This window comes from Equus caballus, chromosome 10, assembly GCF_041296265.1.
Source record: "Equus caballus isolate H_3958 breed thoroughbred chromosome 10, TB-T2T, whole genome shotgun sequence".
Taxonomy (NCBI): domain Eukaryota; kingdom Metazoa; phylum Chordata; class Mammalia; order Perissodactyla; family Equidae; genus Equus; species Equus caballus.
This window is the reverse complement of record NC_091693.1, coordinates 36,182,649-36,326,827: the sequence shown is the minus strand read 5'-3', so window position 1 is coordinate 36,326,827 and position 144,179 is coordinate 36,182,649. Positions and strand designations below refer to the sequence as shown.

The window sequence follows — 144,179 nt, the reverse complement described above, 5'->3', positions numbered from 1 at the left end:
CGGACATGGCACTGCTCGTCGGACCGCGCTGGGGCGGCGTCCCACATGCCACAACTAGAGGAGCCCACAGCGAAGAATACACAACTGTGTGCGGGGGGGCTTTGGGGAGAAAAAGGAAAAAAAAGATAAAAAATAATAAAAAAAAAAAAAAGCTTAAAAGACTCAGTTTTTGCCTAATCTAGGAAAAGAAGGAAAAATAAAACATATATGAATGAAATAAGAGAGAATAAATATAAAATATATGCTATATATACATATATATATATGTATACATATATACACGTACATATATGTAAATACTTGAATGTACTCAGAGTAAAGGTGGACAGGTTAATAAGACAATATATTGGTTGAAATGAAAGAATTTTACAAACAGGGAAAAACAGCATAAAAACTGTATAGAAAATGATTGAGGGATGTCCTTGGCCACATTGGGAAGTACCCAAGACATGAAGCTAAAAAGGGTTAGATGGTGCTACATGGAAGTAGGAATTAGAGGATCTTGAAGGTCAGGCTCAGGACTTTATATATGTCATAACTGATAACAGAAAACCACCATAACTTCCTGACCAATGAAAGCAATGTAATATAAGCAGTTCTTGTGGGATATTCTTGCAACTGTGATCAAGGATCTGCAACGCCTGAGTTATAGATGTTGAGACTCAGTGTAGAGATTCAACTGGGGACTCGTAGTGCCTGCAGAAGAGTGATGCTATGGATATGGAAAGAAAGGAGTGACTCTTTTGAGTTATTCTAGAGGAAAACTCAGAAGGATTTGGCACATAACAGGATGCATGTGCCAAAGGAGGAGAAATAGTCAGAAATAGCTCTGAGGTTATGAGACTAGAGAATGTATTTTCATTGCTATAGTATCATAAGCAAACAGTTAGAAATTGTTTTTTCTCTTGGTCTCTACATAGAAAATTGAAACATTCGTGGTCACAGATAATTTTTCATCATAATTTTTTTCCGTTTTTCACGTGGAATGAAATATAGCCAGAACTTTTTGTTTCAGTCACCTCACCTCATCTTACTACACACACACACAGACACACACAATTCCTCAAACATTTTTTGAGAAGTGTCATATATGGTTTTTATATGCAAACATTCAGCAAGTACCTATGATGCACAAGGTTTATCTTTCTCTCGTCGTCTACCATTCCTCAACACCTCCAAGCACAGTAAGCTGTAGCCTTTCCAAATGACTTGCCACTTCCTGAATACTTGTTCAAGCTTCTGTGCTTATCACATGATTCTAGATGATGATCCTTCTATCAAATACTCATCCTTCTCCTTATTCACCTGGAAAGTGCCAGCTCATTCTTCAAACCCAGATCATTGATTCCTCCTCTGTGATGCTTTCCCCAAAGCCGTATCAATTTCTCAACAAGAATTTTTGGTACCACTGAGCTCGATTAAAAAAACCTTCAGTATACAAAGATAAACTGTCATTGTCTCTTAAGGAACTCACAGTCTAATAGAGTGACAAACATCCAAGAAGCAAGTGTAATACAATATGAGATGTTCTATAATAAAGGCAGCACTTGTACCAGGTAAAGTAAAAAACATAAGGAGAGAACTATCTAAGTCTGTTTGTGGAAGGCAAGAAAATTTCCCATAACAGATTGCACATACTCCTAATTATAATAGTTACCACATTTTTTATAGTTATTTTTTGTGTCTGTGTGTTATCAGCTCAGGTACTTTGACAAGTAGATGCCAAGATGGAGTACAAAAAATTTATTGAGGATAAAGTTTACGGAACATAAGGAAAGAAGAAGCAGGGGTTGGCCGGGAAAGTGCTTATGTTATGACGCATGGCTGACGCCTGCAAACGGAAAAGGAGAAGGAGAAGGCTTAGGTAGGAAGAGCTTCAGACTGCAGGGCAGTGCTGAGAAAGCCTTGGCCAGGCCAATGAGGAAATCCAGAACACAGATTACTTGTGGAGGACTCTTGCTTCAGGCAAAAATGGTCAGGCCTAGCACCTCCACCATTCTCAATCATTGACTGGGAGCTACTTTGGGAGAGCTTGACCTCAGCTCAAATACTGCCTTAGGTCCCAAAGGCCCGAGAACAGTCAGATAGCTGCAAGGAGCAGCAGGCTCTCTTCTTGCAGAGAGAGCTGAGAGGTGCACGTTCATGTCTGCTCCAGTCTGACTTGCTAAAATGCTGAATTCTTCCAAGCCACAGATCAACTCATAGGCTATTTGTATTTCCAGCATTTATTACAGTGCCTGAAACTCAGTAAGTGTACAACAAATGCTTGATGAAATGACATTTTTTAATGAAATATGGTGAGTTAGGCATTATGGATGCAAAATGTACAAAAATATATTACTTATTTGGTCATACAAATCTTATGAAAATATAAATGACACTGTTAGGTAACAAAACCTGGGTGACACAGGAAAAGGCACAAGCAGAAATTGCTACAGGAGTATAAATCTTATGTGGAATGGGCCCAATTACAGTTCTGAAGGCCTGCCAAATTCCAGATTCCCAAAGACATCTGGATAATAGACGTTTGTTATAGCTCCACAGAAATTAACTTAGGAATGTGTTTGGCCCAAGCTAGGATAGCTTGGGAGGTTGAGGATGATAAATAGATGTTCAGGGCTAAGTTTACTGAGTGCACACTGCACTGTACCTTTGGAATCATAATTGTATATTGTGCAACTCTGAAATTTATAAGATCTGATGTGGCCCTTGCTCATTCAAACTTAACACGTGCAACTGTGTGTCCCCTGGTAAGTCACATTTGAGGGTTCCATAAGCTTACACCTCCATCTATCATTAAACAGTGTCATGATTTCTCTGATTGAACTGACTTCCTTATGTTTACTTTAGATAATTAAATCTTGTTTGATTTACCCAAGTGGTACCCATGTATGGCTCCTTTCAGCAATCTAGCCTATTATTAACATTTTCAATATGGTGGTTATGCAGATTGGTGGCAACATTGGGATTAATGCAAAAACTCTGAGGCCTATCATGGCTACATCTCTGAGGAGAAAATTCTGGAATAATGGAGGGCAGAGGAATGAAACTGATTCCTAGTTGTTTTGCTGACTTTCCATGGTTTGCGATAACTAAGACCTTAACACAAGTGATACAAGGTAACTTTCAAAGGTCTGACCAGTTGGGTAAAAATTAATTAATAGTAGAAACTTCCAATGGCCCAATAATTCTTGGACGCAGTGACAAGGGACTCATTAAAACTTGGGGAGTGAAATGAAGCTGTGGTAAAAGAACAAAGGTTACAATCAATAGAAAGATTTGTACCACATTAAGAGTCATATGATGGGGCGGTCAGAAAATGCTTGAAGAAGGAGGTGAGTTTGAACCTAACTCTTAAAAAAGAGATAAAGCAGGAGGCGATAAGCCAGCTCTGATGGCCTAGCAGTGAAAGTTCAGTGTACTCTGCTTTAGTGGTACAGGTTCAGTTCCCAGGAGTGGACCTACACCACTCGTCTGTCAGTAGCCATGCTGTGGCAGCAGCTCACATACAAGAACCAGAAGAATTTAGAACTATACACAACTATGTACTAGGGCTTTGGGAGGAGGGAAGAAAAAGGAGGAAGATTGGCAACAGATGTTAGCTTAGGGTGAATCTTCCCCTGCAAAATAAAAGATGGAAGTGGGCACTGCAGGAGAGCATTATGAGAAAAAAAGAGTTGCAGAAATAGAAGAGAGCTTATTATGTTCTCAGTTTGGTAAGGAGGCCTTTGCAAAGAAATGTTGGTGAATTATTTATTTATGTATTTATATCTTGTCTTGTTCCAAAAAAGATTTGTGGCAGCTTATAAGAATATTATATTGGGATCAAATTGTGTAGGACCTTGAATTTTAGGCAATAAGATTTCTTTATTATTCCGTGAAGAATAAAGAGTGTCAATCAAAATTGTGTTTGATCAATATATATATATAAAAGCAGATGCCAAGATTAATTTCTATGGAGTACACTTAAGAGGGATGACCATCTTTTCAATCTATATTACAAGTAATGAAAATGTGTTTGTGTGCATCCATAGTACAACTCTTTCATTTTATGCTGTAATTTGTGAAAGTTATAAACAGCTGTATATAAAAGTAAAGGCTAGAGGGAGAGGGCATAAGTGGCTACAGACCAACAGCATGAGGTCAAACATAAGAGTCCACTTCTCAGGGCACCTAAGTGGATGAAGGGACATCAGGGAAATATACCAAGGGACAACCAAGAGAATATGCCTTCCTAAACCACACTATAATGCAGTATCTTTATCCAATTAGTACTCCCTAATTCTTTTGTGCCTTGGAAGCAAGCAATTGGTACACGTGCAATCCCATCATTGTTTTTCAAAAGCTCAAACTCGGGTACACATGAAAAGACCAATTAAAAAACCACTCACACGTCCAGGCAAGAGTAAATGAGGGGGAAAAAAACATTAGAAATAAAAAAATACAAGAAATATCATGAAGAGTTGGCAGGATCTGGGGAGCCGGCCCGGTGGCGCAGTGGCTAATTTCGCACATTCCGCTTCTCGGCAGCCCAGGGTTTGCTGGTTCGGATCCTGGGTGTGGACATGGCATCACTTGGCACGCCATGCTGTGGTAGGTGTCCCGCATATAAAGTAGAGGAAGATGGGCACAGATGTTAGCTCAGGGACAGGCTTCCTCAGCAAAAAGAGGAGGATTGGCAGCAGTTAGCTCAGGGCTAATCTTCCTAAAAAAAAAACCAAAAAAAAGAGTTGGCAGGATCTGGAAACTGATTGGATGTGAGAGTTGAGAGAGAAATCAAAAATGAAAGGTTTGTGATGATGTTGATAATAGAATGGCAGTGTTATTGTCAGGAAAAAAAGTACAGTAGTTTCCAGAGTGAAATCTACATGGAAAAGCATAGCAGGCAGATGGAAATGAGGGACCAGAGAGAATTTTGGACTTGATTGCCTGGAATCTGCACATTGAGGTGAATCTGACATCACCTACCACATATCATCTGCTATCTGAGATGACCCATGGATTCCCCAAAGCCATTGACAAAAATTTTTCTGGATGCTCATTGCTTGTTTTAAACTTGCTCACATTTAGCCCTTTTTATGAGCTGACACTGACTCTTGGCTATATGCTCCATTTGTATTCCTGCTCCTAATCTAAGCACTTAACATTTATTTGTGGTGTTCCCAGTTTGACTTTTGACTCTTCCTGAGGGACTTAACTTGACATAACCCCTAGAAGTTCTTGCTGCTCCTGAGAGCATTCTCTCATCCAAGATCCCACCCTCATCCATTTTCCAAGCGTTCAAATTGGGTCTACCCAAACAACCGTGATGAAAGAATTTAGAAAGAGCTTGAGATGGCAATGTAGGAGTCATCCAAGAGTCAAAATCAAAAGCATGGATGAGTCCACCAGGGCAAGATTGGAGAGGGATAAAAGAATTGTATAACTTTAGAAAATATCCACTTTTAGGCAGGAGAAGGAGAACATGGAACAAATGGTGCATAAAAGGAACCATCAAAAGACAGTAAAATGACCAGTATATGGCAGGTCATGGAGTCCAAGTGAGGAAAGAATTTCAAGGAGTAGAGAAGGGAAATGATATAGTAATTGAAAAACGAAAGCTTGAAGATAAAATGAGAGAGAAGGAATAGTTGATGCAACAAGCTCATAAGATTGGCAAAGGGGAAGAAATCAAAAATAGTTATAGCTACGTGTTAGGAGGAAATAAGACAATGTAGATCACAGAGGGTGAAGAAAAGGACATTCAAAAATGGGTAAAGGGGTATTAACAGCTTCTAAAGTTAGATAAAGATGAATAAGGAAATCTGAGAAAGGACCACTGATTGCCCTTGAAGGAGCATTTTCAACTGGTTGTTGGGAACAGAAGCAAGAATATAGAAGGATAAGAGGTGAAAGGTAGGAGGTAGAGGCGATAAATGTAGGCCACTCTTGAGAATTTTTGTGAAGAAAAGGAGAAGAATGCATAATTGAAAGATGCAGAATTGAAAGATTTATACAAAGTCAGGGGACTGAGTGTGTTTGCATAGGAGAGGAAGCCATCAATAGAGAAGGAGAGAATCAAGGTGCTGAAAAGAAAGGAATGAGGGCTAGAGCAAGGCGTGGAGGAATTGGGAAGAAATTGCACCCAGAGGACAGACTGAAAGGTTAGTCTTGGAGGGAGCATAAACAGCTTGCCTCTGAGAAGGAACAAAAAGAAGATTCAAGGAATGCATGTTCTGAGATGTTCTGAGAAAGGGAGTAACTTCAAACTTAGTCCAAATTCTCCTGAAGTCTTTATGAATGCTTGTCATTAACGAATCAGCTATGTCAAGTATAAATCATGCATACAATCTCATATTTCATTTGAATTTTTCATTTAAATGGTTTTGTTTGAATTCTGCTTTGTCTCTATGCTTTATTTGAATTAGATTGATAAAGAATAATATACTTAATTTAAATTGAGAGGCTGGGGTTATAATGATGAAGCAAAAAAACACAAGATTTAGGGAATTACTCACTGCAGTAAACAAAGCCATGGGGAACAAAGGCTCTGTCTTCTTCACAACAAAAATAAAAAGAGGAATGGTAAGGCTCCAGAATAGAAAGGAGAATATTTATGTTCACTGGTCTAGCATCGCACACCTGACTCATATTTTCAGAGATACAAGTCAAAGACCTCCAAGCAGTGCCAGCCCAGGTAGCAAGAGACCAAAGAGAAGGCTGGGGAGGAGGAAAGCAGCAGGCGTGGTAAATAGGCTTGTTCCATGTCAAATCTGCTCTTCTTATAGTCAGCTTTCCATAATCTGCAGAAAGCTAAGAGCTCTGGTTCTCACTCCCCTTGCAGCGGCTGTTCTGGGTGTGACTTAGGCTCTGCCAACCAGATGCGTGTGTGTTTGGGACTTACATTCAGAATTGAATTAGATGGGGAGAGAGACAGTAACACTGGTGCTGATCAGCAGACATTGTGTGACTCTGAAACCAACAGTTCTGGCAGTGACTTCCAGGTTCCCCGATCAGAGGTAACATGGTATGTTGCTGAAGCAGAAAAGGAAGTTGCAGAAATCACATACAAGAAAGTCAAGAGAGTATAGACATACTAAACTTTCAAGAATTCTAGAAGTGAAAGCAAGGGGAGAAATAGGATGAAAACTTGTAGGAGAATCAGGTTGATGAGAAGGATTTTCTCCAGGGACTGAGGAGCGTAACGCTGGAGACAGACTGGGCAAACTTTCCTTGGCAGGCTGGCACTACCATGTCGATCTTTGATTCATTCTTGGAGGTCCAGTGTAAAGCCCAGTCTTCCAGCTATTCCGGTGATTTTCATGAGCATGTAAGTCTCTATATTATATCCCTTTCTGCAGATGGTTTCTGCTTCCTGAAACTGAAGCCTGAATGATCCAGTAAGTCAGAAGTCAGCAAACTACAGCCGTTGGGCCAAACCTGGCCAACCACCTGTTTTCTATGGCCTAGGAGCTGAGAATGGTCTTCACATTCTTTTTTTTTTTTTTTTCTGAGGAAGATTAGCCCTGAGCTAACATCTGCCAATACTCCTCTTTTTGCTGAGGAAGACTAGCTCTGAGCTAACATCCATGCCCATCTTATTCTACTTTATATGTGGGATGCCTACCGCAGCATGGCTTGCCAAGCAGTGCCATGTCCGCACCCGGGATCCAAACCGGTGAACCCCGGGGCCCTCAAAGCAGAATGCGCGCACTTAACTGCTGCACCATGGGGCCGTCCCCAGTTTTCACATTCTCAAATGGTCACATTTTAAATTATTATGTAAGTTAGAGTTGCCAGATTGTTAAATAAAAATACTAGATGCCAAGTTAAATTTGAATTTCAGATAAATAACGAGTAATTTTTAAGTATGTCCCAAATATTGTATAAGACATACTGAAAAATATTTTACTTGGCAACCCTAATATAAGTACCTACATAATATCCTTGACTTTGCCTTTTGGCCTGCAAATTCTAAAATTTGTAATCTGTGGCCTTTAAGGAAAGGAAATGGGTTTTTTAATCTCCTGTAATAAATGACCCCTCTGCACACATGTCCCTGCTTGTCCAGGGCTATTGAACCAATTCCACCAGTTCAAGCAACACTCAATGAGCATTGACTATGTGCAGCACCCTGGGGAGAAGATATGGAGAGACTGTGCTCTTAGTGCTCACTTGGGAGTAAACTGGAGAAACTGGAAGTGGCCATAACAGCTAAGGGAGGCTCCTTGGTAAAGGATGTTGATGCTGAAGGGAGTTGGGCCTCAGGAACAGGACTCACTAATGAAAATCAAGATCCAAAGGAAAGCATGGTGGTTTCAGTCCAGAGGGAACTAGAAACAGAGGGCATAATCTCTAGAGCAGAAACATCTCTGATGTGCTATCTGATTGCATTCTGCCTGGATCTAGACAGGTGGCCCAAGTCTGTTCATATCAGGAGGACCCAGGAGTCACTACAGATGCACCAGAAAGGATGAGATAAAACACAGGAGTCCCCTGACTGCAAAACATGGAAAGCAGATCACACGGTGTGCCGGTTATTAAGTTATCAAGTTAGTGTCTCTCAGCCCCAACCCCCCCTTCTTTACTCTGCCTTATAATGCTGCATTTGGGACTCTGCAAACCACCATTCTCTTTGCCAGCTCCTTCCCTGTTAGGCTCCTGAAGCAGGAGCTCTAGAAGGAGACTCAAGGCTGGAGGAGAAAGAAGGGGTTTGCTCTTCCCTGTCTGTCTCCTGAGGAATTCTGTCCACGGGGGTTCCTTCAAAGCAATGCTTCTTTACCCTGGCAACAGCAGGGCCTTCCTGCAACAGCATCCGAATTGAGTTCGCAATTTTTCCAGCACTGAAAACCAGCCTCAGACGTACCAGCACCAACCAGCTGGTACCTCCTGAGAAGTTTTGAGTTTCAGCTCTGTGGGGCCCTTTCTCTAAGTTTCTAAGTTTTAATGATTCTAATAATGTAAAGCTCAAATCTCTTTTAAGAGAACTGGCTATGAGGGGCTTAGTTGACTAGACAGCCCCAGCTGTGGCTTTCACTGTGGCCCATCACAATTAAGCTGAGGTCAAACACCCACCTCCTCCCTCTCTCCTGCCCCTCAAGCCCTGGTCAATTCCTACTAATGCCTAGGCACGGTGCAGTGCTGGTACCAGCCCATTCCTGTGGGATGCAGGACTCTGCTAATAGGCAACTCTGGCTGGGGACTCCCCACCAACCTGGTAGGAACATTTTTAGAACTGCCCATTTTCTGACAGTTTCCTGCCCTCCTTTTTTCATAGGTGTCAGACCTGTCTCAAGGTCTGCAGGCTATTTCTGCCTACTTCTGCTCCCTCCCCATTTATCCTGCACAGGTGCTTCTCCAAATAAATCTCCTGTACATGGAGTCTCATCTTGGTAGCTGCTTCTCCAATGACCTAACACAGAAGTAGTTGTAGATGTCCAGGCAAGGGATGATGCCAGCTTGAAGGAAGATGTTGGCAATGGAGATGGAAAGAAGAGGACAGAAGTGACAGGTATTCCAGTGAAATAATGCATGGCACCTGTCTGCTGTGTGATTAGACGTGGGGGAAGGTGGAATGTGAGGATTTTAAATTCTATCAAATGGCATTGGGCTACTTCTGATATAACTGCCTCTTGTACTACATAACAAAGTTTCCTTTGGGATTCTTTGAGGTAAATGCCTCTTTTCAAGATTTAAATCACGATAGATGATGCTCCAAAGGGAAGTTGCATCAGAGAGTTGCAGAAAGCGAACAGCCAGTTACTAATGTTAATATTTCTCTCCCTCACCCCTTATGATGTGTTCTTTCTTCCTGAATTATTTTGTGTATCTCCCATTTAAAGAAATTTAAATTATTTCTCACAACTCACTTTGCTGTCGTGGCACTTGTCATTGATGGTCCCTTGCTGCTTCTTGAGCTGCTTGGCTGTCAGAATACCACACGTTCTGGGCTCTCTCCCCACCACAGTGGCTGTACCCTCTCAGTTTCCATTGCGATTGCTTCGTCTTTGCTTGACCTTTAAATGTTGGAGTGCCCCTGGGCTCAGCCCTCAACCTTCTCCTCCACTTATACTAATTCCTTTTACCTCTTAGATTATTTTATCCAGTCCCGTGGCTGCAGAATACCAAATATGAAATATCGTTAATATGCGTATGACTCCCAAATTTACACACGAAGCCCTGACTCCCTGACTTCCTCCTGAGCACCAGGTTTGCTATCCAACTCAACGTCCCCATTTGAATATCTAACAGGCCTTTCCAATTTAACATACCCAACATGAACTTTTGACTTTCCACCAACCATTCCCAGCTCCCTCTGCCATCCTCCTCCTTCTCCAACCTTCCCCATGTCATAAAAACACCTCCCATCCACCCAGCAGCTTCCTGTCTTCCACAGCTGCTCCCCTTCCTTCTCTCTGGACCCCCAAACCATCAGCAAATCTGGACATGTCCTGTCAGACCTAACCTCCCGTGGCACTCCCTACCCCTTTACTAACTTTCTTTTTCTTCATAGAACCTTTCACCATATAAGTACGTATACTTTTTCCTTACTTGTGACAAAACAAAACAAAAAGCAAGAATGCAAGCTTGTCTCTTTGCTCATAGCTATTTCTCTGGTGCCTAGAACTGTACCTGGCACATAGCAGGCATCATAAATACTTGTCAGATTAATGAATGCCTAGGAGAATGAATAAATGAATCAAGAAATCAAGGAAGAGCTCCCTGCTGCTTTTGATGTTCCCTGATTTCATCTCTTTAGGACTCACATTCTAAAAAGCATTTCTTGCTTGCAAGTGGAAGTACTCACAAATAGAGTTGCAGGTCGCTGAAGCTATTGATACAGCAACAGTAATTACTTTTTACTAACACTTTAAACTCTTAGTTATTGTTTTATAACTTCACAAGTACTATCTGGAAAGCGAATAAGTGAATAGACGCATATCACTTTTCAGCATACTCAGTTATCAAAGGCACTATCTCCCAGCCAGCAATCAGCTGGTTTCCAGCAAAATTCAGATCTGGATTAAAAAAAAAATGCTAGACCTGTTCATCTCCCTTGCATTGCTCTTAGTTTTCTAAGAACAACCATCTCGCCATGTCCTACAACCTTGAACTTTGTCAACGTCATCATTTGTTACCTGACAGATCACACCAGTCCTCTTCCCTTAGTTCCACTCCAGAAACCTATAAATTGTATCCTTTGAAACACTGCTTGCCAGTACATTCGGTCCACACTAATACACACTTGATTTTTAAAAGCAAAACTACTTTTTCTGGTATCACTAGCCACCTAAGCAGATGAGCATAGTAGCCACACCATGAACCGATTGTTCCAGGGACATTTTAAGGTAAGGAAGTCTGAAAGCAACATATAGAAGCGTCAGTGTGTTTTCCTGGCAATGGGTTTTCCTGAGAGCATTTGGTCAAAACGCCAATCCTTCCATTCCAAGCTTATGGGAGCTTTTGGGGGAAATAGTCAGTCTTTATCCCTGGGCTGTCAGGAGGTCCCACAACTTAAGAAAGAAGGAACCAGACCTATAACCAAGAAATACACTTTCAAAGACAAATTTGTATCTCCATCTTTGAAATAGAAAGCATTCTTTACTCAACAGAAAATAGTTTACATGTTTAGCTTCTGCTGAAAATGACGGGTGCTAGCTGGAATCAGGTAATGAAAAAACTGTTAATTAGCAAGGTCTAGTGTTCTAACTACTTGTTTTAAATACAACTTGCTAAATGGAGAGACAAAAATGTGTCTTTTATGAGAATAGTTTCTGCTGTTTATCCTATGCTTCCTACAAAATATTAACTTCCCAAATGTAAATGTATTCAGATACTACAAAGATCAAATAAATTTCAAAGTAACTTGATTCTTCAACAGAAGAATATTAAAGTTTTCTTTTTTAAAAAACTATATATTTTGCTCATTACTTTAATTTCAGTTACACATTTGCTACAGAATACAAAAACTTATGCTGTGTCATTACAGAGTATGAGATCTCTGGTTTTATTTTGGATAGCTGAGTTTGTTTATTTTACTGTTTGATTTTGTGACAAAATTGTGTTTTATAACGTTGCTCACTGTCACTAGTTACTGGTCTTTGGTTTTCCTCCTGTGTTTTACATTTTCTTTATAATGGCTACCTTACTAATTACTTGGCATCTGTAATTCCTTCATTCACTCATTAAACAATCCCTTATTGAGCTTCTACTATATGCCAGGAGCTATACTGGGTATTGGAAATACGCCATCAATACTAATCAATGCCCTTAGGGTATTCATAGTCCAGGTGTCGTTTTATGCTGGAATGTCAAGATTTGAGCATCTTTGGGGAAAATTTTTCATAAACACGTGTATCGTGTTATATTATTTGTTGCCTTGATTATTTCCCCCACCAGACTGGGAACTCTTGAGGATAGAAACAATATAACAGTCCTCCTGCTTCCTCATAATCTGCCACAGCGACGGGGATACAGTAAGTGCCCAGTAAACACGTATTACCTCTTCTCATTCTAGACTTGGTGAATTCTAAATGTCTCAAGAATATCAGATAAAAGACAAAGGTAAAAATCAATTTTTCTTTCTCTAATGGCATCTAGAAAAGGTCAATGAGTCTTGGGGCAAATTAGAATTTATCTTGATCATCCCAAAATAAATTAAAATGTGAAGTAGGGCTGGAGCTTGACTGGAATCTTACGCTAGTCCTGAGAGTTACTTAATTGTTCATGAAACCAGGTTTATAGAGATATGCTCATAGATATGCTGTGAGTTTTCTAGAAATAGACAACTGTCTATTAAATGTCTGATGAACAAAGATTTGATCCGAAGCCCAAATCCTGAAATATTTGACCAACCATTTACTACAGCACAAGATCCCTAGTGAAAGGGACATCAGTAATCCATGCAGTCATCAGATATTTACAGGAACTTACCATGTTCTAGAAGATGGATTGAATTCTGCTTTAGATACTAGGCACAGTGCTCAGCACTTTGTACAATTCCAGTAGAAACTCCTACAGTGCTGAATAGTTGGGCCTATTGGACCTCGAGAGCACCAACTTCCCCTTCAGCATACAAGCAGGCAAGCAGCCTGCCCACATGCAAATGCTGGTCTTGTAACTCTAGTTCTCCCCTTATGCTAGAGGACAGAGACCCAGACAAGAGAGCCGTCCCTAAACCAAAGAGCTGAGCCAGTGCAAGTGAACAATTCCACTTCCCGTTGGTCTCATCCTGATGCTCATTAAGACTTCCAGGAGTTAGGTTATTCCCTGACTGGGAGATGCCAAAAAGTCTGGTATTTACTCATCAGCATGATTGGAGGGAAAAGAATGAAAGTATGTACCTCATCAGAAAGTTTCTTTAGGAAGGTTTTGTTGATAATCCCTTATTCCTCCCACCAAAAGTACCATGGTATCTCACTGAGAACTCCACTCTATCTCTTTTGAGGCACAGAATGAGGAAAGAAAGAGAGCTTTGAACTTACCCACCCCAAAGGTTTACACACTGTAGACACCGGAGAGTAGGGCCAACACTGTTGTGCTCAGAGGCTTTCCTCCAACCAAGGCCTGGTCCCACTTTGCTGAGTCTGAGCCATACCAGGCAGGATGAAACGCAGCACATGTGTCTTTCTCCTGCCCACCCCTTTCCCACAGACTTTCAGTTCACAGTCATCACAGAGCAGCCCAGGTCATCCGCTGCTATCGCCATCTATCTCTGTAATCGGGTTTCCCATCAAGGAAATGGCAGTTAGACTACGTATATCATGTGTCCTCATTTTAAAAAATGTACTAGTAATATATCTCTCACAAACATACTTTGTTTGGCATGAGAAAAGACCACTGTCTGATTCTTTCACATGCTTACACTATCTTTCTCCATCTTTTGCCCCCAAGCCACAATGTCACCAGCCCTACTAATGTTTTCAAGTCAAGGCTTCTTGCATTTCTTAAAGTGAAAGCCCCTTCATCTAGGGCTGTAGTTAACAGTAAATGGCAGCATGTCCAGCCTCCCCGTTTGATGAAAGAATGCACTAGGATCATGTGGCTTGGCATTCAGCCATCAAACAGAATAATTCCCTTTGGAAAAACAGCATTGTTTATTGTTTTTTGTTTTTCCTTCTTCTGCTTCTTTCTCCTTAACCACTTTGCATCTCCACTATTTGGACAGAAGATGTAAAAATTTTATTTAGCCATTTCTTCTCTGTTTTGTAGTTCATGGTAGTTGCTCCCAAAAGGATAAAAACTGTGTTATTTGTGTCTCTTATCCATCACATGCATATTACCGGGAATTTGTGAATACCTTGTCATGAAGATTTTTTGAAACTTTGCTATTGAAAATCAAGTTTGTATACACTTACCAAAGTAATTTAGAAATCCCAAAATCTTGACAGATTATCCAAGTACCCAAATTTCATATAAAGCTTCAGAATATGTATTCTAGTATCTTCAGTGAAAGTGCCTCCTGGAAATCTATTTTCTTTAAATAACTTCTGCCACAAAAGCCTGAAGTCTTTTTTCCAGCTTCTACAGAAGTTTCCTCTTTCTTCAAGCAAGTAGGTCTGACACACACTCAGTACCCAGAACCTTCCTTAGCCTGTGTTCTTTGGAAACGCACAACTATTTCTGACTGGATTTAGTCCTAACAAAACTGAAATCTTAATATGAAAAATCAGTGTAGTTACATAGGGGAAGACTTCATGTAAAACACTTGTAGTAAACTCTCATACTTTTTTCTCCCCAAAAGATGCACATTCCCTCTTTCATAGTACTTTTTGAAATTGTTTTGAAAACTGCAATGAATACTTCACAAAAATGTAAGATTATCACACTTTTTCATCCCAGAATGCTAATATTCACATTATTAACTGGAGCTCAAAATTTAGTAGTGCAAAGCTACTGATTCAACAAATATGATGTGGTCCAAATTGTTTACATTACCACAGACCACTTTTCACAATCATCATCGCAATAAATTAATTGTTGACAAATAATCAAAGCTAATATTTCTATTAATAGCAAAGAGTATAAAGTAACTTTAAAAGCTGGTTAATTGCTTAGAACTGTCAGTTAGATATAGAATCTCAGGAAGGACTTTTGTCACCTCCACACACTTGCACAAAATAACTGTCCTATCCTTTTTGGGTTTTTTTTCCTTTCTCCTTATTCTCGGGAATTACATCCAATTCAGTAGTTTCCAGACTTAGATATTTGACCAACTGGAAAAATTACTTCTTGTTGAGAGGAAATTGCCTTGGTTCTTTTGTGTTTCAACATGTGACACGTACTGTCTCTTGTTCAAACTCTTTCTGAGAAGGCCTAGACAGCAAATAGCCTCTCAGGATAGGGATGGCATCTCTCTCCCGACCAAGGGCAGGCATGCGTATTGTCCATTACAAAAGATTCAAGTTCCCTGGACTCGGGATTCCTCTCTTCCCACGCAACCACTGCACGTGCTGGTATCATCCGGCTCCCCTTGCATTGCCCGTAGGACTCAGAGAACTGATGCCCATGCTGCTTGTGTGCCATGAAAAATAAAGTCCTTTGTCTCTGACTCAGGGGTCTCTTGTATTCTGCCAGTGTCCATGAAGCTGTGACACACTAACTTAATAGCTTGCAAATATAGTAAAATCTCAGACTCTTCAAGGTTCTTGACAGTTTTAAAAAATACTGACCAAAATAATTGCCAAGTCTTTAATTCCCTAAAAGTTAATTTAAAAATAAAAATTTCTACCATTTACTATCACCATCCTTATATGAAAGAAAATAGAAAAGATATAACCTCATAATGAAAGACACAGCAAGAAAAACTTGGTCAAGGACTGGTAACCTCCCAGGACAAAAAATTCCAGAAGCTGAGCAGCACATCCTACATAGTGTTGCCTCTATTTCAACTCTGCATGGCTCTAAGGGACAGTACTTCTGAAAGTTTACAAAGTCGTTAACTAAAATTTATCACCTTCCCTACAGCCAAACTGTGCAGCTCTCGCTTGACTCCTTCACACTGATGAAGGTAGTTTCTTCTAACAGTAAGGATGGAGGCATGTGGATCGCCCAAAGATCAGAAGAGACACTGGCTTCCCAACCTAAGGCTCGGTAGTCTCTGCGAAAAAAAATGGAGAGACGAGCTGTGGGGATGGGGCCCCCACAGTGGCAGAAGCAAGCAGTCCCTCCAGGGAGCTGCGACGTCAGGTGGCAAAACCCCTCCGACTTCTGCCAAGTCCAACATTTAGTTACAAAGGAACAGCATCTGGAAATACTTTCTTTCTTCTGCTGGATAGTATTCCATATGGACAGTCATTTCAAATATATATTGAAAAGCCAAAGCTTAAATCTACATCAACATTAAGGAAAAAGGAAGAAAAAAGAAAACTTGGCAGAATTTTTTTCCTAAAATAAGCATTCTATATTCTAAATCCCTAGAAGGAAGTTTGGAACTTGTCTCAGTTACTCCATCTCTCCATACAAATCGGACTCGACGGTCCCTTGGAAGCAGTTAAAGAACTCCTCACATCACACTAGCATTCTTCAAATTGTGGCCATCGGGTGAGAAATGAGGCAAAGCTTCCCGGTGGCACCTCACACCCTCTTCATTTCACTCTCTCTCTGCTCGTATTATCCATAAAATTCAATTGTCAGGGATTTCAGTCACTAAAAATGAAAAGTGGTGGGAAAAATATCTAATTATGATCATGACTACCAGCAATTGATGTGAAAAATCTTTTTTAAAGCAGCTAACAAGATGTCAGATTCTTCAGGAGCTAGAACACCCACTACTTCCAATTCCTCTTAAGACATCACATTTCTTGTCTTATTAAAGAGTTCTGAGCTCCGTGTAAGCAGTGTTCCCACAGCTCTACCTTCCTTTCTATGGACAGGCAAACGCTCCTTCAGGGAATGGAGTCTTGCTGCAGATGTTGTCCTTTCCAACAACTTGGCTTGGTAACCCTTTTGACTGTAACTGTAGCTCATGCCCCTGTGCTTAAAAATCCCTAAAAGGCAGGAAAAGGACAGAATCTTTAAAGCTTCTGATGTAAAGAATTAACAAGCTTTGCATTCTGAAAATCTTGGCTGGTTAGCTCAAAGGCAACTCCTCCTTAAAAATCTTTCTTAGCATAAAGAGTGAAAAAGGAAAAACAGGCAAGCTTCCTTGGGGAAGACTTTCTCTTCAGGATTCCAAACATCTCCGACACAGCTCCATCCACAGCCTGCTGGCACCTGCACTTCTTCAACTTGCCTTTCCCTTTGTTGCTGCCCCCACCTCTCCACCCCTAAACTCCAGGAATGTCCTCTTACCACAGGACCTCAGCACCTGCCATCCTGTCTGCGGAGGTCATGTTCTAGAAGTCTTCCCTGATGCCTGGGCTCAGTGTACTCCAGAGCACTCTAGTTCTTCTTTTTCACCCTGTCATACTACGTGTGTTGGTTTTCTTTCCTTAATTTCCTTCTAGACAAAGCTCAATGAAGTCAGGGATTTTCCAGGAATTAATACAGTGCGTGACACTCTGTCATTCTCAATAGCTGTTTGTTGAAGTAATGAGTGAGTGAATTTTTCAAACCTTGTTTTTACATTTTTAGTCAAATAAAATAAACTTGCTTATACTTAGTTGAATATAGCTCTTTTCAGGCTTTGAAGAGATACAAAACAATCAAGTCCTAAAGTAACCTTGCCGCACTTCAATGAAGAAATTCTAGGAAGCTCAGAAAGTCATGATTAATCAAAATGATGGATGAGGCCGACTCTGGCTTGATAGAGCGCATGCTTCTCTAAGTCCAGCACAGCATAGGTGGAGCAGAAAGGAACATCCCAGCACTGAGTATTCTCTCTGTTCTGCAAAAATATTTATACTAAAGGGAAGAGGGATTTAGTTCGTATATAAACACAAGACAGTTTTAAATATTTCCATAAAACATCTTCATTAATCACAGACTCTTGTTTCCAAAATATTAAAAGAATTTATTCATCTGTACTAAGGCAATATATGTAATGTATTCATCATTTTCTTATCTTACTTAAAAAGTGATTTACTCTTCAAACAAAAGCATGTACTTAACGAGGTATATGTATATAATTCACTTAAAAGTAAAATTACATTTTTAGAAAAAGCTTAATCAATTTTAACCTAAAATTATAAAGTGTTTAGAAGCCATAAATTATGTTTAAATAACATTTTTTTATTATTCTAAAGTGCTGACAGAATTATTATTTTTGATGACAGCAATAGTCCTCATCATTTATTGTTTATTTTGTGTTTGAAGAAGAAATTGTCAATCCAATTTCCCTAGTTCGGGCTGCTGTAACAAATCCCCACAGACCGAGTGTCTTATAAACCATGGAGATGTATTCTCACAGCCCCGGAGACTGGCGGTCCAGGAGCAGGACACCAGCACTGCGGCTCTGGCAAGAGCCCTCCTCCGAGCCACAGCTGCAGCCTCCTCTAGCCCGCGGGGCTCTTCCAAGGGCACTAGTCCCACTCGCGTGTGCTCTCCCCTCGGGACCTCTTGCAGTCCCAATGACTTCCTGAAGGCCTATCACCACGGCAAGGTAGAGTGTCAACCTAGGAATGTTAGTAGGAGGTGCTCGTCAGTCCATAACAATTATGGAGCCAAGAAACATACTTGAAACAATGAAGAACAATTGAAGGTGGTGGTGGTTGAGATAATTGGTTCCACAGGGTTCCCTGAAATGAGTAACTGAGAAGGCTTCACGGAGGAGTTGGGACTTCATTAGGATCAGGTGAGATTCAGCAAAATGGCAAGAGAAAGTCCTGGGCAGGGGAGGCAGAGAGAGCCTGTCAGGAGGGTTTGGTGTTCAGGATGCGCTCGAGGCCACTGGGGAGACCCACGAGCCCACCCAGAAGAGGGTCAGATCATCGGGAGGAGGAAGAAGCCGGAAACACATGCCTTGGGAGTTGGAGTTCATCACAGGGGCTGCTAGACGCTCTTTAAAAGAGGAAGAAATATGTATGGTATCTTCGATGTTTTAAGAAGATTAATTTGCCTGTGGTTTACAAATAGATCAGAGATGGGAAAGACCTGGGGAAGAAAGTAGTTTTTCTGAGCACAATAGAAATGAAAAAGGAGAGAGCGAATGAAAGAAACAGTCCAAAGGATGGATGGACAGGACTTAATAACTGAGGCCAGAGGAGAAGGAGTTGGGAATGCCCACTCACCTTGATTTCTACAACAGCCACCAACTGATGCTCTCATTTCCACATTTGCCATGCTGACACCAGCGGGATCTTTTCTTACAAAACAAAATCCCCTCCTTAAAAGCCTTCCTGGCCTCCCCATTACCCTCATGACAAGGCATAAAACCCTGGCATGACTCTGAAGGATCTGGTTCCTGCTTCCCTCTGCAGCCTCCTCTCCAGCCTCGCTCAGCGCAGTCCACCTGCATCTAGGTCTCTTCGCAGGTAGCTTCCCCTGCCTGGAATTTTTGTAACTCATTCTTGCATTCCTGAGTCAGCTCTGGATCTCTCTGTCTCTCTTTCACTCGAACACACCCCACTTCATTTGGCTAACTTGCACTAATTCTTGGTTTCTCGATTTGAATTTCACTTGCTTATATAAACCTTTTCTCTTTTACTAAACTAGATAAGGTTGCCTGGTTGTGTGATTCCATGACATTCTGAGTTTCCAAGAACTACCCATCACATTCATAATCACTTATGCAATATCTACGTCTCCACTAGACTGTAAGTCCCGTAGAGACAGCGATTGACATTTATAGGCTTATATCTACAGTACCCAATCCAGTGCCTTGGAATACATTTTGCATACCAAAGGTGTTTATTATGTAAATGAATGAAATCCTGAAGTATTGAGTGTTAGTGATTGGAATAATGTTCTGGCCACAACACTTCACCCAATATTTAGACCTTGGGAGAGGAAGCCACCATGTAAAAAACAAACAGATAATTACCAGCAGGTCTGCACTGGCTTCTACCATATATAATTATGTCCTTCATTCAACCTCACCTACCCGGGATTTGGTTGCCTTTTATTTATAATACATATGAGTGTTCTCCACCTATCACCACCTAAAGCCAAAGAAAATAACACTTGCCAAATCTAGCCTCTTCTTTATCTCCTCTAACTACCTACATATCAAATTATTTTAAACATTAAGAGATATAAAATTTTAAAAATAAAGCATTCTGCATTTTTAGTATACCAAAGTTTGTGTTCATAAGACACATTTTTTATTCCTATCCTGAGAGGAGCCAGCCCTCATGGTCTAGTGGGTAGGATTTGGTACTCTCACTGCCAAGGCTCAGGTTTGTTTCCTGGTCAGGGAACAAACAACGTCACCTATCAGTTGGTTGTCACACTGTGGCGGCTGCACGTTGCTGGGATGCTGAAAGCTGTGCCACCAGTATTTCAAATGCCAGCAGGTTCACTCATGGTAGACAGGTTTCAGCAGAACTTCCATACTAAGACAGACTAGGAAGAAGGACCTGGCCACCCACTTCTAAAAAAATTGGCCATGAAAACCCTGTGAATAGCAGCAGAGTGCAAAAAGACTGGGGAGGGTTCTGCTCTGCTGTACACAGGGTCACTAGGAGTCAGAATCCACCCCACAGCACTAACAATAGAAATCCTGAGAGGATTTTTCTCATCTGCTATAATTCAACTTTAGGTACTATTCAAACAACCAAGAGAATGATTCAGCTTCTAAGTGGAACCTGAAGTATCCTACCTTCTAATGTGGCAAAATGCCCAATTTTTCATTTCCATTATCGTATAATTTCCTCTTTTTTATGAGGCATTGCCAGCTGAGGGCATTGGCAAAGGAATCAAAAAATGCTCTTTCTCTTTCCATTTATTAAACATGTTTCCAAATATGGTGGGAAAATATTGACTAAAGTAGAGGCTGCTGGAAGACAAGCCCATTTCTCCACAGCACTTTGTGTACAATAGAAATTCTGTGACTTTTTTAACTTCCAAAATCTTATTAAATTGCCCATCTCAGAAAGCAATTCTCTGGCTTAATAGAACACTGACATGTCCCAAACTTAGCTAATTAATAAAGAACTTTAGGACTTTAACTCTTAAAAACAAACAACCACCACAACAACCCAGAGATTATCAAAAGGCAATTAAAGGATTAAAAGCGAAAACATGAAGAGAAATGCTAAAGGAAATGAAATTTTTCCGCCAAACTGAGACTTAACTTGGAGAAGAGAATTTTTATTACCATATTGCCACCATCATCATATAACTAAGTCTTTATTATATATCTGGCCTATTCTGGTTGCTTTACAGGAATGGTTTGAGTTTTCCTCCCTCATGACCACGATATCTACTGTGTGCCTGGTGTGCTGTAAGCTCTTTTCTCAGAGAAAAGAGAATCAACTAAAACCTTGAGGTTACAGGGGAAGGGTCTATGAGTAAAGATGATATAGTACTAACAAAAATTGTTAAAAATTGTTAAAATTGTCAGGTTCCCTTCATCTGAAGTAATCAAGAAATGGAGACCTCTGGCTAATCAAGCGTCCAGGTGAAGCATGCATAGCAGCCAGATGCCACAGATGCCCACAGAAGCAGAGAATGATATAATATGCTATAACAAAAGGCATATCTCCTATGATCTCTTTGTAAAATAAGGAGGCTGTCAAAATAATTGATGAAGTACCTTTCTACAATAAGAATCCGTAATGGTAAGAACAGTCATTCTTAGAAAGTTCTGTTTAAAAAATCATTAATGTAACAATGAAAAAGAAAAGTTTGCCTTTTTATACCTAGAGAGTATGAAAATCAATGCATGAGCACCACTGCCACTCTGTTGTGGGAAGAGCCATGAACTCCAGCAGTGGAGTGTTTGTCTCTCCTGAAACTTCTCTAAGGTGGCAATTCTGTTGTGTTATCTGATATGTGAGAGTTAGGCCATTGGAATGGGCAAATTGGGGCTGGAAGGGGGTTTCAGAAAGAGTTTTGGATGAGTAAGGACCATGTGACAGAACTGAGCGGGATGGCCTGAGCCCGGCACTAGCCCTGCCCGTCTGGACCAGGATTGACCCACGCATTCTGCCTCCATACTGTTCCCTCTTACAGTTCAGCGTTTCTTAGTCACCATCCCCATCCTGGTCTCTAACACTTAGACACATTTTACCAAAGCTGCAATATTCTCACCCAAGCTCCCTTGGTTGTTTGACCTTCTAACTTAGATTTTCACCACCTCAACCATTTTCCACTTTCTTGTCCCAGGCTAGGGTTGACAGTTTTTACTAGCCACCCCCTGCCACTAGGCCCCAGATAGGAAAGAAGCTGACTGTGGAACATACTTCCAGCCAATGTTTTAAACACTCTAAGTTAATTCATTCTTTCAACAAGCAATTATTAAGAGTCTACTGTGTGCCAGGCACTATAAATGAACAAGGAAAGAGTAGGTAGGAACAGGTGCTTAGATGAATATGATACAGGGTGGTATCTTAAAGACTTACTACTTTAGGTTGGGTGGTCAGGACAAGCCTAGCTGAGGTGAGGATGTTTAAGCTAAGTCCTGACTAATAGGAAGGAGGCAGCCATATAAAGAACTAGGGGGAAGGAGAGGGACATTCATGGCAAAAGGAACCACTATGGCAAAGGTCTTAAGACAGAAATGAGCTTGGTGAATTGAGGAATAGAACGAACAAGGTGGTCAGAACCCAGGGAGCATGTTGGAGAGGAGCCAAGGTGAAACTGGAGAGTTAAGTTGAGGCAAGGAAGGGAGGTTGTGGTAGGCTAGAATTAAGGAGCTTGGGTTTTACTCTAAGGGTAGAGGAGGGTTTTAAGCAGTGAAGTGACATGTTGATCTACATTTTAAAAGATGGTAGAGAGACAAGAGTAGAACCCAGGAGATCCATTACAAGCCCATTTCAATGGTCCAGGCAAGATGTAATGGTATCTTAGACTAGAGCAGTAACCATACAGATAGGAAACAGTGGATATGATTTGGAGGTACAGGTGGCAGGACTAGATAACTCATTAGATATAGGCCGCAAGGGAAAGAGGAATCAAAGACAAACCCTAGGTTTTTAGCAACTGGGTGAATGATCTTACCTGAGATGGATAACTTTGTAAAAACAGTGATATGCTGGTAAATATTTAACAATCAACTCTCAGGAGGGAAAATCCCTGACTTGTGTTTGGTTTCAGGATGTAAATATTCCCACCATTGCCTAATTCATTCTAGAAACATGATGTCAGTGAATGAGAGATGGTCCCAAGTCAGCTTTCAGGACCTGGGAGAAGTTGGCTCCAGCACATCATTGATGGTAACAAGTTTAGAAGAGGGAACAAAATCAAGAATTCTATTGTAGTCTAGACTAAAGTTAAAAACCCTATTAGATATCCAAAAGTCAGGAAATTCATTGTGTTTATATATGAAAACTAAGTTGTATTTTTAAGGTCAAGGTACCTAGACTGCATTATTTTAATTTCCTATAAAAATATCTTCACCCTTCCCTTTCTTCTCCCTCCTCTTTTTCTGCTCTTCTCCCTGTTTTATTTGTGTGTGTGTAAGTTTCTGTGTGCGTGTGTATGTGTGGGGGTGTGTGTATTAGTTTTATTTTGCTGCTGAATCAAATTACCGCAAACTTAATGGCTTAACACAAATGTATTGTCTTTCCGTGGTGCAGATCAGGAGTCTGAGACCGGGCTCACAGGGCTAAACCAGCTGCTGGTAGGACTGTGCTTCATTCATGAGGCTCTGGGGGGAATCCATTCCCTTGCCCTTTCCAGTTTCTAGAGAATGCTTGCCTTCTTTGGCTGGGGTCCTTCTCCATCTTCAAAGCTGCAGCAATAATGGAGTGCTTCTCACAGAGCATCACTCTGACCTCCTTTCTACCTCCCTCTTCTACCTTTAAGGACATTTGTGATTACATTGAGCCAACCCAGATAATCCAGGATAATCTTCCTATACTAAAGTCAGATGATTAGCAACATAATTCCCCAAATCCTACATATTCACAAATTCCAGGGAATAGGATGTAGACATCTTTGGGTTGCCCTTGGTCTGCCCACAACAATAGGTGTGTATGTATGTGTGTACACACACAGGGACTAATATGCATATATATTTTTTTGCATATCTGTACATATATGTCTATATATGTATATAAGGGTAAATGTGTATCTATATCCTCATATATTTCTATAAACATAAACTTACACATCTCTTCTACTAGAATTTTCATCCAGGAAGAATTTTTTTCTACAAGGACAACAGTATACTTCCTTTTTTCAGTTCAAAAAGACTGTAAAATCCATCATGTTGCCTTTACCTTGTTTTCCAAGAAGCTAAAAGCTAAATTTAAATCTCAGATGTAATAACTTACTCATCCCACATAATCACTACATTTATTTATACCCTCTACTTAACTTCAGATCTGTATTTGAATGTTTGCTTATAATTGTACTGTATTGTATTGATTTCATATTGGAAACCATCTCACATGCAGTTTTTGGAAATAGAATAAGTTAAAAATTATAAACAATAACAGCTCTGAAAGAAATCCCAGGAAAGCAAAATGATAGTATTTCACATTCCTTAGCTCCATGTAGACCACGACATTAAAAAACAAATCATGGAAAGCTAAAACCACACAATAATAAGACTTCAAGTCCCTGAGAAGGGAAAGAACGTTCACACTAGCTTCCCATTTTCCACTGAGCTCTGAGGCATGCCAAGAAAATCAAAACTTGATAATCCCAGTCAGATAGAGTATCCAAGAGAAAGAAGAAAGAAAACTTTCCAGGAAGAAATGGAGCCTGAGTGGCTGGATGCTCTCACTACAGGGAAAGTTTTGAATTGCCACAAGCCTGGCCACTCCCTGGACATTCATCCTTTCCTGATACTTCACCTCAGAGGCCACGGCATTTTAAAAGGTTTTAGATGAGCCATTGAGTCTGAAATGCTTCACTCACATTACAAGCCCCCACCCTCCTAGAGCAGGCCTCCACTCCTCTCTGCTGCAGTGGGTGAGCCTGCTCCTCTGCAATGACCTAGATGCCCATCAAGTAGGGGTTTGTCCCGAGGCAGTCAGGAAGGAGCCGCAGACGTGCACAGGGAGCAGCTCTCACCCGAGACCAGTTCACCTCCCTGAAAAGATCTTCTTTCAAACATGGGAGTCAGAACTGAGTTCAAACTCTAGCACTAAAATCTACCAGTATGTGGCCTTGGGCAAGTCACTTAGGTCTCAGAACCTCAGTCTCCTTGTCTCTAAAATAAGATTAAAAGGGGCTGTCCCAGTGGCATGGTGGTTAAGTTTGCACGCTCCACTTGGGTGGCTGAAGGTTCGCTGGTTCAGATCTATACCACTCATGAAGCCATGCTGTGGCAGGGGTCCCCCATATAAAACAGAGCACAGATGTTAGCTCAGGGCCTCAGCAAAAAGAGGAGGATTGGCGGTGGATGTTAGCTCAGGGCTAATCTTCCTCAAAAAGAAGTAAAAATAAAAATAAATAAATAAATAAAATAAGCTTAATAACAGTGCCCACCTCACAGACTTGCTATGACGGTGAAATGCCATGGTGTATGTTAGCTCCCTGGAACACTGTCTGACATGGTAAGTGCCCCATAAACATTAGCTACAGGTATTGGTGAGAATAACAAAAATTAACAATGCCCCATCTAGTATGCCAAAAACACATTGCATATTCGGTAGTCCGACAGGATCTTTTTGTATGCATCCTCAAAAGTAAAGCTCTAGAAAGAAATTTGCTTCATAGAAAATACTATAGCAATCATTTAATCTGCAAACAGACTGCAATAATCACACCCATCTTGTATTGCAGGTGTACTCGGCACCCATCACTGGACTAAGCGATTTTTATGAATAACTTGATACAATATTTACAACTACCCTATACCTATTCATTTTAAACCTGAAATTACTCATCTTATGCATAAGTAAACTGAGGCACAGAAAAGCTAAGTAGTTACTCAAAGTCATACAGCTGGTGAGTTGCTTCTTACCCCAGCCTGTTCGAGGCCAGAGTGGATGCTATTAACTATATGCTTTACTCAGTTTATTGCATCCCAGAGAGAAATCAGGAATCCTACCAAATGCCAATCCTTTAAATATTCATTCATACAGTGGCAACAGGGTCTCTCCACAGACCAGGCTTCCTCTCACAGAGGCCCATGCCCTTACCTTGCTTCGCACATCGTGGGTCAAGCTACCTGCTCATTTTATGGCCTCTGCCAGATCTTCAGCAGAGTTCTCTGGGACCTGCCCAAAGCACCTTCCTCTGTCTATTCTGTTCTCTTGATTCACTGAGGTCAGCCGCTGCCAGGCAGCCCAACTTCTGAATGGACTGACCGGCAGAATCTTTTCAGTTCCCTTCCATGATGGCACCATTTTTTTTCTCCGTCTCCTCCCTCCTTCCCAGAAAGCAACAGTAATTTAATATTGGCTAAGAACTTCAAGTCAGAAGTTAGGTAAACTTAACTTTCAATCCTGCCTGCAACACTTATTAAATGTGTGACCTTGGGTAAGTTATTGTGTAACACCACGTTTCTCTACTTATAGAACTGAGGTAATGATGGTATTTATCACATTGGATTCTTGAAAATATTAGGCAATTAAATGTATAGCTTTTAGCACAATACCTAGCACAGGGTTAGCCATCAATATATGTAAGATATTATAACACTCATCATAATTTAATATTTGATGTCTACTTTCCTGACAGAATGTAGGCGTTGCATTCACTGCAGTGTCCCTACTCCCTATGACAGGTGCCAAGCCCCTAGTTGAGGGTTAATGAACATGATGATTGAATGAATGAGAGAATGCTCTGAATGAACCCTTTATCAGGCATTTCACAGACTGCTCTCCCACTCCTTCACACTTCCCCTAGAGGTGATCTAACCAATTCCTCTATTTGGGGATTCCTAACATTTGCCCCAAATGGAATATTTCAGGGACAGAGAGAGATGTAGAAATATATTTTAGGAAGCTTTCTACATAAAGTGCTGTCTGAAACCTCTGCACTATATTCTTTCAAAACACTTAAAGATGAACACTATTTGTCTTGGTCTCTAGATTCAGACTGCTGTTTCTTTGACAGTGATATGACACAGACCCTGGGCCACATGGGACCCAGTTATATTCTGATCATGTAAGTATTCACAGAGCCTTCCCTTCCAAGGGGTTTTCAGTGTATGCTTCCCTAGCCTTCTGGCATGTTGTGGCTAGTGAGTAACCACTCCAGTGGGAGAAACTAAACCCAGAAAGATAGAAGGGGGTGAAAAGAAGAGGAAGAGCCAGGATGGGTTGAGTTTGGAGAGTAAATACTAGGGAGTTTCTAGAAAGTGTTCTGGGAGGCTGAAGTAGCTGACACACAGTAATGTTCGAGATATTGTGAGATGAATGGAGAAAGTATTTTAAGATAGTTTTCTATGAGTGGTAAATGAAATCCACCCTTAAAAAGTCTTCCCTAGGCTTTAATACACATGTAAACAGCCTTTCAAAGATTTTTGAGATATCTAAGTGGTGTTCGTTTTGAACAGGACACCTTGCTAAGACTGCCCTGGCTCCTGCTGTCTTTAGCTTCCATACACACTTGGTCGATGAACACCCATGACTGTAAACTGAGCTTTGTAGATAAAATAGCTTCCCTTTTTTTCAACACCCTTAGCTGTATACATCTGCATATGGAGTTCTGTGTATTGACTTTCTCCTTCAAAGCTACCCCTTATATCCATATTTATTTATTTCAGCTGCATTAAAATGGCTCCTTGAAGAAGCCAGCAGATTATCCAGCATAATTCCCCCAAAATCAATTCCCTTTCAATGACAGATTTCCAACAAAATTGCTTTCCATGCCTCCTCACCTGTGTCCTGTTGAGTGAAGCAGCAGGGGCTGGCCTCTCCTGTGTCTACAGGACAGTCATGAGACTGAGGCTTGTAAGACAGGCTCTCCAGGTCTCAGGGCTCCTCAACTGTCTCAGCCACTATCAATGTGACCTTAGGAAAATAACAGCAACTTTCCAGTCTCCAAGTCTTCACTTCTGATTTTCACTTTCATTTTGGAAAACCTGTATTGAGTTTTAAATAGTAGATGCATATTGTAAAAATCTCAAACAATGTGAAATCACATAAAGTGAAACTCTTGGTTCCTCTCTGCCTCTCCCATCATCAAAGCTATTCTTTACAGGGGCTATCTTTCTACACTTTTTCTATACAAATATATAGATATGTAAAACAGTATATAAGTTTTTCAAATAAAAAATATGTATTATGTTACGTAGTATGCAATCTTTTTAAAAACTAGAACATACTAGACATTATATTCTGCAACTTACTTTTTCGTGTTTTCAAATAAAAACCACAATAGAAATGGAATTTTGTGAGGCTTAAGTGAAATAGTGTGTGTGAAAGCACTTTGACAGTTACAACATACTACTCAAAGGCATCATGTTCTTGTTATAACTAAGTCCTTTGCTCATGGTTGACTCTTGCTCTGTTGTACTGGGGGGGGGCCAGCTTTCCTTCTTTCCTCTGGTTTCTTTATTTTTTTTTAAAGATTGGCACTTGAGCTAACAACTGTTGTCAATCTTCTTTTTTGTTGTTGTTGCTTTTTTCTCCCCAAATGCCCCCAGTACATAGTTGTATATTTCAGTTGTGGGTCCTTTTATTTTTTTTTATTTTTTTATTTTTTTGAGGAACATTAGCCCTGGGCTAACTACTGCCAATCCTCCTATTTTTGCTGAGGAAGGCTGGCCCTGAGCTAACATTCGTGCCCATCTTCCTCTACTTTATATGTGGGACACCTACCACAGCATGGCGTGCCAAGTGGTGCCATGTCCGCACCCGGGATCTGAACCTGCGAATCCTGGGCCACCAAAGCAGATCATGGGATCTTAACCGCTGTGCCACCGGGAAGGCCCCTAATGGGTCCTTTTAGTTGTGGCATGTGGGATGCTACCTCAACATGGCCTGGTGAGAGGTGCCATGTCCACGCACAGGATCCGAACAAGCAAAACCCTGGACTGCTGGATGGGAGCACGCGATCTTAACTGCATGGCCATGGGGCTGGCCCCTCCTCTGGTTTCTTGAAAATAACCTTTTTCCTCAATTAGATGCAATCTTTAAAAAAATATTTTTTTAACATTTCCAAAATGTTAGGAAAAATCTATAGATGTTTTTCTAGAAAAAATATCTATAATACTATCGATGTCTATTACAACCAATAGTACTTCCTAGTTTAGTTTGGCAGCATTTTTTTCTTTCTTAACAGCACATAAAATAATAATGCATCTTAAAATGTTGGTATCTGGGGTCTTGTCAAGATAGTGGTACAGGCAGTCTGAACTCACCTCCTCCCATGAACACAAGCAGGTTACAAATATTCTTGGAAAAATTACCCTGCAGAGAAAACTGAAAATGGGGTAAAAAGAACCCCCACAACAAAAGACATTCCTGACTGAGGCAGAAGAGGCAGAAATTCCTTCCAGAGGAAAAAAAAGCCACTTTTGTGAGTGGCAGAGCTTCATAGCCGGCCAGGCAGGAACCACCCTAAGGTACGCAGCCTTCCCTGGAGGAGTGGGAACCTGAGCAGGGGCACATTACTCCTGTCAGCCTCAGCACAACTGAGGCAAGTCTCATAATATCTGGTTTTGCTGGCTATTAACTGCAACAGGGAAAAGCTTTATATATACTCCCAGAAAAGCTATCAAACATAAGTGGAAAAAATCAACTTTTAAAGGGCCCATGCATAAATTCACCCATCTCAGAAAGCAACTTAAAATCACCAGAAAGAAAGGTGCACAGTCTTTTGGTGAAACGAGACTCACCTGATAAGCTCTGGGTGCATCTTGGTGAGAGGTAAGGCCTCCCTGAAGCCTGAGACATTGGCAAGAGCCATTGTTGTGACCTAGTACAGGCACGCTGACACAGACACTGACAGATGCCATTGAAGTTCTTCACCTGGCCTGTTAGCCCAGGGGTCTGCCACACCCACTAGAGCACAGATTTAACCCAGCTTATCCAGGGCAGGGAGCCTGCCCTAGGGACTAGCCCCACCCAACAACAAGCCCTCAGGCTACTTGTCATCCTGCATAGACTGGGTGCCTCAATCTTCTGCAGGCAGGCAAGTGTGTCTGCCTCTGTGGGGCAGGGCCTGCAAGAGAAGCAGGTGAACTGTGGGGGGCATTGGTGGAGAGGTGGAGGCCTCTGCAGTGGGGCAACTGGATATACTCTAGGGGGTCGAGAAGTGTGAGCCAGCCAGGACTGTGTTCATGGTGTGTGTGGGCCTGTGGGTGTGGGGTGTATCAATGGCAGAAGACCTGTGCTTCACAAACAGATGCAAAGAGGATCTGCCCCATCTTCCAAAAGCTGGAACAATTTCATTCTCCCTCTCCTGGGGCCAGCCCCCCTCAGCTACAATCCTGAGAGAGCTGACAACAGGTTTTTGGGCCCCAGGCCTACAGTAATTGTAATCTCCTGAGACTAGCAACAAACCACTCTGGGGCCTACTCACATAACAGAAAATCTGCAATAGGAGTGTGGTAGTAGACCTTGCAGCCAACTGTGCTGGGGCCCCCCAAGCCCAATTTACAAACAGCCAGCCAGAGGGGGAAAGCCTAGACTCCCTGGATACCTGCAGCAAGAGCAACTCTGCCACAGAAGAAGGCACAGCACACAGAAGGGTCACTCCTGGAAAATTTGGAACAGATGACGAGAGGGAAGCACACTCCTGGGCCTTAAAAGGTGTCTCTTACATAACCCCACTTCTCCAAGATCAAAAGACATAGTTGACTCACCTAATACATAGATATAACAACAGAGAAAAGGGAAAATGAGCAGTGAAAGGAATATATACGAAGCAAGGGAACAGGACGAATCCCCAGAAAAAGAACTAAAAGAAACAGAAATAAGAAATTTACCTGACAAAGAGTTCAAACAAACAGTCATAAGGATGCTCACAGATGTTGGGAGAAGAATGGATGAACACAGTGAGAACATCAACAAAGAATTGGAAAATATAAAAAACAACCAATCAGAAAAGAAGAATACAATACTGAAAATGGAAAATTCACTAGAGGGACTCAAAAGCAGAGTAGATGATACAGAAGAACAGATCAGTGAGCTGGAAGAAGAACTAGAGGAAATCACTCAAGCTGAACAGATAAGAGAATAAAGAATTAAAAAGAACGAGAAAAGTCTAAAGGAACTCTGGGACAAGGCCAAGTGCACTAACATTTCCAGTATAGGTGTCCCAGAAGGAGAAAAGAGAGACAAAAGGGCAGAGAATCTATTTGAAGAAATAATAGTTGAAAACTTTCCTAATCTAAGAAAGGAAACAGACATACAAGTACAGGAAGCACAGAAAGCATCAAACAAGATAAACTGTAAGAGACTCAAATCAAGGCACATTATAATTAAAATGTCCAAAATTAAAGATACAGAGAATCCTAAAAGCTGCAAGAGAAGGGCAACAAGTGACATAGAAAGGAAACCCCATAAGGCTATCAGCTGGCTTCTCAGATGAAATCATACAGGCTAGAAGAGAGCAGCATGATATATTTAAAGTGCTGAAAGAAAAAAACTTACAGGCAAGAAAACTCTATGCAGCAACGTTATCATTCAGAATGAAAGGAGAGATAAAGAATTTCCCAGACAAGCAAAAATTAAAGGATTTTACCAACAGAAAACCAGTTCTACAAGAAATGCTGAAGGGACTTATTTAAGTGGGAAGGAGAAGACCACAAATAGGAATAAGAAGATTATAAAAAGAAGAAAAAAAGGACAATAAAATCACCGGTAAAGGCAAAAATACAGTAAAGGTACAGATCAACAACCTATGAAGATAATATCAAGGCTTAATAGACAAAAGTACTAAAATTGCCTATTTCGATGATAAGAGGGTAGTGGAGAGACACACACAAAATAAGAGATTAGATATTATTTCAAAAACATAAAATGTGGGAGGAGGGGAGTAAAAGAGTAGAGCTTTTAGAAAGACATCAAACTAAAGAAACCATCAACTCAATATAGATTGCTGTATTGTAGGTTATTATATATGAACTTCATGGTAATCACAAACCAGTAAACTATAATAGATAAACAAATAAGTAAAAGAAAGGAAATCAAACATATTACTAAAGAAAAATATCAGACCACACGGGAAGACAGCAAGAAAAGAAGAAAGAAACAGAGAAGAACTACTAAAATACCCAGAAAAAAGGAACAAAATGGCAATAAATACATATTTCTCAATAGCTACTTTAAATGTCAAAGGACTAAATGCTCCAATCAAAAGGCATAGTGTGGCCGATTAGATAAAAAAACAAGACCTAAATATATACTGCATAAAAGAGACACACCTCAGACCTACAGACACATACGGAGTGAAAGTAGAGGGATGGAAAAGGATACTCCATGAAAATGGCAAAGAAAGGAAAGCTAGGGTAGCAATCTTTATATCAGACAAAATAGACTTTAAAACAAAAACTGTAACAAGAGACAAAAAACGGTACTATGTAATGATAAAGAGAACAATCCAATAAGAGGATATAACACTTATTATATCTATGCATCCAACATAGGAGCACCTAAATATACAAAGCAATTATTAACGGACATAAAAGGAGAAATGGACAGTAACACAATAATAGTAGGGGACTTTAGCACTCCACTTACACCAATAGATAGATCATCCAAACTGGAGATAATGAGGAAACATTGGTCTTAAATGACAGATTACACCAGATGGACTTAGTAGATATATATAGAACATTCCATTCAAAAACCACAGAATACACATTCTTTTCAAATGCTCATAGAACATTCTCCAGGATTGGTCACATGTTAGGCCACAAAACAAGTCTCAATAAATTTAAGAAGATTGAAATAATACAAAGCATCTTTTCTGACTACAAAAGTATGAAACTAGAAATCAACTACAGGAGAAAAATCAGAAGACCCACAAATATGTGGAGATTAAACAAAATGCTACTGAACAACTACTGGGTAAATGAAGAAATCAAAGGAGAAATCAAAAAATACCGGGAGACAAATGAAAATGAAAATACAATGTGCCAAAATCTACGGGATATAGCAAAAGCAGTTCTAAGAGGGAAGCTTATAGCAATTCAGGCCTACCTCAACAAGGAAGAAAAATCCCAAATAGACAATCTATTGGTGCACCTAAAGGAACTGGAGAAATAAGAACAAACAAAGCCCAAAATCAGCAGAAGGAAGGGAATAATAAAAATCAGAGCAGAAATAAATGAAATAGAGACTAAAAAAAAATAGAAAAAAATTAATGAAAGCAAGAGCTGGTTCTTTGAAAAGATAAACAAAATCGACAAACCCTTAGCTAGACTCGCCAAGAAAAAAAGAGAGAAGGCTCAAATAAATAAAATCAAAAATGAAAGAGGAGAAATTACAATGGACACCTCAGAAATATAGAAGATTATAAGAGAATACTATGAAAAGCCATACACCAAAAAATTGGATAGTCTAGAAGAAATAGATAAATTCTTAGAATCATACAACCTTCCAAAACTGAATCAAGAAGAAATAGATAATTTGAATAGACCAATCACCAGTAAGGCGATTGAAACTAATCAAAAGTAAAAGTCCAGGACCTGACTGCTTCCCTGGTGAATTCCACCAAACACTCAAAGAAGACTTAATATCTATCCTTCTCAAACTCTTCCAAAAAATTGAAGAGGAGGGAAAGCTTCCTAAATCATTGTACGAAGCCAACATTATCCTGATACCAAAACCAGACAAGGACAACACACAAAAAGAAAATTATAGGCCAATATCACTGATGAACATTGATGCAAAAGTCCTCAACAAAATGCTAGCAAATCAAATACAACAATACATTAAAAAGATCATACATCATGATGCAGTGGGATTTATTCCAGACATGCAAGTATGGTTCAACATCCACAAATCAATCAACATGATACACCACATTAACAAAATGAAGAATAAAAATCACATGATCATCTCCATAGATGCAGAGAAAGCATTTGACAAGATACAGCATCCATTTATGATAAAAAAAAAAAAACTCTAAATAAAATAGGTATAGAAGGAAAATACCTCAATAGAATAAAGGTCATATATGACAAACCCACAGCAAATATCATTCTCAATGAAGAAAAACTGAAAGCTATTTCTCTAAGAACAGGAATCAGACAAGGATACCCACTTTCCCTACTCTTATTTAACATAGTATTGGAAGTCCTAACCAGAGCAATCATGCAAGAAGAAGAAATAAAAGGGATCCACATTGGAAAGGAAGAAATGAAACTGTACTCTTTGCAGATGACATGATCTTACATATAGAAAACCCTAAAGAATACACTAAATAACTTTTAGAAATAGTAAAGGAATATAGTCAATTTGCAGATGGAAACCCAACATACAAAAATCAGCTGCATTTCTATACACGAACAACAAAGTAGCAGAAAGAGAAATTAAGAATACAATCCCATTCTAATTGCAACAAAAAGAAAAAAATATCTAGGAATAAACTTAACCAAAGAGGTGAAGGATCTCTCCACCAAAAACCATAAAACATTGTTGAAAGAAATTGAAGACACAAAGAAATGGAAAGGTATTCTGTGCTCTTGAGTTTAACATAGTTAAAATGTCTACACTTCCTAAGGAAATCTTTAGATTCAATGCAATCCCTATCAAAGTTCCAACATTTTTCACAGAAATAGAACAAAGAATCCTAAAATTTATATGGAACAACAAAAGACCCCGAATAGCCAAAGGATTCCTGAGAAAAAAGAACAAAGCTGGAGGTATCACACTCCCTGATTTCAAAATATACTACAAAGCCATAGTAACCAAAACAGCATGGTAGTGGCACAGAAACAGACACACAGATCAATGGAACAGAATCAAGACCCCAGAAAGAAACTCACACATCTATGGACAACTAATCTTCGACAAGGGAGCCACGAAGATACAATGGAGAAAGGAGAGTCTCTTCAATAAATGGTGTTGGGAAAACTGGACAGCCACATGCAAAAGAATGAAAGTAGACTATTATCTTACACCATGCACAAAAATCAACTCAAAATGGATTAATGACTAGAATGTAAGATTTGAAACCATGAAACTTCTAGAAGAAAACATGGGCAGTATGTTCTTCGAAATCGGTCTTTGCAGAATTTTTTCAAATACCATGTCTGACCAGGCAAGAAATAAAATAGAAAAAATAAACAAATGCAACTACATCAAACTAAAAAGCTTCTGCACAACAAAGAAAATCATCAACAAAACGAAAAGACAACCTAACAATTCGGAGAAGATATTTGCAAACCATTTATCAGAGAAGGGGTTAATATCCAAAATATACAAAGAACACATTCATCTCAACAACAAAAAAACTAACAACCCAATTAAAAAATGGGCAAAAGATCTGAGCAGACATTTCTCCAAAGAGGATATACAGATGGCCAACAGGCATATGAAAAGATGCTCAACATCATTAACTACCAGGGAAATGCAAATCAAAACTACAGTGAGATATCACCTCACTCCTGTCAGAATGGCTATAATTGACAAGACTGGAAACAGCAAGTGTTGGAGAGGATGTGGAGAGAAGGGAACACTTGTTCACTGCTGGTGGGAGTGAAAAGTGGTGCAGCCACTATGGAAAACAGTATGGAGATTCCTCAAAAAATTAAGAATAGATCTATCATATCATCCAGCTATCCCACTGCTGGGTATTTATACAAAGAACTTGAAAACACAAATGCATAAAGATACATGCACCCCTATGTTCATTCAGCATTATTAACAATAGCCAAGGCTTGGAAGCAACCTAGGTGCCCATCGAGGGATGAATAGGTAAAGAAGATGCAGTGTATATACATAATGGAATACTACCCAGCCAAAAGAAATGATGAAATCTGGCCATATGTGACAACATGGATGGACCTTGAGGGTATTATGCTAAGTGAAATAAGTCAGAGGGAGAAAGTCAAATACCGTATAATCTCACTCATAAGTAGAAGATAAAAATGACGACAAACAAACACATAGCAACAGAGATTGGATTAGTGGTTACCAGAGGGGAAGCGGAGAGGGTGGAGGGTGAAAGAGGTGACAGGGCACATTTGTCTGGTGATGGATTGCAATTAGTCTTTGAGTGGTGAACATGATGTAATCTACACAGAATTTGAAATATATTATGATGTACACCTGAAATTTATACAATGTTATAAATCAATGTTACTGCAGTAAAAAAAATGATAAGAACAAAAAAGAATGATGACGTGAGATTTTGTGAAATATGCTATGTGTATATCTCTTCCTCTCTTATTCCATTTTGACTACAAAATTATCACTTTAGGTAAGCAACTTTATTTCCCTATGCCTCAGCATCTTCATCCATTAAATGGCAATAATATTTAGAAGTGTTATTATGAACAAAGTAATTAGCACAGAGCCTGGCTTATGATAGGCGCTTATTAATTATTAATTTCATTCTTTCCTTTGCCTCTCTAGAATTCTCAAGCTAATATTTAAAATTCTGATCACATCGCGGTGGGTCACATTCTCCATCCTTCAATCAATCTGTACCACCTGCCATTCCCCAAATCTACTCCATACTTCCCAGCCCTGTCCTCCCGAATGGTTGTCTATCAAAGTCCCACCTACCTCCACGCCCGCACACATGAAATTTTTTCTGATATTCCTGGTGCAGATGTGATCTCTTCTATCCTTGAGTCTCCGTAGCACCCTATTTGTGTTGTCATAATTTCTTTTATCTTTGCCTTATCCTCACTCCCCACCTGCTAGAAATTCCTTCAGAACAGACAAGTTCTTCCCCTGAGTACCCTACACAACAGCATGCTGTCTTACATACATTTAGTGTTCAGTAAATAACATTTACATTAAAATGAACCTTCAACATTAGTGTCTGTGGTTATGAGGCATTGATTCCAGGAATAACAATGTTTTCAATATTTCAAATCTTACACAGTTTCAACTAGAATTTTTATTAGTCTGGAAAGACATTTAAAGCTTGGAGGCAAATATTCTCTCAATTCCTTCAAATCCTTATTTTAAGAAAAAGATTTTTATACCCAGCTTATTTTATTTATTTTGAAGACAAATACATGAGTTTTTCCACATGTAAAATGAGATAAGGTCAAATCAATTAACCAATTATACTTGGGGCTTTGTCGCTTCTCTGGGGACAAAGCTACTTAAATATTCTTGAATGTTGATGTCCATCTAATCTCATGCACACTACAGTAACGGTTACAATTCTTGCCCTGTTTAAATTAAAGCTATGACTGTAACATCTAGAAGGTAGATACATTTTCTAGCTATTAAAAGTAGAAATCTAGCCCATCAGCCTTCCTTATTCAATATCAATGTTTTTTCAAGGGAAGCGTTCTATTTATAAATGGCAGCACACACGCATCTTGCTAAAATTGTACAGAGAAACAGAGACCTCCAGTGGCTGACTAACTTTACATGGAGAAATGCAACAGCGAGCAGCATAAAGCAGATGGAAAAGACGTAATGAATTGTTCACCCAAGGGTCGTTGAGTCTGGCCTTTCTTTCCTGCTGTATATTCTAGCACTTCATCAATTCCTGTCCAAATGTCTGAGGAGAGTTGTATTCTCACCATCACACTCAGAAAATCATTTCCCCTTCCAAGAGAACTTGTTACTAGAAAGTTTACCTGATATTTATTTTCAATTATTTTTTATTAAATTATGTAAATTAATTTAAATTATTATATCTTCCAATTATTTTCTATGACATTTACTAGTTAGTTCCACTACTGATAAGCACTGATACTTAAATGTATAAAAAACAATTCTCAAATGATCTTTGTTAGGTCAAGTCCTTTTTCCTAAGGCCCCATGTGATAGAGGTCTCCTCTTTAAATACGGCTGTGAGGCTAAATGCACAGAGAATAAAATTTTAAAAAGTTTGGTTAATGTAAGATATTAGCATGAGAACACAGAATTATGTATTTGTGTGTATTTATACTTAAAATCAGGACACCTGAGGTCAAAGCTCCTCAAGACAGGAGTCATATCTTTGAATTCACAGTGCCAGGCAAATGGCAGTTACTCAGTAAATGTTCTGTCAGTGAATGACTGAATAAAGTTATATCACTCATCTCCCTCTTTTCTGAACATACCAAAAGGATAAGTCTGTAATCTTATCCTCAAAGTAAAAGAGAAATATAGTTTTTATCAAGTGAAAATTCACATTGTATAAATCCCAATTGCAGGTAGTGTCCACTCAATGGGCTACTTGGCACAAGTGGACACTATCAAAGCATTAGAACAACCAACTCTTGATTTGGGTCTGAAGATGAGGAGAGTGATCACACATGTTTAAATCCCTGAATTGCAGGGTGACGACCAAAACAAGATTGCTCTCCAGTCTTCCAAGATTTTCCTCTTGGTTTTGTTCTCTGACGGAAATACTAAGAGCACTGAAGAAAGAAAAGGGGAGTCAGCATGGCAGAAAGAAAGGGTGGGTGGAGACACAAGAGACCAGGATAATTCACATCCTGCATAATCTATTTCTGGATGAATATGACTATTTGCCCATATAACTAACTAATGCAACAGACAAAATGGTGAGGTCCACTGTTGCAGTGATAGAGAAGAATGAAAAACCATCATAAGATTCAAATAACTCTCTAGTCATAAGTGAGTTATGAGTAGGGATTCAATCAAAATGTGGTCTTTTCTAAAAGTATTTTATAGCTTTTAAAAATGGAAAATTATTTACACTATTATTTTGCTTCCTACTTCACTCTAAAGTTCTTTATAGCCATGCACATTTGCTGTTTTCTTGTATGTTTTGAATTTAATAGAAATGTTTCTGTCTTTTTATGTGAGCTCAAAGTGCCAGATTTCTGGGCTTTGTAAATTGTGAATGAGACCTTGATGTCACATTTCTGAAAGACCAGGTAATAAACTGCCTTGGTTTTTCATTTAATGTTCCACATATCATATATCCAAATTCTCTTGGCAATTTCTAGATCTTGATATTATAAAGACTTAGACTGTGTAACTAAGACTTTTCCATTATAAAATGCACATTTGGCTCATACGATTTGGATTAGAGAAAGTGAAGGAAACCTGAAAAAGGAGATACATTTATAAGAAAATGTATACAAAATATCATCCATGAAGCAATTTAACCTTCTATTCTAAAGCATCTTAACAAAAATGCTGTACCTACCAATGTCAAAAATACGCATTTTCCAGGTTGTTGGTACTTTCATGTGTGTAAAAGCACATGAAAATAGGGAAATAATATAGACTCGTGGATAAGGACCAGGAGCGGGAGAGGCTTGTCCGTTCACCTGTTGTGATCTTGGACAAATTATTTAATCTCTTGGTGCTAATCTGTCAAATGGCAGAATAATGCTACACACTTCATTAAGAAGATTAAATTAAGATAATTCTTATAAAGAACTTAGTATGATGTCTGCCCCTAAAAAGTTAATGTATAGTTATTATTTATTAGTGAAGAAGCTGAAAATGAGGCTTTATACATTATTAAAACAGTTGTGCCTCTTAGGGCAAATTTTAAAGCAAATTTTAAAGCTGCCTAGGTCAGACCCAGCTTAATATGCATTAAGAATGATCCAGGTCAAAAAAGAAATCTTTCAAATGAAGCATCTAGACGACTTGAAATCTAAATGGACAAATACCACAGTTCAACAATCTTCTCCCCGGTCTCCATTCTCGCCTGTTGATCACCTTCTTCTTTTCCCTTGGTGTCCAATGAGAGACTATTCTCCGGTCTCTCCACTCACAACTCTGATAATTTCTCTCGTCTTTCCTTCTTCAGCTTCTGAAATGTAGCTCTTTATGATCCATGTTTCATTCCATTTTCACTTCTCTTTCTCAACAGTCTCTCCCTCGAACAATTTATTCAATTCCTTGTCTTTAGTTAGCATTTCTATGAAGACAGTCTTCAAATCTGAAATCCAAATCATGTTCTCTCTAAGCTTCAGTTCTGTCTTCCTAACTGCCTCGAAGCTCTCCACCTGTCCCATCTTCACTTCCCGCTCAGTATATTTTCCACCTTTTCACCCAACCAGCTCCTCCTCTTGACTCCTCCATTCCTACTAATAGTGTGGCCATCTTCCTAGGCATCAAGACGTACAACTTTGGCATCACCTCTTGCTCTTTTCTCTCTTATCCTCCATACCCAAGTTTTAGCTAAATTCTGTAAATTCTACCTCTGTGATATCTTTCTAAATAATTCCTTCATCTCTGTTAGCACTCTCCCTCTTAATTTAGTCCTTGTCACTATTGTCTATAATATTGGAAAGGCCTTCTATGAGTCTCTCTGCCCTCGGAATCTCTCCCAATCCTAATCCATTTTACAGTATATTCTTCTTAACCACAATTCGCATTAAGCTACTTACCTGCTCAAACACATTCTCTGACTCTCTATTACCTAGACCAGCCCTTTTTTCCTGACATTCTCAGGTCCCTATGATATGACCCGTACCCTATGTTTCCAAAATTATTTCCTACCTGCTCTCCTTAATGACTCCTTTACTCCAGTTCATTGGAATCACTTGCTCATTCTAATGCACGCTGAAATTTCTGTCATCACTGTTTGTTCATGCTTTCTTCTGCCTTGAATCTTTTCCCCATCTCTAATGAGATTCTCACCTCCACCACTCATGCAAGTAATTTCACCTCCTTTGAATTTCTCAAACCATCCATAATATTTTTGCAATATTTTTCCTTTATATTTTCTAATCTAATCACTTGGATGCATGTCTTATCTTCTATATGAACTGCAGATCAATAGGGCCAGGATCTATAAATGATATAATTTTATATTCACCATTATACCCAGCACAGGATTTTATATCTACCACATAACTAACAACTTATTTTAATTGTCAAAATAGCTATGAAATGCCCTGCATGACTTTTATCCTGTAAGCATAAGTTTAATTGCCAGTTCAGGACCTTATTCACCTGGACGAGAGTATCGCATCCTTGGATTATTATGTGGTCTTTGCACAGTCTACTGAAAATTCCTTAAAAATCAGTAGAGAGACATTGCCACAAAAATGCAGTCAACAAAGCCTTGGACAGAAGCACAAACTCAGCAGCAAGATAACACAAGAATCAAAGAAATCTCACAATCATCTTTGCAATAGCTTTTTTCACAGCTTTCAGCATAAGTACAGCTTCATTAATGTGTGGCATGGGCCAAAAGAATTTGACATATTTCTCCAAAATTTGTTGATTTAAGCTTTCTTTGATGCTGTTAGGTTTTAGCATCTTTAATTAAATTTATGTGCTGTATGTTGTCATTTCATTTCTGTTTAACCTCCTATTGAAGGAGATTTTGTCCCAACATCACATCAAAATCTAGCCAGATCACAAAGCAGAACATAAAGAAGTCTGTTCTTTCTCTGCCTTTCCAGCTGCACTTGTAGACTCAGAGTTTGAGGTCTATTTAAGAACTCCCAAATGAGGAAGTGAGAATGCAGTCCTTCCTAGGCACCTCCCCAGACCTACAGAGCTGAACTCCCAGTTCCCGTGTTCTGATAAATTACCTTACAAATTAGTCCAATCATCTCATCGTCATATTTGCAGGTTTTATTCCTTCTTTGGAACTTACAGGGATTAAAAATAAATTTTAGTTTCTCCCGTCATAGTTTCCAACTTTACGGCTCTTCTTTTCTTCACATCTGACTGTAAACTAAGCCAAAGGCAGAGTACTCTCTCCCTGGTGATGTCCCCCATCATCCATCATGCCTTGCTGATGCAATCCAGTGCCATGAGCTGTCTTCAGGGAGCATGGGTGGCCAAGAGACGCAAACCCATGAGTGAATGGAAGAATTGTGTAAGACTGCATCTTCTGTAAGGATCGTGCAAGGGCATGTTTGCCAGATTGCCTGATGCTTTATGGGGACGGTTTTAGTCTCCTCTTCAAGAAAAAAAGTTCAAGTTCTGTTTTTACCCTTCCTTGTTTTTTGGTTTTTTTTTTTTTTTTTTTTTTGCTAATAAGTTTAATTTACACATGCTTTTTAAGATCATGATTAAAATTCCCCCCAAAGGATCTGGTCTATGCCAGGGAGAGAAATTACCCAGATAACTTGGTTAACCTGTTTTCTCCAAATCCACACACATAGCTTTGTCCTTAGCAAAAAACTAAGCCAGAGTCAAAATAAGCTTCTGTTTGATTTACCTCAATAATTGTTCAATTTCTTTTAACTTTCCTAGTAAAAACTTAGCCCTAATGTGAATCTTCTTGTATTTCTTACACTCTAGCACATTTATACATTATTTGTTTACAAATTTCACTTTCAAATTTCACATTTCAATAATGAAAATTAAACGCTACCTATAAAGAGTGTTTAATAATACAAGGTTTTATTTTCGCATTTGGTATGTGCTTATTTTATTACTGTTGTAGGGTTTGTTATAATAGGTTGTTAGCTATGCAGCTGGAAGCCATATCAGAGCTATTTTTCCCCTTCATAGAGGAAACAAAGTGGCCAGATGCTCTATGCAGGCATTCGAAAGGTCATCCAACCCATAGGACTTCTATTAGTTTTGCAGACTTTTGTCACACTGAACCTCGCTCTTGGACGTAAGGAATGGGCGACTTTTGCTTTATTTATTAAAGCAGTCCCTCCTCTGTTACATAGAGCTCTGGGAAGACATAGACCAATTTGAATAAGGAGCCAATGACTCTCTGGAATAGAAAGGACCACAGTCCCCTTCCCCGTCCCCAGCTTCCTCTCCATAAAGGGTAAGGTAGATTTACGTAGCCTCAAGAAGCAGTGATAAAACAAGAGTTGAGGGTGAAGCGACAGAAGCAAGACGAGGGCTATATCAGGGTGTCATCTGCACTTCTGAGTCTCAAGACGTGGTCATGGAAATGCACCTGATGGACCTCCACCTACAGGAGCATAACGATTGAGGCCCCAGTGGCTGCACTCTGAAACTCTTCCCCGCATTTGTGCCAAGGCCACACCTCCCATGGGCTGCCTCCAGCCAGAGACATATTTCTGGGAGACACAGGATTCCTTTTCTGGCTGACTTGGACTTGAGAAGTCCCCTAAAGTTTTACCAAACCTTCCTGAGAACATCTGGCAATCTAGGAGGCTTGAATCCAAGCTTGTCTCCCTCTCTCCTTCACTTGGGATCAGACTAGTATCAAGTTCTGATGACTCTCCCAGCTCTCTCTCTATTTCCTTTCATATAGGCATTTCCCCCTAATAAAATCCTTGTACATTTAATTACATCCTGGCGTCTGCTTCTCAAGGGACCCAAACTAACATGCAAGGTTCCTACCCTTCTTGGAGCCACTGTGTCTCATGAACTAATAGATTGAATCTTATGAAGTTTCCAATATCCAACCATTTGCGACCTACAAAAATAACAGTCTCATATGGCTCAACCTAACAGTACTGCAAAACGTTGACAGAGCTGAAACGTTGGAGGCTTAGCTTTCCAAAGCATAGCACTTCCTTGAGCTTGAAATAGGGCTCTGCACTCTCATTCTTGGGAGGGCTAGACCCAGGGGGGTAGCCCAGTTCTTGGGCTCAGGACAATTTTGCTGCTTCCCGTTGCCAACGTTTCCCTCAGGAGACAGCGTGGCTGCTCTTAATCAGCCTTATCAATGAGCCTGTTTCCTTAGGAGCCCAGCTCTTCATCACTGCTCACCTAAGATGCTATACATCAAAACTAGTCTTGATTTTGCTCCCTTGGTGGAGCCTTTGCTCGTGAAAATGCTTTGGTTCAGGAATCAATAGAGTGTTGACCCTGAAGGCATCAGTCAGTTTGTGCAGAACTCTTTAAAATCAGAGGTACCTTAGAAAGTGAGGGAGTCCGACTTTCCAGAACTAGGCAGAACACCGTTTCCAGAACTCAGGATAAGTGCTGCACAGGGTACCCTGCCTCATCTGTCTGCAACACAGCCCACCAAGGCAGCTTCTACTCAGCAGGCAGGAACCCCTAGGAGAGCAGTGTGGACTGAATCAGAGAACTTTCTTCTGCTTCTCAGGCCACCAAAAAATAGATAACGACCTCTAGAAGTATAAAGGGGGAATAATGGGACCTTAAAGGGGAATATACTGAGCTTCTTACTCCCATTGGCAGTGGTAGACCACTCTGGCCTGATTAAGACATGCAATTTACCCTTAAAATTCAATATTCCAGCTCTACACAGTAAAAATGTTAATGATAAAAATTTACCTTTCTGTGGAGAAACTAATTTTCACAATGATTAAACCTAGGCAAATTGTACTTTAAAGTACGAAGACTTTATTCCTCTCAAAAATCTTTACTTTTCTCTAAAACTAATTAACAGCATAAGTTTTATTCTCAAATACTATGAAAAAAAGTCTTACTTTTTCCCTAAAAATTTCCTCTTTCATATTAAAGAAGAAAATTAACTTTGCATGCAATTAAATTGACCACCTTAATATGAAAAATTGTCTCTACTCATTGAGCACTTACTGTATTCAAAAATAAAGTCGAGAATTATTGGATACTTGAGTTCTGTCACTGACGCTGACTCAAAGCTGTGAAATGGATAGAATAAAATCACTGTTGCTTTTTATACACCATATTTTTTCTATACAACTTAAAAAATTGATAACATAATATTTTGCATTTCATTTTACATAACTATTTCTCTCATTTATCATAAACATTTCATCAACATCATATTTAACATTGTACAACTTTCCATTGTATGCATATTATAATATGTTTAATCCTTCCCTGGTTTTGGACATTTAAATTGTTTCAACATTTTTGCCTCAATTAAACATAGAAAATTGTGTGTGCGTGTGTGTGTTTAGATTTATTCTTAAGAGTAGAGTTAGTGGGTTACAGATTATTAACATTTTTAGACTCTTGATATGCATCTTCAAATTTACTTTACTTTTCCATCAGCAATGCATGAACATTCCCACTGGAGACCCTGGGTAATATTGAAAAAAGATATGAAAGATCATAGGACATTCTTAGTTTAAACATCTTCTCTTCTGTGAAATGAAAAATGGTATCTCATTTAAATTTGTGTTTCCTTACTAATTATATTTAACATTTTTCACCAAGTTTGTTAAATAAGGTATATCACTACTCTTTAATATAACTTCAGTTCTTATTCTTAAACCCTCAAAAGTCATCTCTGTAATTTTCCTGAAAATTTTCTTCAATTACTTAAATGGACAGATTTTAAATGGGGCTTTTGATCATTCTATCTCACTCGACTCAATTGCCTCAGCGTCAGTGCTGCTGCATGTTCACACTAAGATGGACAGATGTATTGACATAGCTCTGTGTGTGTGTGTGTGTGTTTACACATTTTTCATTGATGGACATCAGCAAGCTCATCTTCAATCTCTCAAATCATGAGAATAAGTGACAGATCACAATCATAAGCTACTCCTGATTAAATTTATTTTCTTTCTTAGATTACTATTACTCTTGCTACTTCTTACATTTTCTGGTTTGCCCCAAGAGTTTCGTACATCATTATTACCAACTATATGGTAAAATAATCTCCAATATTTAAGAATTAATAGACCACTTGATTCAAGTTTATTTCTTAATATTTTCTCCATGATGATATATGTCATGGCGTATAGAATTTGATGCAGTATTTTTTTTTTAGATTAACTAACCCAATTCATTCTCTCCAGGTTTGTAGATTGGAATTTGGTTGGAAAACTATAAATTAGAGTGGAAAAATAATTTTACCAAATTTCATTTCCAGTCTCCACCAAGACCTTATTCTTTTGCTATTTCAATGTCTTTATGAACCTTTTTTTAAGTCGTTAAAATTTTATTTATTTTAAAGTCTCAATGAGATTCCTGGATGCCAAATCACTTTTTTAAATATTTTGATGATATGAACTAAAATGAATAAAAAACACACGGAATCAGTGTTCTCTAAAATATACATGTTTTTAAAGTTTGGAGAAAGAGGGTGAGAAGAAATGCTTAGCAGAATGTTTGGGTTTTAGTTAATCCAAAATTTTTGAAAAATTGTTCCAGATGTTTGATGAACCCCCTGATGCCCCTGTTTCTCCCAAATCTGCCATAAATAAAGATAATTACAAACAGCAATAAACTGAAATTAAGGCATCATGTAATGGATGCCATAGGAATCAGAATTAATTCTGAACTGAATTAACCACAGAAAATAGTGGATTTGGAGGTGGTATAAACACCCTGGAGAAAAGCATAGTTTTACAGTATGTCTGCATAGCGGAAATAGGAAAATAAAAACAGAGTTATTTCACACAGGAAAACCTGACAAGATCCTGGCATTTCATCCTGGCATTCAGAAGCTCGCACTATCTTGCCCAGTGGTTCTTAAGGCAGAATGATAAATCTCCCATTGAGGACGTGACATTTGGAAACTTGTGGGACATTTTTGGTTATCATAATGGCTGGGAAGAGCTACTGACTTTTATTACCCAGCAGCCAAGGATCATTCATATCCTGCAATTCCCATAAAATGAAGACCTGTTCATACAAGTAACCACCACGTCCCACCAGTTCTATCATCCCCTACAAATTACAGCCATCTTACCTTTGTGTTTTTCTCCTACTGTTTCTTTACTTGTGTTTCCTTATTACCTCTTCTCTTCAATAAGAGGAGAGGTCCACCTCAGGTCTTTCTTTCCTCAAGGACTGACCTCCATAGCAAACTCTTATCTACTCCTGAAGCTTTCTGATAGCCTCGTTATTTCACATTTATTTCCCTGATTACATGTACTGCAAGATAATTTGTGTACACAGAAACTGATTAATTAACCCCAGCTGACATTTTTTATTGAGATGTTTGTAGTCATGTAGACTCAGCCATAGTTGAACTTCCTTACTGGGCTTTATTGAGAGAATTTTCTCATGTGTGTGTATGTGAATACGCATGTGTGCCTACATTGATATGGGTATAAATATAGATGCAGATCTGTTGTTAGTTCCATCGAGTCAATTCCAACTCCCAGCAACCTTGTGTGACAGCATTGTTGAGCCCTGCCTGGCCTTTCTGCACCTTCCTCTCACCTTCCAGGTCTGTATCAGACAACGCTCTGCTGCTATTCATAGGGTTTTTGCGGCCAATTTTTTCGGAAGTGGGTGGCCAGGTCCTTCTTCCTAGTTTGTCTTAGTCTGGAAGCTCACTGAAACATGTCCACCATGGGCGACCCTTCTGGTATTTGAAATACCAGTGGCATAGCTCTCAGCATCATAACAACACACAGCTGCCACAGTATGATAACTGACAGATGACTGCTGTAGTTCCCTGCCTAGGAAATGAACCAGGGCCATGGGGATGAGAGCACCACATCTTAACCACTAGACCACCAGGGCTGGCTATAGATGCCGGTATAGACATATACATTAGATCTATTTCTATAAACACAAGAAACATTGTCTTCTCACTTAAGGATGACACTGTTTGGGTCCTTTGGCTGAAATATTGGGTGAGAATATAACCTGTTGGTTCTATTCCTTAGATAATCATTCATCTCTGATTCTGGTAGTTTTACCTCTTACTACTTGCATTATAACTCTAAGAAATCTTTAGAGGCTTAAATTTCAGCCAGGAACAGTCAACTTGAAAAAATAAAGTTTAATACTTCTGGAGGAAATAATTCCCACAGATATGGGCTGGAAGATATAAACTATCCATCTGGATGTGGGAATGCCTCAAGATAATGAAGGAGGGTTTTCTCTTTCAAGCCAGTAAGAACCATGTTCTATGCTTCAGAATAGCCCTTCACTGACTTCATGTAAGCAGAGTTAGGGGCTCAGATGAAAAATGAATAGCTTCTACTTTAATTTAGGGTTGATATCACTTGGTGGTAATGTTTAATATAAGCAGCTTTTGTCTTATGAACGTGCGACTTTTGAATGACCTTGTCCCCATCACTGGAGGCTCCTTGCCCCTCTAGATGCCTGCCAAAGTGTCCCCTGACTCCTACAGTGACTGTCACCAAGAAGAGTCCACCTAATCCCTTGCAGGTTCAGCCCCCCTATAGCCCCATAGTGGGCACAGGATTAAAAGCTCGAAAGATTCAAGGTCGAATCTCAGAATGCAAAGGGGAGGAAAGCACACCCTGTGGACAGAAGGAAGCACTGCCATCAGCACTTTCTCCATTCTCTGTGTGAAATAATCGACTATGGAAACTTTCTGGTAACATAACAACCTTTTATTAACAAAAATACCAAAACTAATGCCATTGCTTTTTTTCTGACTATGAAAGCAACACATTCATTATCTTAAAATAAGAAATGCATAAAGACAACAAAATAATTAGAAAACTATCTCTAATTCAACTGCATAAAAATTGCTACTTAATATTTTGGTCAACATTCATCCAGATTTTATATTTTTATATACATGCACACACATATATTAGTATGTTCCAATATGGAATTTATAAAGCATACATACTGTCTTTAATATTGTTACTTAATATATTATGGACATGTTTCTATGCCAAACACGAATAAAGAAGATATAACTATGTTGCCATTTTTTAAAGCTGCTTAGCATTCCACTGCATGAATGCATCATGATTTATTGAACACCGTGTGTGACGTTTCTATTGTTCTCAGTATTTCACTATCACATGCAACACTGTGATTAATATACTTATACATACATTTCGGACATTTTTCTGGTCATTTATTTCTAAGGAATAAATTCTAAGAATGGAATTACTAAATCTTATTAGAGTAGAAAAATAACTTTAATTTATATTGCCAAATTCTCCTTCTCCCCCCAAAATACTATATCAATTTACTCTCCAACAAGAAACATCTTAAATTCTGGGTTTAAAACAATTAATTTACATTATTTTGGAATATAACCCACTTCCAGTTTTGAAACTGCCCATGTGAATGTTTTAGTTCTTTAAAGTTGTGATTTTTAAACTGTGTTCTGATTTATTCTCTCAAGGAGCAAGGACCTGGAGGAGGAGACAAGGAGGAGAGGGTGTTCATTTTTTCTTTTTAAAGATTTGAGCTAAAACAGAGCTTTAGCTTTTATGGATTTGTGTAAGATTGCTTCTGAGCAAGATTTAATAAAAGACATTAAAAAACTTGGGTTGGAAATATCTTTTCTCACAGTGCCTAGGATAAAAAGCAGTTGTTCTATATCACTGTCTGACAAACAGCTCTCAAAAGACTAACACTTCACATGATCTTAGAGTAAAAGAAAAATTACTACAAAGGTGTCTGACTGTACCTTTGAAATGGCAAGTCTTTAATGGGCTGTCATTTTTAGAGATAGCTGGAGATATTTAGCTAAAGGAAAAATTAGCAATTTAACCCATAATTAAGTTGAATCAGGATATTTTAAAAAACCCTTTGGATTTATACACTAAGCAAATGAGATTCTTTTAGTAGTTCTCATTAATGTAGTTGGATAATATTAACAGAATAATGGGAAATGTGAGATTCAATTATTTCATTGTAAAGACATGAAAGAGTCTATCATGGTGAAGCATTTTAAAGTATAACTTTTCACAGGTGGAGACAAGGGCAGGACAGGAAAGGATGCTTCTGCTTTCTCACTATGCAGGAACAAGGAGGAGCAGGCTGCTCAGTGGAGCCTGAGAGAATGGACAGGTAAGAAAAGCAAACGGCAGGAAACACACAGGAACCCAGGCCATAGGACATGAGGTCCTTCCTTGAGGCCTAATAGAAACCCAGAGGCTCCAGATATTTGATGCAGCACCAGGAACTGGAACAAAATTCTCACCACTGCACAGTCTTCCACTTGCAGCAGAGTCCAGGGACGGTCTCAGGGAGGAGTAAGTGGGCACTCTGGGACACCATGGGAGATCAGAATCCATGGCAAAGTGTGTCTCTTTGACTTGATTATTTTTAAGAAAAAAAGACTCTAAAAGAAACTTTGAACTTTTCCCTGACTGCCTAAAAGTATTTAAGATAAAAAGTCTGTCCCCAGGACAGGCCATTACCATAGGTAACTCTGGGTATCCATAGACTGGGAGGGTCCTTGCCAAGCTTACTCTTATCTACCAAGCATTTGCTTTTCCATTTCCATGTGAATTGCCTTCATCCCATTTGAGGCCCCAAACCACCGCCCTCAACATCCTCCTTTGTCTTTAGCTGAGATGGTATTTAAGCTGGCAGCCTCAGCCATTTTGGCGACTTACTCAGCTTTTTTGGGTTTCTTCTGCGTATACATGTTATAATGCCTTGCTTGATTTTCTCCTGTTATTCTGTCTCAGGCCAACTAAATTCATAGCCCAGCCAGAAGGACCTGGAGTGGGTAGAGGAAATCTCCTTCCTCCCCTAAACATGTGTGGACAGGGCTGGGCAGAACCACATTTTAGAGAGCTTGAAATTTATTTCTGCTTCCTGTTCAAGCTCTACTTAATGTTTAGAGCCATGAGGAATTTGTTTGAAAAAGGAAAAGAAGAAAGTAATCCTATTGTTGGAGAGGGAGGTACTAAACAAACAGCTTTGTGGACTCTTGACTGTGAAAATGGCTCAAGAAATGATGTCTCTTTTGCATTTCACAATGGAACATTCAACATAGCATAAAGCATAATGTGATAATGTAACATAACTTAACACAACATAGAACCAAAATTCCTATGTTTGCCAAATAGAGACTCTCATTTAGTAAAGCTATTCAACAAACAACAGAGACAAGATCATTAGCCCCTCACAGACTTGGCTCTGTAGTCTGGCAATTCCTTACTGTCAGGGAAGTGGGAGAATCCCCCTTTTTCCTTAAAGTTCTTATAGGTGGTCAAATAATTAAAAAGGCAGGTTAGCAGGAGAAAATCAAACAAAGGTTAATAGCATGTATACATGGGAGGAACTTAGGAGAAACTGAGTAACTCAGCCAACTGACCGAGGCTGCCTGTTTAAATATCTTCAGCTACAGACAAGGAGGACATTGGGGATAGTGATTTGGGGCTTCAAAGAGGAGGAAGGCAACCCACATGGAGATGTAAAAGCAAATGTTTGGTAAATAGAACTTTGACAAGAGTGGGCTTAGCAAGGATCCTCCCAGTCTACAAGAACCCAAAGTTATCTATGGTAATGGCCTGTGCTGGGGACAGGCCTTTATTTTAAATTTCTTTTAGGCAGTTAGCGGGGAAAGGTCAAATGTTCTTTCTGAGTCTGAACCTTTATTTTATTCAGCTCAATCCACATACAAGAGTGGTGCATCTTGGGGCAGCCTGCCCTGAACCCCATCAGTTCCCTCCTCTGAAACTTCCGTGGAAGTTTCACACATAAAAAGCTGAGCTGGTGGCTGTGAAGAGAAAAATTGAGCTAGTAGCCAAGTGGTAAGAAATCTGTAAAGAGAGAAAATAACATAGATTAGAATAAGGATAAACAAGCAGAAAAGAACAAACCATAGCACATTTCCCCACACTCCATTAAACCAGTTCCCCAATCCTGAAAATAAGTCAGTCCAATAAAATGTGTGAGCTTCATTTATCTGATAGAAAATGTCAATCTTCTTTTTTAGTAGATATAAGTTAGATGCCCAGTTTGATTCACATAAAAGAAACATTTTTCACCAATGATTGCACAGGCTCCTCCTTGCTGGGCAGTCATTGTATCCAGAGCACGTCGATCTGGAGGACCACAGAGGTTCGGCTGTTAACCTCTGACTGGAGTATTTTCAAAGTTTTCATGGTGCTGTTGAACTCTTGTTCCATTACCATGGAGAGATTTAAGATCGCCTTTTCCAACTCGTAATCGCCAAAGCTGGGGAATAAGACTCTCAATGCTGAAAAGAACTTGGAGTTGCGATACACAAGCGGATTCTCCACGATTTCCCAACTCGCATGTTTATGTGGCACAATCTTATGAACAAAGGAACCCAGTTTTATAATTGGCTTACATTTAGGGTGGAGTATTTAGTGACAGAAGGGGCCAGGTATCCGAGTCCACAGCGTCCTGACCAATTAGGTGGGAATCCTTTATATACTTTGTTGCCACGTAAAATGAAAAGACCAGTGTGGTTTATAGACAAGGGTAGAACTGAATCTATAGTTCCTACAGTCTAGAGAATTCCATGACCTATGCCACTGGTACTGTTAGTGCCTAAACCTCTCCATTTTCCATGCATTCCTGTGAATCTGTGAGAACAGAACAGATTGCAGAATAGCTGATACGGGAGGCCTGCAGTCTAATTTCAGCAGCTATAAAGCCTGGTCCTTTCACCTGACCAAGTGAGTCCAGATTTTTGACCCACCCATATGAAGTCTGTGGTATTGGGCAGCTTAACCATGCGGGCAGCTGCAATACCCTAAGTTCCACAAGGGTGGCTCATAAGCCATCCAGGACATTTGGTGATTTGTCAGATGTTTGTGCCAAAGGCAGTAGTCTTAGAGTCACTTTAATTTCCTTGAGAGATTTGAAGATGCTACCTGTAGAATCAAACCACAGAATCTGATTGCAATATTGTCCTGGTATGTCACCCAGGGAAGGTCCAGTGTCATGTTTACTTTCAATGCAGAGAGAAAAACTTTCACCTATTGTCTTTACCTGGCAAGGGACAGTCCTTGAGCTTCTATGGAGACTTTCTGGGTCACAAGTGGCTCACCAGGAGAAGAGGCAGAGTGAAGTTTTCCTTGTCATGGATACCATACACTGTTGTTCATCCATCTTCCGTACTTAGTCCACCAGATGTTTACTCAGCCAGAACAATGACTGGTTCAGGTTGTTTTGCTCTGTCTAGTTGTGACATAACTAACAGTCAGACTGATTAGTTAAAGTGGCCAAAGATTGGTAAACTGGCACAAGGGGGTGTTTGGTCTGTGCTGAATTTATTGAAAAATAGAGGGTTAATAAAAGCAAGACACAGGTTGGAAAAGAGCCCATAGTGAAGACTTAGAGAGAAGTAGGATAAATAGAGACCAGCACTCTTCAGTCAGCTTTTTAATAAATGATTAAAGGAATATTTTTGCTAACAGTTTGTGGTTGTGTGTGTGTGTGTGTGTGTGTGTAGGGAGTCTTTAAATGCAAAGGGAAAGGAATGGGTGAAAGCAAGTTTTCTTGATCCGTGATCTTGGGAGAAGCTGTCTACTTCGTGATGTCAGCTGCTTCTGGGGCCTGGCATTAGCTCTGGAAATCCTTAATTTAAGGTCACCTGTGGGGACTGTCTCCCAGGTGTCTTGAGAGTGCTGTCCTGGGTCTATTTTGGTGTGGCTGGCATGGATCCAGGAAGATTTTTCCTTTATTTTGATGGCAGTGTAGGTGGTCAGTAGGACTTCAGAAGATCCTCCCCGGTGAGGTCACAGCACGTTTTTCCTTTCAAAGGCCTTTATATACACCTGATCTCCTGGTCAAAAGGGATGGTAAGGCATGTCAGAAGGTGGAGGCCAGGCCTCTTTTACCTGTTGATGAAATGCTTAAAGTATGCTAGTTAATTTCTGTATATAGCTATTCATAGCATCAAATTGTTCACTTAAGTTCCCATAATATTCACTTAATCCAGACATGGAAGGTTTAGAGATACCAGTAAGCATCAGGCGTCCAAAAACCACTTCAAAGGAGTCAGTCCATGTCTCCTATTTGGAGTATTTTGAGTCTATATAAGGGCCAAGGGCAGAACTTTTGCCCATTTAAGTCCAGTTTCTCGACAGACCTTTCCTAAAGTCCTTTTTATGTCTAGATTTTTACGTTCCACTTGCCCTGATGACTGGGGGTGATATGAGGTATGGAATTTTAATGAGTACCCCAGAGTTTTTGCAAGAAAGTGGTTCACCTCTGCTGTAAAATGAGTTCCTTGGTCTGATTGAATCCATAAAGGAAAGCCAAAACGAGGAATAACTTTAGTTATCAATTTCTTCACCACTGTTGGGGCATCTGCACATCTGCTTGAATAGCATAAGGTCCACCCACTAAACATGCAGATGATAACCAAACAGTGACAGTAGCCTAAAGCTGGGGGCAAGTCTATAAAGTCCATTTGTAGCCCCACAAAGGGCAGTGGGGGCCCGGGAGGACTTCCTGGGGTATGCTGATTTCTCCCAGAAACTTGGTAAGATTTGCAGTAGTGCACTGGGAAATAATTTGGTCAGAAATTTTATGGATGCCAGGGCAAAACAAATTGACTTTTAGTTCCTTAACTGTCCACCATTTGCACATATGTCCCAATTGGTGTGAAATAAGAGCAAGTCAAAAAGTCAAAAGAAAAGGACCTACAGGAAGTCCTTTTGTCCCAATATATAATCCTTCTGATAATTGTTTCGCACCCTTTTTTATCCAATTGTCTTTTTCAACTGTGGGGCACTTGTCTGATAGTTCATAATATCAGTCAGGGGGAAAGGCAGGTTTAAAAGTTGGTTGGAGAAAGGATAATGGGGTCCCTTGTGAGCTGAATGTTTAGCAGTTCTGTCAGCCCTGTTATGACATCACTCTCCTTAGTATGGGCTGAACAATGAACCATGGCAATTCTAGAAGTCAGGTGAATAGTTTGTAAGAAGGCTGCTATTAAGCATCCATTAGCAATAGGAGTTCCTGCAGAAGTTACGAAATCCAGGGTATTTCCAAATTTTGCCAACAGCATGGCAGACTCCAAAAGCATATCTAGAGTCTGTGTAAACAGTGGCAGTTTTCCCTTTTGCTAATGTGCAAGCTCTAGTAAGAGCTACGAGTTTAACAGCTTGGGCTGATTTTACAGTGGGTAAAGAATAAGCTTCAAGCGTTTCATGCGGGGAAACTATGGCATAACCAGTTATTATGTTTCCCCAGAAATTTCACTTACAGGAGCCATCGGAAAACAGAAGTAAGTCTGGATTGTCTAAAGGGATGTCCAGGAGATCCTCTCATGGCTTTGAGACCATTTCTATACTTGTGAGACAATCATGTGGAATGGAGTGGGGCTCTTTATCATCACGGAGGGACAGTAAAGTAGCTGGATTTAGTGTTACAACAACGTAAGATGATGGAACGGTTGGTTAACAGAGCCTGCTCGTAGGTGTGCTAGGATACCTGCAGCAATTCCACTATTTTCACGGCAGTGTAGATGAAAAGGTTTGTCAAAACTAGGTAAGCCAAGAGCCAGAGGCCTGGACAGAGCTAATTTTAAACCTTCAAAGGAGGTTAACGCCTCTGAAGGCCAGGAAATAGGCTCTAGTGTGACATCCAGTAGAAGAGCATATAAGGGTTGAGCAAGGGCTACAGAATGAGGAATCCATCCGTGGCAGTAACCAGTTGCCCATAGAAATTCACATAACTATTTTTTCATTTTGGGGAGAGGGATGGACAGAAGTGACTCGAGGCATTTGGGGGTTAGCTTTGGAATGCCTTGAGATATCTCATGCCCTAAGTAGGTAACAGTCATTTGCACCCACTGAAGTTTAGATCTGGAGACTTTATGGCCTCGTTCAGCAAGTGCCTTCAGGAGAGTGAGGGGTGTGTGAGGGCTCCCTGCTCAGTTTGATTACAGAGCAGAAGGTCATCCACATATTGAACAAGAGTGGGGCCTTGAGTGAAGGCTGCAGAATCCAAGTCAGTTTTAAGGACTTTGGAAAATATTGAGGGGGCTCACAATCTCCCTGAGGTGTGCGAGTCCATGTTAATTGTCTCCCTTTAAATGTAAATGCAAAAAGAAAGTGCGAGTCAGGGTGCAATGGGATTGAGAATAAAGCAAAGCAGAGGTCAACTACTGTAAACCAGGCTGCATCAGCAGGTATTGAGGTCAGGATGACAGCTGGATTGGGAACCACAGAATGCCGAGGAATTGCAAAGAGTTTATGGCTCTGAGGTCTTCTACATATCTATAGATCTGGTTCTCGTCTGAGTCAAATTTGCCTTATTTTTTTACTGGCAAGATTGGAGTGTCACAGGGTGAGGAAGTAAAAAGTATTCCATCCTGTTGCAAAAGGGAGTCTATTACGGGATCAGTTCCTCACTCTGCATTTCTGGAGAGCGGGCATTGGGCTACTGATGGAAATGGTTTCTTCTTCTTCCAAGTAATGGGCACAGGTTCTGCACTAAGCAACAATCCACCTCATTTGCATGTGTAGCCCAGAGACTAATTGGGACATCTTATAAAGACTCATCTTCTTCAGAAGAACGTAAATCAGGATGCGTTTCTAGCAAGGAAAGTAGGAGACTTGGGGTTTGGTCAGAGGGCAAGGAGATAAAAACAGCTTTTTCATTACAATTTATAGTGGCATTAAATTTAGATAAATTTCTGCCAAAGAGGTTTGCTGGTGAACATTCATAGACCAGAAAGGCACGATGAGTGTTAAGGGGGCCTAAAGATCCTGGAGTGGGCTGAGATACAGGCAGTGAAATAGGCTGCCCAGAGACTCCCACAGCTTCAATAGATTCAGAGGTGACAGGTAGACATAAATCCTCCAAACGGATAGTAGAGAAAGTCGCATCAGTGTCAACTAAAGCATCCAGTTCGTAATCCTCTAATTAAGGTTCATGGTAGTCTCAGGGGTGCAACTGAGGACCGGCTGACCCCATCAATTTAGGGAGACATGCCCCTCAAGAGGAGAAAAACGAGACGTCTGGGGGTTCTGGGGCCGAGTGGGGTATTTTTCAAACTTTCCCTTCTCTTAAGAGCAGGACATTCTCTTTCCCAATGCCCTGATTTCTTGCAATACTTGCAAGTGTCTGGGGGCCAACAGGGAGGCCTCTGAGCGGGCTTTAGTTTACTCTCAGGGTTGCCTTTTTGCTTCTCAAAACGTTCAACTTGTAAAGCGAGAAGAGTTGCCTTTAATTCTCTTTTTCTTTTGCTCTCCTGCTGACTATTTTCAGAGAATTGTGTAGCAGCCTCCATTATTACACTTAATGGTTGCCCCGACCAACCAACCACACTATTTTGAAATGTCTTTTTATATCAGGAAGGACGTTTCCAACTAAAGCAGAAATTAGGAGATTCCTGTGTTCTGGGGCTTCCAGGTTTAACGCAGTGTGCCATTGAAAAGTTTGTATAAAACGTTCAACACAAGCTTTTGGAGGTTCCCCTTCATTCTGAGTACATAATTCATTTTTTGACCAACTAACTTTGGGAGGAAATGCCTCTAAAATCGCTCCTATTAAGCCTTGAATATCAGCCTCTAGTTGCACCACTTCCTGGTTATTTGCAGGAGGGCCTGGGAGAGGGTCTGGCCATCTATTTCCCCTGTAAGGGGGGTCTTCTCCAGGGGGTCGTCTGGCCTGTCTGATAACTACAGTGTAATCCTGGGCTGGAAGAACGCCCCTTAGCAGCCAGTCAAGATCTCCATGGGTGGGGTTATGAACAGCCACTAATCTTTCTAATTCCTTCCTAAATTTAGTAGGATCTTCTGACAGCGGAAGCAGAAGAGTTTTATAATTCAAGAGATTGGCTGATGTCCAGAGGACATGAATTCTCTGCAGCGGAGGTCCAGGATACGTCCACAATGGGCACTGCATAGGAATCCCTCAAGCTGGCGGAGCCTGATCGCAGAGCCCTGGAAAGCAGGAGGACTTACAAGGGACAGCAAAGCCAGCCTTCCTGCCATTTCTGGATGCTTCCACAGAATTCACTTCCTGGCTTTCAGCATTTACACAAGTGACCCTTGTGCCTCTTACTTGGAAGTCAGGCCTGAGAGCCCCCATAAGTCTTCTAGAAAGAAAGAAGTTAAAACAGGCAGCTGAATGCCCTTTGGGGAAGTTGGCATTCTAGGATCTAGGGGAACTGGCTGAGGAGCTAAGTCCTGAGGGGGACGGTTTGAACCAGGAGCCCAGAGATCCAACAGATCTTAGGAATCAGGGACAGGGAGCTGGGGACATAGGGGAACAGAGGAGGGAGGAGAAGGGGAGTTTTCATTGAATTTGCTTCTTAATCGTTGCTCTAAGTCTGACTTCTGTTCTTTCAACTTATTAAGAGATCTCTTAAGGCTAGCCAGTATACTTTTTTGGGTTTTCTTTTCAACTTGATCTTCCCATAAATACCAATAAGGCAGCTGCTTGGGATGTGAGCCCTCTAAAATATTTTTCAAATATAGAAGTTTTTCCAACTCAAAAGATCCATTGTCTGACCATTGATGAGTAGGATCTCCATTTGTATAGTTATTCCAATAGTGACTCAATCCACAAGCTTTTTTTAAGGAAAGACTCAGAGGTAACTTTCCTGGCTTAGGATAAACCTTTACCATGGACACAAGAGGCGTCCCTGGGGAGGGCACAGATGATGTAGCCCCAAGATCCACAAGTTCACTCGCAGAACTAGTCAGAGAAAGGGAAGACCTTCGTGGCACAGGCGGTAAGGATGGTGTAGTGAAAACGGTGTCTCTTGTCTCCCACGAGAGCGGGGGATGCCTCCAGTAACAGACCCGCTAATCTGTGACACCAGGCAGGTGCTACTAGAATGGGATTTTCTAGCACTGTCAAGCAACGAAGGTTGAGACGACAAAGGCCCATATGGTTCGGACCCTTTATGACAGACTCCCCTGGGAGCTTAACACAGCCGGACAGAGACAGAGCTCAGAACCTCAGCCTATTTAACTGGCCAGCAAGGTACACCCTAATAAATGCACCTTCTGTATGGTGGAGACCATGGAGAATATTCTCACTGGTCAAGAAGCCAAATTCTCAGGACACAGAACAAGATGGAAGGGAAGACCTCATCTGTTTTTTTTTCTTATATGCACAATGACAGCTTTAGCTAAGCCTTGGGTCTTTTGGAGCCAGAATAATACCTAGGAGGGAGGCGCCGTGGGGTTGGGGATCGTGGATGCTTTACAGAGTACCTCATCGCTGCAGGGACATTTTCTTGAAGTTGGCAGGGGACCTGTGTCCTCTACCCCATTCCGTGAACAATTTACCCTTCCACAGGAGACTTCTTGAGGTGGCAAGTGCCCTAATGGCTCTTAAGTGTTCCACCCACGCCCACCAAAGTTGCTGCCTTTTTGGCTTCCAAAATGCCGTTAGCAACAACTTCAACCTCATGTGCATATTAACCCACAGCAAAGTTTGTCTAGTTAGACGCCGGTCTGGTGAGACCACAAACTCATCAGCATGTGGGACCAGCCTGGACAACAGGTTTATAGGGCCTATGCCTGTGTCCTGCCCTATGGTATTTCCTTCTTATGACACATGACACAGAAGACAGGGCAAAAGAAAAGACACAGTAGCTAGCTCTGGGAGGAAAAGGATCAAATGCCAAGAGTACTCTACCAAATTTACCGGAGTCACACAAGAAACTAGTTTCCCAAATATTTTCTCCTGCCAACCTAAATTTAGAAAGAGAAAAAATTCTCACCACTTGCTTGCCCCGGACCCCACAGATAGAGATTCCAGGAGGCTGACGTGGTGAGAAATCTCACCTTTTGTCGGCTTTCATCAGGCGACCTGGGATCTTTTCATCCACAGTGGTCCCAGAAGGAATCAGTTCTTCCAGCCAGAGAAGGCAACTTCCCAGCCAGTGGGGATCCTGCCAACTGTGCCAAAACTGTCGGAGAAGTGGGAGAATTCCTGCCCGCCCCCCCGCCCCCAGCCACTTTCCCTTAAGGTTCTTATGGCTGGTCAAATAATTAAAAAGGCAGGTTAGCAGGAGAAAATCAAACAAAGTTTAATAGCGAGTATACATGGGAGAAGCTCAGAAGAAACTGAGTAACTCAGCCAACTGGCCGAGGCTGCCTATTTAAGTATCTTTAGCTACAGACAAGGAGGACGTTGGGGTAGTGACTCGGGGCTTCAAAGGGAAGGAACATAACACACACGGAAATGGGAAAGCAAATGTTCGGTAAATAGAATTTTAATAAGAGTAGGCTTAGCAAGGATCCTCCCAGCCTACCGGAACCCAAAGCTATCTATGGTGATGGCCTGTCCTGGGGACAGGCTTTTATTTTAAATTTCTTTTAGGCAGTTAGCGGGGAAAGGTCGAATGTTCTTCCTGAGTCCGAGCCTTTATTGTCTTCAGCTCAATCCACATACCAGAGTGGCGCATCTTAGGGCAGCCTGCCCTGAAGCCCATCACTTACCATCTCTGGATCTTAATTTTCTCACCTATAAAATTAGGAACTTGGACATTTAAGGAATCTTCCAATTCCATAGTTGTCTAATTCTATAATTCTCAGAATTGTTAAAATAAGGTAAAATTAGAAAAAAAATTTTCCCTCACAGAATTTCTTTAAGCCCATGAAAGGAAATGTGTTTCCTGTGTAGCTTCTGGAACTAGAATCAGCCCCGACCCCATCCCCTGCCCCTCAGACTCAGCGACCAGCTGCAGAAAGTGACCCTGTTTCAAGGGGCTCTCTTCCTTCTAGCACAGGAGTGAGAGTATTCAAGAGCATCTGGAAAGTCTGGTTAATACTGCAGTCACTTCCCAGGGTCTCACACTGCTTCCTCACAGCAGCTAATGAGGGCAACAGAATGAGCACCCAGGGCATTTCTCCCATAACATCCTGGTTTTACTGCTCTGATACTGTGAAGGGGAAATGTTTGCTTTGGGAATTAAGTGGCAGATGACAGGTGGTGATGCTGTTTATCACATACCCATCTTTTAATGGCTATAAAAAAATTAAATGCCTAAACCTAATCCTTCCCTTATTCATATATTATTCAAATATTCAGCAAATATTTGGTTAGCAGTTGAATTGTAAATATGCCATCCAGCCTGCATCCATGTGCTTAGCAATGTGTGACTTTTAGTCAAGCTAGTCTCTTAGCATCTTTGTGTAGACTATTGAAGAGAGCCATTTCCCTGAAAATTGAAAGCCACTGACTTACAAATGACTCAGTCATTGTGTAGCTGAACAGGATCAGAAAGCAAGACATTTGGAGCATTTGAGAAACACATTTTACTGGTTTGGAAAGAAGTTAGATCAACACTGCCCCAAAAGTGATTTAAAGGAACTTTAAATCTATCTAGGAAAATGAAGGGAAGCCTAGCCTGGATCCAGAAAGTGCTTCCCACTGACTGTCTCCTTATTTCTGCAAACCTGGCTATTAACACATAAAGTCATTTCCCAGCAAGGTTAGGAAGTAGATGATATTTTAATAGGGCCCTTCTCTATCCTCCTTTCACTGGGTTCCTTATGTTTTCTCCACCAGACTCTACCCATAGCATACTTATGTCCTTCTCTCATTTGTATAAAACATAAAAAAGGATTTCAAGAGAGGTAGAAACAACAAAGGAGGCACAAGTGTTTCTTTGTTCCTTGTCTCTCAATAGGTAACAAAATGATAACCAAAGGGATGAAGGGCATACGGTAAAATGGTAGGTGTCAGCCAGTCAAAAACAGAAAAAATCTGGAGAGAAGTGAACACTCTCAAGAGTCTACAGATAATAATCCTATAGGTTATCGCCTATCTCTCTTAAGTATAAATGTTCTTGTTCATGGTGTCGGTCATGCTTCCTTTTCAACACCCTACTAGAAAAATGAGTGACAGTAACAGAACTAACTTTAAAACATAAAAGTAATCATTTCACTGCTAATGTTCAAAGGGTTTCGACCACAGATCTTAAAGCAAAAATGTTAAAAGGAAAAAGAGAAATTTGAGTTCCCCCCCTATGGCTACCAACCAGGGCCATTGAGAAATCCACTGAGTTTGGTAAATTTCCTTAAACATCCAAAGTAATGATAAAATATGAAGAATGTAGTGATAATTTAATTACATTAGTCATCCATGTGACTCGTATAAGAATTTATGTTTTTCTCAAAAATTGTAATTGAATATAATGACCAAAAAGTTATTTTAGTACAAGAATTTTGAGAATGACCTTTTCGGGGGAACAATTACCAAGTGTATCACTGCTGAGCTGTGTACGGTCTGATCCCCACAGAGCACAAATAAAGAAAACAAATGAACACGACTGCCAGGTCACAAATCAGTGTTTATTCTCTAAATAAAATATTTAATTATATTAAACAGACTTAACAAGTTGCTTCTGTTTTTGTTATTTATAGTTTTCTTTGAGTCATTGCTCTTCATACTTATTCTTAAACCTCTTAAGGAGCACATAACAATTTTAGTGCATTGAAGTTGGAGGAAAATAAAATAATAACTACTTAATAAAGAAACATGGAAAACACCAAATGCTATCATTTTCCTTCATGTGTTTTATCCAAGTGTTTTATCTTATTTGCATAATCATTTATACAAATGTTTTCCCCTCCCACATCTGAATTTATTCTTTTCAAGCAATGCTTTTATCACCAACAATCTGTACAATAAGGTGGCTTATCTTGAAAGCATTTCACTTTGATTTTCTTTTGAAAAAAGTTGTAAAAAGTTGATAACAATTTTTATAAATTGATAATGTCTCATTGACTCCCATCATTATATTCGAGATGCTTTCCCACAAATGGAGGGAAAGAACCTTAGACCCAAGACACCTGAAATATTTTAGATCAAGAAACATATTTCTTTAAGAGTGTGGCAAACTATTATTATATTATAAGAAAATGAAATAATTTTTCTCAGCTAATAACATTTTGATTCCATAGTGTACAGCAATTCACTTCAATACTGGAACTTTTAATGGTTGCCAAGGATGTTTGGAAAAGAAAGGCTTTGCTTAAACAAAATAGAGGAAACTTTAGGGTTAAAAAAATCTTCTTCTACAGTTTCCAACATTTGTCTTTTTTTACTTTCTGGCATTCTTCCATTCAGCTTTACTACAGATGGTGAGGCCATAGGGAAAATGCAAGTTTTTGGTTTTGCATTTGCAAGAGAAATGTACCAAATTAAACTTTCTGCCTCTTCTGCTGCATTACCCAAAGTGGTCTTATCTTCACCTTAGAGTTAATTTCTAAGCCCATACAAAGGAGAAAAAAACTAGATTTTTAAAATATAATAAGGTGGAATAGAAATAAAATTAATAGAGAGGAAGATGGAACCAGCGTAGATGGTAGAAATGAGCATCACCTCCTAACTAACACATCTAACGTTTAACTAAACAACTACCAGATTGCTAAAACAATATGGTGACACTGGCAGAAGCTATATTAAGTGTACGTATTGAATCATTTAATGTATAAATCACATTCCAGATTGTAATTTTAACTACTAAAAAATGCGTATCTAACACATGAAGAAATTCACTTACATATTAACTAAATTTGATCTATACTGGTCCTGATTGTTCTAATTATTTTTCATTTCCAAAAGCAATTCTAAATCAGCACAAATTCTAGATAAATTAGTTCATTCATTAAAAACAAAGGTTAGGTGCTGTGGCAGACGTAGTACTCTTCACTGAGCTCTGCTTCCCTTCTGCTTCTGTGGTTGTAGTCCTGCCCCTTGCAGTTTAGCATGCCATGTGACTAGCTCTGGAAAACGCACTGTTAGTAAAAGTAACTCTCCAGCTTTCCCAACAGAAAGATGAACCTCCATCAGTAGGAGTTCCTGGGCAGCTAAAACAAGGCTTCCTCCCACAACCTACATTGGACACGGTGCGCGAGCAAGAAACAATCCTTTGTAATTTTAAGCTCCTGAGATTTGAGGGCTATTTCTTACTACATTTGTCATTTGACCTCTACTGACTAATACAGAAAAATAAAATTAGATAAGAAAACTTGCTCTGTAGCATATCAACGCATCCCTCCTAAAATGTGGTAGCAGTATAGTGGTAGCAGTAATGTTGTTGTTTTGCTATTGTCATCTGCTAAGACTAATTCTCTGTTAAAACTAACTGATACTTTCTATGCAAAGTTTTTGTGACAGAATATCCAAGAATCAATAATTATTTTTTAATAATAGTTTATTTGCATATAGTAGACACTCAATAAATATGTAGCAAGTGAATTTAAGAAGCTGTCTAACTAAAGGACAGCAATGTTTATTTAGGCAAACATGCTCAGGTTCACGGGTGTACTGAGTCTTTAATTATAACTTGTATAGAGTATAACTTGCATGCAAACTGATTTAATCTCTAGGAAAATCAATAATACATTTCTATTTTAGTTACAATAATTAATGCAGATGTGAATTATTTTCTGCAAGAAAGAATCAACTTTGGAAGTAGACTCCCCTGGTCCAAATCCTGATTCCCCCACTTACTTCTTGCGTGGCCTTGGGCAACCCCAACCAGACTGCATCTTGGCTGTCTCTTTTATGACATGCCCATTTCAGAATGATGTAAAAATAAAATGGTTTAAAATTATACATAAAGTGTTGAACTCGTTACCTGACATATAGTACAGTATGCTCTGAATAATATTAGTTAGATCCTGTTTCATGTGTCAAAAGTAGAATTTGGCTTGGGACTTTCAGTTTATAATTTATAAAATAATTATGTGAATCTTTATAATTGTACTCACAATTGCTTTGTCCTATTTATCATTACCACTAGTGAAATGATCTCTGAATGCAGACAGTAAGCAAAATTGACTATTTTTGTTATAAGAAATAAATTTTTTATTTTAATAAAATAATCTGGCATCTGTAGTTACAGAATCATCAATAAAACAAATCTCTTTGTGTTTGAATTCATCTACCAGAGAAAAAATATGGTCCTATTTAACAAGGGAAAAAAAGATGTAATAAAAAAACCATATTTTCAAATACACTAAAAGACTGCTTGGATGGAATTTAATTCCTACAAAAAACAATTTTGATGACATAGCCAAATGAGTCCAAAACATATGAACTAAATTTCCCTTAAAAAATTACATATGGCTTAAAAATAAATAAATAAGGGGGTAAGTGCTCCATACAATGAACTTTGACTTTATTAAATGTCAAATATTTTTAAATAGCGTGTGACATTTGTACACGCAGAAGATCATGTGCCCCTTAGATGATATTTCCTTGCTGCTCACATACATATTTCAATTATCTCATTTTTATCTCAATCTCAATAATTCCTATCCCATTTAAGCCTTAAGCCGTATACAAAATCATTTTATAAATTTTTAGTTCACTGATGTGTTCAAATTTGTTTTTATAGCTAGGAAAAAACTTTAAAACTCCATTTTTCCCCATATTTCAGTAGGTAAAGGTGAGAAAACCCATCACAGTAGAAAGTGTTGTTAAAATAAAACTAAATAACAACAAACAGAAGGAATGCTTTGGCTTGCAAAAAGTTTTGACTGCAGAAAAGAATCCAATTGCATAGGCTAGAATCAAGGCTGAGTTTACTGTATCGAGACACTTCTCAGAGTTAACCCAGGCTTTACATATGCCCACCCCACCCTCTGCCCCCAACCATCTTTCAGTAGACGGCCAGTTTCCCAAACATGAAGAGTTGTAGGGGGCCAGCCCAGTGGCACAACGGTGAAGTTCGCAGTTCTGCTTCAGCAGCCCGGGGTTCACCGCCTGGATCCCGAGTGTGGACCTAAGTGACACTTGTCAAGCCATGCTGTGGCAGGCATGCCACATATAAAATAGAGGAAGATGGGCACGGACATTAGCCCAGGGCCAGTCTTCCTCAGCAAAAAAGAGGAGGATTTGCAGCAGATGTTAGCTCAGGACTAATCTTCCTCAAAAAAAAAGTTTTAGCCACATAATACTCATATTCCAGAACCTGAACAGCTAGTGCCGTATTGAAACTGATCTACTAGAAAAATATTGGGCAGGGCATCCATACATGCCTTAGTTTAAGACAGATTTTTGAAGCTATCTTAATCCGTACAGGGTTAAGTTTTGGGTATGATTTGCAGTCTCCAGTTGGTTCTGAGAGGATAAGCTCATTTATTATATTTATTATACGTATGTATTTTTATATATATTTATATTTATTGTATATTATATTATATATATAAGTAAGCTTATTTGTTATTATTCATGCCATTAATATATAGAAGAGGTTAGTATATTGCATGAACAGCTATGATGACAATTGCTATTTCTTGGCTCAGAAATGGATATCAACCTTCTACCTGGGAACATACAGGATGCTGAGTGAAATATTTCTTATTTTCCTGGATGCAAGATCAAGGCCCATAGCTAAGGACAATAAGTGATGGCTACCCCATCTTCCAGGTTCTGCAAGTCTATGATATCCCTATGGGGCTTAATAAGAGATATTAATTCAGAAATACGGCTTTACAATGAACCTCTACTTCCCATACACACTCACCACAAAATATAGGAAGACAACTGAGAAGTAACTAAGGTCAGCTTAGCAAAGCTCATGAGGAGGGGAGAGGTATGTATGTTTGGAGACCATTCCTTCTGTCCTGTGCCTGAGGGAAGCCAAGTATATCCCTTGTCCAAAGCCAAAGCATTCAGATGTGAAGATAGGAGCCCCAGAATGCTTGACCAGAAGTCTTGCCAAACAAGGGAAAGACAACATGAGAAGACAAAATGCTAGAGAACGGGAATGCCTCAAGTTTCTATTTCCAAAGAGATATGCTCAAGGCATCCCCGTATGCCCACAAGTCTGAACACTGGCCTATGAGGGTAGGTGAGACTGCAGGATCCTGTCCTGTCAGGGCCAATGTGGTATTTGGGGCAAGGAAGGATACACATGTTGCCATCAGCTGGGCGTAATCCAGAAGATGGGAACAAATCTCCTCAGTAATCACCAGCGCCTGAGGGTGCTGCTCAGAGGTGCACATTGGAACCACCACCCATCCCAGCCAAGCCCTTGGGCAATAAATTCAACAGCAGCTAACCTAGGGGAAGGTCCATCCTCAAGTCAGAAGGCATTTGCCTTTCCTCTGTCCTGCCTTCAGCTTTCTTCTTTCCTAGCACCACCCAAGCCTACCCTGGGTTGAGGAAGAGAAGATCATTTAAGCAAGTAATCCAGAATGAGACCATTCTAATAATGTCTAAAAGTGAGAAGTTACAGAACCTGGCGTAAGCTATCTCGAGAGTTGGTAGTTGGTAGGAAATGTATATAGTATGGGGTGGAAAGGGGCTGTTATTGGGGGAAAAAAAGTGGAGGTGCTTCTGTTTGTACCCAAATGAATTAGGCTCCTCAAAAAAGTTTAATGCTAATGGATTTGTCTTAATTTTTATAATTAACAAATTGGAAAAAAATTAATCCAGGAACACTCAAATTTTAGGATGCATTAAAATCTCTTGGGTCTATTATTTAAATTGCAGTTTCCCAAGCTCCACCCACAATCAGAGATCCAATTAATTAAATGTGTGGCAAGACTCCAGAATGTACACTTTTAACAACTGAGTTACTCAATGCTGTAAATTTCCCTTTAAGCACTGCTTTCACTGCATCCCACAAACTCTGACAAGCAGTATTTTCATTTTCATTAGTTCAAAATATTTTTAAAATTTCTTTTGATGTTTCTTTTGACACATGTTATTTAGAAGTGCATTGTTTAATCTCCAACTATTTTGGGATTTTCCAGCTATCTTTCTGTTATTGATTTCTAGTTTAATTCCATCATGGTCTGAGAACATACGTTGCATGCTTTCTATTCTTTTAAATTTGTTAAGGCATGTTTTATGGTCCAGGCATGTTTTATGGGATCTGTCTTGATGAATGTTCCATATGAGCTTGAGAAGAATGTGTATTCTGCTGTTGGATGAAGTAGTCTATAGATATCAATTATCTCCTGTTGATTGATGGTGCTGCTGAGTTTAACTATGTCCTTACTGATTTTCTGCCCGCTGGATCCATCTATTTCTGATAGAAAGGGTTTGAAATCTCCAACTTTGATTGTGAGTAGTGGATTCATCTATTTCTCCTTGCAGTCCTACAAGTTTTTGCCTCACATAGTTTGATGCTCTGTTAGGTGCATACACACTAAAGATTGTTGCGTCTTCTTGGAGAACTGACCCCTTTATCATTATGTAGTACCCCCTTCTCCCTGGTTCTTTCCCTGCTCTGAGACACAGCTTGATTGTAAGACACTAGTTGAGAGAACTACTTGGAAAAGCACTGGCTGTATTAGTTTTCTATGGCTGCTATAACAAATTACCACAAACTAAGACAGCACAGATTTGTCTTACAGTCCAACATGGGGCTCCAAGGCTAAAATCAAGATGTCTCCAAAGGCTGCATTCCTTTCTGGAGGCCCTGGGGGAGAAGCCAGGTCCTTACCTTTTACAGCTTCTCCCTACAGTTAATAAAGGACCCAAGTGATCAGATTGGGCCCAACCACATAATTGTGAGTAGTCTCCCTCTCTCAACTTCCTTCATTTAACCACATCTGCAAAATCCCTTTGCCAAGTTGGGCAATATTCTCACAGGCTTCAGGGATTGGGATGTGAACAACTTTGAGGGAATCCATTATTTTGCCTACCACACTGGCCTAATCATATTTGCTCTCTGACTTAAAAAAAATATTTTCAAAAGTATGTTGGTAACCCTTGGCCAATTTTCAATGTGTAACATCAGAGAAACAGCTCTAATTCCTCACCCAGGATTGGCATTTTAACATGGCAGTAGGATACATACTCAAAAAAATGTTAGCTGTCATGACTGTTTTGATTTCCTGCCAAACACAGGGAACACAAGCTGAGACAGAAAAATTCCTGTGCTCAAGGAGCTCATAGTCTGGTAGGAGAGACAGATGATTGCAACAAGGCAGCTTGCTAAGTACCTTGTAGAGGCAGATACCTTAGGAGCACAGTGAATGAACACCAGCCTCAGTGCAGGCAGTGCTTAGAGATGGCTTCTCAGATGCCTGAGCCATGTCTCAGGAAATGAGCCAAAGAATCAAGGAAAGGGGTTTTCATACACAGGAACATCACATGCAAAAGCACAAAGGTGTGAAAGCAGGTTGCATTTAGGACACTTCAAAAGGGCACAGTGAATATAGGACATGGAGCAAATTCAAAATGGAGATTGAGGCTTGAAACAATTTTATAAAAAGTAAAACACAATTTGACAGTGCCAGGCCAACTGCTACTAACACCAATAAGAGATCGGCTGAGGAGTTCCCAGATAAACTCCATTTCCTTATTTTCTGACTAAGACTTCAGTTTCAAGGCTAGATATTAAATGTGTGCACGTGTGAGTGTTTGTGTGTGAATGTGCAGAGGAAGAAACAGCTGTGGGGGAAGGACTGTTTTCTGAAGCTTTGGGAACCATCTGTTGAAAAATAGACTGAACTGAATTCATAATATCTATAGTTTTTCTTCCCAGGACATATTAATATATTTGAGGAAATATGGAAAGAGAGTCAATAGGTATTTTAAAAAATAGAAACTTTACTTTATGACTCAGTTAACAAAATGCATCATACATGGAATAAGTTGTTAAAATTGAACTTTGCCTTTTCTCAACTCCTGTGGAAGACCCAAAACCGCAAATAAAGGATGTTAAAGGCCCATATAGTCTAGAAAAATGAGCCAGACCATCTATGCAGAATTTGCAGTTAATTACACCCCCCAATCCATCCCACCCCAAAAGTAGATCCTTAGTTGAACATCTACATCAAGGATATATAAGGAGAGTCTTAACTATTGAGGGAGAGTTTGGCAGTACTAACTTCCTTTTTTTTGTTGTTTTTTTTTTTCTCTTTATTGCACAGAAGGATTCTCCCTGAGCTAACATCTGTTGCCAATCTTGCTCTTTTTTTTTTCCTTCCCAAAGCCCCAGTGCATGGTTGCATATTCTAGTTGTAAGTCCTTCCAGTTCTTCCATGTGAGCCACCACCACAGCATGGCAACTGTCAGAGGTGTGGTCTGGTTCTGTGACTGGGAAATGAACTTGGGCCGCCAAAGCAGAGAGAGCATGACACTTTAACCACTAGGCCATCAGGGCTGGCTCAGTACTAAGTTTCTTAAAAGAAGAGCTGTCAGCGTATTGTAGTCCTTTCCTTCTTCTTCTTATTTTCCCCTTTCCATAAGATGAGTGAGGAAGTGGATTAGAGAATCACCCAAAAAATTTTATATGTGACCTCAGGAGATTAGGAGTCACAGAGACCAGCATGTGACATAGTCCTGAAAAGCCTAATGAGAAACTAGCTGGAGCAAGTTGGTTCTCCTTGAAAGGGACACTGTTCAAGAGAACCAGCTGGGAGGGTAAGGTGACCCCAAAGAGGAATTCTTGAGAGGTGAAACACCGGAAACCAGAAGCTAAGGCATGAATTGTAAGCAGCAAGAAAAAGGAGGCATGCAAGCCCTGTGAGGAAGCTGCTGGCAAGAAACCCCAGCAGCTACAGCACCCACAAGACAGGGAGTCAGCATTTAGACACCTGATAAAGCAGAGAAACCAACATCAGATCACAGCTGCACCAGACCAGGAAGACCTTTCAGCCCTTTACTTCACCTCTTCCTTCAGCTCAACTCTGGATGAGCCACAGACTACATGGGAATCAGGAAGAGAAGAACTAAGTGGGAAAATAATGAAGAAGTTACTAGGGAGACTTCAGCTTCTGACCAAGATGTAATAACAGGGGTTGAATTTAGCCTCCCATCTGAAACAACTAAAAACCCGGACAAAATACACAAAAAAGAAAAAGTAGTGTTCAGACGTTGGATCCTGCACAAGACAGTAATCCCTGAGAGAGGGTTTAGGTGGTGCCTCACGATTGCCCCATCTTGCTGACTGGAGAGAGTCTCCAGGCCACAGCTCAGGGAGGGAGAACCAAGGCAGAGCCCAGTGGCCTCACAAGTTGAGAAGACAGAGAGGGGCATCCGCGAGGTCCAGTTCACCAGAGTCCAGCAGAAGAGTGCCGGAGAGGAGAGAGCCACACAGAGGTCTTCAGGTCCTCGGACGAGTGTTGATTAGTGTATGTGGGAGGAAACTCCCCAAAGATGGGTAAATCACCATCCAAAAGGAGCAGAGGAACAATCCCAGGGCTCACACAATGTCTGAAGTAGTTTGTGCTACCACCAGCCAGAGTGGAGAACATGGCAACTCATACAGCCTTGAGGACCACCTCAGAAGTGGGGCAAAATTGGCCCGAGACCAAAGGCTGCCCTGGTTCTGCTTAACCAAGCTTTACAAACTAGCCTCAGGAGGACCAAGCTATTTTCATGTAACAACTCTCCCAATTCAAAATCTGTTCAGAGATCTCATTGCCCCAGATCCCAGGCAAATGGTTTTCTTGCCCTCCTAAGTAGCTGACCCTGCATACCAGGCCACAGAGTCACTTGGAGTGCGTAAGTTATTTTCCTTCATTTGGATTATTTCAAGACAGATGAGGAATTACATTGCATCTACATTATCCGTCATAGAACTGTTTTCTTCTCCAGGTTGTAAAAATGTGAGAGCAATTTGACCTCTGTCATCAAATAAAGCTTCTCTTCCTTAATTTATAATAAGAAAAAGGAGTAGGATTCAAAGCTGGCTGGAGCTCATGAGGTCACACGGTTCATCTTTCCCTTCCTCTTTCCCGTAGCCCTGTGCCTCCCTAGGCCACAGTAATACAGAAACTATAAAAAGTGTGTAGAACTGGAGCTGAATGCTTGAGGTAGGACAGAGACACTTATTTCCTGTAACTTTCATTTGTATATAATTTCAAACTTACAGAAAAGTTGCAAGAATAATTCAAAGACTGCTTTACATCTGTAATGGACTGAACCGCATCCCCTAATATTTACGTATTGAAGCCCTAACCTACGCTGTGACCATATTTGGATACAGGGCCTTGAAGGAGGTGATTAAGGTTAAATGAGGTCATAAGAGTGGAACCATAATCCTACAGGACTGATGTCCTTAGAAGAAGAGGAAGAGACACAAGATTTCTCTCTCTCTCTCCATGCACTCACAGAAGAAAGGCCATGCGAAGACACAGAGAGAAGGCTGCTGTTTGTAAGCCCGGAAGAGAGGCCTCACCAGACACAGCCCTGATGGCACCTTGATCTCGGACTTCCAGTCTCCAGAGCTGAAGGAGCATAAATGTCTGATGTTTAAGGCACCCTGTGTGTGGTATTTTGTTACTGCAGCTCAAGAAAACTAACACAACATCCTTCAACTAGATTCACCAATTATTTACAGTTGCCTTATTATTTTTCATTTACAAGTAAGTTATAGACATCACAGTGTCCCTGTACCTCTAAATACCTCCATAAGAACTTTCTAAAAAGGACATTCTCTCACATAACATTATCATTCTATGACATTACATTATTAAAATCAGGAAGTTTAATATGAATACAATAATCCATAATCCATGTTCAAATTTCATTAATTGTTCCAATGAGAAGCTTGATAGCTGCTTTTTTTTCCATCTAGGACCTAATCCAGGATAACATTTACATCTAGTTGTCATGTCTATTTACTTACGTTTAATCTGAAATCATTTCTTCAACTTTCTCTTTCTTGACTTTGACTATTTTAAGAATACAGACAGGTTAATTTTTAGAAGGATGCTCTGCAATTTGGGTTCAGCCAGTGTTTCTTGATAATTAGATTTAGTGATGTGTTTTGGCAGGAAAGCCAGAAAAGCGATGTTGATCCTCATCAGTGAATCATTCAGGAGCACAGGACGTCACTCTGGCCCATTATTGGAGACGTTAATTTTCCTCACTCAGTTAAAGTGACATGCACTATAAGGTAACAATTTTTCCCTTTGTAATTAGTAACTAATCTGACTGTGTCTTGCTCTAGTACTCGGATGTCTCATTGTTTACATTTAGACCCCTGACCCATTTGTAAGTTATTCTTGCATATGATGTGAGGTATGGCTCTAATTAGCTTTCTCCATATGACTATCAATTTACCCCAGGACCATTTATTTAAAAGTCTATTTTTTTCCTCAGTAATCTGAGTCATCACCTTTGTCGTATACTCAGTTTTCATACATACTTGGGTCTTTTCCTGGACTTCCTATTCTATTCACAGGTCTGACTGTCTATCCATGCACCAGTGCCACACTGTTGTACCTATAGGGGTTTATAGTATTTCTTAATACCTTGCAGGGGGGAGTAATTTCATAACTTTTCTTTTCAAACTTTCTTGAATGTAAATTTTTCAATATGAACTTTAGTATAAACTTACATACCTCCATTAAAAAGCTTGTTAGTATTTTTATTGAGCTTCTGTTAAATTTATTAGTTAACTAGGAAAAATTGGCATCATTATGGTGTTGAACAATCCTATACAAGAAGAAGGAATGCCTTTTTTATTTGTTCTAGTTTGTGCTTTTAAGAACTATTTAAAAAGCATCTTCATAAAGTTTTTATACATCTCTTGTCAAGCTTATTAGCATTTTGTTGTTGGTACGATAAATGGAGTTTTTCTCTACCATTATTTCCACTAAATGGTTACTATTAGGTTTATAAAGCCTATTTCCTTTGGATTTTATTTTTTTAAATTTAAAAATTTTTTTTATTATGACGTTATATAGCTTTCAGATGTACATCATAATATATTTCAAATTCTATGTAGATTACATCATGTTCACCACCCAAGAACTAATTATAGTGCATCCCCTCACATGTGAGCCTAATCACTCCTTTTGCCCTCCCACCCTTCCCCCACGGTAACCACCAATCCAATCTCAATTGCTATGTGTTTGCTTGTCGTTGTTTTTATCTTCTACTTATGAGTGAGATCATATGGTATTTGACTTTCTCCCTCTGATGTATTTCACTCAACATAATACCCTCAAGGTCCATCCATGTTGTTACATATGGCCAGATTTCATCATTTCTTATGGCTGAGTAGTATTCCATTGTGTATAAATACCACATCTTCTTTATCCATTCGTCCCTTGATGGGCACCTAGGTTGCTTCCATGTCTTGGTTATTGTATATAATGCTGCAATGAACATAGGGGTGCATGTATCTTTATGCCTTTGTGTTTTTGAGTTCTTTGGATAAATACCCAGCAGTGGGATAGCTGGATCATATGGTAGATCTATTCTTAATTTTCTGAGGATGCTCCATACTGCTTTCCATAGTGGCTGCACCAGTTTGCACTGCCACCAGCAGTGAACAAGGGTTCCCTTCTCTCCACATCCTCTCCAACACTTGTTGTTTCCTGTTTTGTTAATTATAGCCATTCTGATCGGAGTGAGGTGATATCTCATTGTAGTTTTGATTTGCATTTCCCTAACAGCTAATGATGTTGAGCATCTTTTCATATGCCTAGTGGCCATCCATATATCTTCTTTGGAGAAATCTCTATTCAGATCTTTTGCCCATTTTCTAATTGGGTTGTTGGTTTTGTTGTTGTTGAGCTTGTAAGTTCTTTGTATATTTTGGATATTAACCCCTTATCTGATAAGTGGTTTGCAAACATCTTCTCCCAATTGTTTGGTTGTCTTTTCGTTTTGTTGATGGTTTCCTTTGCTGTGCAGAAGCTTTTTAGTTTGATGTAGACCCATTTGTTCATTTTTTCTTTTGTTTCCCTTGCCCAGTCAGACACGGTATTTGAAAATATGCTGCTAGGACCTATGTCAAAGACCATACTGCCTATGTTTTCTTCTAGAGTTTTCATGGTTTCCGGTCTTACATTCAAGTCTTTTTAATCCATTTTGAGTTGATTTTTCTGCATGGTGTAAGGGAATGGTCTACTTTCATTCTTTTGCATGTGGCTGTCCAGTTTTCCCAACACCATTTATAGAAGAGACTCTCCTTTCTCCATTGTATGCTCTTGGCTCCCTTGTCGAATATTAGCTGTCCGTAAATGTGTGGGTTTATTTCTGGGCTCTCAGTTCTATTCCATTGATCTATGCATTTGTTTTTGTGCCAGTACCGTGCTGTTTTGGTTGCTATGGCTTTGTAGTATATTTTGAAATCAGGGAGTGTGATACCTCCAGCTTTGTTCTTTTTTCTCAGGAATCCTTTGGCTATTCAGGGTCTTTTGTTGTTCCATATAAATTTTAGGATTCTTTGTTCTATTTCTGTTGAAAAATCATGTTGGAACTTTGATAGGGATTGCATTGACTCTATAGATTGCTTTAGGAAGTATTGACATTTTAACTATGTTAATTCTTCCAATCCAGGAGCACAGAATACCTTTCCATTTCTTTGTGTCTTCTTCCATTTCTTACAACAATGTTTTATAGTTTTCGGTGTACAGATCTTTCACCTCTTTGGTTAAGTTGATTGCTAGGTATTTTATTCTTTTTGTTGCAATTGTAAATGGGATTGTATTCTTAATTTCTCTTTCTGCTACTTTGTTGTTAGTGTATAGAAATGCAACTGATTCCTGTACATTTATTTTGTATCCCGTGACTTGAACGTATTCCTTTATTGTTTCTAAAAGTTTTTTAGTGGAATCTTTAGGGTTTTCTAGATATAAAGTCATGTCATCTGCAAAGAGTGACAGTTTCACTTCTTCTTTTCCAATGCGGATCACTTTTATTTCTTTTTCTTGCCTGATTGCTCTGGCTAGGACTTCCAATACTATGTTAAATAAGAGTGGTGACAATGGGCATCCTTGTCTGGTTCCTGTTCTTAGAAGGGTAGCTTTCACTTTTTCTCCATTGAGGATGATATTAGCGGTGGGTTTGTCATATATGGCCTTTATTATGTTGAGGTATTTTCCTTCTATACCCATTTTATTTAGAGTTTTTATCATAAATGAGTGCTGCATCTTGTCAATGCTTTCTCTGCATCTATTGAGACGATCATGTGATTTTTATTCTTCATTTTGTTAATGTGGTGTATCACGTTGATAGATTTGTGGATGTTGAACCATCCCTGGATCCCTGGAATGAAACCCACTGGATCATGATGTGTGATCTTTTTAATGTATTGTTGTATTCCATTTGCTAGTATTTTGTTGAGGATTTTTGCATCGATGTTCATCAGTGATATTGGCCTGTCATTTTCTTTTTTTGTGTTGTCCTTGTCTGGTTTTGGTATCAGGATAATGTTGGCTTTGTAGAATGAATTAGGAAGCCTCCCCTCCTCTTCAATTTTTTGGAAGAGTTTGAGAAGGATAGGTATTAAGCCTTCTGTGAATGTTTGGTAGAATTCACCAGGGAAGCCATCTGGTCCTGGACTTTTATTTTTTGGGAGGTTTTTGATTGCTGTTTCAATCTCCTTGCTGGTGATTGGTCTATTCAAATGCTCTACGTCTTCTTGGTCCAGTTTTGGAAGATTGTATGTTTCTAAGAATTTATCTATTTCTTCTAGATTATCCAATTTGTTGGCGTATAGCTTTTCACAGTATTCTCTTATTATCTTTTGTATTTCTGAGGTGTCCATTGTAATCTCTCCTCTTTCATTTCTGATTTTATTTATCTGAGCCTTCTCTCTTTTTTTCTTGGTGAGTCTAGCTAAGGGTTTGTCAATTTTGTTTATCTTTTCAAAGAACCAGCTCTTGGGTTCATTAATTTTCTCTATTGTTTTTTTAGTCTATATTTCATTTATTTCTGCTCTGATTTTTATTATTTCCTTCCTTCTGCTAATTTTGGACTTTATTTGTTGTTCTTTTTCCAGTACCTTTAGATGTGCTTTTATATTGTCTATTTGGGATTTTTCTTCTTTGTTGAGGTAGGCCTGAATTGCTATAAACTTCCGTCCTAGAACCACTTTTGCTGTATCCCACTGATTTTGACATGTCATATTTTGATTTTCATTTGTCTCCAGGAATCTTTTTATTTCTCCTTTGATGTCTTCATTGACCCAATCGTTGTTCAGTAGCATTTTGTTTAATCTCCACATTTTTGTGGCTTTTCTGGTTTTCTTCCTGTAGTTGATTTCTAGTTTCATACCTTTGTGGTCAGAAAAGATGCATGGTATTATTTCGATCTTCTTAAATTTATTGAGATTTTTTTTGTGGCCTAATATGTGACCAACCTGGAGAATGTTCCATGTGCATTTGAAAAGAATGTGTATTCTGTGGTTTTTGGATGCAATGTTCTTATATATCTACTAAATCCATCCAGTCTAATGTGTCCTTTAAGGCCAGTGTTTCCTTATTGATCATCCATTTGGATAATGTACAGATTTGTGTAACTAGAGTGTTAAAGTCCCCTATTATTATTGTGTTGCTGTCTATTTCTCCTTTTATGTCTGTTAATAATTGTTTTATATATTTAGGTGCTCCTATGTTGGGTGCATAGATATTTACAAGTGTTATATTTTCTTGTTCCCTGTATCATTATATAGCACCCGTCTTTTCTCTTCTTACAGTTTTTGTTCTAAAGTCTATTTTGGCTGATATAAGCATTGCCACCCCTGCTTTCTTTCCTTTTCCATTTGCATGGAATGTCTTTTTTCATCCTTTCACTTTCAGTTTGCGAGTGTCTTTAGGTCCGATGTATGTCTCTTTTATACAGCATACACATGGGTCTTGTTTTTTTTATCCAGTTGGCCACCCTATGGCATTTGATTGGAGCTTTTAGTCCATTGATGTTTAAAGTAGCTGTTGATAAGTATGTATTTATTCCCATTTTGTTACTTTTTTTCCCTGGGTGTTTTAGCAGTTCTTCTCTGTTCCTGTTTTTTTTCTCTTGCTCTCTTCCCTGGTGGTTTGATGGCTATCTTTAGTAAAATGTTTGATTTCTTTTGTCTTATTTTTTCTTGCTTATTATAGGTTTCTGATTTATAACTACCATGGGGATCCTATTTAATATTCTATGTATATAACAGTCTATCTCGAGTTGATAGACTCTTTAGCTTGACCTCTTTCTAAAAGCTCTACTTTTTCACTCCCCTCCTCCCACATTTTATGTTTTTCAAATCATATATAGTCTCTTGTTTAGTGTGTGTCTATCCATTACCCTCTTATCATTGAAGTAGGTGATTTTAGTACATTTGTCTTTTAACCTTCATATTATCTTCACAGGTAGTTAATCTGCTGTCTTTACTATATTTTTACCTCTACAAGTGATTTTATTGCCTGGTTTTTTGTTGTTGTTTTGGGGGTTTTTTTTTTCATAATAACTTTTTTATCTCTATTTGTGGTCATTGCTTTCCCACTTAAATAAGTCCCTTCAGCATTTCTTGTAGAACTGGTTTCTTGGTGACAAACTCCTTTAATTTTTGCTTGTCTGGGACACTGTTTATCTCTCTTCCATTCTGAATGACAGCCTGGATGGATAGAGTATTCTTGGCTGTAGGTTTTTTCCTTTTAGCACTTCAAATACATCATGCCATTCTCTTCTCACCTGTAGGGTCTCAGCTGAGAAGTCTGCTGATAGCCTGGTTGGTTTCCGTTTATATGTTACTTGTGGCCTTTCTCTTGCTGCTTTTAGGATTCTCTCTTTATCTTTAATTTTGGGCATTTTAATTATAATACGTCTTGGTGTGGGCCTCTTTGGGCTTATCTTGTTTAGAGCTCCTGTGCTCCTGAACTTGAATGTCTGTTTCCTTCCTCAGATTAGGAAAATTTTCAGCTATTATTTCTTCAAATAAATTTTCTTCCCCTTTGTCTCTCTCTTCTCCTTCTGGGACATCTATCATCTGAATGCTAGCATGCTTGATATTGTCCCAGAGTTTCCTTAGACTGCTCTCATTCTGTCTAATTCTTTTTTCTTTTTTCTGTTCTGCTTGGGTGATTTCCTCTAGTCTTTCACCTAGCTCGCTGATCCATTCTTCTGCATCCTCCACTCTGCTATTGAGTCCCTCTAGTGAATTTCTCATTTTGAGTATTGTATTCTTCATTTCTGGTTGGGTTTTTTTTTATGTCTTCTAATTCTTTGCTGATGTGCTCACTGTGTTCATCCAGTCTTCTCGCAATATCTGTGAGCATCCTCATGATATTTTGTTTGAACTCTTTATCAAGTAGGTCACTTGTTTCTGTTTCATTTAGTCCTTTTTCTGGGGTTTTGTCCTGTTCTCTTGCTTGGAAAGTATTCCTTTGCCTCCTCATTATGCCTCTTTCTCTGTGCTATTTTCTATGTATTAGGTGAGTCAGCTATGTCTCCTGATCTTGGAGAGGTGGCCTTATGTATAAGATGCCTTATGAGGCCCAGCAGTGTGCTTCCCTCTCATCACCAGTCCAAATGATCCAGGAGTTATCCCTTTGTGGGCTACTTGTGTCCTTTTGCTGTGGCAGGGCTGCTCTTACTGCAGGTACCCAGGGAGTTTAATCTTTCCTTCCCTGACCAGCTGTCTGTAAATCCGGTTTGGGGAGCCTCAGCCCCATTGGCTACATAGTCTATCAGCACACTCCTATTGCAGTTTTCCTCTTAATTGGGTTGGTACCCAGGGTAGCTGGTTGCTAGGCTCAGGGGCTTACATTTGTGATAGGCCTCAGGCCTACAAGGCTCTTGTCAGTTCTCTTAGGAGTGCAGCTGAGTGGGGCTGGCCCTAGGCACAGGGGCACTCAATTGTTTCAGGCTTTGGAAGGTGGGCATGATCCTTTTTATGGCTATTTGTGAAGCACAGGTCTTCTGCCACTGATAAGCTTCCCTCCCCACAGGATCACACACACCATCAACACAGTCCTGGTCCATGCACACTTCCCAAACCCCTGGATCATACCCCGATGCCACACTGCAGAGACCCCCACCTCTCCCCCAATGCCTCCCACAGTTCACCTGGTCCTCACACAAGCCCTGCCCCACAGAGGTAGACACCCTTGCCTGCCTGTAGAGGATCAAGGCACCCAGTCAATGCAGGCTGAAAAGTAGCCTGAGGGGTTGCTGTTAGGTGGGGCTGGTCCCTAGGGTGGGTTGCCTGCCCTGGCTGAACTGGATTAAATCTGCACTCTGGTGAGTGTAGCAGATCCCTGGTCTAACAGGCCAAAGGAAGAACCTCCGTGGCACCCACAGAGGTCCGTGTCAGCATGCCTGGACCAGCTCAGAACAATGGCCCCCACCAATGTCTCAGTCTCCAGAGAGGTCCCTCCTCTCACCAAGATGCCCCCAGAGCCCACCACGTGAGTCTCATTTCACCAAAGGACTGTCAGCTGTCTCTCTGGTGATTTTAGGTTGCTGCAATGAGTGAGTTTGTGCATGGGCCGTTCAAGACCTGGGTCTTTTCAGCTTTTAGCCGATAGCTTTTCTGGGGGTATCCTCGCTGTAGTTAATAGCCGGCGAAGCCAGACAGTAAGACCCTCATCTCAGTTGTGCTGAGTCTGAAGGATGCCTATAGCAGTATTGCCTCCTGCTCTGGACCTCACTCCTCCAGGGAGGACTGCGTACCTTAGGGTGGCTCCTGTCTGGTCAGCTGAGAAGCTCCGCTGCTCCTAAAGGTGGCTTTTTCCTCTCCTGCAGGAATTTCTGCTGCTTCTGCCTTAGTCAGGACTGTCCCTTGTTGTAGGGGTTCTTTTTATCAGTTTTAAGTTTTCTCTCCAGGGTAATTTTCCCAAAAATTGTTGTAACCTGGTTGTGTTCATAGGAGGAGATGAGTTCAGAGTCAGCTTATGCTGCCATCTTGATGAGATCCTCTCCTTTTGGATTTTAATTTTATATCCTTCTAGCTTATGGAATTATTTCATTATTTGTTTTCAAAACCATTGATCTCTGGGTTTTCTAAGTATGCTGTCACATCATCCACAAACAGAAACACCCTTCCCTCTTCTTTACCTAATCTTATGCCTGTAATTGATTTCTCTTATTTAATTGCATGGAAAGCTAAAACATCATGTATAATAAATAGTAGTCAAATAGTGGACATCCTTGCTTTGTTCCTGATCACTTAGATATGCCTCTGGCATTAAGTAAAATGCTGGCTTTAGAGCTAAGGTATATATACTTTTTACCATGTTAAAGAAGTATTCCTAGAATTCCTCTAAAACATTTTTATTCAAAACAAGACTTGAATTTTGTCAAAGTCTCTTTCAGCATCTGTAGAGATAGGTCTAATGATTTTTCCTTAAATTTGTTAACAAAGACTCTTTTATCATGTTAAGATATAAGAGCTACGTTAGCAGGAGATTAGTCTTCTCCATAAACAATGTATGACCTGTGCACTCTGCTCTGGGGCCACACCAGCAAAGTGGCCTCTTACTTCCACAACCCCAGGATCCAAAGCTCCCATCCCACCTCCCCATCAGTCAGCGACAGGAGCAGGAGAATTAGAAAATGGATGACTAAATGTCAGAAACTGACACAAAAGGAAAAAAGATTGTATGGGTGGTGAAGGAGAAAGCAAAAATAGTTAAAAGGGCCAAGTGACAGTGGGGAAAGCAACAAAGGAAGCAAAGAAGACAACCCAGGGATGAACTCTCTGCCAGCTGAGGACATGGATCCACACAGGAGCTCCCAAGAGTTCAAGAAGGAGACTCTGTGCTTATAACTGGCACAGGGATGAATCATCTAGAGCTAGGGTGGGCAAATTTTTCTATAAAGGGACAGATAGTAAATATTTTAGGCTTTGCAAGTCATATACTGTTCCTTTCTCCAATTATTATTATATTTATTCTCCTCTTCCTCCTTCTCATACTCCCCCTCCTTTGTCTTCTTTTTCCCCACTCTTTAAAATGCAGCAACCATTCTTAGCTCAAGGACCATATAAAAACAGGTCACAGGCCTCCCTGTGGAAGCACCATTCCCAGTCTCAAAGCCCTGCAGACTTGGACCTGAAGTAAAGAAGTGCTTCCCCTGACCCCTTTGGACACCACATCAGTGCAGCGTGTCTGCTGAGAGAGGGGTTGCCACCACTCCTTTCTTGACCACCATTAGACACCTGGTTTTCTACAAGGAGGAACATGAGGAGGAGAGGATGCCCTCCCAGAGCATCTGCTACCTGACTTATGAGACTGTTTATTGTTACTGGCTATCCTCTGCTTCAAGAAAAAGGACAGAGCCCCTGAGGTACACTAGTGGAAAAAATATCCAATTGAGAGGGCAATTTTAACAAGAAGTTTTGTGTCTGAGCTCCTATTTCCAGGAATAACATGTAAATTAGAGTGGAAGTAGAATTATAAAAAAAGGTATGTGTTACTTTGAGCTATAATGATGGCTGTATAAAGATATACCTGTCATTGCCGTGTATTGAGGGCAAAAGTGCTAGCAGCATCTCGGACCATAAGGATGAGAGCCACACTAATAATAGCAGCCCCATGGAGCTGAAAAGAGCCTGGATTCCAGAATTTCAAACATGGTGGAGTTGTGACAGCAGCAATGGCCAGTCTGCTGTCTCTGAATTTGATTGTCTTGAGTTCGAGACAAGGTTATTTCATAATCTATGACACACAGCTGACACTACCCCTGACTAATGCAATTCTCAGCAGCTCGAGTATCTAGCCAAAGAATAAGACATACGCCTTCATTCCTACAAAAATACTTTTGGAGGTATAAACACATTTGTTAACAAGTATTCCTGAGTAATAACTAATTTGCTTTAATTTTTTATCAACTTTTTCCAAAGAGTTTTGGAATGTTATTATTGCATTTAAGGAATGTTACAGGACACAGTAAACTAGGAAGTCAAGAAACCTGGGCTTCCACCCAGCTCAGCCCTGTAGTAGCTGCGTGACTTGAGCAGTCTGTTTCTTCTGTAATTGAAGCAGGTACACTAAACGGGCTGGCTTTGCAACGAATGATTGTGATTATCTCATTTCACGGCCAAAAGAGCCTTGGACGCAGGAGGCTGTGTATCAAGGGTAAAGTGCAGAAAACCCAAACAGAAATGAGTGTTTTCAAACAATAGCCTTGAAGAGAGATCATTTAACCTCAATCTGAATATGTACTTTTTGCTACAATGGTCAACTTTATGATAGTGGAGGAAAAAAAAGGGGTTAAAATGCAGCTGGACTCACTCTACAAAATGTGGACTTGATACACTGTATTGTTGAGTAGTTTATTCCTGATTATGGGCAACAGATACAAAAAGTGTATGGTAGATTCTAGTGTCCACTTCCGAACTCCTCTCTCTGGGGAAGCAGAAGGAGCTCCTCACCAGTGTGAGAAAGCTGTGATTTCTGTAATGGTCCAACTAGATTCCTCTTTTAGGCCCTACTGAGCTGCTCCTTCAGGTTTGCTTTGTTCTCATCCCATGTGGCCTGCACAAATCAGGTCTTCTCTTTGCTGCCTTTATGATCATTTGCACAAAGTCTTTAGTGTGCTTCTACAAGTTCTTAACTTTCACTTTAAATACCAAGTCTTTATCAAGCAATTGTTTCCTTGAGTGTAGTACATCATGCTAGACATTGCTTCTCTTTATGAACTACAAATAGAGTCTATGTATCTCTGCCTCTCTCTCCCACCATGCTCTTTCCCTTTGCAGCTGTAACCACTAGCACAACCAGGGGGCTTTGCAACAATCCGTGCCCTCTATTGAGGTTCACTAATAAAAAGGATTATACAGTCCACTTGTTTGGGGTGTGAGCAATTAGTTACTGATAGTGATGTAAAATAAAACCGAATTCTCTTCATTACCGATCACTACAACAGTTTCTGTATAACCACAAGGAATAGTTCCCCAGGAGCAGTGGTACAAAGTTAGTATTGAATAACTGCTTAATGATCAATATCATAGGGACCTACCAGTACTGGACAAGCAGGAATTATTTAACTTTATTTGTATCCTAGGTCAAATCCTCACCATCGCTTCTCCCCCAAGCTGGATATCCAAATGTGTCTTTTTCCCCTCCTAGTCTCAGTAGCAAAAGTCTCATTGTGGCAAAAGAAAGGAGAAAAGTAAAGCCCCCTGTGCCTCATGCCTGCTGCCTTTTTCCTCTGATTTCCCTAAGTACATAAAGTACATAAGTTCCACCCTGTGGAACTCAAAATTGAATCACTATGGCCAAAGTTTTTTCTCCTGAATCAAACTTGTAATTCATTCTAAGGCTCATTACAGGATAAGAAAAAGATTAATCATCTCATTTAAAAAAAAAAAAAGCGACTGATGTAATCATTTAAAGTGTATCCTGGACGTATATTAAAAAAAAAACAGATGTTGAATATAATCTTTCAGGATAAATAAATGTCAAGAAAATTCCTCATAGTATTTGATAGATGTGGGAATTTCTAAAGCACAGAATGTTCTGTACTACTCTTAATCCAACGTGTATGTTGAACTATGACCATTTGCCAACTGAAGTGTAGTTATTTACATTTGATGAGTTCCAACAGCACATTGTTCCATTCTGCAACTTTCTAGATACGGTACAGATTGTAAAATTAGACATTGTCTCTACTTCACAGGATATAATCCAGATTTCTTTTAATTTCTGCAAAGGTAGTAGTATAAATCCCAATAAGAGTAAAATAAAATTAAATTGAGTGATTGTGTAATATTATATATATCTCAGTTTCTTGTCTAGCCTGCTAAACTTGACATCCTTTAGAAGAGAGTTTTACTTAAAAGATAGAAAAAAATTAAAGAAGTAAAAATTTTTGTTCACTTTTACTCTAGAATTCTCCTATCAATTAGGTAGCCTACAGCATAACTAACTTGTAATATGCAGTGCAAGTGTATTGACGGCATATGTGGCAGATATTGAACAAAATCTTACATGCAGCCTCTCCAGTTGCCTGAATATTTAAAATATTTATTGCCCCAAACTACCTGAAAACAAAGTAAAATCTTATATATTCAAACTCAGTTAGTTACAAAATTAATAGAGTATACTCATAGATGTCATACCAGTATTCCTATTGGAATGTTCCTCAAATTAAAATAACCCTAAAATTATACTTATTTAATATTTTCTAATGATTCTAATGACAATTTGGAGTCCTAAAATTGCTTCAATGTAAGTATTATGAACATTGATTATCATCATATAGTACTCTAGAAAACATTGTGGTGCTATTAACGTTTATGTTCAAGGTGTTAACTTAGATCTCTGACAAATAAGAATTTAGCACATCACCTCAGAAAGAGTAACAGTTTATTCTGATTAAGCTTTGAAACATAATATCTTGTTCCACTTCTACCTACAGTGTAGAAACCTGAAAAGAGAGTCACTCATCACCTGAATTAGAGAAAGCATATAAAGTACAAAATCAATTTTCTCAAATCCATCAGAGAGGTGACATTGTAGGACAACCAAGCAACCTAAACTCCCAGGAGGGGAACCCCTGCCAAGGACATGTTGGAACAAGGATGGTCTCACCTGTGGCAAAACACGGGAGGAAGTTGAGGCTTCCATTAAAGTGGGCAAAAAGAGATCAGCCAACTTGCAATTAGAGGAAGAGTAAGTTCTGAGATCTAATGCACAGCACTGGATTGCAGTTAACAATACCGTGCTATATACTTGAAAGTTGCTAAGAGAGTAGATCTTAAATGTTCTTGCCAAACACACACAAAAAATGGTAATGATGTGACATGTGGGAGGTGTTAGCTAACATTACAGTGGTAATATTACAATACCTAAGTGCATAAATCAACACATTGTATACCCTAAACTTTCATAATGTTATGTGTCAATTATATCTCAATAAAACTGGAAAAAAATGTAAACCTAAAATGAGCAAAAAAAAATAGCCAGCATTGCGTGAAGTATCATGATAGTAGAAGGAGCCACAAACACAAGGGAGTTCCCACACACTTACAGGATGTTTCTGACAGATGTTCAGTTGCTACTCACGGGAAATATTGGCGGGAAGGCAGGAGACTAGAGAAAGACTTCCTCTGCAGGAGAGGAGGGAGGGGAGAGTCCGCCACCCTTGTTGGAAGGCGTGAAGCCCTGCTCCTCTGCTTGGACCTTTCTCCCAAAAGGCTCAGGCTTCTGGGGAGAGGCAGTTAACACTGTGACCTCCAGCAACACAGACCCATTGTTTCCTGAAAGGAGAGAAGAAAATACCTCTATCCCTGGATGAGAGGCAGGAAGTAGTCCTCAGCCCAGGACCCTGTGCCAGCACTGCTAGAGGCCTCCTCCACTGGACTGGGGCAAGAGAGTCTCCTACAGCACAGGCCACAGGTGCAGGCAGGAAGTTGACTGCTTGTCATGGGAAGGAGGAACGCTGGGAAAACTCCACCCCAGAGGACAGGCACGAGTGGCTTACCTAAGCCTTAGGCTGGGCCAGAACCATAGAGGCCCCTCCTCTCCTGCTCCCCACCAGTTCAGGAAACACTGAGTAACAAGCCTCAGCAGTCTAAGCCCATCCACAGTTCCGGAGGCTGGAATTCCAAGGTCAGGGTGCCAGTATGCCCAGATGAGGGCGCTCTTCTGGGTTCAAGTCTTCTCAGCGTATCTTTACAGTGTTGAAAGAGTTAGAGACCTCTCTGGAGCCTCTTTTATAAGAGTAGTAACCCCTTTCATGAGGATTCCACCCTCAGGACTTAAGCCTCTCCCAAAAGCTCCTCCTCCTAATACCATCACCTTTGGGGGTTGGGATTTCAACATATGAATTTTGGGGGGATACAGCCATTCAAACCATAGCAATTATCTATAGAGAAAATCCAAAAGAATCTGTAAAAACCACTACAAGTAATAAGTGAGTTTAGGAAGTTTACAGGATAAGAAGCCAGTATAAAAAAGTTCAACTGTATTTCTACACACTAGGAAAGCACAATTGGAAATTAAACTTTTTTAAAAAGTATCATTTATAATAGCACCAAAAAGCATGAAATATTTAGGTGTAAACCTAACAAAATAAGGGCAGGATCTATATGCTGATAAATTAAAGAAGACATAAATGAATGGAGTCATACACTGGGTCCGTGGTTTGGATGACTCATATTGTGAAGACGTCAATTCTTCCTACACTGATCTATAGATTCAATGCAATTCCAATCAAATGCCAGCAGGAATTTTTATACAAATTGACAAACTGATTTTAAAATGTATACGGAAAGGCAAATAGATATAAAAAAGACCTATATATATACATAGTCAATAGATTTTTCACATAGGTGAAAAAGCAATTCAATGGAGGAGGAATAGTCTTTTCAACAAATGGTACTCGAAAACTTGAATACCCACATGCAAAAAGAAAAAAACCTTTGCATCACATTTCACATCTTATACAAAAATTAACTCAAAACAGATCATAGACTTAAACATAAAACTTAAAATTATAAAACCATAGGAGAAAAATTTTGTGATATCAGACAAAAGCTCCTTAGATCCAACAACAAAAGTATGATCCATAAGGAAAAGTTGATAAATTAGACTATTTCCAAATTAAAAATATCTGCTCTGCAAAAAACACTGTTTAGAGAATGAAAACCATATGGACAGAAAACAGATGAGTGCCTGCCAAGGGCTGAGAGAAGGGGAAAGGACCTGAGGGAACTTTTGGGATGTTGGGAATGTTTTGTGTCTTGATTATGGTGGTGGATATATGGCTGTATGCATTTGTCAAAAGTCATAGAACTATACACCTAAGAAGAGTGAATGTTACTGTATATAAATTAGACCTCAATAAATGACATATGTATAAAATGTTACAATATTTTACTACCCTCATGTTTTCTTGAGATGAATCCAGAAAAGTACTTTTCTTCTCTGCAAAAAAAATCAACAAGAACAGCCTGGTTTTAGCAAAGTTTTGACAAGTGGACCAATGGAACTGAATAGAGAGTCACGAAAAGACCCACATATGTATGGAAACATGATTGATGACTAGGCTAGCAGTGTAGAGCAGTACACTAAAGCCTTTTTTATGGTAGAGTGGCAATGTTATACCCGTACGGAAAAAAGTGAAACTTAACTCCTACCTCACACCACACACAATAATCAATTCCAAAAGAATTATACATCTAAATGTGAAAAATAACAATAAAGTTTCTAGGAGATTATTTTTATGAACTTTAAGTCAGTAATTATTTCCTAAACAGGGCAAAAAGTGTAGCAATCATGAAGGAAAAGATTAATTGAGCAATATTAAAATTAGTAAATTTTGTTTATCAAAGATACCATAAAGAGATTGCAAAAGCGAACCACAGACTCATAGAAAACCCTCATCACATATAGAATCAACAAAGAGCTTGTATCTGTAATATAAAAAAAAGTTCTTATCAATTAGTAGGAATAAGACAGACAATCCAATAGAAAAATGGGGAAGAGATTTCAAAAGCATTTCACAAAGAAGATATCCAAGTGTCCAGTAAACACAAAAAGGATGTTTAAGCTCACGAATCATTAAAGAAACACAAGGTAAAACCACAGTGAGATACCATTTCACACCTACCAGAATGGCTAAACAAAGTGAATGAAAATATCACGTTTTAACTAAGATGTGAAACCTGAGGAGACTGGATGCAGGGAGATGAAGTTGCAGTGATCCCCAAAAGAGATGCAACTTCAGGAGCAACTGGTCTAAACAGACAACAGCAGTGGAGATGGAAGAAACAGAATGTGTATGAGAGACCATGTAAAAGAATTGCCAGAAACTGTTAACTGATTCGATGCAAAGGGAAAGGAGAAATAAACGAGACAAAAATGTTTTAAGCAGAGGAAGATCCAAGATGGCACCGAGAGTAGTCCTCTTTGTCTCTCCCTCTTCGAGGCTGCAATTATTTGCACACTTATCGCTTGACAAAGGATGTCCAGACAGCATCTCAGGACGTCTGAGATACCCACGCGACTAAACATCAGAAGGCGGACGGACTTTCCTCCGGGAGGATGTGGAAATGGGTGAAAACTCTCCGACCCCGACCGAGCAGCCTAGTGCCCGCGGGCGGCTTTCTTCCAACGGACGCCCCCAGAGGATCTACACACATCTAGGGCAGGAGCGAGCACACAACAGAGGAGTGACGGTGGAAACAGGTGACCAGAACCCTACCTAAACCCCCCACAATTACTCCTAAACGCAGAGGGAAACTTTGGAGTTGCACACCTGAGCCCGCGGGGAGAGTCTCTCCCCGCCATTGGCGGGGAGACCCCGCCTGGTGTTCGCGGCACCCAGAGGGTCCCAGAGAGAGTCGCTGAGGGTACGGAGGTCTCCCAGCTGCCGTTGCCCGCCCTGTGGGAGTAGGGATTGCCGGTGATGTTGGAGAGGACCGGGGCTGGGGGAACTTTCAAAGGCCGGCTCTGCGACCCAGAGGGGAAGCCTTGGTGTTCCGCCCAAGCAGGAGACAAAACTCTCTGTCTGCCATTAGCAGAGGGGCTATGCCCAGCATTCATGGCTCTGGGAGAAGCCCAGGGAGAATCCCAGACGGCGGGGCGACCCCCAGCTGCCATTGCCCGCCCCGTGGGACTAGGGATTGCCGGAGATCTCGGAGAGGACTGGGGCTGGGGGAAGTTTCAAAGGCCAGCTCTGCGACCCGGAGGGGAAGCCTCGGAGTTCCGCCCGGGCAGCAGACAAAGCTCTCTGTCTGCCATTAGCAGAGGGGCCACGCCCAGCATTCACAGTTCCGGGAGAGGCCCGGAGAGAATCCCAGAGGGCGGGGCGACCCCCAGCTGCTGTTGCCCGCCCCGTGGGACTAGGGATAGCCGGAGATCTCGGAGAGGACTGGGGCTGGGGTGAGTTCCAGAGTCCCAGCTTCGTAGCTTAGGGGGAAACCCTACAGGCTCACAGCAGCCTTAGGGAAAGCCTCTGCACAGCACCAGTAGAAGGCACCCAGCCGCCAGCCACAAGGCTGGAAGACCCCAGGGCAAAAGCAGCATAGCTAGGTGAACTAACCACAGACTGTAGAAGATGCCAATAGCTCTCCTGCGACCCATAGAGGACAAGTGAGATTTTGTGGGTGCCGACAGCAACGGAGCGACAAATATAAGTGATCCCACCCCTGGCCGCTGGAAAAGCCCATAACACCGTTGCAGACCCTAAGGAGAGAGCACATCTAGGTGGGCTGCAACAGTAGGCACCAGCAGCCTGAAGCCCCGCTGTGATGGCCCCCACGGCAGAGGAGGGAATCCAAAGGGCCACTGTGGCTACGAGGAGGGGCCCAGGCCCAGTTAGCAACTGCGGACAGGGTTCCTGGTTGGTGCAGTATAAAGAGCTGCTCCCCCACCACAGCAGCTGAAACAAGTGAAAGGAGCAACTAAACTCTATCTCCATGTGGAGGCACAAATCAACAACATCAAGCAATATGAAAAAATACATTAAATCTCCAGAACAGAAAGAAAGTAACAAATACACAGAAAACAATCCCAAAGAAAATGAGATCTATAAACTAAATGATGATGACTTCAAAACAGCCATCATTAAAATTCTCAATGAGTTAAGAGAGAATTCTGACTGACAACTCAACGAGTTCAGGAGCTATGTCACAAAAGAGTTTGATACGATAAAGAAGAACCAAACAGAAATATTGGAAATGAAGAACACAATAGAGGAGATTAAGAAAAATCTAGATGCTCTGAACAGTAGGGCCGATAATATGGAGGAAAGAATTAGCAATTTGGAAGATGGCAATATAGAATTGCTGCAGGCAGAGGAGGAGAGAGAAGCAAGACTAAAAAGAAATGAAGAAAATCTCCGAGAATTATCAGACACAATTAGGAGATGCAACGTAAGGATTATAGGTATACCAGAGGGAGAAGAGAAGGAGAAAGGGGCAGAAAGCCTATTCAAAGAAATAATGGCTGAGAACTTCCCAAACCTGGGGAGGGAGATGGATCTTCAGGTGACAGAAGCCAATAGATCTCCAAACTTTATCAATGCAAGAAGACCAACTCCACGGCATATAGTAGTGAAGCTAGCAAAAGTCAACGACAAGGAGAAAATACTAAGGACAGCCAGGCAAAAGAAACTAACCTACAAAGGAACCCCCATCAGGCTATCAGCAGATTTCTCAGCAGAAACTTTACAGGCTAGAAGAGAGTGGAATGATATATTCAAAAATCTGAAGGACAAAAATCTACAGCCGAGAATTCTCTACCCAGCGAAAATATCCTTCAAATACGATGGAGAAATAAAAACTTTCCCAGATAAACAAAAATTAAGGGAGTTCATTGCCACAAAACCTCCTCTTCAGGAAATCCTCAGGAAAACCCTCATTCCTGAAAAATCCAAAAAAGGAAAGGGGCTACAAAACCAAGAGCAGAGGAGATAAGTAGAAGGACAACAACAGAGAGTAGCAGCTCTACATCAGAACAGATTAAACCATGGGACGAGAAACAAAGGAAACTGAAGAAAAGCGGAAAACAAGACACAAAATGGTAGTGGTAGGCCCCCACATCTCAATAATCACTCTAAATGTAAATGGATTGAACTCCCCAATCAAAAGACACAGAGTGGCAGGATGGATCAAAGAACAAGATCCAACAATATGCTGCCTCCAGGAAACACACCTCAGCCCCAAAGACAAACACAGACTCAGAGTGAAGGGATGGAGAACAATACTCCAAGCTAATAATGAACAAAAGAAAGCAGGTGTCGCTATACTAATATCAGACAGGGTGGATTTCAAAGCAAAACAGATAAAGAAAGATAAAGAGGGACAGTATATAATGATAAAAGGGACTCTCCACCAAGAAGACATAACACTTATAAATATATACGCACCCAACACAGGAGCACCAAAATTTGTAAAGCAACTCTTAATAGAACTAAAAGAAGACATCAACAACAATACAATAATAGTAGGGGACCTCAACACACCATTAACACCAATGGACAGAACATCCAGACAGAAAATCAACAAGGAAATAATAGAATTAAATGAAAAATTAGACCAGATGGACTTAATAGATATATATAGAACACTTCATCCAAAAACAGCAGGTTACACATTCTTCTCAAGTGCACATGGAACATTCTCAAGGATTGACCATATTTTGGGAACCAAAGCAAACATCAATAAATACAAGAGAGTTGAAATAATATCAAGCATCTTTTCTGATCACAATGCTATTAAACTAGAAATCAACTACAAGAAAAAAGCAGAGAAAGGTGCAAAAATGTGGAGACTAAACAACACGCTTCTCAACAAACAATGGATCATTGAAGAAATTAAAGAAGAAATCAAATTTTATCTGGAGACTAATGAAAATGAGAACACGACATACCAAAACATTTGGGATGCAGCAAAAGCAGTCCTAAGAGGGAAATTCATCGTAATACAGGCTCACCTCACTAAACAAGAAAAAGCTCACATAAGCAACATCAAATGACACCTAACAGAACTAGAAAAAGAAGAACAAACAAAGCCCAGAGTCAGTAGAAGGAGGGAAATAATAAAAATAAGAGCAGAAATAAACGATATTGAAACAAAAAAGACAATAGAAAGGATCAATGAAACAAAGAGTTGGTTCTTCGAAAGAATTAACAAAATTGACAAACCCCTAGCCAGACTCACCAAGAAAAGAAGAGAGAAATCGCAAATTAATAAAATTAGGAATGACAGAGGAGAAATCACAACAGATGCCAATGAAATACAAGAGATCATAAGAGAATACTATGAAAAACTATATGCCAACAAATTGAACAACCTGGAAGAAATGGACAAATTCCTAGACTCCTACAATCTCCCCAAACTGAATCAGGAAGAAATGGAGAATCTGAATAGGCCAATCACAAGTAAGGAAATAGAAACGGTAATCAAAAACCTCCCCAAAAATAAGAGTCCAGGACCAGACGGCTTCTCTGGAGAATTCTACCAAACATTCAAAGAAGACTTAATACCTATTCTCCTCAAACTGTTCCAGAAAATTGAGAAAGATGGAGAACTCCCTAACACATTCTATGAAGCCAACATCACTCTGATCCCCAAACCTGACAAGGACAACACAAAGAAGGAGAACTACAGGCCGATATCACTGATGAACATAGATGCAAAAATCCTCAATAAAATTTTGGCAAACCGAATACAGCAATACATCAAAAAGATTATATACCATGATCAAGTGGGATTTATACCAGGGACACAGGGATGGTTCAACATCCGCAAGTCAATCAACGTGATACGCTACATCAACAAAATGAAAAACAAAAACCACCTGATCATCTCAATAGATGCAGAGAAAGCATTCGACAAGATCCAACACCCATTTATGATAAAAACCCTCAGTAAAATGGGTATAGAAGGAAAGTACCTCAACATAATAAAGGCCATATATGATAGACCCACAGCCAACATCATACTCAATGGACAAAAACTGAAAGCCATCCCTCTGAGGACAGGAACAAGACAAGGGTGCCCACTTTCACCACTCCTATTCAACATAGTACTGGAGGGGCTGGCCAGAGCAATTCGGCAGGAAAAAGAAATAAAAGGAATCCAAATAGGTAACGAAGAAGTAAAACTCTCGTTGTTTGCAGACGACATGATCTTATATATAGAAAACCCCAAAGAATCCACAGAAAAACTATTAGAAATAATCAACAACTACAGCAAAGTAGCAGGGTATAAAATTAACGTGCATAAATCAGTAGCATTTCTATACACTAACAATGAACTAACAGAAAAAGAACTCAAGAACTCAATCCCATTCACAATCGCAATGAAAAGAATAAAATACCTTGGGATAAACTTAACCAAGGAAGTGAAGGATCTATACAATGAAAACTACAAGACTTTCTTGAAAGAAATTGACGATGACGTAAAAAGATGGAAAGACATTCCTTGCACATGGATTGGAAGAATAAACATAGTTAAAATGTCCATACTACCTAAAGCAATATACAGATTCAATGCTATCCCAATCAGAATCCCAAGAACATTCTTCACAGAAATTGAACAAACAATCCTAAAATTCATATGGGGCAACAAAAGACCGCAAATTGCTAAAGCAATCCTGAGCAAGAAAAACAAAGCCTGCGGAATCACAATCCCCGATTTCGAAACATACTACAAAGCTACAGTGATCAAAACAGCATGGTACTGGTACAAAAACAGGTCCACAGATCAATGGAACAGAATTGAAAGCCCAGAGATAAAACCACACATCTATGGACAGCTAATCTTCAACAAAGGAGCTGAGGGCCTACAATGGAGAAAAGAAAGTCTCTTCAACAAATGGTGCTGGGAAAACTGGACAGCTACGTGCAAAAGATTGAAAATTGACCATTCTTTTTCACCACACACCAAAATAAACTCAAAATGGATCAAAGACCTAAAGATTAGGCCTGAGACAATAAGTCTTTTGGAAGAGAATATAGGCAGTACACTCTTTGACATCAGTTTCAAAAGAATCTTTTCGGACACTGTAACTCCTCAGTTGAGGGAAACAATAGAAAGAATAAACAAATGGGACTTCATCAGACTAAAGAGCTTCTTCAAGGCAAGGGAAAACAGGATTGAAACAAAAAAACAGCTCACTAATTGGGAAAAAATATTTACAAGCCACTTATCCGACAAAGGGTTAATCTCCATAATATACAAAGAACTCACACTGCTTAACAACAAAAAAACAAACAACCCGATCAAAAAATGGGCAGAAGACATGAACAGACATTTCTCAAAAGAAGATATGAATATGGCCAATAGACACATGAAAAGATGTTCATCATTGCTAATCATCAGGGAAATGCAAATCAAAACTACACTAAGGTATCACCTTACACCCGTTAGATCGGCAAAAACATCCAAAACCAAGAGCGACAAATGTTGGAGAGGTTGTGGAGAAAAAGGAACCCTCATACACTGTTGGTGGGAATGCAAACTGGTACAGCCACTATGGAAAACAGTATGGAGATTTCTCAAAAAGTTAAAAATAGAAATACCCTATGACCCAGCCATTCCATTACTGGGTATCTATCCTAAGAACCTGATATCAGAAATCTCAAGAGTCCGTTGCACCCCTATGTTCATCACAGCATTATTTACAATAGCCAAGACGTGGAACCAGCCTACATGCCCAGAAACTGATGATTGGATAAAGAAGATGTGGTATATATACACAATGGAATACTACTCAGCCATAAAAAAAGACAAAATCGGCCCATTCACAACAACGTGGATGGACCTCGAGGGTATTATGTTAAGCGAAATAAGCCAGTCAGAGAAAGACGAACTCTATATGACTCCACTCATAGGTGGAAATTAGCATATTGATAAGGAGATCTGATCGGTGGTTACCAGGGAAAAGGGGGAGGGAGGGCACAGAGGGGGAAGTGGTGTACCCACAACATGACTAACAAAAATGTACAACTGAAATCTCACAAGGTTGTAATCTATCATAACATTAATAAAAAAAAAATGTTTTAAGCAAATAAGGGAAGTTTTACTACCACATACTTCAAAGAATTTTTATCTTCTTTCATTGTAGAAAAACATCATGAATTACAGTCCATATTTTGTTGGGTCTTTTTCACACCTAAAAGTATCTATGTTGTACATGTTAGACATGATGCCAAGATGGTGCACATCAGAAACTCTGCATCTCCATATTTATCTAAAAAGAATAAAATTATATATTGTATGTTAAGTTTTTTATCTCTGTTTCCTCTTATACCATTTTTCCATATGTATGCAAATACTAATATCATTGTCTTGTAAATCTTTCAATTTTGTCACACAAAAAAATTCATCTTTTACAAAGTTCTTTAATTATGAAGACCAATAAACCAGTCTTGAATGACTCAACCTTATAGTACTCCCTTCTGTTGGACTGAAATCAATTTTCCAAGACCTTATCAAGCCTAGTTAGAGAGTTTATTAGAGTCCATTCACTTAACTATTTCAAGGCTAAGTTAAGATGCATCATTTTTATTTTACAGTAAGCTCTATTTAACTGTTTGTCATTTAAAATTTCCATGCTACCAGACTTCCAAACATGAGCCCAGGCTTCTTTGTGTCTTAAGTGGGTGGTCACTGGTCATGCTTTGGAACCCAAGAAGATGAGTATGAGTCAGGCTGAGTCTGCCCTGAGCAAAATTTGGAAGACAGAACATCTTCTATTACTTTGTTTTATTCTGATTAATTTCATTTTAAGGAATCCCCCACATAAAAAATTGACCTCACTTCCCCAGACTCCTAGAGTCCTTATCTCGCTCTGTATCCTGCTCCCAGCTTTGCCTTCCCCACGTTTGCTCTGCTGCTGCATGCTATCCTGTCTGAACTTCTCTCTCTTCAAAATGAACCAGCTCCTCACACTCTTGTTAGGTAACAAGTTAGATAATGGGCAGGCGTTAATGGTCGACAATATCTTATTGAACATTACAATTGAGAACAGTTTTATTGCATCCTTAAATAAAAATTACCAATACAAAAATGCATGGCAAAGGTATATTTTTCATCTCTCAGTTTAAAACATGTCCCTTTTAAAGTCCTTTAAATAACGGAGTGTTATCTGATTGTCTATTTAACCAATATCAGTGGTTAGCAATAATATTTGTTTTATGGAGGATTTCCAAGTTCAATAATGCCATATAAGAGGGATAAAGAAAAGAAAGAGAAGGAAATAAGTATGTTTCACTAAAGGGCAGAAGAAAATTTACACATGAGATCATACCTGGAATGGTTTGTAGACTGAAGACAGTGGGCTGAAGAAAGATGACTCCAGAGAAGTAAAGTAAAAAAGCAAAGACAAAGGAAGCTAAATAAATGAGAAAAGAAGAAAATGCCTAAGAGCTGTAGATTGATGATTTCTAACACAGAACTCTCTAATTGTATAATGGATGAAATTTCAACAGTAGAAATGCATCTTTATTTAAATGATGAAATTAATTAGATATTGATTAGACATTAAATTTTCTAAAACAGTATATCATTTGGTGTTACAAACCTCATTTGATGACAGAAAAATGAAGCTGACCTTCAAGAAAATTTATTTTGTCCATGACATTAGAAGTTGCCCCTCTGAATCATCTCTATCTCAACCAATAGGAGATACATATTCCGACTTCTTTCCTTGATTTTTATTAATAATTCATTCTTCTGAGTTCTTCTGATGAAACAGTGCCCATATTAGAAAACAGATGAGCGCAGAGTGCAAATTTTTTTGTGTTCCTTAACAATACATGGATGTTAATTGAAATTTTCTAAATTATCTACTACAAATAATAAGTATTCAAAACTTTTCTCCAATAAGCCAAAAACTATGTAATCAGTAATGTACTTGAACCTGACTTATAATGCCAATATTTCTACAGAATAAACACATAAGAATTACATTCATAGTTTGAAATTGATATTCTTCAAGTCTCTGCCACTGTGATCAGTGTCTACGTGATTCAAACTAGTGGTGGAGGCCTCAGGAAAGAAATCCAGTAGAGAGGATGCAGGCTCTGTGTTCCCTGAAAAACTGACAAAAGACGCCAGTGCTTGAGAAAGGTGCAAAGAAACGTCTGTGGAAAGGAAGTAAGTTAGCACATCCTCACAGCGCCCCTGCTGCCCTCCAGTCCCCGGGAAATGGACGACCATTTTAAGTCTTAAAGTTTTTACCCTCACCTTGTAACAACGGAAACACCAAATGGGGGCAAAAGAGACTTGTGCTTTTGGTTGTTGCTTTTTCTTTTTAATTTGACCCAATAAAGGACATAAAATCACCAAAGTTTCAGCTGCACATTAACATAGGCTCTGCTAACCCACACAGGACTAAAAGGATTCAACCATATTTTGGAAAGCATCATTTTCACCTTATTATCTTCATGGAGGGGCAAGAGTTCAGGAATAAAGTTGGTCTTAAAAAGGAGTGTGCAGAATGAAAACTTAGAGAAAAGTGGAAAACAGTACTGGAAATAAAAAAGAGAATTAAATAAGATGGAAGAAAAAACTCTTAAACGTGACAGCAAAGGCAGAGTTCACAATGAAAGACTGGCGTATTTAAAAACATAAAAATTTTTATGGCAAGAAAATATTTTAAAACACTTTTAAACAAAGATAAAGGGAAATGACAGATTTGGTAAAAAGTTTTGCAACATACGTGATAAACAGTTAATATGCTTTGTTGTATACTTAATATGCCTTACAATATATTGTTAATATGCTTTACCTTTATAGTTTAATCACATGTTATATCACATACATATATATTTGATCAATATAATTAAGACAAATATCCCAATAAAAAAAGGACAGAAAGCAGAAACAGATGCATAAAAAAGTGTCAATGGCTGATAAATAACAAGATGTTCAACATTATCATTAATCAAATAAATGTAAACTTTAATAATAACCCATCATATTTTACTTTTCAAATTGGCAGATTTAAAGATTTTTCATGTCTATTGCTGGCAAAAGCATAAGGAGAAAAGAGATTCCCCCAGTGTGGCTGGGACTAGCCTCTGGCTTAGGCTTTCTGAAAGTAACTGTGGCAATTTATCAAAAGTTTGAACGCACATCTAATCTTTGACCCAGCAATTTCACTTCTTTATTTCATTAGCCACGTAAATACACAAGAGTACATGTACAATTTTGTTCATCATAGCTGAAAATTGGAAAAAGCCCAAATACTCAATAATAGGAGATGAATTAGTCAATATTCATAGGACAAGCCAATATTTTTTTAAAATAAAAGCTTATAGTAGATAATTTTCCTGATATATTTATATGTATTGGAAAAAAATCAAAGAATATTAACCAAAATGTCAACAGTAAGAATTTTCTAATTGTTTCAGCATCTGCAATTGGGACACCATCAAAAGCCCTCTCCATCATTTCAGAAAATGGAAGAATTTTCCCTTTCAGCTTAAATATCAAATGAGTGCTTTGCTGTTGCTTAATCTAACTTATTGACTTTATTATCACAGAAAAAACAAAATCCTCTCATCTTTTCTGAGCAGCATTTTTATAAAATAATTGTTTTGAATTGTAAACTTTTATTAACCAGAATGGTTAGAACATGCATTCTTGACAGTTGACCAACTAATCCAGATGTTCTAACATTGGTCCATGAAGGCACATATGCACAATTTTATGAGAAAACACAATTTTCAGACTCTCAAAAGAGTCCAAGACTGCAAAAAAAAACTGTTAATAGCAAATTGACCTGAAGCCTGAGGGAAGCAGAATGTAGCAAGAGCGCCACATCCTTCCCAGCAGTGCCAGGAGGGCAGCGGCACCCGAAGCGACGCCCTGGACCCACGGTCAGCACCAGCATATCACCACAAGCTCCCACGTCAGTGACTTACACCGCACCTGGGGATCACAAGGGACTTCAGAAACAGGAAATATATCACCCTTTTCCATAGACAATTTGGGAATGCGGCAGGTAATTGATCTGTGGCATGCAAAAATATGTAATGTTAAAAATTTGCAATCGTTTACAACACACGCATGCACACACACCTTCCAAGGAGAAAGTGTTTTGAGCTTTCTCAGTGAACCACTGGACCTTTAGGGGCCAGGTGGGTATAACAGATGGAAAGGAGAGTGAGGTTATCTGAAGGGCTTGTTCAAACATAGGTTGCTAGGTCCTACCCTACAGTTTCTTATTCAATAGGTCTGGGTTGGGGCCTCATAATTTGCCAGTTCCCAATATTATTGATGCTGCTGGTCCAGAGTGCAAACTTAGAGAACCAGTAGACTAGAGCTAGAATTCTTTTCATAAGGAATAGGTGAAAGAGAAGCAGAGAAAGTAAGAAGGATGTGAAAACTCATATAGAGAAATGGAGGCTGGAAAAAGGAAAAAAACTAGAAAAAGAAATGGGAGTAGCCTTGACAAATGCCCTTGGGATGAAAGAAATTTCAAGATGTCTTCCTTTGTCCTGTGCCATATAGGCCCCTGTCACCAGCCCCTGAAGAAAATCTACGCTTAACGTCTACATTCTTCTTCAAACCATTTGTAGCCAGATGTGTGTCTTTATGAACTTCTTTCTTTTATCCAACACTGACTTACTGAGCCTACCACCTGTGCCAAGCACTACTCAAGGCCCTGGGGTAAAACAGAGACCAAAACCCAGTGAACTTGAGGCTCACATTCTAATGAAGGGAGGCAGATCATAAACAAACAGGCTGGATGGTGTCAAGTGCTTGAAGAAAAATGAACCAGAGTAAGAGGAGAGACAGCAGTGGGAAGCAGGAGAGACAATGTGGGATTCAAGACAGGATGGTAAGGGAGGGACTCGCTAATAAAATAGCATTTTAGCAGAGATCTGAGAAATGTGAGAGGGAAAGCCATGTGGATATCTGGGGGAACTGCATTTCTGGCAGACAAAATGGGAGTTGCAAATATTCTGAAATGGAAGCATGCCTGGGTATTTGAGGACATCTGTGAGGCCCATAGGGCTGTAGCAGAGAGATGTGAGGGTAATAAGAGATAACACTGGAAAGTAGCAGAGAGACAATAACACAAAGCCAATTAGGCCTTGGTAAGGACTCTGAGTTTTACCCAGCAAGAAGTGGAAAACCACAGCAGGTTTTAAGCAGAATGACCATCTGAATTCTTTTCCTTTTTGGAAGGATCACTTTAGCTGACATGTGGGAAAGAGACTGCATTGGATCAAGGGCAGAAGCAAGATTCTAGCTTGGAAGCACTGCAATAATCCACATAAGGGTGTGGTGGCTTTCACTGGGGTCATAGCAGAGGAGGTGGTGAGAAGCGATTGGATTCTGAATATGTATCAAAGAGTGTGCCATGAGGATTTTCTCATAAATTGGATGTGAGATATGAAAGAAAGGAATCAAGGGGTGACTTGAAGGGTTTGTGCCTGAGCAACTGGAAGATTAGAGTTGTCATACATGGAGGGGATGGGGCAACTGTGGAAGTAGCAAGTTTGGGCAGAGAAGAGAAGGTTATCCGTGTGGTGTTCAGGGGAAAGGTCAAGATGAGTGGTCAGCAAACAGTTGACTTTAAAGCCAGAGACTAGATGAACTTACCCAGGGAGTAAAGTAAGTAAAGAAAAGAAATGATGCCAGGACTCAACCCTCGGAGTCCCTCTAATGGTTAAAGGTGGCAAAGATGAGGAAGATCCAGCAAATGAGGCTGAGAAAGAGCAGTTGGTGAGAGAAAAAAACTGGAGAGAAAAGGCTCCCCTGGAGCCCAATTAAGAAAGTGTTTCAAGGAAAGAGTGAACAGCTCTGTCCAACGCTTCCAACAGAAGGGTGAGACACAGAATGAGGACCAACCTCTGGACGTGCCTATTTGTAATTAGGCAAAAAATGCTAAAATTACTTTTAAAGTACTTGTCTGATAGTCTACTTGGAGACTAGGATCTTAAACTTCTAAATCCATCTTGATGATTCTATTCCGTTCATCACTCTTCTCCAGGCATGATGTTCTGGCATGAGCTAAATTTTTCAAGGAAAGAAATAATGCTTTTAGAAATTTATCAGTTTCAAATTATGATTCTAATTGGGGCAAAAAGTCATTAAAATGAATAGCTGACAAAATTGCAATCACTATTTTTGAATAACATGAATACAAGTAGATAGGGACTGGAGAAGGAGGAGTTGTCAGAGTACTGTGGAAGAAGGAAACATTGGAGACACAGATTAATATCATGGGGTGTTATCCAGCCACAATTTTTGTTGTTATTCTTTTTGTTGTTGTTATTCCAACTGATATTAAATTAACATTAGCATCTCCAAAACTCACACTTCCAAAAACATATGTAGAGTTGAATTTTTATTTTCCAGGGCAAAAAAAAGGAAGAGGTAAGTTTACATCTTCACCTCGGGAGAAATATCTTCAACCCAACACAATCCTTTCAACAGGACATTTATTATCTTTAAAGCAACCAATTTCTCATTGAATAAATTATTTTATACCCCTTGAGCGAAAAATGATGCAGTCATTAAAAGGATGAGATAGGTCTCCATGTGCTGCTATGAAATGATCTTGAAGACATTGTTAAATTTAGAAAAGCAAATTATAAAATGGTTTAATCCCATTTGTGTATATGTGTTTTTTAAATAATGCTATTTAACTTTTTTAACATGCTTTTAAATTATGCACTGATGCACACACAGGAAAGTTTTCTGGAGGCATACATTAGAAACTGTTAGAAGGCATTGCCTCTGGTGAGGGGGTACCATGGGTTAAGGGTCAAAAATCATTTTTAACTGGATATACTTTTTTATTGTTTTATTTTTTCCAAGTGTACATCATTTCATAATATGAAAATAAGCAAAATTCAATTCTTTACTCAACTATATTTTGAAGGTGTATGTTCCTTCAAAGCATATACAAGTTATATCAACAAGGCATACAGATTTATGCTTATAAAAAGAAAGAAAAATGTGGCTCAGGCATGGGATACTAATTCGAACTTCTGTCCTTAAACTGCCTCTGTTCCCTGCAGGGTCCCTGAGGCGTACATATCCACAGAGGCCAATGGCCATCAAGTCAACACTTCATTGCCCTGGGTCTGTGGCCCTGTCTGTTAAGCCATGGTGGACCACCTGGAGACTCCTTATGCCTAAGTTAGGTAAGCCTATGTAACTCAGAATCAAAACCCAAAAAATAGCCTCTTTTTCCCCTTTCCCTCCCACGCCTTCAACCAAATAGGAGGTCCTCCCAATCCAAAGCAAAGAAGGATGATACAGAACACACCAAGAAGAAAAATAGTCAAGGCAACAGGGCATTTGCCCAGGCCCAGAGCAGTGAGAGCTGGTCTGCAAGTCTGAGCCCAGATTACTCTTGGGAAACAGGCTGTTCACTGGCTGGCCATCAGCAGGAGGTTCCCAAGAGTTGGATCTCAGGACAAAAGCAGACCACACCCAGTACTGACACCCTAGTCACCATCATTGACCCTGTGCAGGGACCTCCATTCTGGGGTGGGCTCAAAAGCATTGTCCTGAGCCATCCTTGGGCAAAGAATAAGGAAGACAATCTACTCCTGCTAGCAGCCAACCCCAGGTTTACTTTGTACAGAATACTTCTTCAAGATCCAGCTGTTTGCATGGAGACACCATCTAGTTGGTGAAGTCACTTTTAAAAATGTATTTTCAAATGGTCACCAATGTATGTACCTTGATTACTTGTGTCTTCTTTCAGTTTTGAACTAAATTAATTAAATTTGGATAGTACTCTAGAGGGGGACAGGCGGATGGTGCTCCAGAGGGGGACGGGCGGATGGTGCTCCAGAGGGGGTCGGGTGGACGGTGCTCCAGAGGGGGAAGGGCGGAGAGTGCTCCAGAGGGGGACAGGCCATTTCAGTCTGGCAGAGACATGAACGCTGAGAAGCCAACTGAAAAAGCATCAAATCAAATGGAACTCTGAGGACTCCGTTGAAATAAGAACAACATCATCTTTAAGCATTTTTCCACACAAGATAGCACTTTAATGCCCATCCCCCAACGTATTCTCACCACAGAAAAACACACAACCAAAGCAGAGTCAGAGGTCCAGGCTGTGGCAGATGTTTCAAATGTTCCTTGGGCTAATATTTGAAATACTGGTCATAGGTATTTATTCATTAACATCTTTAGCAACCAAAGATTCCAGAATTTCAAACAGTTCCTAGAACATAGTAGGCCAGCAACGAATGTTTGTGAAATGAAGGAATGAACACTCAAAAGTTAAGAAGTCTGAAACTAAAAGAAATTTTTTCTATTCTACAAACTGTTTATTAACATTTTTATTCAATTATCCCAATCTTTTATTGTATCCCCTCTAATTATACTGTGGTTTTGACCATTTCCAGAACTAAAAATTTCAAGACCCAAACCTGCCCGTGTGTTCTTCTAAATAAAGTGTTATTGGAACATAGTCATACCCATTCTTTATGTATAATCTATGGCTGCCCTTGCTCTACAGCTGGAAAGTTGAGTAGCTGCAATAGACATCAAGATTATACAACTGCTAAAATCTAAAATATTTACTCTCTGGCCCTTGACAGAAGACATTTTCTGACCCCTAATTTAGACTAGTGTTTCAGAAAGAATTCTGGTGGCAACAGGGAAAAGGTTGCACAGAGGGCAAGGAGACTACTTACGAGGTTCATCACTTGTGAATGTTTTCAGCATTGTCAGTCAATGAAAGTTGGGGTAAGAAAAGACTTCTTTGAGAATGAAAATTTGCATTCTTACCAAACACTGCCAGTACCTTGTAAAATGTAGGGCAAAAGAACTCTGAATCACTACTTATAAATTACCTTCCCAAATTCCACAGTCTTTTGCCTACTAGAAGAATTAAAATGTCATCAAAATGGCTATCTTTCATATAATTTCATTAAAAATCCCAAACTTCTTTCAAGTACTTAAAATCAGCCTATTTAATTGTTTAATACCCACCAAGTGCAGAAACTGGGAGCACAAATTATGTATACATGACACAGCTCCTTGTCCTTGAAGAATTCGAAGTGTATTTGACTAAGTCATAGAAGCATATCCCCAATTTCCAAATAAAGTAGTAACAGTGGCCTAAGAATTAAGGAAATTACGATAACTTCTTACTTTGGAGGAATAACAATATCAATTAACCAACTGTATCTTCTCTTTCAACCCAAATTGTGAGACAAAAAATATCTATATCAGTATGTCCCAATCTATTTCATGAGACTATGGTTTCATTTCAAAAAAGTATGTAAAAGTTCATTTACCTCCAAAGAATCACAAAGTACTTTAGAAGTGAAGAACTCTGAGAAGTCCAGAATGTTAGGAAAAAAAATTCTGCTTGGTTGTCTCCCAAAGTCAGTTGGCCATTAACACCTATCAACATCCCATGATTTCCCATAACTTGAGAAATAGTAATTACATAATTTCAAGCAGAAAAATTTAAATTTAACAGTTATCTAAACTGAGGTAGATGTTTGCCTCTTTTGGTGTTTGATACATTGTAGCAGCTCAAATACCCACTTAACTGCCTGAATTTTTTACTGTTTGAAGTTGTGTAGGCCCAACTGTAATTGTACCACCTTCAAAAAGAAAGCAGCATTTGCCTATGTTTAAAAAAGCAAATGACCATATGCCAAACAAGCTGGGTTAAGTACAACCAAGTTTAAAGAATTGCTCAAATGTGACTGTGACTTTTTTTAGGAATCTATTTACAATTGCTGCTCTCTGTATCATATTTCATTTTTTAAACCACCAAGTAGCTTCTACTATCTGCCAGTCATATGAACATTTTTAAGTAAACGTTTTATTTATTTATTTATTTATGAACATTTTTAAGTAAACATTTTATTGACAGATACCATATCATCAGAAAAGTATACAAATTGTAAAGTGTACAGGTGAATGATCACAAAATGAGCACTCTTTCAGAAGACCCGTGGAATGTGAACAATGGTATCTCCATTAACAGGTGAAGCAATTAAAGTTTAACGATATTACTTGATTTGGGCACACAGCTGATGAGTAGAGGGCACAGGAATGTGGAACAGACCACATCACTCTAGTCCCCTGGGGTTACTTGGTAAAATACTACTGGCTCAACCCTGCCAGACAAGGAAGTGCAAAAGACCATAAATGGCTTATACATTTGCTGGTTCGATTCTGACTTGTATTTTGCTTCTTTGTGCTATGCCAAATCTGAAAGTGATCTGAACTCCTGAATCTCTGATCCTTCCAGGCTTCACCTTCCAGACCTGCTGCTCCCCTGACCCTGCCTCATGTCCTGGCTGCCTGACCTCCATCTTGTTCTTGGCCATATTAAACTACTGACTCCCCAGCCTTCATTTCCTGGCTCTCAAATCACTGGCTTAATTCAGCTGCTGACAGCTGTGTGGCTTCTCCCAGACCCCTGCCGGCCCAGCCCAGTGCTGCTGCTGCCCACACAACTGCATCACAGACACTCCCAGGGGAGGAGTTGACATTTTTCACTGAAACTATCTCAATCATTCACAATGTTTGCCAATCAGGCAACTGTTGTGCTGCCGGCCTGCAGGGCCCCTCCAGGATTAAGCAACACATTATGTTAACTAGGAGAGAGGGATCACGTGCCAGTTCTAACTTAGTCATGTCATCAACGACTATTTTCAGAACAACCTATTCAATTTGCTTAATTTAAGACTAAATTCAGATGTATGAGGGGGGATACTTGTGGGGTTTTCCTCTCTGCCTTCTCTTTTGAATCCTCAACTGTCTTTAACTAATTAAATGTGTTGACGTCCTCAGCTTGGCTTCTGAAGCTCCTTGCATTTCTTAAAGGGAAGTGAACTGGGCAGATCTCTTGGTGTCCATAATCTATAGAGCCGTGGAAGTCCTATGTTCTCGCACCATTTGAATGTTCTTAACCCTAACAGTGAGAGTCAAAGCAAAACGTACCCGAGGTCCTGGGCCCTGTCAAGACCACTCACTTCTGAGAAAAGGCTCACACTGACCTCTGCACTACCGGCGAGCCCCTGGAGGGTGCCACTGCAGCACAAGGACTGGTGGTTACTAGTAAAACCGCTGTCATTGTCTTGGTCCAGTGTAGTTTCCAGTAGCTGTATGAGATGAACCCATAATCCAATGACCATTATTAGGCACATTCAGAATAATCGCTACAACTTAAAACAAAAGATATTCTAACCAGAATAGAAAATATACCTTTTATATTAAACACAGAGAAAAGATAAAGAGATATTAACAATAAAGAGGTTTGGTAAGAGGAGAGTTCACCACAGGAAAATCGTGATAAACAGACATTAAACTTATTTGTCTAGAATTGTTCAATGGTTTATGAACCATTATGTCATGTTGCAAATTGATTGTTTCATGCTTATTGCCATTGGTGACATGATACCGTCTCCACAGTGTATTTGCTCATGGCTCCAAGTGTCTCAGCTCTTAGAATGAGACTCCCAACTAAGGGACATCCAACTACATGCTGGCTATTTGCTGAGCCCTCACTTTGTAGACAGTGTGCCAGGTGCAGTACATTATTTTCCTCACAGCAACTCTTATTTATAAATATTTTTAAAAACTGAGACACAAAGAGGTTAAGCAACTTACCCATGCTCACACCCGCTCCCTATGTTTGCTCACACAGGGAGAGTGAAAGAAAGTGGAGAAGAAGGAAGATGAAAAGGACACATAAGGAGGAAACTGTAAAGGCCATCATGATCCATGGGGCACGGGTAGGACCCTTCGTCTCTGCACGCAGGCTGTGGCAGGGACAGTCAAGACACAATGCATAAGATAAAATAACATAGGAGACACAAATCAAAAAGGACAGGTACCAAACTGGATGGAATATATTGTTGTCTTTTGTGGATCAGAATATAAGAATATTTTAGGCTGTTTTTTACTGTATTTTCTGGATTTTTCTGTAATGGGCATGTAAGGCTTTAAAGAATTTTTAAAATGGAAAGAATTTTCATTAAAAAAAAAGATTACTTGTCCCACTCCCTTGTTATTACAACCCAGGCCAGTGATGAGAGATACATTTTAAGAGGAAATGCTTTTTCCATCTTCTTAGATAACTCAAAAGGTCCAGTATTTATCCTTAGAGCAAAGGCAGATTTATCAAACCAAATGTTTTAAATACTTATTTAAACCACTAGGACTCATTTGTTCCCTAAGACCATGTGTTAGATTTATTGGTTTGAAATCTCCCCACAACCACAGTAACAAGTAAATACTCTGAGAATATGCTTTCTTGTCTGAATTTTTTATTTCAAGCTAAACTTCTGAGTGCTTTTAGTTAATTACAATCAGCAGCTCCCCATAAATCTTGAGAGCAGAGCTGAACTGCCAAGAAAGTGCCAGCTTCCTGGGTTTTATTTGACGTCCTGTATTATTCAAAAGGAATTTGTTTATAAGAGGGAAGTTCCAAACCATCAGAGGCAACAGACAAAGTCCCTCCCTGCATAGCTGAGTCTATCAGTTATCAATTCGTGGATCATCTGGAAAACTCCTTTGAAGATCCTCAGGCATCACAAATTTCATTCAGTTCTGCTTTGCTATTTGCACCAGAAATCACAGTCTCAGGAATGGAAAATGAAGAAAATGTTCTCTGGACTGCTCAAAACACATAAGCAACTGGATCCGTGAGGTGAGACTACAATAACAGGAGCCATCTTTTTGTGATGATTTGAGCATTCCATCTCTGGTTTAAGTTTATACATTATATAATCACCACAACACAGCATCATTGATTTAGAAGATGTTAAATAACATGAAACCATGACAACCAGCAGCTTTGTGTGAGAACAAAATCCCCAAAGAGACTGTAAATGATCATATCACTATTTACATCCTAAGCCATCTGGAGCAGAATTTGTCATCAATTGTTCACTAAACTGTATCATATATTTTACAACGTGGTGTCTAATTCTGACTAACTGGGGAATTCAAGCTCCTTTCAAATGAAGCTAAGCATTTGTGATTTGGATCCATTAGGGATGGTTTCAACATACTCCAGGGAGAATGTTTTCAGAAACATTCATGATGCGTGCCTCACTGGGTGAAACCTGGATGTGAAATCCTCTCTGGTACCAGGGATAGCCCCTGTGGGAGGTAAGAGTGGCCCAGGTCTCTACAAGCCTCTCCCCAGAGGTCTGTGGCAATGGGGGGTAGAGTCATATCCAAATGTCAGACTTCCACCCACTGATAACCTGATATTTTCCTCTCAGGAGAAAGAAAAAACCTTTTGATTATCAACAGAAAACAAAGGGTTTTTATTCTCATTGTTTATTCAATCGTAATTTGAAGTTATCAATTCAGTATATATTATAAAACAATTTTTTAAATTATAGAATTCATTGAATCTACTCACCCTTCTAGGATAAAAAGGAGCCTTCAAATTGTATGTGACTTCCTGAAAGACCTTCCTCCCACTACAAATGAGGATTCTACCTGCTGGTTTTGTTGTCAGCGCCCTGAGTAGATTCCGACACCTAGTGGCCCTGTATACATCACAGTGGAACCCTTCCTGCTCTTTTTGCATCGTCCTCTCATCTTCCAGCACTATATCAGATGATGTTCCACTGCTATTCACAGGGTTTTCATGGCCAATTTTTTTGGAAGTGGGTGGCCAGGTCCTTCTTCCTAGTCTGTCTATTCTGGAAGCTCCGCTGAAAACTGTCCATCATGGGTAACCCTGCTGGTATTTGAAATACCAGTCACATACCTTTGAGAATCATAGCAACATGCAGCTGCCACAGTATAACAATCAACAGATGAGTGGTGTGGTTCCTTGACCAGGACATAAACCCAGGCCATGGGGGTGAGAGTGCAAATCTTAACTACTAGCCCACCAGGGCTGGCTACCTACTAGCTAGTGCCTATTAAAAAAAATTTTTATAATCTCTCAGGATCTGGTTTAAAATAGCCAGCCTTTACTGATTGTAGAATGGTAGACTTGTTGTCCACTTCTTTCCTTCACCTCTTCGTCAGTCCGGATTATAGCCAGTCTCTTTCTTAAAGCCAGTTTAAATCCTTTGTCCTCCCAGAGCCATAGAGTGAAAGTTCCACCTCTATAACCTTCAGTGGCACTCATGAACGTGCCATCCCTCCCATCCCCAACCTCCAAACATGTACTCTGGAACTTCGCCAAGGTCTTCACGCTATATTTTCTCCTCAGCCTTCACCTCCCTGCCTGCTGCACTTCACTGCTTTGTCCACTAAATCCATTGTTTCAATCGCTCTTTTGCATTATCCACAACCCTCATAACCTGCTGCCCTAACCTCACAGCAAAGTTTCAACCTTGGGTAACACAACTGGCCACTTTCACTGCATTCACACCCAGGCCACTGAGTGCTTCCAGACAGGGGCACTTTTTCCCATTCACACCAAACTATTTATAATTCCTTGTCACATTCTTTCAGGCATCTATAATTTTCTACATATTATTATTCCTACCTGAGATCTATTTCTCTTCCTCTGTTCTTTGCTAATCCTACTGGGAGGTCAAGACTTGTTCAGGAGTATAACCTCTGAGAAGCAGCTCCTGGCTTTGTTCTAGCCTATGTTCACAGAACTACCAAATGCTTTTAAAGTACACATTCCCAGACGTTATCTAGATTTATGGCATCAGACTATCTGGAAGTGAGATGCAGAAGTCTGTATTTGTCAGAGCTTCCTTGGGTCATTTGGATAATCAACAAGATTTGATTATACTTGCCTAGAATGCATTCTATAGCACCTAGAACAAAACAGTTGCTCAATAGATATTTTATAGCAGGACAAAAGGGAAAAGGTGATGAGGGAATATGGTTTCTAAAAGGACTTCCAAAGATCTCCACCCCCAGTGTAATCCCCTCTCCTCATGTGTGGGGTGGACCTGGTGACTTGCTTCTAATGACTACAGTGAGACAAAAGAGATAATATGGCACTTCTGACATTAGGGTTGTTGATAAATCAACAATATACATTAAATAAGGTGTCTTTAAACAAAAACACACAAAAACAAGGTTACATATAGATCAAGTGATGAAAATATGACCACAGGCTCACAAGGACCCTGACTGTATTTCCCCTAGGAGCCCTGATTCAGTATTGGCTAATTCTGCAGTGACTTTATGGAACAGGACTATCACAAATAACAAGAACCAACTGTACTAGAAAACTTGATGAAAACATTCATCCATTTGTTTATTACAATATCACTTAAATGGGGAGATGGTAAGATCTCAGTGTCTTTGTAGGAAAAGGTATGAATGTGAGGATGGGGAAGTGAGTGTGAACTATTCTTTCTATACACTGATGTGAAGGGAAGATAAGAATGGTAGGATGGTAGCCAAAAGGAAAATGAGAGCCAAGACTTACCTCTATGGTGAGCACATCCACATGTTGAAAGAAGAGGCATTTCAATTAGACGATAAAGGTAGAGGAAGAGTGGAGTTAATTATGGATCAAGTCCTATACAATCTGGGAAAAAGTGGGATCTATAGTTAGATGGTAGATGATCCTTGAAATCAGGGATACTGCTACCTTTGAAACAGAGGGGAATCAAGCATGGAGAAATGAGTGCCTAGATCAACAGAGAGTAGAAAGTTGAGAAGTTTATAGCTGTGATACTTGATTTTATTTAATGTTATTTCTTGGGGGGAAAAGAAGGAGAAAGAATAGAGGAATATATCAGATTGGCAAATTCTTAAATGATAAGAATGAATTTTGATTGGTCAAAGATAACTATTTCTTTTAACACTGACCATTCTACAAGACTGGGGTACTTGATTTTCCTATAAAATAAACTTTGAATTCTAATAAGGATTTCTTCTTTACAAGGTGCATCTCTTAAGTTTCTTGTCCACGTACGTATTGTTTAGTTGTTCTGCAAGTATTCTTTAAGCCTTGTTGTGTCTATGCCAGATCTCTAAAGTCACACCTACCTGCACAAACTGGAGGGATAACAGAGACCAGCAACTTGTTAAAGCTTCCAGTTGGTACCAATTATTTAGAAATTAGTTTCTGCAGATACATCCTTAAAATAGTGCCATTTTAAATGAAAATGTTAGCAGTCATCTAAGAGCAAGAATTATTTCAAATTTATAAATTGATTTTTAAAACTATGCCTAGGTGTAAGAATGAAAATTAATTAATCAATAAATATTTATTCAACATCTATATATGCACGGCATATTTTAGTAACAATGGATAATAGAAAAAAATGCATGGAATGTCTTCAGATCCCAGTATGGAGAGGACTTACAGTCCAGTTGCAGACATAAGACATACACACATAAAAAAATAATCTAACTTCAAGGTTACATACGGACAATGAAAAAAAATTGATGAATCCAACATTAATAGTTATAGGACTGCAAAGGAGGGGCTGCAACCATGTGCTAGAGTGGTTGAGAAAAGTGGTGTTTGAACGGAGCTTTGAAAGATGTGAATGATTTTCAAAAGTAGAGAGGGAAAGCATGTGGCATTCAATCCAAAGGAAATGGTTTTAAAAATGTGAAGAATATAAACTATGCCATGTTCAGGAATCCATAACTAGACAAATATGGTTAAAAGACAGCCGCAATTCAATTTACAAAAAGTGCTTGGAGCACTGACTGCAGTCCAACCCTGTCCTAGGTGCTGAGATATCACAGTGAAGAGGTTGAAAAGGACCAGGGAGGCTGTGGAGTACCAGTAGGTAGAGGCAGAAAATAAATAGGCGAGCAGAAAATAATAATTTCAGATAGTGATAAGTTCTGCAAAGAGTATAAAATAGGAAAATAGAATTGAAAGTGTACAGCACTCTTGCTTAGGTTGAATGGTCAAGGAAGACATCTCTGAGAAGATGGCATTTGAGATGAAATCTAAATGATCAGAAGGAGCCAGCCATGTGAAGCACTGGGGAACCCACACCCCAGTCAGAAGGGACAGGGAGGGCAAAGGCCATGGTGAGGGAGCAAGCTTGCATGTTCTGAATAAAATCAAGACCATGGGGTAGAACATAGTGAGCAGTGGGATGCATGGTGACAGAAAGGGGGAGCCAAGTCACGCAGGGCCTAGGGGCCATAGTAATGAATGTAGACTTGAATCTATGTGTCTTGGGGAGTCATTGGAAGGTTTTAAGAAGGGGAGTGATATAACTTGATGTGTATGTTTTAAAGATTCCTCTTTATGTGTGGCAGTTGAGATTTTAGGGGAAAAGCACGGAAATAGGAAAATGTTTAGGAGGCTATCACAGTCATCTAGTAGGAGAGGATGGTGACTCAAACTATATGGAGCAATGAGCGTGATAGGAAACAGTTCAATTTGTATATATTTAACAGGTAACCTGGATAGAACATGGTGATGGGTTGATTCCAATGGGGTCATGAGGAAAACACAGAATCCAGGATGACATCTAGCCTTTTGACATGACGGTGGATGGTAATGCCATATACTGAGATGAGGAAGCCTAGGGGAGGAACAGGTGAGGGAAATAAGAATCAAAAGTCTTTGTTTTGGACATGTAACATGTGAGATGTTTATATCTAAGGTGAGATGTTAAATAGTCAGTGGATTTGAAAATTAAGTGTTACAAGGTACGGGTACATATTAGTTAAGCAGTGTTACAAAGGTACAGGAAAGTTGATGTAGATTGTGAAAACCTTGAATAAATGTTAAGAATATGGCCATTAATTTGGAGGAATAAGAAGATATTAAGTGTCTCTGTACAGATTGTGGCATAGGTGTTTTAGGAGGATTTGTAAGACTGCAAGGGGTAGGGTAGGAAGGACCTCACAGAGACTGAGGATGGGACAGCCCATTAGAAGGTAACTGAGTCATCTACATTGAAGAAAATTGAGCCTATTTTCCATAGAAACATAATTTAAAATGAGAATACTAGCAAAAAATTGGAAAAAAAATTCTGACTATGACCTTTAGGAGGCTACAAAGTTCAAATGTTTTCCCACAATTTTTGTGGCATATGCTACTGTTTTTCATCAAGTGGACTATAAACGTGACAGCTTTTACATGCATAGCTGGTTTAGACGTTATGTTGGTCAAAATCCCTATAAAACAAGCTAACTCTGTCAAATAACCCACTGTCTCCAATCTGTTTTGCCCACTCTTTGCAATTGACCTGACCAGGGTGGTATCTCCATATACATTAGCCTGACGTGTGAAAGTGGACAAAATAGTCACCTCTCATCCAGCTCACTAGGATTGACGCTTCCTTCTACTAAAATGGAAGCTCATAATCATGATATTTTCATTTGCCTTTACTGCTAGGAAATTTAGAATTAAGCTTAGTATGGAAAAATAATAAAACAAAATCTGAATAAGTAGTGGTTGATCTACACTCTGTCTTGAGCTAAAGACGTACATTTTTTTAACCATCCAGTTGGTTTAAGAAGAGAGCATGAAAATACCTTTTGCCTTCATTGTCTCTTCTGATGATTAGATTATAGTTTCTCAGAAATATTTTTGAAACAAATATCTTCCCTCTTTAGTACCAAAAAGAGATAATGCTAACTTCAGTTCCCCACTTGTAGGTAAAAGAACTCATTGAAAATGTATCTTATGACAAAAGCAAAGTTGACAAATCAATAAAAACAAGATAGTATTGACCATACCCATCCCTAGGACTTGAATCAGCTGCCATGCCAAGTTTAGTCTCTCAGACTAAAGTCATCCAGGCAATGACCAACATTTAGTGATGTACGTGGGACCCAAATGGTACAGAAATCAGAGAAGAATGTAACTGGCAGCATGAAGAGAGAGTGACTCTCTGCTTCGGGGAGTATCACACAACCTAAACAATATAAACCAAAGCTATAGAATTTACAAATAATTGCCAAAATATCTAAAATTTATAGCAGTTTGATTTAAAAGAAATATCCCATCACTTAGGGACTAGGGACTATCTAGAAATGACTCTTTTTAATAAGTGTTAATGAGGTTCCAGCAGAGATGTAGATGCTGACAAAAATATGCCTTTGATCGAGGCTTTTCTAACCGCACTCTATCTTCCACTCCCTGACATATAACTCACTCCTAGTTTTCTCAGTATATTGTGGCTTTGGGGTGTCCTTGGAGAGACGTAGATGGCAGGTCTTAGTAACACAGGTGACCACAGTTAATTCCTCTTTTCATTGCTGTGATCAAAAGCTAGCATTGTGAATTGACCCATTTTGTTAGGAACTGTTTAAGATCAAACTTTTGCCCTTATTTATTTGGTAAATGGAAATTCCTACATTTCAAATACTATTTAAAGTTGAAGATAGTTTTTTGACATCAGCCTTAAAAGGATTTTTTTGGATATCATGTCTACTTGGACAAGGGAAACAAAAGAAGAAATAAACAAATGGGACTTCATCAGACTAAAGAGCTTTTGGAAGGTAAAGGGAACCAGGATCGAAATGAGAAAACAATCCACCAACTGGGAGAAAATATTTGCAAATCATATATCCAACAAAGGGTTAATCTCCATAATATATAAAGAACTCATACAACTGAACTACAGAAAAACAAACATCCCAATCAAAAAATGGGCAGAGGATATGAACAGACATTTTTCCAAAGATGATATACAGATGGTCAATAAGCACATGAAAAGATGCTCAACATCACTAATCATCAGGGAAATGCAAATCAAAACTACACTTAGATATCATCTTATGCACGTTAGAATGGCTATAATCACCAAGAGAAAAGAACACAAATGTCGGAGATGATGTGGAGAAAAGGGGACCCTCATACACTGCTAGTGGGAATGCAAACCGCTGCAGACACTATGGAAAACAGTATGGAGATTTCTCAAAAAATTAAAAATAGAAATACCCTATGGGCTAGCTATCCCACTACAGAGTATTTATCCAAATCAGCAGGACAAAGAGACTTACACAATCCTATGTTCATTGCAGCATTATTCACAATAGCCAAGATGTGGAAGCAACTCAAGTGCCCATCAACCAATGACTGGATAAAGAAGATGTGGTATATATACACACTGGAATACTACTCAGCTATAAAAAAGCCAATATTGTCCCATTCGCAACCACATGGATGGACCTTGAGAGTATTATGTTAAGTGAAATAAGCCAGACAGAGAAAGACAAACACCATACAATTCTCACTTACTTGTGGAACATAAACAAACCTATGAACAAAGACAACAGTTTAGTGGTTACCAGGGGGAAGGCAGGCAGGGGGTGGGCACAAAAGGTGAAGGGGAAAACTTATATGGTGCCTGACAAATAATAATGTACAACTGCAATTTCATGGTTACAAACTATTATGATGACAATAAAAAAAAATTTTTTTAAGTTGAAGGCAGTTTTGAATCACTGAAATGTCAGCACATTTTATTTGCTTCTGAGGCAAGTTTAAATTGGGGGAGCATAACAGTTATAAAATATTAAAGAAGGATAAATTATATTACCCCTGTATGGGCACATTTTTCCTGCCAAGTTTATCATGTCCTAAGTTATAGAAAAATTATTATTATTTTGAACAACCCCGTAATATTGACCTTGAGTGAGCATGATGCATCTCAGGAGGTAAGATCAAGTCATCGTGATTTCCTAGCCACCTCGAAAAGCCACATATTCCAATGACTTCCTGAATTCCTCTTAGAGTTGTATTAGTTTGCTAGAGCTGCCATCACAAAGAACTACAAACTGAGCAGCTCACACAACATAAATTTATTGTCTCACAGTCCTGAGGCTGAAAGTCCAAGATCAAAGTATCAGCAGGACCGTGTTCCCCTTAAGGCACTAGGGAAGGATATATTCCAGGCCTGTCTCCTAGCTCCTGGCGGTTTCTTGGTTTATGGAAGCATAACTCTAGTCTTCATGTGGCATTCTCCTGTGTGCATGTCTGTGTCCAGATTTCCCTTTTTTTAAGGATACCTGTCATATTGGATTAGGAGTCCACTCGACTTCAGTATGACCTGATCCTAACTTAACTAATTACATCTACAGCGGCCCTATTTCCACATGAGGTCATATTTGGAGGTACTGGGAGTTAGGACTTCAACATATGAATGGGGGACCAAGGGGGCCACAATTCAACCCATAACAAGGGTCACTAAGCATTTCTGCCAAGAAGTTGTGGTGAGCCTTGATAGACCACAGTGGCTACTTTGGAAGGGTCATGCTGCAAGAAACACTCCTGGAAGAGAAGCCTGACCCGGTAGCCAAGAAAGAACGGGAAGATTTATCCACAGAGAGGATAAGCCCTGGGGTAAAATCGAGTATTGGGTAGGGCCAAGGGAAACGCGACAGAAAAGAAGAACCAGCTGACTCACAGATTTTAGAGAAGAAATATTGGAACTACTTAATTTTCAGATGAGGAAGCTGAAGCCAGAGGCCAAAGGGCACACAATTAATTAATAGCAGAACTCGGACTAGATTCCAGATCTGCTGATAGTCTGTCCTGAGTCCTTTTTTCTACACTACAAAGATTAGAATTGAAAAATGAGTCCAGGACATCCAGGCTCAAAAGAATCACCAACTCAGAACATAATTATTTATCCTTGCATGTCTAGAACTCAGGAAAAATAGATGGCCAAGACATTCAGTACTGTTTATTCTATTTAGCCTTAGACTCAGATGTGAGTGGCTGACTCCAAAGTTAGAGCTGCCCTCTAGAGCCTTGTGCCATTGCTTCTTGCCTCTGTCTGCTATCACCTGGCCTCCAGCTTTGCCTCAGCTCAGAGGATCACTGACACCAACAGGCCTTTCCCAAGGAGAATGGATTCAGTCCAAGTTTCTCTCAGTAGGACATCCTGTGCATAATTAAATACACAGCCACTAGAAAAGAAGGCAAAAGCACATTTGCTCAAATGTGGGAAGTTATCCCTCACTTCACAGAAACTTTGCATAATTCATTTGAGCTCATTGATCTGGCTCAACTGACAGAAAACAAAAGCCAACCCCTAAATCCAACAGCCACATTCATTTTAATTATGCACAAAATTCAAAGAGGTCAAAGTATTAAACTGGGAACACAGAAAACAGACACACCTTAGAGAAGAGGATAAACTGAAAAGTGGCTGAGTGAAACCCTTTAAATGTCATGTGTTTCAGCCTCATCACCAGAAATCCATAAAAAGCATCTAAGACAGCAAGTGTGTTAGCACTTGTGTTCCCCCTTTAGTCCTAACTCTTTTCAGCATCTGGAAGAAGGAAAGGTAAACTGGGAATCAGAGTCCTAGACTCTACGAACGTTTATTCTGCTAAGATGTGTGGCCTTGATCAACAACTTTAACCTCCTGAGTCTTAATTCCTGCAACTTTGAAACAAGGGGCTGGTTTAAATTATCTCAAAGCATATTTGCAGCTCTAACCCTCTGCAGGTCCCTGAAATCAGTTCTACTGGGCACTAAATCCTGAAGTCCAACAAGCCTCCATGATCTGGAACATTCCTACTTAGACACTACATAGGGGTCCTCATTATATGTGGCGTTGTCTTGGCAATGAGCCTAAGAGCTACAGCAATCATAAGTGATGATGCTCAAATAATTATGTCAAATAACAAAAATATTTGTTTCTTTTTTAATTTATACCATTTGTAATAAGAATAATTTCTCCAGGGATTTTCAAACGCTCAAAAACATCTTGTGGTCTTCCCTCACACCTTTCGACCTCACAAATAAGTTGTTAGGCAGCAACATTTCAACGTAGCAAACTCGCCACGTTCACAGTGAGCACCTGTGACCACTAATGGGAATCAAAACTTTCTTCTGGTCAAACTCATAAATACTTTCCCCCAAAATTTGAGTTCATAAAGCAGAGTCAAATACCTTTATTTCCACTCAACTTTTCCCAAATTGTTTCTAAATTGTTAAATTATTGACTGCTTCCCACAATAGCATCTACAAGCTACAAAATTATAGGCAGTAAATCTAATGTGTAATTTATCTTTCAGGTTATTTTTGGACAAATGAGTTGAAGCTATTCAGGAATGACTCCAAGTGTTATAAACAGGCAATTAATTAACTTCCCCACTAGCTCTGGAAGGGAAATTTGCTATTCACTTATTACCTATTAAAGACAAGAAAAATGTGTATTTTTGTTGATGTGGTCAACTCCAGGTCCAAAATGTTTTGCTTCTAGAATGCTTTATTCTCAGATTTCCAGGGGAAATATATGCAAAAACAACTAAAACCCTTTAGAGGTTCCACTGCACAACCAAAAAATGGCAGTAACATGATAGCTCATTTTCCCGTGTATCAAACAACTGTTCCTTGTGGCTCACCTGGCAGAAATTCTAGGATTTCAACTGCAGTCCATCAGAAAAACCAAGCTCAGGGATGGGGCTAGGGGCCTAACTGAGTTATAAGTCAAGGATGATCTGAGTCCAAAATGCAAAGAAAGAGGACATATAAATCTTGTGCTCAATCAAAACTATGTCCAAATCCCAAGGATCAATATGATGGAGAGAAGCCAATAGCAGAAGTCTGCAGGGTGCATCTATACTTTTAGTTGGTAGGTAAAAGCATCATGGTCATTGAGGCCCATTCCCTGTGAAATCAGATGTCAGAAAGTGACTGGGGGTGTGAAGACTAGAATCCATTATCTGTTGTAGAGAGAGAAGTAGGGAGACCACAATAGCTAGGTAGAAGGTCAAAGTCTTCTAGTTCCAGAGTAGAGAACTGGGGCATCCTCAAGAAAGAGAGAAGCCTAGGAATTGAAAATTGTACCTCAGTAAACCCAGAGCCTTCCACAAAACCAGCTGTTTCCGGAATTAGGAAGAGTTATTCAGACACCTCTCATCATCTACCCACCCACCCTCACCGCCAGGATGCTGGAGATGGAGCTCTTGTTGGCTATCTGGCTTGGCTTCCACTGTCTTAAGATCTCCACAGAGCTGATGCCAGAAGATAAACCTCTTGACAATAAGCCTGAAGATGGTGCCAGGGCAGGCAGCAACTGATACTACTTATGAATAACCTATTGACAATTCCCTCCTTTCTCTATAACTTGCAATCTGCCTTTCCCCTCTGCCAAGTTCTTCTGATGAGGTAGAGGGTGGAACTCAAGTGGAGAAGAACAAAGCAAAGCAGAAACGGAACTCATTATTAACAACCACTCCATAGCACTAGTATGATTTCTAGACTTAACTGAAGGGTTTTAAAAGTTAAGGAGTCCCAACTATTAGCTTCTAAATGAGGAAACTGAAGCACAGGGAGGGAATTGTCTCATTCAAATTCACATAGCCTGTCAGTCACAGAACCAGGACTAGAAACAAAGTCTCCTGCTTCTTAATCCAACATACATCACACCATGAGACATTGTCATCAAAGCAGTTGGCACCAAAATAAAGTTCTGGGGAATGTCAGCATCCCAGGGATCCATGGCTATTTGTCCCACTTAACAACTGATTTATTTGGAGCTGACTGTATTCTTTACTAATTACTGCTATACCAAAATAATTTACAGCTTTTTAAAAATATATCAGTCCTAACACTGCATTTCATGAAATCTAGAAACAAACAAAAATAATGAATAGATTTGGATCTGATGCCTACTCACACTCTTGGAGAAAAATGACAGAATCCTAGAATTAAATGGCTCCCAGTCAGCCTAAGAAGCCCCCAGGAAGCCCAGACTTATGTGTCAGAGACGACATGTTGCCAGGCACACCCTTAGACCATGTCTCAAGCTTGATGGGTACCATTTGAAAAACAGTCATCCAGATGCATTTTTCATATATAGCACTCATAAAGATTTGTTCCTAGAACAAGCTAACATTTTTCTAATTCCCAAATGTAATGCCAAGACTGGAGGGGAAAAAAAAATAGATGGCCACAACATATGTTGGAATGAACCTAGTATATTCAGGTCAATAAAGTAAGATCCCAGATGCCTCATCACAAGAATCCTAACGTAAGTGGTCAGATGAGGGAAAACATGGTTTCCAGATGAAACGCCAGTTTTAGAAGCCAAGATGATTATATATCCCAGACGGGATATGACGGGACACTATAGGCAACAAGTGGAAAAAATGTCTGTTTCCCCTTCTCCCGCCAGGTCACTGTGGCCATGGCAGGACACCCACTTCACATTCCCAGTCATCTCCTGCTGCAGCTGAGGAGTTCTGTTACATTTCAACTGCTTGACTAGCGCAAGACTTAAGCTAATTTCTATGTGAAACATACATTAGCAATCACGAATGGAAAGTTCTTGGACAAAATAAAGGAAAATATATAAAATTTTTAAAAAGTTCTTGTCAAAGTGAAGCCATGCTGAATCTGTCCCTTGGATTAATTATAACCCATGTTCCCTGCAATGATTATGGAGAAACAGCATCTTAGAAATATTAACTAGCTGGAAGTAAATGTTAGGCTGAGAAAGCTAGGTGCCTCGTTCATAGAAAAAAAATTGCAATTCCGAAAGAGCATTTCATCTCTTGCCTGCACTTTTCTGAAATCCTAAGAAGGGAACTTTCATTTATTGATGGTTCAGAGATTGTAATCTGCCTCCTTTGACTTTACTCCATTACTGCCAAATCTACTGAGAGTGGAAAAATGTTTAATGGGCACACAGAAACTTGCTGAAAGAGGCAAAGCTTCACTTCTTGTTATTTAATGTTCTCCCTATTACCAAAGCTCTTGCCATTTGAACACACTCTCTCTAGGTTACTCTAGAATGGAGATGATTCTCCTAAAGTGGTAGCTCTCAAACTTTAGACTGTTTCAGATTCCCCTGAAGGGCATGCTGAAACAGGGGTTTGTGAGTCCTCCCTCTGGAGCTCTGAGTCAGGAGGTCTGGGATGGAGCTCGAGAATTTGCATTTCTAACAAGTTCCCAGGTGATACTGATGCTGCTGGTCCAGAGACCACACTTGGAGATCTGCTCTAGAATATCCTACCAGACTCTGCAGGTCATATAAACAAATGCAAAGTTTAAGTCTAGATATTGGATGATGTGCAATGATTAGTTTCAATCTTGTTTTGTGCAAGCTGTGATTATGGCATAATATGGATTATTATATTTTTTAAATGCAATAGGTAAACTAGGTCAGGGTTTCTCTCCTGTATGTTGTATGCATATAAGTATGTATGCTAAGGGACTCACTGGATGAGCCGGTTCCCCAGAGTTCAGAGGAGGGCAGAACTAAAACCTTAAACTGGGAAGGTTAGGGTCATCCAATGGTGCCTCAAGGTGTCCTTTACTAGCAATCTACAGCTCTTCTGTGGGGAACTAAGTCCCAGAGGAAGATCCCAGCAAGGAAAGTTGAATAAGGAAAAATACTTAGCTTAAGGAAGTTGGTATTTGCCTTAAATTGTGTAAGATATCCAAATGGAATGTTTTCCAGATTCTAAGGAAACAAGATGAAACTCAGGGGCTTCACTATGAAGAGGCGAGGAACTTGAAAAGAAGGAATTCAGACATAGGCAAATGTATGGCAGCCTATTTAGGGCTAGAATATAGTCATTATCTGAAGATAAAGGAAGGAGGGAATGTGAAGCATGGTCCAGTTTACTGCTGCTTTTACTGGAACACAAGATTAAAAACTGTACCTTGAGGACTTGCCTGTTTTTATGATGTTTTCAAATTTTGTGGCTATTGCTACTCCCTCTTGGCTTTTCCTTTCTTTGGACCATTGTTGCTCTTTGTATTATCTACTAGAAGACAACTCTAGTTTCTTTCAGCTGAGGATAATAGAAGCAAAAAACTCTTTTTCATATTTAGGACAAAGAGAAAAACTGAACTCTGAGCATCAAGAAGTGCAAAGGGAATCAGTGGTGCTGCCACAGAAAGGCGAGAACTCAGGGGAAATGTTGTATAGCACTACATCTCACACTTGGACAGTTCCCATAGAGGGTTTCTGTACTCAGTCCTGGAGGGGTTTTGTATTTTTATCAGCAATCCATTTGTTTAGACCATATCCAGTTTTCTTGTTCCAGATTGGAGGTTTCTGGGTTCTTCCTGTAGGGAAGGGTGCATTTCATTGCTTCAAAGTCTTAATATGCAGAGGACGTAGTCTGTGAATATTTGATTAATAGCTACTTGTTCTAAGTGCTGATATGTTAGAGAAGGGAGCACATAATTCCCCTACCCTCAAAGAGTTTACAGTCTAGTGGGGTGAAAAGGCAAGTGAACAAATTGTTGCAACGGTCTATTACATGCTATGATGAGAGAATAATAGGAGAACTAAAAAGTAAACACATGGAATATCAGGTGAGGCTTTCTAGAATAAGCTCAATGCAGGCTGACACCTGAAGGACAAATTGGAGAAATAGGAACTAACAAGCCAAGAGGGTAAGGCAGGAAAAAGCGAGTGCCCAAAAGCCCAGTGGTAAGTGATACCACAATGAATAAAGGGAACTGAAAGGACTTAGTATAACCAGAGTGCAAAGCGGTGAGGGCTTCTAAGTAGAGTCACCATATAGAGTATCAACTGAACCAGGGCACTTTGGAAACAGAATGGAGTTGCTATTAATAACCACACTGGAACAACAGTGGCTTAAACCAAGATGTCTGATCACTCTAATTTGGTTCTTATTATGATACCAAACCTCTTAATCTAAGGTCTGTGTGCCTTATTGCAGTAGAAGCCAATCACTGAGACATCAGTGACTGGAGATAGAGAAAGGTTTATTCAAAGTGGCCAAAACAAGAAGGCAGGAGAGCAGGTTCTCTCAGATCCGCCCTAACAAAAGAAGAAAGCAGGGGATCTTTATAGGACTAAGGGGTTTTGGAGGAGGAGTTTCAGGAAAACAAGGGGCAAGTCCATGTTTCTTTCACTTCAGATAAGACCTTGAGCAACCAGACTTCTCGGGGTCAGTGGCAGCTGGGGTCTGGTTAACCAGTGATCATAACTTCCTTAAACGCACTTTTTTCCTTCCATAAGCCAAGCTCATAAATCCTAGTGACCTTTGAGTAACCTCTCTGGTTAGACAAAAAAACAGCAAATTAGCAAGCTATAATTATGCATGGGCTAAAAGAAAGCACTTGGACTCAACAAATGCATCTAGTGAGGACTGAGTTTATTTATCTAGGATTTATGTGGGTACTAAGTTCTTTTCATCTGTGGCTGTGTTGGGAACAAGGTCAAGGGGTAACCATGTTCTTATGGAATATTTACAGTAACCCTCAGGTGCCTGGCTTCAATTAGCAAAGTTGTACATTATTTTAAAGATATAGGAAAATCCTTGGGAGAACTATAAACAAGGATGTGGCATGATCACGTGTGTATTTTAGAAAGATAATTCTGGTCTCTGAGTAGAGAATGGATTGAAGGTGCCGTACTAGAAGACAGAGCAGCTAAACAACTGCCCCACGAGTTCAGCAAAACACGATGAAGTGCCTTAAGGAAAGACAGTAATGGATGAAGCCAGGGAGTCACAGAGGCTGACTTAAAGTAGACCTAGGAGATTTAGAAATTGCTAATTGGGCCAGGGAAAAGACTATCTTAAAGATGCATTTGAGTTGTTTTACTTTCAAAATCCGGCAGGCCATTCATGGTCACATCTTTAATTAAAGAACTTTGATTCAGCTTGTGGGTTTTTTGGGTTTTTTTGAGGAAGATTAGCCCTGAGTAACATCTGCTGCCAATCCTCCTTTGTTTTTTGCTGAGGAAAACTGGCCCTGAGCTAATATCCGTGCCCATCTTCCTCTACTTTATATGTGGGATGCCTACCACAGCATGGCTTGCCAAGCAGTGCCATGTCCGCACCCAGGATCTGAACCAGCGAACCCCAGGCCGCCCAAGCAGAATGTGTGAATTTAACCACTGCACAACCAGGCTAGCCCCCAGCTTGTGTTTTAAATAAGTGAAAATCAATTATGCTCCATATTACAAATAGAAATAACTATATTACTAACTCCTAAACTCTTCCAGAAGTTCAATTGTTACCAAAATAAAATAGTATATATTATTAGATTGAGATGACTACTAGATGATCCAATTTTCTAATATCAGTTTTTATTTCATTTAAATTCACCCCAGTCAATCTTAGTTAAAAATTAGTCGCTCATTATAGGTTAAGAAAAGATTGCTTGGATACAATAAAAAAACATGATTCATAGAAGAAAAAATTGGTGAGTTAGACTTCATCAAAATTAAGAACTTCTGCTCTTTAAAAGACATTGTTAAGCAAATGAAAAGAAAAGCAACAGATTGGGAAAAACGTTTTCATGTCACTTATCTGACTAAAGATTTATGTTCCAAATACATAAAACTCAATAATAAGAAACAATCCAATAAAAGATAGGTAAAATATTTGAACAGACACTTCACCAAAGATGATATATGAATAAGAAATCAGTACATGAAAAGTTGTAGAACGTTGTCAGTTGTTATGGAAATGCAAATTAAAACCACAAATTAGAATCATTACACATTTATTACAATGGCTAAAATAAAAAATAAACAAATAAAAAACTTAGCATACCAAGTGTCAACAAGAATGCGAAGCAACTAGACCTTTCATACACTGCTAATGGGAGTGTAAACAGGTACAACTACTTTGGAAAGCAGTTTGGCAGGTTTGTGTGGTTTTTTTAAGTTTAATTTTTTTATTCAATTTACTTAAACTAAAACAAAAACCATTCATTGATTTCTCCTGCCTCCTCCACCCATCGCCTCTGGTAATTACCAATCTGTTCTCAGTAGCTATGAGCTTGGGTGTATATATATACACACACACACACACATATATTTAGATTCTACATATAAGAGAGATTGTATGGTATTTGTCTTTCTCTGACTTATTTCACTTAGCATAATGCCCTCAAGGTCCATCCATGTTGCCATCCACAAATGGCAAGATTTCATTCCTTTTTATGGCTGAATAATATCCCATTGTGTGTGTGTGTGTATATATATATATATATACACACAATGGGATACACAACTTTTTGCTCCATTAATCCATAGATGGACCCATAGGTTGTTTCCATATCTTGGTATGGTACTACCTACAATAGTGGATAACACAGCAATGAACATGGGGGTGAATATATCTTTTCGAATTAGTGTTTTCATTTTCTTTGGATAAATACTCAGAAGTGAAACTGCTGGATCATATGGTAGTTCTATTTTTAATTTTTTGAGGAACCTCTATATTGTTTCCCACAGTGGCTGCACCAATTTACACTCCCACCAACAGTGGCAGTTTTTTAAAAGTTAAACATAAACCTTCCATACAATCCAGCCATTGCACTCCCATGTATTTACCCAAGAGAAGGGAAAGCATCTTTCCATAAAAGGATGTATACACAAATGCCCATGAAAGCTTTATTTTTGATAACTAAAAACTAAAAACAACACAAATGGTCATCAATTGATGAATGGATAAACAAATTGTGGAGTATCCGTACAATAAAATGCTACTCAACAACAACAAAAAAAAGGTATGCAACAGGGAAGAATCTCCAAGAAGCCAGACAAAAAGAAAGAAAAAGATAATATACAGTATTATTCCATTTATACAAAATTCTAGAAAATACGAAATAATTGATAGTGACAGAACACAGATCATTGGTTGCCTAGGACAGGGGAGACAGGTGGGAGGGCGGATGACTTCTGGCGGTGATGGATACTTTCATTATCTTGATTGTGGTGATGGTCTCAAGGTGTATGTGTGTGTCAAACCTTATCAAACTGTACACTTTAAACATGTGCAGTTGTTGTATGTAAATTCTACCTTGATAAAGACATTAAAAGGAAAACAAAAAATCAGTCATCCCAGCACTGAGACTTTCTGATGAACTGACAAGAAAACTCGCAGCATCTTTTGTGAGATCATCACCTACATTGGAATTGATTATCTAAATTTATTTACCCCAAAATATGAGTAAAAAGTATAATAAAAAGCCAGGCCAAAAATTGGTTATGAAGTAGGGTGATCATACACCCCAATCTGACAAGGACAGTTGCAATTCACACCTGTTGTCTAGCATAATTATTAATTAAATGCTCTTTCATTCTCAGAAGTGTCCTGATTTGGAAATAACCAATTATACAATCGCCATACTCTTAGGCAACCTAGAAAGATGTGATCTAGGAGTTAAGGCAGAAAGCCAAACTGAAAATCACCCTTGTAACATTTTTTAAAAAGAATTTCAAATTAGGCTTCAGAGCATCCAGGAAAGCCTGTTAACCAAAATAAAATTTGGTTTCCAAAATACAAGCAAAATAAAGAAAGCAAGACATAATTGGACTTTGAATAAAAATCAGAATGTGAACAAAAGGGTCAACATCCATTTTAAGGACCAACAGCACTTTCATCATTAATTTAGCACCCACCGAGTGTCAGGGACTGTACTGAATGCTGGGAACACACACTGTGGATAAGGAGCATGAGCAGATAGGATGGCTGTAAAGCAGACAATCTTTAAAAGACAGGCAGAGACTGGGTCCGCTAGTCTAATGGTGAGATTACTGCTAAGGGTGTCAAAAAGTCTTGAGGACCAGGGTAGAAATCTATTGCAAGAATATTGAGCTCATTCTCTTCCATTTCTTTCAAGGAACTATTTTGTTTTGGCAATATTGGGCACTAAGTAAATATTTATTGAAGAATAAATTGGCTAATTAGTTTTCACTCAATGTATTTTATTCCAATGACTCCTTAAGCTAAATGAACAGTTTTCGCCAAAGGCAAGCATCAGTTGCTGCCAGGGCAAAGCCTCTTTATTAGGTCTATATACAAATGCAGTAATAGTTGTAATCACCTGTTTGTTTTATTCCTAGATATCACATCATAGAGTTGGAGGGAAATTAAAGTTTATTATATATTGAAAATATGGATATTAAATGCACAAAATATAATCGAATAGTATTTGTTCATTTACCAGAAGGGAGGTGAGGAGAGGCCAAATCAATGATCCTGGGCTTTCATCTCTTCACATCCATCAGAAATCCTTAACAGCTGAGGATGGTAAGACACAGACGCCATCCTTGGGCACCTTCAGCCCAAGCACTTCACTCCTCACTTATTGCTCAGCACTCTGCCAGGAAGCGACCTTTGATCACAGAGGTGTGTGATGTGTGTGTAGTTCATGTTCAGCCTCATGGATATTCAAAATTTGTGTGAAGAGGAGAGTTTAGTAATTATGTCAAATTTTCTTAACTCTAAAATTTCAAAAGGTTTATTTACCTAGATATTGTTAAAGACTCTCATTTTCAACCAACTAAATCAGAGATGGTTGCTAGTGTTGATGGCAACAAATACAACAATCTGGTAATCAGCCCATATACAATAATATCTGTTCAGTAGCTTTTTTTTAAATTTTTGATTCTTTACTTACTGTAGAAACACTAGTTTATAACATTATACAAATTTCAGATGTACATCATTATATTTCAATTTCTGTGTAGATTATGTCAGGTTCACCAACCAAAGACTAATTACAATCCATCACCACACACATGTGCCTAATCCCTCCTTTCACCCTCCTCCCTCCCCCTTCTCCTCTGGTAACCACCAATCCAAACTCTGTTGCCATGTGTTTGTTTGTCGTGGTTTTTATCTTCTACTTATGATTGAGATCATACAGTATTTGACTTTCTCCCTCTGACTTATTTCACTTAGCATAATACCCTCAAGGTGCATGTTGTCATAAATGGGTGGATTTCATCGTTTCTTATGGCTGAGTAGTTTTCCATTGTGTATATACATCACACATTCTTTAACTATTTGTCCCTTGATGGGCACCTAGGTTGCTTCCAAGTCTTGGCTATTGTGAATAATGCTGCGATGAACAAAGGGGTGCATATATCTTTATGCCTTCATGTTTTCATGTTCTTTGGATAAATACCCAGCAGTGGAATAGCTGGATCATCTGGTAGATCTATTTTAATTCTTGGAAGAATCTCCATACTCTTTTCCATAGTGGCTGCACCAGTTTGCACTCCCACCACCCGTGTACCAGGGTTCTCTTCTCTCCACATCCTCTCCAACACTTGTTGTTTCCCATCTTGTTAATTACAGCCATTCTGATGGGAGTGAGGTGATACCTCATTGTAGTTTTTATTCGCATTTCCATGATAATTAGTGATGTTGAACAACTTTTCATGTGCCTATTTGCCATATGTATGTCTTCTTTGGAAAAATGTCTGTTCAAGACTTTTGCCCACTTTTTAATTGGGTCGTTAGTTTTTTTGTTGTTGAGATGTATGAGTTCTTTGTATATTTTGGATATTAACCCTTATCGGATATTTACTTTGCAAATATCTTCTCCCAATTGTTAGGTTGTCTTTTCATTTTGTTGATGTTTTCCTTTGCTGTGCACAAGCTTTTTAGTTTGATGTAGTCCCATTTGTTTGTTTTTTCTATTTTATCCCTTGCCCGGTCAGACATAGTACTTGAGAATATGCTAGTAAGAGCAATGACGAAGAGGGTATTGCCTGTGTTTTCTTATACACGTTTCATGGTTCCAGGTCTTTCATTCAAGCTTTTAATCCATTTTGAGTTAATTTTTGTGTATGGTTTAAGATAATGGTCTACATTCATTCTTTTGCATGTGGCTGTCCAGTCTTCCCAACACCATTTATTGAAGAGACTCTCCTTTCTCCATTGTATGACCTTGGCTCCCTTGTTGAAAATTAACTGTCCATAGATGTGTGAGTTTCTTTCTGGGCTCTTGATTCTGTTTCATTGATCTGTGTGTCTGTTTTTGTGCCACTACCATGCTGTACCTTTGTGGTATATTTTGAAATCACTCCTCCAGCTGTGTTCTTTTCCTCAGGATTCCGCTGGCTATTCGGGGTCTTTTGTTGTTTCATATAAATTTTAGGGTTCTTTGTGTTCTATTTCTGTGAAAAATGCTGGATTTGTGATAGAGATTGCCTTGAATGTGTATATTGCTTTAGGAAGTATGGACAGTGTAACTATGTTAATTCTTCCAATCCAAGAGCATGGAATATCTTTCCATTTCTGTGCGTCTTCTTCAATTTCTTTCAACAATGTTGCATAGTTTTCAGTGTACAGATCTTTCACCTCTTCAGTTAAGTTTATTCCTAGATATTTTATTCTTTTTGGTGGAATCGTAAATGAGATTGTGTTCTTAATTTCTTTTTCTGCTACTTCATTGTTAGCATATAGAAATGCAACTGATTTTTGTATGTTCATTTTCTATCCTGCAACTTGACCGTATTCATTTATTATTTCTAAAAGTTTTTTGGTGGATTCTTTAGGGTTTGCTATATATAAAATCATGTCATCTGCAAATAGTGACAGTATCACTTCTTCCTTTCCATTTTGGATCTCTTTTATTTCTTCGTCTTGCATGATTGCTCTGGCTAGAACTTCCAATACTATGTTAAATAAATGTGGTAAAATTGTGCATCCTTGTGTGACTCCTGCTCTTAGAGGGATAGCTTTCAGTTTTTCTCCATTGAGAATGATATTAACTGTGGGCTTGTCATATATGGCCTTTATAATGTTGAGGTACTTTCCTTCTATACCCATTTTATTCAGAGTGTTTATAATAAATGGAGGCTGTATCTTGTCAAATGCTTTCTCTGCATCTATTGAGATGATCATGTGATTTTTATTCTTCTTTGTGTTAATGTGGTGTGTCACGTTGATTGACTTGCACATATTGAACCATCCCTGCATCCCTGGAATAAATCCCACTGGATCACGTGTATAATGTTTTTAATGTATTGTTGTATTTGATTTGCTAGTATTTTGTTGAGGATTTTTGCATCGATGTTCATCAGTGATGTTGGCCTCTAACTTTCCTTTCTTGTGATGTCCTCGTCTGGTTTTGGTAGCAGGATAATGTTGGCTTCGTAGAATGAATTAGGAAGCCTCCCCTCCTCTTCAACTTTTTGGAAGAGTTTGAGAAGGATAGGTATTAAGTCTTCTTTGAATGTTTGGTAAAATTCACCAGGGAAGCCATCTGGTCCTGGACTTTGATTTTTGTGGAGGTTTTTGATTATGGTGTTGATCTCCTCACTGGTAATGGGTCTATTCAAATTCTCTATTTCTTCTTGATTCAGTTTTGGAAGGTTGTTTCATTCTAAGAATTTATCCATTTCTTCTAGATTATCCAATCTGTTGGCACATAGCATTTCACAGTGTTCTCTTATATAATCTTTTGTATTTCTGAGGTGTCCATTGTAATTTCTCCTCTTTCATTTCTGATTTTATTTATTTGAGCCTTCTCTCTTTTTTTCTTGGTGGGTTAGCTAAAGGTTTGTCAATTTTGTTTATGTTTTCAAAGAACCAGCTCTTAGTTTCAATGATTTTTTTATACTGTGTTTTAGTCTCTATTTCACTTATTTCTGCTCTGATTTTTATTATTTCATTCCTACTGCTGAGTTTGGGCTTTTTTTGTTCTTCTTTTCCCAGTTCCTTTAAGTGCACTGTTAGATTGTTTATTTGAGATTTTTCTTGTTTGTTGAGGTAGGCCTGAATTGCTATAAACTTCCCTCTTAGAAGCACTTTTGCTATATCCTGTAGATTTTGCCATGTCATATTTTCATTTTCATTTGTCTCCAGATATTTTTTTATTTTTCCTTTGATTGCTTCACTGACCCAATTGTTGTTCAGTATCATTTTGTTTAATCTCCACATGTTTGTGGATTTTCTGATTTTCTTCCTGTAATCAATTTCTAGTCTCATACCTTTGTGGTCAGAGCAGTTACTTAATATTATTTCAATCTTCTTAAATTTATTGAGACTGGTTTTGTGGCCTATTATTTGACCAGTCCTGGAGAATGTTCCATGAGCATTTGAAAAGAATGTGTATTCTGTGTTTTGGGGATGAAATGTTCTGTAAATATCTACTAAATCCATCTGTCCTAATGTGTTATTTAAGGCCCACGTTTCCTTATCGATCTTCTGTTTGGATGATCTATCCATTGGTGCAAGTGAGTGTTAAAGTCCCCTACTATTGTCGTGTTACTGTATATTTCTCCTTTTATGTCTGTTAATAATAGCTTTATATATTTAGATGCTCCTATGTTGGATACATAGATATCTACAAGTGTTATGTCCTCTTGTTGGATTGTTCCCTTTATTATTATGTAGTGCCCTTCTTTGTCTCTTGTTATACTTTTTGTTTTAAAGCCTATTTTTTCTGATATCTAAGTATTGCTACTCCAGCTTTCTTTTCATTGCCATTTGCATGGAGTATCTTTTTCCATCCCTTCACTTTCAGTTTGTGAGTGTCTTTAGGCCTGAAATGTGTCTCTTATATGCAGCATATATATGAGTTGAGTTTTTTATCCCATAGGCCACACTATACCCTTTGATTGGCACATATAGTTCATTGACATTTAAAGTAGCTGTTGATAAAAATGTACTTATTGCTATTTTGTTACTTTTTTCTAGGTGTTTTAGTAGTTTTTCTCTATTCCTTCCTTCTTCTCTTGCTCTCTTCCATTGTGGTTTGGTGGCTTTCTTTAGTATTATGTTTGAGTTCCTTTCTCTTAATCATTTGTGTATTTATTATAGGTTTGTGGTTTGTGATTACTATCAGGTTCATATTTAATCATCTACATACCCACAACTGAAAATACAACTATGTACTGGAGTGACTTGGGGAGAAAAAGCGGGGGGGGGGGGGGAAGATTGGCAACAGTTGTTAGCTCAGGTGCCAATCTTTTTTTAAAAAAAAACTACATATATTGCAATCTATATTGAGTTGATGGTCCCTTTAGTTTGACCTCTTCCTAAAAACTCTACTCCTTTACTCCTCTCCTCCCACATTTTATGTTTTTGATATCATACTTAACCTCTTATTTTTGTTTGTGTGTGTTCATTACTCTCTTATCATCGAAATATGTAATTTTAGTACTTTTGTCTTTTGACATTCATATTATCTTCATCGGTGGTTGATCTACTACCTTTACTGTATTTTTGCCTTTACCAGTGATTTTATTGCTTTTTTTTATATATAATTTTCTAATTCCTTCTTATGGTCTTCCCTTTCCCACTTAAATAAGTCCCTTTAGCATTTCTTATAAAACTGGTTTCTTGGGGATAAACTCCCTTAATTTTTGTTTGTCTGGGAAGCTCTTTATCTCTCCTTGCATTCTGAAATATAACCTTACTGGGTAGAGTATTCTTTTCTGTAGCTTTTTGCTTTCACTACTTAACATATTGTGCCAGTCTCTTCTATCCTGTAAGGTTTCTGCTGAGAAGTCAGCTGACAGCCTTATGGGGTTTCCTTTGTATGTCACTTGTTGCCTCTCTTTGCAGCTTTTAGTATTCTCTCTTTATCTTTAATTTTGCACATTTTTTTTCTGCTTTATTTCCCAACCCTGCCCCCCCTCTCCCCGCCCCGTACATAGTTGTATATCTTACTTGCAGGTCCTTCTAGTTGTGGGATATGGGGTGCCGCCTCAACGTGGCCTGACGTGTGGTGCCATGTCCGCGCCCAGGATCCGAACCCTGGGCCGCCGCAGCAGAGCGCGCGAACTTAACCACTCGGCCACGGAGCCGGCCCCAATTTTGCACATTTTAATTGTAGTGTGTCTTGGTGTGGGCCTCTTTGGGTTTCTCCCGTTTGGTGCTCTCTGTGCTTCCTGTACTTGGATGTCTGTTTCCTTCCTTGGGTTAGGAAGATTTTCAGCCATTATTTTTTCAAATAGATTCTCTGCCCCTTTGTCTCTCTCTCCTCCTTCTGAGACACCTATAATATGAATGTTAGTGCATTTGATATTGTCCCAGAGTTTCCTTAGGCTCTTCTCATTCTTTTTAATTCTTTTTTCTTTTATCTGTTCAGCTTGAGTGATTTCCTCTAGTCTTTTGTCCAGCCTACTGATGCATTCTTCTGTATCATCTACTCTGCTATTGAGTCTCTCTAGTGAAATTTTCATTTCCAGTATTGTATTCTTTATTTCTGACTGGTTCTTTTTTATATTTTCCAATTCTTTGTTGATGGTCCCACTGTCTTCATCCAGTCTTCTCCCAAGATCAGTGAGCATCCTTATGAGTTTTTGTTTGAACTCTTTGTCAGGTAGATTTTTATTTCTGTTTCATTTAATTCTTTTTCTGGCATTTTGTCCTGTTCCCTTGCTTGGAACGTATTCCTTTGTCTCCTCATTTTGCCTCTTTCCTTGTGCTTATATCTATGTATTAGGTGGGTCAGCTACATCACCTGATCTTGGAGAAGTGGCCTTATGTAGGAGACAGCTTTGATGTACCCAGAGCCTATCAGGTGAGTCTCTTTTCACCAAAGGACTGTGCACCTTTCTTTCTGTTGATTTTAGGTTGCTTCCCAAAACAGGTGAATTTGTGCATGGGCCCTTTAAGAGCTGGCTTTTTTCTGCTTACATTTGATAGCTCTTCTAGGGGTATTCTCCATTGTAGTTAATAGCCAGCAATGCCAGATATTATGACACTCGTCTTGATTATGCTGTGTCCCAAAGCTGCCTACAACAGTAAGACCCCCTTGCTCAGATCCCCCACTCCTCCAGGGAAGGCTTCATACCTTTAGGATTGCTCCCGGCCAGCCAGCAGTGAAGCTCCACAGCTCATGAAGGTAGCTTTTTCTTTTTCTCCAGATAGGAATTTCTGCTTCTTGCACCTCAGTTAGGACTGTTCCTTGTTGCAGGGTTCTTTTTATCCAGTTTTCAGTTCTCTCTGAAGGGTAATTCTTCCAAGAATAGTTGTAACTTGGTTGTGTCCGTGGGAGGAGGTGAGTTCAGAGTCCACCTACAGTGCCATCTTGACACCCTCAGTAGCTTTTTAAATATAACATATATAGAGGCTGGCCCAGTGGTATGGTGGTTAAGTTGGCACACTCTGCTTTGGCTGCCAGGGTTCATGGGTTCAGATCCGGTGCATGGACCTACACACTGCTCATTAAGCCATGCTCTGGTGGCATTCCACATACAAAGTAGAGAGAGATTAGCACAGATGTTAGCCCAGGGCCAATCTTCCTCACCAAAACAAAAATTATATATATATAACACGTAAATTCTAATGAATAATTCTGAATGTCAAAGTTAATTGGTGAATTAATTCACCTCAAGTCTCATTCATAGTGATGGGGAATTCTGTGACTCTAAAGAAGCTATGGGAGCAGCACAGTTGAATTGGTCTCATTCATTTTGCTGTATTTAGAAATACAAGTTTTTAAATTCTTCTCTGAATTTTATTAGCATCCCTAGAAAACTGACCACATATGTAAAATGTAGCAAAAGAAATATTCATAACTAGGATACAGGGAGCCTAGCCAGGCCAATCAAGATGTACAAGCACCAGCACACTTTTCTGATTATTCTGGAGGTGAGCACACAGGTGGAGTGGAGACTCTCTGACATCTCGAACATTCACAGACATGACAAGTAGAGAGCTGACAAACATGAGACAACATCACCAAGCTCTCTCAAAGGGTCATAGACACTTGTAGACAAAGCTGTAGTTCACTCTATTGTTTTGAAAAATAATAATCCTTAAACTCTGAACTGTAGGCTTCATATAAATAAGAACTTGTGTAATTTCTCCACTTCTCTGAATAATGCATTTCTTCTCATTATAATTTATTTTAATTCCCATGGTAGGTTAGGACACCATTTATAGTTTAAGAAAATTGAGGGGAATAAAAGGTCAGTCTAGAGTTAGATGTGGTAGTGGAAAAATATCTGGCCAGTATATTTCATGGAATGTTTTGCAATCACTTTTAAAATCTCTGGAAAGTTAATGCTGAAGAACTTTATAGAAATTAAGGAGTTATTGGCAAGGTTTGTTGACTGAGACAGCTCAGTGGAAATATACCAATCCCAAAAAACAATCATAATTCAGGCTCTCCTTCTTCTTTCTCTAACAATCGCCTGCCATCTAGTGGATGTAATGTAGTCTAATCATGAAGTGCTTTCTTTAAAAACAATCAGCAGTGCTCACTGAATAATAATGCAATCATGTTTTTTAAATAAGAACAGGGACAGAAGCTTATACTAGTACACACACCCCAATATAAACCATATCTGGTACAGACTTAAAAGAACCTTGGTGGAGTCCTTTCTTACCAAGACTTTCGAAAAACAGATCATTTTTGTGCTTGACTAATCAAAAACCTATTCCCATTAAATCCAAGCAAAATTAAAGTAAGTTAAAAGAGGATTGCTATTTTTCATACTTTCTTTGCATGTGATTTTTGTGCTTATTCAATAAGTGAATTTATTTCACTTTAGCATACTACAATTTTAACATTTGTGCCCAAAATCATATAATTAATAACTATTTACTGAACACCTCCAATGATAGATGCTATGGGAAATACAAAAAAGTAAGATATCTAAGGCCAGCTCTTAGACTTACAATCTGGTCAGGGGGAGAATGCAACAATTAGCAGCCATGCTAATTTACATGGTCCAAAGAAAGGCAAGATCAGTGAGGACTGGAGGAACTGGGGAAAGTTTAATAGTACATTCTCAGCATATTGTAAATATAATTTGGGGACAGATGATCAAATCCATATAGACAGTGGAGATGCTTTTTTATGAGAGTGGGGAATTATATCTTAATATGAAGGGGAGAAAAACTGGACTGTTATGAAATAGACTTGTTAGAGTGGCCATACCACGTGGCTCTGGGGGATACTGTACACTGATCAAATATCGCCTGAGCAAACTTTGCAACATCACGAAAATCTTTAGGAAAGAGTTAATTATGTTGCTACTACCATCTGATCATTAGACCGTTCCTTATTTGCCCTTAGTTGAGCAACTACTGGCTAATTGTAAATGAACCCAAATCCCAGTAATTGGACTCCAAGAATACCCTTGCAAGCATTCCTATTAACCAAAGAGAAGCTCCTGATTGCCAGACTCTTAAAATGTCTGGGAAGGGAAATATGAGCTTATAGAGACAGGTGTATTAGTGAACTCCTCACTCATCCATCCAGGTGTTCCCTCCACCAAAGTATGGGACCACCTGGCCCCCTGGAGACCGCTCCCTGGAGAACCAGTGTGGAGCCCCTCACCCTGATCAAGGGCCAACAACTATTCTCCTTTCATTCCCCCCAAAACAGCTTCTGCTACTTTAAACTACTGTTCATCTCATTTTAACAGGAATTTTAGTGTGCCTTATATTTTAAAGAGAGTCTTAATTCCAGAGTGAATTTTTTCTGTGGTCATCCATCTATTCTTTGACTGTGGAACTGTTTCTTATTTATAGGACCTAAATTATAATAATTAAAATTACCATTTCTTTTCCACTATACACCTCCTACACTTATGTTCCTATTCTTATGTTCTTTTATTTAACATTAACAAAAGCCCTACAAGGTTATTATTGTCCCACACTTTATATAAGAAAACTGATGTTCAGAGAGGTTATGGAGATTGTATAATATTACACAGAGAGAAGCAAGGTAGGGATTTGATTTTAGATCTTTCTGACTTCAAATCTTGTGTCTGTTGTTTATTTTACTGGATTCCACTGTTTTCTACTAAAGAATATATTTTAAAGGAATATTTGATCTTCTTTTGACCTTTCTCTTCTGGAACTGTGGTCTCTAGATACATCTCTTCACAATTCACAAATCTTGATTTAATCAGATGAATTAGACATGGCAAAAGATCTTTCAGGTCAGAAAGTTCAACTTCCTGCCAAGAATGGGATTTTTCCCTATAAAGCATTTATTGCTCCAAACACATTTATAATAAATGTCACATTTTCCAATTGGATACCCCCTATGAAACCATCCTGCCAATATCCAAGATTGTCACGTAAATACTATCAAACATTTCCCATCTCCCGTCTCAAGCCTCTCGCAGTTATAGTTCCCCACCCTCCAACTTCTCTACTGACTGGATGGAAATGTTCTGCCATTTCTACTCAGGAGAATTGTTTCTTCAGTAGCGAAGCTGTCACTTGATTCCAGTGGAGAGACAAGGTTAACAGAGACTTTCTGTCACCAGCGAGACTTTGACAAAGAAGAAAGTGACCTGAACTCACACCTGATGAGGGCTAGGCACCCTCAGGAACTCTGTCAGTAGGAACATTTCTGGCAAGCACTTGCTTCCAGAGTTCCTTAAGAAAGAGAGGTGGAGAAAGGGGCCACGTGAGTCCTCCTGGTCCTTGAGGAATTACCGGCTAGACCACTGAAATAGCATAAGTTAGTGAAGGGTTCCTAAGGAAAACAAAGTTCTGGTTCCCTTTGGCCGTCTCCCAAACATTAAAAGAACTATTTCACTGGACCAACAATCACACGAATTACACTGAGAACCAACCTATAATATGTCCTAAGGAACTTCTACCAGGATGTGGGTAACTCAAGCTTCTTCTAGGAAATAACCCAAAGTCAAAATAGTAGAATCTACCCCTAGATTCTCCTAGTTAAACAAGACATTTATAAAAAAGTATTGGAGATTTAGAAGACATTTTTAAAACTTGCAACAATTTTAAATACACGTTTTAACTCACTTACCTTGAAAGGGATGCTAGGTCAGCTTGATAGGGTGAACTGCTTTGGTGATGCTGGTTTGCATGCAGACAGCAGAGGAGTTCGTGGAAAGCAGAAGCCAGACCTGACACACAGGTGGCAAAGGCTGCTACCTCTCCACTATCGCAGGGAATACCCGGGAAAATCAGGGACTGTCTCTCCTGAAGACCTACTGTGCGATTAACAAAAGTTAAAAAAATTTTCTAAAACGTAACTGAGACAAGGGGCAAGGGGTGAAGTGGGGAGAATCCACATTTGAAACCTGCCATAATGGGAGCTCCTAAGAATCTGCAAAGAAATAGCTTAATGGTAGGTAGCTAAGAGCACAGATTCACATGGCCCTGAGTTCAAATCCTAACTCTGAGACTTACTACCTGGAGAAGAGACTCTTCTTCTCAGAACTTCAGTTTCCCTATCTGACAACCGGAATGTTGTGAGGATTAAATGAAATAATACCTGAATCACTTGGCACACTGCCTGGTACATTCTACGTGCTCAATAAATGGAATTTACAGAAAAAGAGGGAGCTGTTACTGTTGTGGCCATCACTAATTGTCCACCGACCAAAACAAAAGCAATATCTAAAAATTTTAAGCTGGTAGAACAGAGTCTTGCTCCATCTTAACCAACCAAACCATCCTGGCAGACGCTCTGCAAGGTTACTTGATGTCTCACTCACCTATCACCCCCAGAATTACATCAAATAGGCCATTCCAAGACTCTCATGCACAAAAGTCAGCCTCAAGTCTTTAAAAGGAACCGCAGATCCCACCAGAAGTACTAATAAAAGTTTCTATAGCCTCATCAGGCAAAGACCACCTGGGACTATCCTGTAGTCTGACAACTCAGATTTATTGACTAGCTGTGCAAGGGAGGGCACTCCAGAGCAACCATGGAATGCCGCCCAGCAAGAGGGAGGGAAGAAGACGCGTCTTGTCCAAAGTTTGACTTTTTCAAAAGCTTCTGAGGAAGATCCAGGGGAGCAGTGACAAGTTCTGTGTTGGTTCCCATTTCTGGGGCAAGATTAGGAAAAAAGTAGATTAACAAGGGACTAGGTGCTATCATGAGGTTAGATCAGTTTAGCAACTAGATATCCAGTAGTAGGTGGGTATAAAAAGCCTACCTCTGGGGGAACATTCGGAAAAACTCAGTCACTCAAAGATGATTGGTTACAGTATTTGACCACTGTTGCGTGACCTTGGGAGAGATAATGCCTCTGTTAATTTTGCAGCTGGCTCATCAGGGTTTGTCCGCCTGGCCTGATGAACAACAGGGCGGCTTTTTCCTTTTTCACTCTGAGTGGATTTTCACTTTTTCTGTCTTGGATAGGCTTTTCCTCTTTCTAAGTGGCCTAGCATCTGGGTGTGGGGTTGACAGGATCTCTCTGAACAATCTCTAAAACATTTATGTAAGCCTAAAACTATTCTAAAATCAACTTCATCTAAAACAGAAAGTGGCCGTTTACACAGCCTTTAACAGATGCTCATTCAGTCTTCTCAAAAGCACTACTTCACAGGGAAGTGACTCCATTCCGTGCTTTAACACCTAAAATTCTTAGTTCTTCCTCATTTTCAGCCAAACTCTCCTTTGTCCAAAGCTTCCTTTTCAAGGCCCCAGATAGGTTTCTGTGCAGCTGAATGGAATAAGTTCACTACATTTCCAAAAGAGTTTTTATTAATATTATAATTTCATCCCTAACACTCCTCTTCAAAGTAAATCTCCACCTCAAACCCCTCCTCTCCCATCTCTTTACATCAAATTGATGGTTATCCTCTGAAACAAGGCGCCCTACTAGACAGAGCACTCCTGGTGAGGACTGACCACATCGGTTCAGGACATTCTCCCATGGTGGTAGGGGCCACGCCCCCATTGCCTTTTTCAGCAATAGGTTGGGCTGTTGGCTCATATGGTACTTGTGGAACTAAAATCCCCTACGTCTTTCCCATATAAAGTGGAGTCAAACCAGGTGCGCTCTCCACCTTTTTAACCAAACCTATCCTCACACAGTTCACTTTTTAAGCCAAGGATAAAACTTTACTGGTAACATTCATCTTGTAAATTTCTCCAACCCGTCAAGGATACAACAAGATAGAAGAGGACTAAGAATCAGAAATTCCAGCAGAAATTCTAGATCTCTACTTGCATAACTTTAAGCAAATCACTCTATTCCTCTCAGGCTTGCTTCTTTGCTTATAAAATAAGCACATTGCTGTTACACAATTCTAAAATCTCTTATCCCTCCTCATGCCCTCATCCTACTAGGAATCAGTCTACTATGCTATGTTTCATCTGCATTTTACCGATGAAGAAATTGATGTGGGGAGTTGATTAACTTGCCCAGTGTTGTATAGTTCCGGGATTCTAGCAAGCACTGTCAGGGTCTAAAGCCTGTGTACTTTCTCCCACTCAAAACAGCCTGTCCTTGACCTTGTTCCATTCTCCTGCATCATGCTTCTCTCCTTCTCTGCTTCTGCACACAGGAAACCTTCTTAGCTTGGAATAAATCTTCCTCCTCTGGGGAAGCTCCAGCAGCTACTCCATCCTGTTCCCTTCACCACACTCCTGCTCAAGAGGCCATCCGTTCCCCTGTTTGCATCTCACCATTCGCTTGTTTCTTTATTTACTGAAAATCAGCCTTGTCTTCCCACACACCACTGAAACTAGTCTCTTAGCAGTAGATATAGGAGCCTTATCTCAGTCTTGATTGTCACTGACCTCTCTGACTCCACTTCCTTCTCCTCAGGGTTTCCCCAAGGATTTGTTTGAACTCTTCTCCTTTTCAGAAAGCTTCAACTTATCATCTCTATGCAAATGGGTCCCAAATCTGCATAACTTGCTCTGACTTTCAGTCAGACATGGCAGTATCATTTGTTGTGATACTAACTTTGGATGGACTCATCTCCCATTTTCCTCTTTTTGCTACTCCAAACTGGTAGTTTGGTCCTTAGAGATCCCTCAGAAAATTGTGCTGTTGTGGAAATCTCAAGGCCCTTTGTTCCCTGCTGAGGTTCTAGCCTCATTAGCCCATACTCACTACTAGATAGAAATTCTGTCCAAAGGCTATAGGCGGGCCTCAGGTAGCCTTTGTCCAAAGCACTACTAATAGTTAAAAAGCTATAAACCAGGTAAAAGTCCACAGTGATATTTAGCAGGAGGTCAGAGACCTAACAGGCATTTTGACAATCTCTCATAGAAGTACTAAAATATTCTCTTTTAGCTAGAAGAAGAACAAATGATACATTTAAGAGGACATCTGATTACCTAGATGTGTAAATAAATGTGGTTTGTTTTACGGTCAAGAATATTTTTTAAAATCCTTGCCCATTTGCATGTCCTCAAAACAGTCAAAACATGCATATGACAACTTTATAGTGCACACAAGAATGTGCTGTACACACTGCTAAACTGAATGCGTTGTATGCACCGCTGAATGAGAATGTGCTGTACGCACTGCTGAATGAGAATGTGCTGTACACACCGCTGAATGAGAATGTGCTGTACGCACCGCTGAACTGAATGCGTTGCATGCACTGCTGAACTGAATGCGCTGTACACACTGCTGAATGAGAATGCGTTGTATGCACTGCTGAACTGAATGCGCTGTACACACTGCTGAATGAGAATGTGCTGTACACACTGCTGCAACAAAGTAGAAGCTCACCAAAATACAGGGAGAAGAGAGCCCAGAGGAGGACTCGACACATGTGAAAAGAGGAAGAACTCTCTCCACTCAAAGCCATACCTACGAACACATATCAAAGGTCCTTCAAAACTTCATGAAACAGATATGAACTTTATTTGGTGTAAGGAGTTAATGTGAATTGGAAGAACAAAGCTTAGAAACACAGGAAGCCAACCACAGCCACGTATTCCACCCCCCATAATTGATATTCAATAAAAAACTAAATTTAGACAGACATTTTTAAGAGAGTACATCAATTTGATTTTAGGGTGCAATAAAAGCTAAAATTATTTGTCTATAAATTCTCACATAAATTTAGAATATCTCTGAAGATCTTCTTATTTATATTTTCTAGAATATCCATGCCTGTGTGAAGAAAGAGGTTAGTTTAAAATCTGTACCACATGCTGCATGTAGTAGTTTTTTTTTTTTTTTAGTTAGGTCATGTTTGGCTTATTTAAGGACAGTTTTATTTTTCATTTCTTTTTGAATTTATCTTTTAATTAAGAAAATACGTCCATGGTAACAGTACCATATTAATGAAGAATGTCCAGCAACACCCTGCTGGGCTGGAAATCTTACTACCTGAGTTTTTCAGTCATGGAGTATATTTCAGGATGTCAAATTGAGGGGAAAGTGTTACATATATGAAAATATTTTTAAACTAACTAAATAGCATTAGACATAGAGGAAATTACAAAATATTGCTCTGACTGTCCTGGGGAGATAAAGACTATGAGAGGTAGTAAATTTGGTTTAGGAAAATAAGAAAGACTTTGTAATATATTCAAGCAGAGAAACTAAAAAAGAAGAGCAGGTGGCAATATTCAGAGAGTGCAAGTAGTCCCAAATATCCATCCTTCTTTTTCCAGAGTAATCTAATTTATAGCTGTGGACATGGCCACTTAGAATAAACACTACATTTCTGAGAAGCTAGATATGGCTATGTCACCTTTAAGCTCTACCTAATGCAATTTTAGTAGAAGTTACTGTGACAGCTTTTGGGACTCTTCCTTAAGAAACAATTGGCACTAGCCTTACCCTGCTGTTGGAATGCAAATGTGATGGTTTGTTCTCCATGTCCAACTATGAAGACAAGGAACACACCCTCAGGAGGACATAACAAAAGGCTTGACGTCTCAGTCTTGAGGACTTTGTGGAGCAGAGCTGCCATACTAGTCCTGGATTGCTATATTCCTTCCCCTGGGCTGCCATAACAAAGTACTACAAACTGGGTGGCTCTAAACAACAAATTTATTCTTTTACAGCTCTGGAGGCTAGAAGTTTGAAACCAGCGTGTTGGCAGAGCCATGCCCGCTCCAGAACCTCTAAGGGAGGATCCTTTCTTGCCTCTTCCTTGCTTCTAGTGGTTGTTGGTATTGGGGAAATATAATTAAAAATAAAATCTTCTCCCAACCCAGGAAACCTCTCCATAAAGGTAGAAGAGAAAGAAACAATTATTATTGAATAAGGATTAATCCAGAATGTGATACACATCACAAGCAATCTGCTAAGATATTGCAAGGGCAGAAAGAAACTCACCCTTAACCAAACAACACAACTCATCCCATACATGTTCATGAGGCAAACAATGACTAGTCCTCAAATAAAAGGACTTGACAACTCCATTTGTCACATACAGTTCATCTGAGATTCACCTGGTAACTGGAGTGGTCATCTGTGTTTGCTAATTGGCTTTATCCAAAGGAAAAATAAACTTCTTATATCTTTATGATAAGAGGTAGTTTTGGAGCGAGGTGCCTGCCAAAGTAAGGCTCCTACCCTCCCAAAGAAACTGGAAAAAAGGGATGCTGTCTTCCTCAATGATTGCATTTCAAAGAGATGGCTCCCGTGTCCTTGAGAAAGACATTCCTGGAGAGCTAAAGCTAGCAAGAGGCTTATTTAGCATTTAAAGAGATTTACGTACACTTCAAAGAGAGAGAGAAAGAACTTATAATTAAAAGTTTTCTAAAGTAAATGCTATAGGGAAGGGAAGAGAGGAGCATCCTCCTATTTTCAAATGAAGCATCTTATTTTTATCTGTATTTGCCTTTAAGCTTAAAATCATTGGCATTCCTTGGCTTGTAAATACATCACTCCCATCTCTGCCTCCATCCTCAGATGGCATTTTCCCTCTGTGTCTTTGTGTCCAAATTTCCCTCATCTTACAAGGACTTCAGTCGTTGGATTGGGGCCCACCCTAATCCAGTATGACCTCCTCTTAACTTGATTATGTCTGCAAAGACTCTATTTCCAAGTAAGGTTACATTTACAGGTGTTGAGGGTAGGACTTCAGCATATGTCTTGTGGGGACACAATTCAACCCACAACAATGGTCTACCTACAAAATTGTATGCTGGAGAAAAAATTCTAACTTGGTTGAGGCACCATTATTTGGGGTCTTTGTTTCTCACGGCCAAGTAGTTCTGGTTCTGGAAGAATCTGGTGACAAATTAAAGACTCCCAGTATCCTCCACTAAACCAAGTGAGCTCCTCTCCCTTGGGGCGCAGGGAACACTCTGGAGAACATGCCTTGTGCCATCTCAGCCTTTACCAATTCCACCCCCATCCCCATTACCCTTAAAGCACCAACCTTTAGGTGTTGTCTACATTTTATCTCCTCACTTAACTGATACCTAAAATTGCTTTACAAGGAAAAATAAAACCTTTTAATTTCTTAATTAGAGTGAAAGTAGTAACAGACGTATGCTAATTGTGGTAACACTTTAAAGTGAATGGGTTTCAGTCAAAATGCAATCAAGCTCTCAAACAACAGATATAAGTTACTAAAGTTCAATCCTTGGCTCTTTTTCTAGGGAGAAGCCAGTGTTGAGAACAGGAAAGTTTTGTTTTCACAGGTCTTATCCAGAATAAGATGCTTATAGTAAAAGCAATTTTTGAAAAGATAAAATGGAAAATAGATTTAAACTCCTAAAATATTTAAATATTTAGAATTTATTACTAGACCAACTAGTGAAATCTTGAACATGCCATCACAACAAAACAATAAGCCCCTTTGTTTTCATGCTGTGGTGATTCCAAACTGCCCAAGGCCAACTTCTCCTTCTCTGCTGCTGTGAGACGCTAGAACAAACACATGCCAGGACAGAAGCATAAAGGACTCAAACTAAAAGCAGATCTGCGGAGGTAAAACGTGTGTGCAGGTTGTCCGTAAGGAGGTCGTCTACGGCAAGCACTGGGACAGGGAGCATCTGAGCTGAGCTCTCTATTGTTTAAGGAAAGTCTTTTTAAAGGCCCACAATTTTAAAGAAAAAGAATCTCAGAATGCCAGATTTGCGCTAAATTGAGCATCACCTGTGCAAGGTCCAAAGAGGCACAAGTAAGAAAATTTGACTGTTCCTCTAGAAATAATATGTCCCAAATGCACAGGGATGTTAGAGAGCAGGTCAACAGCCAATGAGCAATGACACACCACACATGGTTGTGGCAGAGATGGTGAAACTAGGTGCACCCCGTAATTTTAAGCTGTCTATACATTTTCCCACCAAAGCCTCCCAACTTTTCCAGGTTCCTCAAAACACAAAGCCATTTTCTAACCAACTACATTAAAAGGTTTTACATAGCATTTACATAACAGATGTGGTACTGAAAAAAATGGCTTCCAAATTCTATATTTTACCAAGCTGAATTCCATTTTAAATG

The 144,179-nt window shown here is 39.5% G+C and overlaps 1 long non-coding RNA gene across 1 annotated transcript; it reads right to left on the bottom strand.

Moving 5' to 3' along the window:
- Window positions 1–100,852: 100,852 nt before the first annotated feature.
- LOC138915981 (uncharacterized) lies at window positions 100,853–137,006 on the bottom strand. Its single transcript, XR_011422546.1, has 2 exons — window positions 136,820–137,006; window positions 100,853–102,428 (listed from the first exon to the last, which is right to left on the bottom strand). It is a non-coding gene; the product is annotated as an uncharacterized lncRNA (long non-coding RNA).
- Window positions 137,007–144,179: the final 7,173 nt, after the last annotated feature.